This window comes from Propithecus coquereli, unplaced genomic scaffold (assembly GCF_000956105.1).
Source record: "Propithecus coquereli isolate 6110/MARCELLA unplaced genomic scaffold, Pcoq_1.0 Scaffold115, whole genome shotgun sequence".
NCBI classification, from domain to species: domain Eukaryota; kingdom Metazoa; phylum Chordata; class Mammalia; order Primates; family Indriidae; genus Propithecus; species Propithecus coquereli.
In genome coordinates this window covers 3,679,465-3,802,526 of record NW_012135525.1, presented here as the reverse complement: position 1 = coordinate 3,802,526, position 123,062 = coordinate 3,679,465, and the positions used below count along the sequence as shown (strand labels likewise).

Below are 123,062 nucleotides of genomic sequence, written 5' to 3'. Positions count from 1 at the left end.
CATGGGTCAATAAAATGCTTCAAGGGGCTTATTGGAGGTATTTTAAGTAAACGAAGATTCATTTTAATCAGTACAATTTTCACATAAGCAGTAAGAGATTCCATAAAGCCCTAACATTTTTTACCTGATAAGTAGATTAAACAAAGCCCTGAAAATTCCATTTATGCTGGTATTAGGTTATTAAGTATGAAATGTCCAATTTCCTTCAGTACTAAGTTTGACAGTTGATATCTCTGACATTTGACTTTGACACTTCTTGTTTTATTTTTATTGTGAAGATACATCCTCAATCTTTCAAACACATGCTTTAGCTTGTGATTATCTTTCAAAATTTTTTTAGAGCAATTTTTGTGAAACCATGGATAAGTCAAAAATTGGTGTTATTTTCAAATATGCCTCCAAACACAGCTCACCTGTAATAGTGGAGAGGTAACAGTTCAGGGTTATTTATTGTGCCCATGCTATTTATCAGGTACTGTCCAGGTGCTAGGGATGCAAAGATGATTAGGGCATGGTCCTTGCTCAGGGGGAGTGGTTGGTTACAAACTCTATTATGCTGCCTTATGCAGGTAGCATAAATTAGAAGAGTGAGCTGAATAGGATACAGTAGTGGGTAGTGAGGACTATGACAAGTTGGAGAGGGCTTCCCAGATTTAAAGGCCTTCGTCCAATCTTATCACTGGGTCCTCTCATTTTCAAGACAGGCTAACAGAATGGATTTTTACATAAAAATCTCCCGATTTCAAAACGCTGTCAACGAATTTAAAGTTTTTAAAAATGCTGTGACTTTGGATTAAACAAAAGAATTCCATTGGACCACATTAGAACTGTGGGGCACATATATGCAAATTCTGTCTTTAAGAATAGTCTTATTGAATGACAAAGCACAGAAAGATGTATCTGATAGCAAATTGATATAATAATAGCTCACAAGTTTATTGAAAATATTATAAGATATTGGCTATAAAGTACTTGGCAAAATGCCTGCTATTAATTGTTATAAATTGGTGATAAAATTCATGTACCAAGGATAGAAGTAATCAGAGGATGGAGTTAGAGACTGTTCAGGGAGAAACCAGAGAGAGTTCCCCAGAGATGGTGTTACATGAGCCCTGTTTTTTGTAACAACTTTACTGGGAGGTAATTCATATACTATACAATTTGCTTATTAAACTGTATGATTCAATGGCTTTTAGTATATTCATAGAGTTCTGCAACCATCACCACAATCAATTTTAGAACATTTTTGTTGCCCTAAAAAGTAACCCCGTGCCCATTAGCACCTCCCATTTTCCCCAACTCTCAGCCCTAGGCAACCACTAATCTACATTCTGTCTCTGAAGATTTGTCTATTCTGGCCATTGGATGTAAATGAAATCATACAATATGTGGTCCATTGTGACTGGCTTCCCTCATTTAGCATAATGTTTTCAAGTGTCATCATGTTGTAGTGTGTATTCATATTTCATTCCTTTTTATTGCTAAATAATATCCCATTACATGGATACGCCACATTTGATTTATCTGTTTATCAGTTGATGGCCAATTGGGTTGTTTCCACCTTTGGCTGTTATGAATAATGCTGCTACGAATATTTGTGTACAAGTTTTTGTGTGGTCATATTTTCATTTCTCTTGGATATGTACCTAGGAGTGGACTTGCTAGGCTAAGCATTGTTTTGAACAATAAATAGAAGTTTTGAAGCTGAAGAGGCTGGGAGAGTCAGAGGAGGGAGAAAGGATAGGTGAGAATTGGGTGGATATTTTGCATTTTGAGCAAAACCATGGAGATATAAAATAAAAAGGCATATGCAGGAAACTCGAAGTGGTTCTGAGTGGAGAAAGTGGTGCGAAATAAGACTAAAGAAGAAAGCAGGGTTCAGGCTACGAGGAGCTTGTTGGCTTGCATTTTCTTCTGAAAGTACTTGAGAACCAGTGAATGGCTTCAAACAAGGCAAGGGGCAGGATCTCTGGAGGACATGCAGAGGATGGGTTTGGTTCTACAGCTGGGATCCTAACTGGCAGGCAGCTCTGTCAACATAATGCTACTCTCCAGAGCTATCCACATGAAATATTTGGGCTGGCTTCTTGCAAACCAAAATAGTGCCATTTGGATTTATGATATTTGATACATTTATAACATGGTTAAGGGAGTTTTAAGATAAACCATTTTTTTAAAAAGACATTGCAAAACTAGGCAAATCTTATTTATGTTGGTATCAAAATGTATTTAAGCAAAAATGAATGTGCCAGTTTGCTTAGATTCTTTCTTTTTTTTTTTTTTGCAGTAAGAAATATTCATTTCACCCAATAAAAAGTAGACCTGAATTGTGATTGAAATGGAGAAGATGACTCATGATTTGAACTAGAGTTTTCTGAAATGAAAAGGCCTTCTGCACTGATAGCTCTTACAAAAGAGCATTCTGAGGGTGCCCCTTGTTTACTCCAGGTTGAAGGACGAGAACCTCAGTTGAGATGCTGTCATCAGAATGAATAGTTTTTGTGTCCCTATGCTATAAGAACTATTAGGTATTATTAAGAATGCCGTGTGTGTTTCTTCTCTCAAAGCTGCAGATATTAGGCTATGATTCTCTTCTGAGTTTATTGGATATGTTTTCCAGTCCTTTTCAGTTACGGGCCTTCAAAAATAATATTTCTCTGTGCCAATTCCAAATGGAATTTAAGTCTGACTATTAAAACAGCTTGTAGTTGCTTTTTAATTTTCTTATTCACTTGGTAAACAACAGAAGTGGAGCAGTACGAAAGGATTTGCAAAAATCGTATGAAACCTTCTGTTTTCTAGCATTTAATTTATTGGATTTGATTCCTTCATTTTGAAATGAAATATAAGCTGGTAAAGTTTAAAATGCTGTCAATATACATTCAGTTCACAAATATTTATTGATTTCTGTGTGTCAGATACTATGGGAGGCACAGGGATAAGCTAAGATAAAGTCCCACTGAAAGGGGTTTACAACCTACTAGAGAAGAGAAGAGTCACACACAAACGGCTGTCATGAGATAGAGTGGCACAAGGCCTGGCAGTGGCGCGAGGGCAGTGCTGAGGGGTGTAGCAGCGACAGCAGTCCTTTGGGACCACTGTCGTGGTTTGCTTAAAGGGATACTTTCTGAGAAATGCATCGTTGGGCGATTTGTCATTGTGAGATCACAGAGTGCGCTTATGTGAACCTAGACGGTATAGCCTACTGCACACCTAAGCTGCATGGTGTAGCCTATCACTCCTGGGCTACAGACCTGGGCAGTGTGTTACCGTACTGAATACTGTAGGCAATCGTAACACAATAGTAAGTATTTGCGTATCTAAACATATCTAAACATAGAAAACGTACAGTAAAAATACGGTATAAAAGGTAAGTGGTACACCTGCGTAGGGCACTTACCGTGACTAGAGCTTGCAGGATTGGAAGCTGCTCTGGGTGGGTCAGTGCGTGGTGAGTGACTGCGAAGGCCCAGGACATTACTGTCCACTGCTGCAGACTTTACAAACACTGGACACTTAGGCTACACTAAATTTATGAAAAATATTTTTCTTCAGTAATAAATTAACCTTAGCTTACTGGAATTTTTTTACTCTATAAACTTTTAACTTTTTTAAACTTTTTGACTCTTTTGTACTAACATTTAGCTTAAAACACAAAAACATTGTACAGCTATAGAAAATTATTTTCTTCCTTTATATCTTATTTGATAAGCTTTTTTCCTATTTTTAAAACATTTATTTATTTACTTTTTACTATTCAAACTTTTTTCTTGAAAACTAAGACACAGACACACACACTAGCTTAGGCCTACACATGATCAGTATCATTAAGAAGTCACTGGGCAAAAGGAATTTTTCAGCTATATTATAATCTTATAGAACCACCATCGTATTTGTGGTCTGTCATTGTTGTATATAGTGTTATGTGGCACACGACTGGGTTTTTATGGGTGATTTAAGGATTATGAAGAAAAGGGGTTTGTGACTGAATATGTTAGGAAGCCCTGAATGAAACAAAATTAAATGGCCAGTATGGTGCAAAGGCTGAGAGTGTCTGGGTTCTTATCCTGTATATTTCACTTATCCATGGTAGGATTTTGATCATATTAGTTAACACTAGATTTTCCTCATCTATAAAACCAGTCTATTCTGCAGGTAGTAGAGAGGATTACATGAGGTAAGACATGTAAAGCATTCAGAACAAGCTCTCAATAATGAGTATTCTTTGATTGTGGGAGTTCTCAGAGCCCAAAGTACTAACATGCATTTTGAATGGAAAAGTGAGAGAGAGAGGGGAGAGATGGAAAGAGGAGGAGGGGAGATGGGTGGGGGGGCAGGGGAGAGAGAGAGAGAGGGAGAGAAATCATGCAATTTCTTCCAAACCCTTTTGACAGCACAATACTTTTTTTTTTTTTTTTTTTTTTTTAGAGTATCTCAAAGGGCTGGTGTTCTGAGGAACAGATCTTGAAAACCCTGGGACAGGGAGATCAGAAGGAAAGAAGGCAGCAGTTGGTCTGGGCCTTGTAAGTTGGGAATGACTTGATCAAATAAGAATGGAGTACAAAGCAAAAAGGAGCAAAAGTAAAACCACAGTGTTATTATAATTGAGAGCAGCAAAAATATTTTGGAGAAGTTATATTTGTTTCCAGGAAAAAACCTGACTTACTTACGGAAAGGGAAACAGCCAAAATGATCATCATGGACAGCTACTGTTTTTGCCTGTCAGAATCCATTCCCCCTTCTTCAGGCGATAGCATCGGAATTTTCCTCGGGGACCCACCAGAGGTGGATATGCTGAGGAACTACTGCAGCTTAAGACTTCAAGCCTCTCCTCTGTACAGGCCCTTTCTCAGGTCTTGGGCGGGGCCTTAGCAATGCATCACAAAGTCTTGCGTGTTGCACATTGTGCAAAAGTGGCGTACTTTAACCTTAATTGGTTAAGACCACTGTCTCTTTCCATTCTGATGTTTCCTCATTTATACTTTCCATTGTGTTTGAGATATTTGGAAGGGCTACAGGCATATTTTTGAATCCAATTGAGGGGAAGTTGAGTTAGGAATACATATAGTTTGAATTTCAATGGATATATTTATGCAATTCACAGTTACTCCATGACAGTCCAATTTTTGCTGGCATCCTAACGTAATTTCTAACTTCCAGCGATGCCCCTCCTGCCCTGTGATGCCTGCTCTGAGGTTGCAACAGTAGGACACCAATAGCAAACTGGTTAATGAGTGTCATTGACTCAAAGAGTATTTAAGATTCGTCCCTGGACAGGAAAATTTAGAATGTCTGGAAATCTTCCAGCTCATATATGGGAGAAATTTGAGAGGTCTCAAATTTGGCCATGATTATAAAAATATACAGAAAAGTATAAATAACAAGTTGTGAAACTGAAATAACATTTTAAAGCTATTTAGTAACCAGAAAAGCCCCAAAATGACAACAAAAAACCAAATTCTCATCAACCATGGTAGAGGAAAGACTTTCTATTCTCCTTAAAAAATGATATTTTGAAGTCATTGTTGTATGAAGAAGTGATTGAAGAGTATTTACCCAAAAAATATAGAGGGGAGAAAACATTATGGAGATACGCCAGGGAGGATTTTGTGATGATTTCTTAGCTTTTTTGGATCTGTGATATATTTCTTTTCTTATTTGAAATATTTCCTTTCAATATCTAATTTTATACTTGTAACTTTATATTCCTTTTCTTAAAAAGGGCTTCTCAAACTGAAAAAGAGAACTCACAATACTTGATCTGCCTCTGGGAATGACTCTTGTCATCTCACTTCATGAGGTTCAGGTGGTGCTGATTCACCCCAGGCTCTGGAAGGGCAGGTCTTCCAGGATGGCTGAGAGATCATTGCAATCAGCTGGTCTGAGAGAAGGGTTCAGGGATGGGCGCGTGACCCAATCAGAGCCAGAGACTCTTCTCCAGCTTGTGCCAGAAGCCGGTTGGCTGGGAGGCAGGCCCTCCCCTAACATGCGCAGGGCTGCCCCAAGGGCACAGATGGAGGCTGCATACTCTGTGTCTAAAAATGATAAAGTATTACAGTAAATCAAGGTACCAACTTGGTAAATAAAATATAATCTGTCCTAATGTGACAAATATACCTTCATAATGACAAAATCAAAACATAGGTTTAAAGCTATGGTTTTCAGATAATTGAAAATTGTCAAATATTAAAGACAAATGAGCATGACTGAGCATTCTGTTAGCTGGTAATGAGTAGGTGAGTAACTAAATAGCCACATTTAATGTCATAAATTATGTAATTATTCCATAAAATGTATTTTTTATTTATGTCAGCAAAAATCACTACTTTATAATCAAAGTTTTCACATTATTTATGTTCTGTTGATAGTAATAATTCAATGGCTTAAAAAATAAAATTTGAGTATATTTTCATCAAAAAATATAGAATTAGGGAAATGTAAATTTTTAAAAAGTAACAATACTTTTCAAAGTTATTTTACTTATAAGCTTTTAAACAGTCTATTAAAATAAAATATATATGATAGTTAATTAGTATCAAAAATTTAAATCAAAGGTAGATAAATATAGCTTACATGTTAAATGAATTTTGAAATTTAAATTCAATCTTATTAAATTTAAAAAAAAACCTATTCACAATTCTAATGTTCCATGTTCTTCTAGTTGCCATGGCATTAAATCAGGATCACATTTTATGCATGTAACAACCTAGACCCATGTGTAAGAAATTTAAGAGTAATATGAATTCCTTAATAATATTAAATGTATCTCAGCTACAATGGGCAAATATTGGAAATACTTCTTTAATTGTTGGCTTGCTCTAAAGCTGTAAATTGGGACATGAAGAAATGCAGAAAAAAAAAAAAGAAAAAGAAAGAAAAGAAAAAGGCTCGGCACTACTGAGAATTAATATTTCATCTGCAGGATTCTATTGCATCCATATTAATTAGGAAAATGACTTGACAAATGAATTAATTTGTCTTTTCTCCTACCTAAACTCTTGCTCCTCACAAATCCACCCCACACTTCTAAGCAGTGTCCATCTCTGACATTGTCAGCAGGACAACTCACAGAATATCCCGGCATTCAATGCAGTTAATTTTAGGACATAGAACAAGAGGTGGGGAGAAGAATTTCCCCAGGGCCTAAAGGTTATTATTCACAAGAATGGATGTTTAGGATGCTCTTTAATGAATATATATACAGAATATAGTTTTTTGTGTGTTTGTGATAAATGGTGTCCTCTAAAGGCCCAGGGAAGACAGAACTCCCTAGAGGACCACCGTTCTGCATTCTGTCCCTCCCCAGAATTCCTGGGGCTCAGTCTCCCCGGTGACTGCTCCTCTCCTGTGGGGGGCGAGTGATCTTACCCCTCACTCTGTTTCCAAAGCTGTTTCTCCTCTCTCTCTCTCACTACTTGTCTACCCTCTTTAATGACTTCAATATTTTAAAAAGACTTTGACTTTACTAGCTTCAGATTTCTTCTGCCCCAGGCAATGGGTTAGGAATCCCCATTCAAGGAATGATGAGGACTGGCTATCTGCTTAAAATAGGAAGAGGGAAGACTTCAAGAAAACACGCAGACATTAATATCCCAGTAAATTACTCTGCCACGGTGGCAATGGCTACTTGCTTTCCAAGCGGTGGGAAGTTAAGTTTTAATCATTGCCTTCAGCCCCGAAATCAACAGTGGAGGCCATTCTGGAAGCCAGCTTAGAGAAATGGAAACAGATATTAGAGGTAAGGCCTGCAAGTCCTGCCTGAGAGTGATACAGCTTCATTAAGGGCTGGCTGACAAGGAGCTGGGGGTTTGGGGCCAAGACCTGGAGATTTTCAGTCCGAGAGCTTTTTGCAGAAACATGGAGAGACTATTGTCTCCAGGAAACAGGTGTTAAATAGGACAGCCTTAAGTAGCCAGGTTGTGTTTTAACGAGCCTAGCTTGAAAAGAGGGGATGTTTTGCATAAGACTGAGCAGGCATAATTACAATATGGGTTAGAAGAGTGGTTAAAAAAATTAGGCCCAGAGGAAAAAATACCAAAAGTAAATTGTAATTTTATGTTGTGAACTAATTGGAAGCTTAAAATGGCAATTGGAATTCTTTCTGGGCCTCAGGGAGATGAGGTGGTCTTCTTCAGGATGTTTGAACTTAATTACCAGGTGCAGCAAGAGCAGAATGGATTTTGTAAAAATTACTTAAAATAATCTTGTTGGGCACCAGAAATGGTTATATTTATCTAAGGGCCTTAGCACATCTTTCAAGTTGAAAGATAATTTGTATCATTGAAAATTTAGTAGAATTTTAATATATCTACAGATGAATGGGAGCAAGGTTTGAAAAATGTGCTCTGTACCCTGTCAGGAATTCATTTGAGTTTAAAAATGTATATGGATGCTTCTTTAGTGGTATACCGGTATACTGGCAGCAAACAGATTTTATGGTCTTAAAAATATTTTTAAAAGCTAAAATATAAAACATTACAAAGTTTCAGAAAAATAGAAAAAAGTCAGCTATAATCTTACCAACCTACTGCAAGACTCTTCTTTTCTTTTTATAATCCTTTGTGGGCATATAGTTTTCATATTGTTATGCAATTTTGTATCATGCTCTTTTTTCCTTATTATAAAATAAGGATTTTCTTATGTTGTTACATATCCCATATTTAAATTTAACATTTTAATGGCTGCATGGTATTCCTTTTACGAATTGTGCCAAAATTAACTTAATAGCAGTCTCTAGGATAAAACGTTTAGATTGTTTCCACTTTTTGCTATTAAACATAAAAATGCAGTGAATACTCATGTGGAAAGTGCCCTCCTTCATGTCTTGTCCTGGGTCCCGGTTTCAAATTATTTTTATGAAGTGGGATTAGTGGGTAAAAGGAGACAGAACATTTTCTTGGCTCTGGTTACATATTGTTAAACTATTTTGCAAAAGAATTTTTCCAATGTCATAAAATGCTATAAATGCATCAGACTGGCACATACATTCATTGTACTCATCAGCATTTTGTCTGTATTTTTCTTTGTTTCGTTCCTTCCTTCCTTTCTCTTTCTTTCTTCTTTCTTGCATGCACTCTAATTTAATATCAGCTTTCTTTTATGTTTCTTTAATTACGAGCAGAGCTAAATGTTTTTGTTTATGTTTATTTTTCCTTAGGACCTTTATGCATTATGTATTCAGGACTTAAAGAGTAACCTCTCTGATGTGGGCCTAATTTCAATTGACGACAAATTCATTAAAAGTCTTGAAAACTTGTTAGATGAAAGTAATTATATGCCCAACTCCAGTGAATGAAAGGAAACTTTTACTTATATTTAAATCAGAAATTTAATGTTTCTAATGAGACTTATTTAATACTTGCAGATAACTGTTTTCTCTGATTACCTTGATTCAAACTAATTTCCTTCAAAATGTTAATAAAAGAGTTATGGAAAAGAGTTCCATGATGAAATAAGTTGGGATATAACACTTAAGAGGATAGTGGGCAAAGAGAAGAGCCCTTCCTCTAATTGACACTAAAAGAGCCTAGACAAATTACATCACATGATCCAGCATTTCCAGTTTGTATGATCTGCTAACTCTGTTCCAGGGGAACCAGACTCCAGCCTCTTCCTGGGGCTTCCAAAGCACATTAGCTAAAGAAATCTGTTTAACAAATTGCTTGATCATACAGTTAACATTCTTCATGGATGTGATCACGAGAGATACCTGGGACCTTTTTCCCTTTGAACAGAGGCACTCTTCCTCCTTCCTACCCTAGAAAGCCAAATGAGTAGCAAAGGATGTGTGCAAACAGGGGATGCTTATCTGGGCCTTAGGGAGAAGACTTCATTGCCTTGGGTCCATGTATTTTTTGCCCTTTTTGTCATTAAATGGTAAGATCTATAGCAGTGGTTAAGGTTGAGGATGCTCAGGGATACATAAAAAATCCCCTGTATCTTTAAAAATGTAATAGAACGTCTAACACTGTTTATTTTTCATCTTATCTTTTGGATTTTGATTCCTGTGTGTGTTTTATATTGCAGAGTAGCATATATTTATAATAAACAGATATGTATGAAGGCTACATGCTAAAGTTTGGATACCAGTGATCTAAGATGACTAAGAATAGGTTGTGGACTTAAAAGAAAATAGTTCAAGAGGCTGGTCATTTATGCATTCATTAAAGAAATATTTATTGAGCAAATAATGAGGGTCAAATATACCAAGCACTAGCATAGAGGATACAGTAAGAAGCAAGGGTTCCTGTCTTCCCAGAGTTTGTAGGACTTGGGCCAGAGGGACAAAAGAAGTTCTGAAACCTCACGTGTGATTATCAGACAAGGACGCTGGGATTTGGAGCATACTTTTACCTGGAGTTTCTTCTCTGCATATGCCCATCTCCAATCTGCGGTGGCAGCCAGTGACTCATTAAGAATTTGGAACTACTATTTCCCGTCCATCTCTTTTTTTTCCATGTCTTTTCATATTAAAGATACACATGATAATGCTTGACTCTAAAATCTGTGATTCTCAAAGCCGGGTGCACTTTAGAATTGGCCTAGCTAAAAGGGTCATCATTATGTGACTTGTCCCGTTGATTGATATCAATTTGGGGTCATATAATGGTATATTTGCTGGGGCTGCTATAACAAAGTGCCACAGGTTGAGTGGCTTAAACAACAGAAGTGTACTGCCTGCAGTTCTAGAGGCTGGAGTCAGAGATGAAGGTGTCGTCAGCAGGGTTGCTTCCTTCTGTGGGCTGTGAGAGAGAATCTGTGCCATGTCTCTCGGCTGGCTTCTAGTGGTTTTCTGGCAATCTTTGACATTCCTTGCCTTGTAGACACATCACCCTGATCTCTGCCCTTCATCTTTACATGTTATTCTCCCTGTGTCTGTCTCTGTGTCCAAATTTCTCATTTTTATAAGGATACCAGCCCTATTGCACTAGGGCCTACGCTAATGACCTCATCTTAACTTGATCATCTGCAAACACCCTATTTCCAAAGCAGATCACCTTCACGGGTTCTGGGAGTTAGGGCTTCACCATTATTTGGGGGCACCGTTCAACCCATTACAGATGGCTAGAGCATGCCGGCAAATGGAAGAATGGCTTCACAAATGCCACCATGATGTACAATGATTCTATACTACAGTATTTTAGATTTTAGATTTAATCAATCTGCCTTCCTTACAGGGATCACTTTGCAAAATATGCAATTCCAATCTACTTAGGTAAAGAGTGGGTGTTGATGCGATTTCAGTTGAGACTATTTGATAGTTTGGGATTCTATCTGGTCATGCCCGTAGCAACACAAGTGGCTGAGTAGTGCCTGAGCTCGCTGCTCCTGCATACCATCCATGGAGAAGGGTCTGGTCGTTGTGGGAGGGCACATTTCCAATCTGATTCCATCAGTCCGGACTACTCCAACCCTCTCTAGGTCCAGGCAACCAGTTCTTATAGCTCTAAATCTTATCCTTTAAGATTTACCTACCCACTGGGGAGTTCACATTAACTGCTTCTGCTTCCTCTACCCTGGCCTCTAGGTTGGCCCCAAATTCTCTGAGAAGACTTTATGACATGCTTAAAAACAGAAGAGAAACACACACAGAACAGCAATCTGAAAATATGGTTCCTCAATGCTGCTTTATCAGTTGGGTGCTACAAAATCACTGGGGAGAATAAAAATACTGATTCCAGGCCCCACCTATGGAAATTGAATCAGAATGTCTGGGGTTGGGCACAGAAATGTGTGATTCAGGAACCAGGAATTTAGGAGAGGAAACAGACCCCAGTGCTATCAGTGATCATCTCCGCTTGGTGAACTTGCTTTTGTTTTCTTTGATAGGAGTGTCTATTTATTTTACAAGTTTTCTGCATGTATTTTTATGTTCTGAGAGAATTTGATAGACAGGATTTAAAAAATGAAATATAAACTAAGAAGCCCCAGTGAAGCATTGCAAAGGCCTTTCTCATGGGTGAGGGTTGGGGGGAGGTTAAAGGATGAATAGGATCATTTACTACTCCAAGGTTAAGTTAGAAATGTGTCCTCAGGAGCACAGGGCCTTAAAGGAACTCTGCTCTGGCTCCTTTCTGAAAGCAACTCCTTAGAATAATCCCACGTGCCCCAGGATGACCTGGGTCAGCCTGGCTCTTGGCTCATGAGGAATAGCAGCTGTTTGCAGGTTTGCTGCGTTCTCCCTGCTACAATCCAAGGAGCCACAAATACCAGAAATCTGTGCAGGGATGTCCACAAGTGGTGGCCTCCCTTCTTTGTCCACCAAGGCAGATTCCTTCTCCTGAGATGCGGACAATCTCAGGGCAGAGCAGAAAACACAACACAGTCATGTGTTTGTGCAGGACAGTCTGTCTGGTCACAGTTTAAAAGCCTTTCGTGCAAATGATTTTCATTTAGAAAGAAAACAATTATTGCAAAGATTCTTAAACAAGGGCTATTGACACATTCTGGGGCTAATTTAAGGACAGGATGGGGTTGCAGAACTGACCCTGATAGAGGGAGATGAGGAATGGACTGGAAGCATCTGCAAGCAGAGGTAACCGAGCAGAGAGGGAGAGGAGGCTAAATTTATACTCGGCATCTGGGTCACGCCGACCGGCTTGGGAAAGGGAAGTTGAGCTGGGGGTTGAGCAAGAATGGTGAGGCAAATGCATAAATAAAAGTGGCTTGGGCCAATGCTTCTCAGACTGCCACATGCACACAATCCTCAGGGATCTTGTTAAATGTAACTTCTGATTCAGCATGTCTGGGTGGGGCCTGAGAGTCTACATTTGTAGCAAGTGCCCGGATGCTGCTGCAGCTGCTGCTGCTGGTCCACAAACCCCCTTTTTGAGAAGTGAAGGCTTCGGAGCTGGAGGGGACACAAAAGGGGCTCTGAGGGGCTGAGAGGAGTGTGGTTTACCCTGTTGTCTCAGCTCACAAGCTGTCTAGGGAGGGACTTCCTAGTGATAGCAAAAATTATTTGATCAAGGCCGGGCACGGGGGCTGACGCCTATAATCCTAGCACTCTGGGAGGCCGAGATGGGAGGATCGCTCGAGGTCAGGAGTTCAAGACCAGCCTAAGCAAGAGCAAGACCCCGTCTCTAGTAAAAACAGAAAGAAATTACCCAGACAACTAAAAAATATATAGAAAAAATTAGCCGGGCATGGTGGTGCATGCCTGTATTCCCAGCTACTCAGGAGGCTGAGGCAGAATGATTGCTTGAGCCCAGGAGTTGGAGGTTGCTGTGAGCTAGACTGATGCCATGGCACTCTAGCCCGGAAAACAGAGCAAGACTCTGTCTCGAAAAAAAAAAAAATCATTTGATCAAGCAGGAGGGAGGCCATCTGTTTATAGCCAGTAGTATTTGCTGCAAAAGAGATCAGATTTTGAGTTGCACTGACATGGGTGTGAATCCCATGGACCTTGCTGTTTATCTTGTAGGGAATGGGAGGCTTTGAAGGGTTTAAGCTTCTCCTGGTCAACTCCTTCCTTTGCCTGCTGACTAAGGCCCTGTTTGTGCTTGAGATGTGGCTGGAAGTTTCAGTGGAAATGGCCCATTGCCATCCTCCTGGCCAGGCTGAGGGATGCCTCCTGCCCAGAACCACTTGCCCAGAAAGGGAGAAAGGTTTGCAAGGCCAGACCTCTAGCTGCAGTCAGGGTATACAATGGACACTCAGAGCCCCTTCCCATAACGAGGCTGGCTGTCAGTGTCTTGCACCTTGGATGCTTAGAGTCTGGTCTGTGGACCAGCAGTATCTGCATCGCCTCGTTAGAAACTCAGAATCTTTGACTCTATCTCAGACCATCCAAGACCATCTGCATTTTAACAAGACTCCAAAGTGATGCGCATGCACATAAAGGTTGAGAAGCACTGCCTTACATAACTCTTCCATCAGCACTTTTCAGGCCAGGGAAAGAAACTCAACTAATAAGTTAAACTAGTGCTTGCATAGCCTTACCATGGACCAGGCAATGTTCTGAGCACTTTTCAAATATTAACTCTTCTAATAAGCCATCGGCCACATCGTTGCACTCTTCTCTTGCCTAATGCCTGTCTCAGAGCTGCCCTGCAGTGTCTATGAGGGTAGTAGGTCTCTGTTGTGTAGAAGCCCTGTACCCACCTGGCCACCTGAGAGGTGACGACAGCGTTTTTCTGGGGCTCAGCAAAAAAGGAAGACCTATGGGGGACATTTGCTTGTGAGGGGACACTCTGTCCGGAATAGTCCTTTGTAAGCATCTTGGAAAGTGTTCTGGCTTCTGACAGTGACTGCATTCCAGAAATGGAGTTGGTACATTGGCTTCCACCCTCTCTCTCTCTAGCCACTCTTTGGACTCCAGAGGGGAAGAAAAGATAGCTGTTTGAAATCTCGCATCAAGCGTCTGTGGTGAGTCTCTGGAGGGGAAAACCTAATCAGGCCCTGCCAGCACCTCTCTCTCAGGGTATGGACTTTTTGCCACTTAGAGCAGCGGTTTGGATTTTGGACTCTGGAGAAAGACCTCCTGGTTTCAAATCTAAGTCTGCCTCTTGCTAGTTGCATGGACCTTGGATAAATTACCTAATGTCTCTGTATCTCAGTTTTCCCATCTGCAAAAGGGGGATGTAAGGTACCTACTTTATGGATGTGTGGTGTGGATTAAATGAATTGATATGTGTTAGGAGCACTCAATGTTCCCTGTTGCTGTGGTTCTGTTTCAAGTCAGACTTGACCTTCCTTTCATCCAGACAGGGCTGGATGGCTGCTGTTCAGAAGGGCCAGAACCAGCCTGGAGATTACAGGGATGTCTCAAAATTGAGGAGGGGATGGGGTTAGCAGATCTTCTAGGGTGGAGAGGAATTAAAGGCTGTATTAGCTTCTTATTGCTGCTGTAACGAATTATCACAATGCAGTGGTTTAAAACAACACAAATTTATGATGTTACAATTCTGGAGGTCAGAAGTCTGAAATGGGTCTCACTAGCCTGAAATCAAGGTGTTGGCAGGGCTGAGTTCCTTCTGGAGGCTCCAGAGGAGAATCCATTTCTTTGCCTTTTCCATCTTCTAGAGGCTGTCTGAATTCCTTGGCTCATGGCCCCTTCCTCAAAACCTCAAAGCCAGCAATCTAGCACCTGCAAATCTGTGTTGCATCGCCTGATCTCTGCTTTGGTATTAACCTCTCCTTCTCTGACTCTCCCTTCCATGTCTCCTTCTTTCCCCTCTAAGGACTCTGGTGATTGCAGTGGGTCCACCTGGAAAATCCACGCTCACTTCCCTATCTCATGAGCCTTATCTTAATCACACCTGCAAAATCCCTTTTGCCATGTAAGGTAACATTCGTAGGTTCTGGGGATTAGGATGTGGACATTCTGGGGAGAGGGGTATTATTCTGCTTACTATAAGGGCCAAAGAGATTCAAAACCAGTTTACTTTGTCCTTGTTAATGCTCAGAAGAGGTTGGTAAGAAGCAGCTCTTGGTAATCGGTGGGCACTACCATTATTGGACATTCATTTGTGTCAAGGCCTACTGGAGGTGCTCCTGTGGTTTTACCATTTAATTTGCACACTAGCCCACTTCGCAAAGGAGGGAACAGAGGCTGGGAGGGATGGGGTTACTGCTGCAGCAGCAGGGCTGGTGTTTGGACTCGAGTGCGTCTGGTTGCCAAGCCCATCCTTTTCCCACCACACCGTGCACTTCATTCAGAGTAAACAGAGCGCAATGGGGCATGGCCATTTAGAAGGCTTAATGTCCACAGTGGAATCCATTTTTACAAATATTGTTAGAGCATTTCTGCAGCTGGGAGCTGGCCAGAGTGGAATTAGCAGTAGCCTTTGGAGTCTCCTTTACCCATTGCAGGGGAAGGCTTGGGCGTGCCCTGGGCCAGGGTTGTGGGGAGGTGGGGGTTGGTGTGCCCTGAGCTTTTCTTGGGCCTCAGCTCAGGGCGTCATGGTTTCCAAGGAAATGTGGCCCAGAAACCCAGTGCCCTGCACTGCCTGGCCCAGTGTGATGCCCAGCCCAGGGTACAACCCTTTCAGATAAGTAAATGAGAGCATCTCAAAGTGTGCAAACTACTCCACAAAATCAATTCCATGTTTCTGGCAGCAAAGCTTTTGGCATTAAGAAAATGAGGAGAGTTCATGAATAATAGAGCTCACACTAAATGGCAAGGGAGGGAGAAACATGGTCTAGTGGAAGTGCTGTTTTGTCATCACAGCCCTCGGAAGTGGAACATTCAAGAAGACAAATGCACCCAGGCAAACGCCCTCCCTGATGGGAACACAGGCAGGGCAGAAGCCCCAGAGGTGACAGTGCTGGAGGTGCTCTTGTACTGGCAGGGAACAGTGTTTCAAATATGTCTATATCAGTCTTCTTATATTCTTTTGAATCATCCTGCTTGTTGATGTCACCTGCCTCCAATTCCTTGAGGAAGACACCCCACGCCCATTGCTGCTGCTGCTGGCTCCATGATACTGTGCCTGACTGTCAAAAGCTTTACGTGCCAAAAGTACTGTATTCCCAAAGAATGGGAAGAAGGCAGTAGGGTTCTGGTAAATGTTTACTCACTGGCTCTCCAGATAAAAAAGAAAGAAAACCTCTGATCTGTGGTGTTTTCTAGTTTCCAAAGTATAAATACTCCCACCATGGCTGATTTCAAGCTGCCAACTTGATATCTAGTGGCTTGCAAATTCCCGAAAATTTAACAATTTGTTCTCCTAAATTGGTGCAGGCCAGCACCAGCACTGGAAGTAAGTTTTTATTTTGTGTCCGTCATTCAGGGGCCCTACTGCTTGTGGCCAGAGTCCATTATGACAGCAGCCACTTGGTTTCTGTACACTTTCCCATAGGGAACCAGACCAAAGTTCCTGGGGGCAGGCTGGAGAGTTACACGGTCTCTTTCCTTCTTCCTCACCACTGCACAAGGTCCTGACTCCAGGCAAACATGAGCTCACCATTTCAGGAGGGACCGTCCCATGTGTGTATCAATTGTGCAAACAGATACTTTGTAAAGTCTCCAGATCTTCCTTCAATTTAAGTTTAGCTGGTTCCCGGCAGTGGCTGGTCATCAAAATTTAATGGAGAACTCTCAAAACATATAGGATCCTGGGCTGCCCTTTTCTCCAGAGATTCTGATTTGGAGTGAAGGAGGTTGGCTCTGCCCAAGAGAGGTGCTTTGTACCAGGTGGTATCAAACTAACTCTATTGTATTTTATCTGGGAAGGATAAATGTAGAGTGGACAACGAGAGGGTGGGTCTCCCAGCTTGGGGTTTGGTTCCAGGTGTTGCTGTGCCCTTCCTGGCAGCTGCGAACCACATGCATCCGGAACTGAGAGGAGTGAGACTTGAGACGACTGCACCAATTTTCTTCCTACATTTTATGCCTAAGGATCCGTGCAATGAAACTCTCGTGGCCGGGATCTGTGGGCTCTATACATTTCTGCCTTGTGACTCTAAGGAACTGGACTGAATGGATCTCTACCTGCAGTTTCAACTCATTATCCAAGTATTATGATGCTGAACACGATACTCCCAAATTCCCATATACCACAGTACCTGAGGACCAGGGTGAGAAGGGAGTCTTGCCCAAAGTGACAACTCAGGATGTAGGATCTGCTGTGCGCAGTGAGGGTTAGAGCAGCAATATATGTACCGGAAGAAGACTTAGGGCTGGGAGAGGGGATTAAATAGTGATTGAGGCCTGGGTAAAACTCTTTCTCCAGCCATCTGTCTTGGCAACGTGGAGCCTCAGTCTCTCTGCCTCTGTTCGGCCCTTCTGTGGACTCCCAGCATGTTCTGTGCTGTACGCGCTCACATTGATTACCTGGATCTCCTACTGCGTTCACCTTGCTGCCTCCTGAAGGACTAGTGGGTTCACATGACCTCAAAGGTGCCTTGCCTCCTCCTAATTTCTGTGTTTGCTGCCAAGACACTCGAGGGCAGGGAATAGGTTTTCTATGTCGTTGTTATCTCTCCCAAGGAGGTGTCTTCTAAACAGGGATTACCAAAGAAATATCTCCTGCAGCTGGCCTCCTGCCTCCCCAGAGAACAAAGACATAGCCACAGAGCCCACGTGTGACAGGCTCAGGGCTCATCCGCTAACTACTTGTGACTGCAGATAATAACCGGTCCACTTTGGATGACCCCAGAATCCCATCGCAGGTTAAACTCAAGCCAACTAGTGAAGTGAAAGTGAGATGCATGTATCATTAAAAGGACCCTGGAACCCGACGCCGAGGCTCTGTGCCCACAGCGATAAGCGGGCTGTGTAGGGGTGGGAGACAGGAGGGTTGTCAGTAGTGAACGGGAATTGGCGTGCGCAGTGTACAGAAATACCTGAGAGGAAGTGGCACCAGCCCGGGAACTGGCCATGGGCTCAGTAGCCCTCTCTGACTCTGTGGCCTGGGGCAAGTCACATACCTTCTGTGGCCCTCAGGATCCTCATAAGTAAGTTAGGGTGCAAAGGAAATAGTTAATGAGTACTCAAGTGAGTTCAAATCGCTGCTCTGGTACTGGTTGTGTAAACGTGGTAAGTTCCTCTGCCTCTCTGGGTCTGTTTGCTCGGTTGTAAAACAAATGAGAAGCTGGAGAGTAGATTTGGGATTCAGACTGACTGGGTTTCTACTCTCTCCTCGGCCACTTCTTAACTTTGTGACCTTGGGAAATAACTCATCCTCCCAGAGCCTCCCTCTCCCTACCTCTAAGCAGGGTTAGCATGAGGGCCTCGTGAGGACAGTGTCAGACTCAGTAAGTGAAGGAAAAAGATGGTTTGGCTTGGGGAGTCATCTAGTCACCTCTTCCTGCTTTCAGGCTCTCTCAGGTGGGGAAAAGATATAAGTAGCCTGAATGTGATTGATGTTTCAGATACATCAGTGGTCTCAACTGCCCACTAATGCTGAATTTCAGGATTCCCTGGTGAAAGTGGATTGGAGATCTTGACTGGGTCTTGGGCCAAATGAGGGCCTCCTGCTACCTTTCAAACCCCAGGCCTCACCTCCTGCCTGTGGGGTGTTGGGGGCACAGCTGTTTCCAGCTTACTTACCCAGGAGGGAGGGTGGAGCCAGCTCACACATCCACTGCTGGCAGAGAGAGGAAGACCCATGAGAGAAGGGAAGCCTGCTGGCTGCTTTTGGAAGCCCTTACCCCCTCCCTACACTTCCTCGAGACAGCGGAGAAACTGAGCTACCCGATCCAGGTAGCTGGATGCCACCAACCAACCCTGCTCTGCAGGGGCAGATTAGGGGGCAGAGAGGTCCCTGGAAGAGGGTCTCCAATACTCTAGCATTGTGGAGAGGGTGTTATGGACCGCATGTTTGTGCCTTCCTTCTCTGCCCCAATTCATTTCCAGTGTGATGGTATCTGGAGATGGAGCCTTTGGGAGGTAATTAGGTCATGAGGGTGGAGTCCTTGTGATAGGGTTAGTGCCCTTATGAGACAGGAGAGCTTGCTTCTTCTCTCTCTCCCATCTATGTGAGTATACAAGGAGAAGATGGCTGTCCTCAAGCCAGGAAGAGAGCTCTCACAAGAAACCAACCATGCTGGCTTCCTGACCTTGGACTGCCAGCCTCCAGAGCTGTGAGGAGTAAATGTTTGTTGTCTGAGCCACACAGGCTATGATAATTTGTTATAGCAGCCTGAGCAGACTAAGGCAGGTGTGAAAATCCTTCTCTGCTGAAGCATGGACAGGGGACTGAGGGTTCCCTTCTAAAATGGCTGTGCCAACACCACATGTGGTGGTGAAAATAACAATTATACTACGGTGAAGAAATTGCACTCAAAGTACTTCCAAGTGGGAAATTGGATGGCTATCGGAATCCTATTGGATGAGTATTCTAACGTCTGTCATAGGCATAATCTGCCATGTTCCTGTTCACTTTGAATGATCTGAATATCAGTTCCTGTTGAGGTCTGTAAAAGCCAAGGGCAGAATATCTGGTGCTTTATAATGCCAGATGCTTAAGAACACGTATGACTTAGTGAATTTGATGCAAAGAAATAGGATGCTTGTGTTTAGAAAGGTTACCCTGGGAAAAGGGGGACTTTTTCCTTCCTCAACATTCCCTTCCTTTGGCCCCTATCACTGCTTTAGGGCTTTCTAATTGGTATCCTTGGCAGCCATTTCTTTCCACTCCTTATCCTTGCAAACTCCTTGGAATCAGGGTGAAGGAGACACCAATGTGTGGCTGGGGGCACGGCCAGGAAGGAGGGCTGGAACAGTGAGTTTACCTGGAAACCATCAAGAGACTCTTTTCAGAGAAGTAGATGTGTGGGAGCCTGAGTGACTGCTTCTTTGCTCTGATGATGGACTAGACAAGCAAGGAGTGATATGTGCGATTGTAGAATTTTGAGTCCGAATGTTTTTGCAACTCTGAGCTGAGATGGCTGCTTCTAGTTCTTGCATGAGCCCTTTGTGCCTCCTTGGGGAAGATGATTATATAAGTGAATGGAAATTCAAAGAGGCCCATGTAGTGTGAGACATCCAAAGAGGAAAAAGCCACTACTTGGAGATTTATGGCCCTCGTGTAGGTCCTTGGACTAAACCATGAAGCCTCCACTGTCCTTGGTGGGGATGGGAGAGGGCAGGTGTAGAAGGGGGAGGTTATATCACATATTCATTTATATACTCATGCCTCACTTCAGCCTCCAATGCCATTTTACAGATGAAGAAACAGAGGTTCAAGAGATCATCATTGAACTGTCCTAGTCACACTGCTAGTAAGTAGCCTAAGCCAGGATTTGAATCCAAGCCTGACTCCAAAAGCTTTTGTACCAACCACATCACCTCTCATCATTATTCAGTGAGGAAGGGAAAATACTTTAAACCTTATTAATCATTGTTACCTGTTCCAGTTACTATTGCTGGATTTATTTCATTTTCTGATGCTATAAGGGAATACTCAAAGTTGGGTAATTTATAAAGAAAAGAGGTTTATTTGGTTCACAGTTCTGCAGGCTGTACAAAAAGCATAGCACAGGCAGCTGCATCTGGTGAGGACTTCAGGCTGCTTCCACTCATGGCAGAAGGAGAAGGGGAGGCTGCATGTGCAGATATCACATGGCAAGAGAGGAAGCAAGGTGGGGAGGCACCAGGCTCTTTTTAACAACCAGCTCTTGCAGGAACTAATAGGGCAAGAGCTCACTTACCCCTGAGGAAGGGCATAAATCTATTCATGAGGGATTGGCCCCAACGACCCAAACACCTCCCATTGCGCCCCACCTCCCACACTGGGGATCAAATTTCAACATGAATTTTGGGGAACAAATGCCCAAACTATAGCACTGGATAACAAACCACCCCAAAACTTAGTGGCATAAAACAACAATCTTATCATGTTCATGGATTCTGTGAGTCAGAAGTTTAGAGAGGACACAGCAGGGACAGCTTGTCTCTACTCCACCATGTTTGGGGCCTCATCTGGGAATACTTGAGGGCTTGGGGTGACTCAATGGCAGGGATCATCTGCAGGTGTCCACACTCACATATTTGGTGGTCGATGCTGACTCTTGGCTAAGACCTCAGCAAGGCTGTTGAGTAGAAGAGCACCTATGTTAGGTTTGTGTGGTCTCTCTGCCTGGGTTCATTGGGGCTTTCTTAGAGAATGGCAGCTGGGTTCCCAGGGTGAGCATCCCCAGAGAAGGTAGAAGTACATGGCATAGTTTGATCTACCTTGGGAGTCCTGTGGTATCACTTCTACCATGATCTATTGCTTGGGGCAGTCACAAAGGTCCATTTGGGCATGAGGGGAAGGGACACAGACACCACAACTCAATGTGAGGAGTGTCAAGGTCACCCAGTAAGAAGAACATGTGGAATAGGAGACATTGTTGCTGCTATCTGCCACAATACCTTAGAGTGAAAGAGTTTGATGGTTTTCCAGAGCTGGCTTTTGATTAGAGAAGGGGGGAAAGGGAGATGGAGAGGCAGTGAAGGAAACTCTATGTCCAAAGGGAGAAACGGGGTCGCTGGGGTGGAGTCAGGGCTCAGAGCAAGGAAGAAATACTCTACCACTGCTTTATTATCCGACATCTTCTTTCATGTGAAATGTGACCACCAGAACTGCCACCTGACCTTTCTTCCCGCATTCCTGCATTAACCCATGCTCACTTAGCCAGCAGAAGCTCCAACCGCCTCACCCGAGTTTCTGGTCATTAAGACGGTCACTTCTCCACATGCGGCAGCCTTACGTTTTAGCAGCTTCAACAGTCTGAAGATTATTGGCCCTGATGAGGCCAGTTGTTTGCCCAGTGGAGCTCTAAGGTGGGAAAAAAATTCTTTAAAGGCTGTGTCCTCTCCGTGTCCTCACACAAACTCTCCAGGGAGGGACTTAACTACTTGAGCTAATGGCATTTGGTTCAGTAAAAGTTCAAAAACTAAATATTTCTAAGTATTTCATCAACAACAGCAGCAGCAGTATTTATTTTCAGTGGAGAAACCAGAGACCCTAAAAACCAGTAAAACATCCTGAGCCAGTGATGCCACAACGTCGTGTTTTTAAAGCATACAGGGTGGTTCTAATGTGCATTGAGATCGAGAACTACTGTCCTACGTGATTTGTCCTGACTACCTTCCTGAACGTTTCTGCCCCTCTTCCCCTTACCCATTTGCCTCCAGTCCCACGGATCTTCTTGACCAGCCTCTAAAATACCAAGTCTGTTCTTGTCTTGTGGTCTTTGCACATGGCTCTGCCCTCAGCCTGTGATGTTGTTTTCCTGGTTGTTTGCTTGACTCATTCCCTCACTTGATTCAGGTGGAGAGACCTGTGGAGGTGTTTTAGTCAACAGCCCTGCCACAGTCTCAGCCAAGAGCCAGCATAAACCAGCAAATATGTGAGTGTAGACACTTCCAGATAATTCCAGCTCCAAGGTATTAAGTCATCCCTGGCCTTTAAGTCCTAGCTAAGGCTCCCAACATCGTGGAGTAAAGAGTGTGTCCTCTCCAAATTCTGACTCACTTAATTCAGGTCTCTACTCAACTAATACCTCCTTGGATATCCCTGACTACCTTTGTCTAAAATGGTATTCCTTTTTTTATTTTATAAAGATAGGATTTTGCTATGTTGCCCTGGCCTGGACTTAAACTCTTGGTCTTAGGCAATCTTCTCATCTCAGCCTCTCAAGTAACTGGAGTTACAGGCATGTGCCCCTGTGCCTGGCTAGCACAGTAGTCCTCATCATTTTCTATCCTCTTCTTTTTTTTCCTTCATAGCACTTATCTGATAATAATACATATTTGTTAGTTAGTTTTCATTGCATGTGTCCCACAATGGAATGTAAATTTCATAATGATAGGGACATTGGCACTTTGACAAGTGCCTAACACAGATTAGGTAGGTATCAGTGCCGTAAGTATTTGTGGAATGAATAAACCCTTGACAATTATTTTACTAGTCCCTTTTTCCAGAGTCACATCAAATGCTGTTAAGCAATCTTAGTGCTCTTTACACTTGAACCTGGACTGTGCCTCAGAATTCCTCACGACATAATCACACATTACTGATCTGAGTCAGCAGATGAGATGAAACCAATTTTCCATACCTGGTCTATATAGGATTAATTTTGGTATATTCATTTATTATCTTATTGTTATCATTTGGGTGTTTGCCACCAGATCTTAGATGTTCTTTGAGGCCAAAGACAGAGTCTTATACTATTTTTGGTACATAGAAGTTCAAAAAGTCCTAGATGAATTGAAATGATTTGTAATAATTTTCAGATCAAGCCTTTGGAAAGGCAGGAGGAGGGCCGAATAGACATATGATCACCAGGCTTCCCAAGATAAGAGGTAGGTAATTGGTACCATGCTGGTTAAAGAAATTTCCAGGACTGAAGGAAATGAAGTTCCCTCCTGGCAAAACAGAATGGGTGAGCAAGTCAGTTCTGATGCCAGAGATTGTGGGTTATAGGGCATTCGATACGAACCTCTGTGAAATTTGAAAACTGGACATTTTCTGCCTGTCCCACCACGAAACATCTAGACCTTCATTTCCATCATCTGTTTGCATATGGTGTGATGTTAGTTAAACGGAATTTCTACAGGGCCAGGCCTGGATGTAGGGGTCAGGCCTACATCCAGATCAGCGGTGAGGGAGGGGGTGGGATGGAAAAGTGACAGCTGTAATGCATTCTCCAGACTTAAGGAGCAAAGGGACCCTGTTATCAGGTGGTTTGTTTTAGGAGCAATGAGATCTGAAATTATCTTCCACCTGGAAAGTCTTGACTTCCTAGGTAGATTTTGGGTCAAGATACTCTTAATGGAAGCATCTTTTTGTGGCTATCACCTGAGGGCCTTGCTCATAGCAAGTGTTTTTAAGACAGGGGAGAGATATCCTAATTGGTTACGAATGCAACCATTTCTGCTAAAGCAGAGTGCGTAAAGGACATGCATAGTTGGGAAGAGCATCCCATTGAAACTGAGAGAGGAATGCTGTTTTTGGAAGGAGCTAGTTTCAACAAAGGTTGCCATCACACATAAAGACATCATTTATCCCTCTTTCCAACCAATGCATCCATCATTCGAAAACAACCTAAACTATGAAAAAATAATAAAAAAATACCCACTAGGTTGAGTTCAGATGTTTACTCTTCCTATCTTCGTTCAGAAAGTTGCAAGATCTGTGGATCAATAAAACCATTTGTTCCCTACATAATTGTATGAACAAAACCAGAAAAATGATCCAAGGAAAGATGTTGCCCTGTGTCACAGCTGGCAGGGTTGTTTAGGGTTTGGACAGTTAGGCATGCTCCATTGATTAAAACTAGGAGTCAGGTCTAGATTCTAGTACCTGGGCTTTGAGCAATGACCTTTTTTCATTTTTATTTTTTTACTTTTAGATCATATGGTAGGTGAAATAAAAATCAGGCAGTGAACCCCATGGAAATCAGACAGTTGGTATTTAAATAAAAAATTTAAAAGTCTAGCTCAAATCTTTAATTTTTGATAGTTTCCCCTGCACTTAATTGCATCTGTGTGTGCGCAGGGGGGTGATGTGGGTGATGAGGGAGAATCTGAGTTGCCATCCTGGGCCTTTTTCAGAAAGAAATTGGTGAAGATCTATAAAATGTGTGGCAGAAATTTGTTAAGGTTCCAGTAAATCATTACAAAGTTTGATTTCACAAATTCAATAATGTCCTTTCAAATAAGTCTTGTGTACATTTTTGGGGAGGAAAAAATGTTTGAGGTTGTATAACTTCGAAGAATTAATTAAAATAAATTTTTTTGATGTTCCATTTCTGCAAATGGATTTGAGTTTTTATTGACACAGCAGCAAAAAGAAGGATACATTTTTTTTTTTCAATCCATATTTTCCCATCAGCACACAAAATTTCCATCAGTACATCCCCATCAAATAGTCCAGCTTGTTTTTCCGAATTTCGAAAGAGATGTTAGTGGGCAGATCAGTCTGTGCTCCTTCCAGGTGTCCTTACATTCTTTTTAATTTCTGGGTGCCCCTTCCCAGCTTCCATGTTCTTTGTTTTGTCTTTAAGAGCGGGCATCTGTGACTGTCATTGGAGGATTTCCCCAACTCCCCAGCCTGAAATCCCAGTGGTTACCTTATTCCCTCCCCCTTCACTGCCTGAACGCCTACACTTTGACCCCTGGTGCAGGAATATAAAAGACAACTCTATGGTGTGGTCGCCTTTTATGTTCCTCCAAAGCACCCCTTGAGACCAGGTTGAGTTGGACTTTCTAAAACTTACCACCCTTCCCGGTACCCCCCTGCCACCCTTCTTCTCCATCTCATCTAAGGGTAAAGGCACTTCCTAAATAAATCACTAGCTTGTGAATCTTCCCCTCAAGAGTCTGCCCTGGGGAACCTTATCCTCCCCCCTTAAGATGATGTTGTGAGAACTAAGGGAGAGGGTTGCACGCCGAGTGCTTACAGTGCTTGGTCACAGAATATTTGCTCGAAACTGTAAACTCACGGTTAGCACATCCGTGTTTTAGACTCAGGGAAAGTGGTGCCAAGACTCTTTTGGAGCATTATGGATCCATTCAATCGGCCATGGCCATTATTTAAATGGAAACATTTAAATAAAACTGAAAGACCATGTGCGAAAGTGCATCTTACTATACCCGAGGCCTCACCCCCTGGCTAACTAAGCAAATGTTATGCAAAAGGAGAGCTGGAGCAGCCAGCAGCACCGTGCTTGCGGGGGAGATAATGCACAGCAATTGTTTTTCCTTTTTTTTTTTTTTTTAATATTAGTAAGCCCATTTCTCAAAGAGTTGAAAATTTCAAGTGTCTGGCCATTTATTACAATTACTTATTTTAAAAGAAATCTCTCAGGTACATAGGGTGAAGGGCTAGCTCAGTGACGGTGGCAGTGGAGTCCAAGCATGTTAGTGGGGGTGGGGCCCAGAGAGAAATCACCGTAGTCTGAACACCCCCCATCTAATTAGGTGGTGGTGAAACTAGGAGAGAGAGAAAGTTTTGTGCTCAAGAGAGGATTTGTCCAGGACTTCTGAGACACTTTGAACAATCCACAGCATTTATACGGGCAGGTTACTTTTTCTTTAGATTTCATATGCAAAAGAACAAAATTAGAAGGTAACTTTCCATGCATGTGCACAAGCTCACTAGGGAATTTTCCCCTCCAGCTTTATTAAGGTATAATTGACAAATAAAAATTATATATATTTATGGTGTGGAACATGGCGTTTTTATAGTTGAATACATTGTGAAATGATGAGATCAAGCCAGCAGATTTTTTTCTTTTGAGGCAGAAAACTAGGAATCTTAGTATTCAAGGGGCTCTTAAGAAATCACCTTGGCCTCTTGTCTTTCATCAGATGACACAAAATGCCAAGGCCAGAGGGGATGGAATAACTCATACTAAGAGCTGACACCTGTCATGACCAGGAAAGCCACTTTAAGTCTCTCAGGTGATAGGAAGCTAAACCTAATTTCTCTTCTTGCTGGTCAGAGGGCAGTTAGGCTCTGGGCTGGCTCAGAACCTTTCAGATCCTTAGACTCTGGAATTCTGTCAAATCCTACTGTCTTTGTGCTGGGGTAGTGAAGGATTTTCGTCATGGAGTTCAATGTCCCAACAGAAGTCCATCACCTCAGGAGGTTCAGTTTGGTACATCTGGAGTGGGACCTGGAATCTCTTTTTTGGATCTAGCCCCCAGGGCATGTACAGGCAGGGTCACTGCAGGGCCGAGGAGTGGGCATTGACTAGTGGTCCTATCACCTGCAAAATGGGAGAGGAAAATGTGGCAGATGCCATCTATGGGACACTAAGCCATGGACAGGGTGCGCGGTTGTAACGTGGTTAGATTTCCAAAACAGTGTGGAGTTAGAAAAGCAGATCGCAGAGTAGAGTTTGTCATGTGACACCATTTGTGTAAGGATTGTGCTCATGAGATGACACTGAATAAAGGGATGCCCACGTGTTTAAAGACATATATTGAACACGAGTTGGGAGCGGATATTGTGGAAGAAGATGAAAAAGGGAGGGCCTTCATTGAGGATGGCCATGTGCCAAGCACTGAGGAGCAAGGCTAACTAGACTTTTTGCATCTAATCTTCAAAAAAGCTAAGGAAAAAATGATTGGGAACAATAAAGAAGAAAGTGACCCAAATGGACCAGAGGTTCAGCCAAGCTTAACCCTGAGGTGGCCCCACCTTACCCAGCAACACAAGAGAGGCCCAGTGAGGGGAAATGTCTTCTTAGAAAGTGCCATCCTCCTCCGCTCATTATTTGTACTATTTTTACCTTCTCATGGCTCTTATTTTCTAATTCTTTAACCACCGTCACGAAGCACTCAGCAGCAAGGTTGGTGCTTGGTTGAAGAAACTGGCAGGAAAAGACCATATTGTTCTATTTGGGAACATGTACGGTTGTCTTCTCTCTCACATTTCTTGCCTTGGTTTTCAACGTGCTAAGTATCTAGGTTCACCTTCATTTCTGTTTAGCTTCCATTTACTGAGTACTTACTATGTGCAAGGTACTATGCTAAGTGCTTTACCTAAATTATCTCATTTAACTTGTACTGGGAACTCAGTGAAACCCATTCCCATTGTCTAGACGACTAAAGCTTAGAGAGTTTGTATATCTTTTCACACAATAGTCAAACTTAACCTTCCATGGGTGTATCAACCCTAATGGGACTACACAACCACGAATTATCAAATCAGGTGATACTCCTTTCATCAGATTGGGAGGGAATGAAAAAATGCCCAAATTTTTGTTGGCATCTAAGCAGAAAGAAATAAATCAAGTTCTTTTCTCGTTGATTGCTTATAATATCTAACCATTCTTGTCTTTTGGATCGAGAATGTATTCAGGCTCAAAACTTAAATACTCCTTCCATGGGGCCACATTTAGGTAGCACTCATTATGTCTGTGTTATACTGGAAATCCACGTCACTAAGGTGTTCTGTTTTGCAGAAATGTCAGCAATGGGTGAAGTGCTGGCAAGTTGCTTCATGTCTGCTGCTGTTTATAACACTTTCATGTCTATGGGTGTGCAACTGCGTGATTTATTGGTTTCTACCCAAGAGTTATCTGTTCATAAATTATTTCCTTATCTTGCAGACTACAGTCTGTAAATATCTGATGAGCACATTAACCCAGTAAAAAACCATGCATCTAAATAGCTTAAGTAAAAATATCCAATTTACAGCATGGGGTGGAGGGCAGGAATTTTCAAATACAGCCGAAGGGAATGGCATTGCTTCTACAGAAGCATTGCTTTTACAGGAGGTCACCAGTGATCGCACCATAGTATCTTCATTTCTAAGTCTAAACCTTTCATGTTGCATATATCACCTGCTTCCTAATTGTAAATTCAAGAGAACAAAGTCATCAGAAAACGAATTAAGTGGTGAGATATGTGGTAATCTCATAAATTAGCACTTTGAAAGAAAGAGTACATCCATGGCTCAGAGTGCTTAATTCAACTCTGTGGCTTTGCTCAATCGACCTTCTCCTTCTTTCCTTCCTTTTTTCCCTACCTGCACTCCCCCCCTCCCTCCTTCCTTCCTTCCTAATTGTCTTTAGTCTTTTTTTCTTTGTTATGCTGTTTCTTGATTACTTACACACATATACACATACAAAACAAATGCATTCTCCTGGTTAACTTTTACCTCTACAACTTTTATGCACTAATCTCATTTTTCTAGATAAGAGAAATGTTTGTTAAGTGTCCACTAGCAACTATTAAGAGCTATTAATATAGCTATATCTATATCTCAATTCATGAAATATCTAATTCAAGAAAAGGGCTGGCAGATCTTCAGCTTGCAGATGAGCATTCATTTCAGAAATGCTGCAGTCACAAAACGGTTTCCAAACTCAGGATTCACTTTGTTTTTCCCTGTGACTAGTAGAATTCATTCTACTTAGCCAATGATGAAAGACTGAATCAACTCAACAACTAAGAACTACCATACGAGGGAAGCAAGTGTGATAAAAAATCTTAGAAACATTGGACTTTTTCTTTTGAGTGTCCACAATGAAAACATTTGAGTTCCTTCTAGACCAGTAGGATTTGTGATTCTCAAAATGCCAATACAGGAGTGTTAAAATCCCTGATGATTTTCCAGGCATCACCCTAGGAGAAACTTAGACCAAGACTTTCAATGGAAGACTCCACTGGTATGCCTTATGTAAAGGGTGCCACAGATTGGACCGCCCACCTTTAAAAGGTGTGGGAATGTGTTGGCAATTGCATTGTCTTCCTTTTACAGCTATTTCATATAGTGGTCAATTCCTTCCCATTGGAGTTACAGCTATTAATACTTGCCACTCAGAAGTGCCCCTATGAAATCTGAAGACTCTTTTTCCCTCTGAGCTTGGATAACCATTAGACTATGTAGAAGTCCTGATATTGTTTACAATTTTTTCCTAAAGGCTTTCTCAGATCTTCTGAAGAGAAGACTTCTACATGAGCCCACCAACTCTGACCTTTCACTTAATTGTTGGCAGAATTGTCCAAACCCAGATTATAATAAGTCCATTAGGATAGAGACGTCTATCTCCCAAGGCTGCGCCGTGCCTAGTGATGTACTGTATGAGTCAAGAGCAAAGAGCCAGACACCTCATTTACATTATCGCATTGGAGTATCTGCTGACAATACTAAAAACAAAGATGACAGGTCATTCAAACTGCTCTGTGACTGGCACACACACAAGCCCCCATGACCCAGTATCAAAAAGCTATTAAATTTCAGGCATGATATGATGGAAGTCCTTAAAACAAAACTGGAGGCATTTTATAGTTAAACAATTTTATTGGCTTTTTGTGAAATAAAAAACACACAAGAAACCACCATGGTTAAAGGCCATAATCAGCAGCAACCAAATGAACCAGCCACTTGGTTACAGCAGCTGATAACAACACTAGTGGATATTATTGCTTATACCCCAAGTTCATTTACATGTCCGTGACATTTTGGCAAGATTACAATCAAATGGGAGCTTTGGTTGTAAAAAATTCAACTATGACTACTCATTCAAAATTCAACCTCTACTATTTTATGATGGGATACATGCCAGTTCTTCCCTAGTCTTGACATTTATCCTCTCATTTCGTCTCCTTTCTCCTTTCATTAATGATTTACAACCCTATTGAAAAAACATTAAGGTGGCTGCATTGACAACTATTTCTACTCCACTGCCACCTCTTTTGTCATGAGAGGGTAATGCATTTCTGAGCCTCTCCAAGCTCTTGTATCTGGTATGTTTCCTCTGCCAGTAATAAATGCCCATCTGTAATCTAAATAGATTTGCAAATGCATACGGAGGTCAACATTGGGGTTTGGACTCAACTATCTTTTTTCTGTCTTCTCTGAAAAGTTAAACAAACAAAAAAAAATAAGAACAAGAAACAGCCCTTAGCATCAGTAAGTTGACCTTCCAGCAGAATGAGTGGCAGCCCTCGCCACACAGCATCCCACGGCAGGTGTGGAGCTGTGGCTTTAAGATGCTGTGTGTGTTTGTGTGTGTGTGTGTGTGTGTGTGTGCTGTAACATTTTACTTTACACAGAAGTAATGATTGACTGCCTCACGAAAGCTCCCCTGCTCTACACTTTCTATTTTAACACTGAAAACTCAGAATGACAAAGGGTCAGAACTAACTCACAGTAGCACCATTTCTTAGACTCTTGGAATTAGATTCCTTTCCGTGTTGGAGAATGCAGGGACCCGGCCTCCAGCTTTGTGCTTTCACAGGCCCTGCTGAATTACAGCAGGAGTGGGTGGTCTGCCTTAGCCTACTTCTGCGGCGACATGGATTTTCCCTGGGAAGAGTTAAAAATATGGGTCTTATAAAGTGAAGTTGGCCACAGGTGAGAGACCTGAGGAAGCCTGTTTTCGGTCGTGAGATGTGACAAGCCTGTAGATGGCGGGATGGAGTCCGGGGACTCTTGCCCATCTCAATTCAAGTCAGTGGAGAATCTGCATGCAGAAGCATGGCGAGATCAAGGAACACTGAGAGACACAAACCCTAACACAGCAACCCAAACACCAATGTTCTAATGGTATCTTACGTATTCAGGTCCACCAGCGAGTTTGCCCTGGATAATGCTGGGATTTAATAAGCCCTTCTAATGATTACAAAGATTATCCTTTTGAATCTAGACATTTTAAACAGAATATTTCATATCACTATATTTTACATGGCACGTATAACCATATAATTAGTAGCACTTACATGGCAAATATTGTAAATACACACTCTTGGAGTCGACTTGGTAATGATACCGATGTTATTCAGCAGAACAAAGATTAAACACTCTCCAACTTGCACGTTGTGGGGATGTAAGTCCCACCTTTTACTTCACAACAAAAGGATAACCCTCTAATTATGTAATAATGCTCGGTGGTCACGTGGGCAAAGAGAAATCACAGGGCGACTTCGTAGTCAATTTGTGGCCTGTAACATAAAGCAATACATAGTATTTTCATTTCAACAAAATATAAGAGACCATATAAAAATATTTTCCAATTTGGAATCAGAAACATGAAAGCTGGATTTTTTTTCTTTGTATAAAAAGAAACAAAATAATGGACTAAAGTCTATTAAGCCTCCTAACAACAACAAAAAAATATACATATTAGTTTAAGGAATGCAGTGAGTCAGCTTCCCTTTTTGTCCAGGCTCATTGATGGTGAGCTTGTGCTTTGATCCTAACAAAGATAAATGCACAAAAGTGGAGGAAGGTCAGTGCCTGAAACCTGAACTACATCATATCGCTAATAAGAAGACTAATTTTACAGTAGTGCTTTGAAAAGTGGCATATCAGATTACTGATTTTTTTTTTCCTCTTCCTCTTCAGGCGACTGCTGGAGATGAATTCCAAAAGCACCACTTTCGTCTCGAGTGATGTTTCTTTAGTGCAATATCTTCCTTCTCTCGTTCCCTTTTAACGCGCTGGTAGTGGTCCTCTTCCTTCAGGTACCACACGGGGGGCCAGCGGTGCCGCTCAAAGTATTCCTGGTTGTCTGGTGAAGCAGAGACACAGATGATAATACCTGCTGCTCATTCATCATTTCTATGTGCTAGGCCTTGGGCTTAATGCTTCTCAAATACCCTCTCACCAACTTGATGTGGCAGGGACTATGATTAGGAACATTTGCAAAAGGTGACACTAAAGTTTTAAGAGAAAGAATCTCTTGCCTCTAGTCGTGCAGCTGGGCACAGAGAACCTGAACCCCGGGCCACGTGATTTCGGAGTCCGTGCTCCCATGCTTGCCTCCCCAGACAAGGGGGAGCACCGCTACTTCAGCATGCTCTGCGGCAGGGCACCGTGAGCCCCAGCGCACCCAAATCCCCAGGTGTGGAGTTCTCCAAAGAGAATTCCCAGCCTACAATTCCTCGTGTCATATCACATGAATATGTGACTGCCAGCCAGTCTCAAGGACGTGTCCATGAGCTGTCGGCTGACTCTGTTCCTTCCCAGGGACATGGAAGGTAAACGCTTCAGCCAGAGGGGAGGAGAACTGGATGAACGGGGTGGGGAGAGGTGTTGTTCTGTGCACAATCTCACCTGCAGATTTTGATTTGATTTCCTTGCGGAACTTGGAACAAACACTGTTGTAGTTGGTGCAGATGTGGTGCAAACACCAGGCGGCCAACTGGTGGGCATTGTGAAACTGCAGAAAAAGTGAACAAAAGGGGGTCAGACTGAATTTTCTAAAGTGCGGCTACAAAGAAATTGAAAAGAAATTAAGGGCTCGTATAATTAATTCAGTAGACCTTTTGTTTTGACCTCACTGTTGTGACTTTGGCCATGGCTCTGATGCTAGCCAATGTAGCGTTGGACACACCCTTCCCTTCCCCACTGTGACAGGTGCACCAAAAATAATCACAGTATCAGATCACCAGTTTAAAGCATACTTCACCTTCCCACCGCTCCCATCACCTGGCCCTCTAGTGATAAGCCACCGTGGCCTCTGGAAGGCACCAGCCAACAGCAGAGAGCAGCGATGTCATCTCTGTTTAAGGAAGCTCGGCAACGGAATACCCCGTGTCGCATGTCAGAGCTCGGCTTGCTGGGGCCAAAGATCCGAAAGAGGAGACTGCAGAATGTGTGACTGTCCTATACCTGTCCTTTGGTTACATAAGAGCAGGCGGTCTGGGCAGGGTGGGAGGGACACAAATGCTCCACCCTTTCTTTCTGAGCAATGCTCAGGAAGGTGGCAGCTGACGTAGCTGTGACTAAGAAAGGCCTGATGCTCAAAAATCAACAGTCAACTCCCCCTTCCCTCCCCAGATCTGGCAGGACTCTCCTGACCCCTCACCCTTTTGCGCCCATCTCAGGCCTGCCTTCTGTTATCTGTTGCTCTCGATGTTTCTTTGGTCAGGTGAAACCCTGGAACCTACAGCGTGGCTCCTCTGTGGCCCATATCTCTACTGTGAAGGCCCGTAGTTGCCCAGGCAGGAGTGCCGTGGCGTCATCATAGCTCACTGCAACCTCATACTCCTGGGCTCAAGTGATCCTCCTGCCTCAGCTTCCTGAGTAGCTGGGACTACAGGTGCATGCCACCACGGCCAGATAATTTTTTAAGAACATTTTTTGTAGAGATAGGGTCTTGCTCTGCTGCTCAGGCTGGTCTCAAATTCCTGGCCTCAAGTGAACTTCCTGCCTCAGCCTCCCAAAGTGCTGGGATTACAGGCGTGAACCACCGTGCCTGGCCTCAATCTCTCTTGATGTTAGATTTCTCTCTGAAAGCAGATCGGGGCAGTGGTATGCCATGTTGGCTTGTACTTGCTCGAGAGAGCCAACTGTGTGTATTTCTTCCCTGTTCTGAGTTTACTGACTTCATGTTGTTACATTGGCTGTGGTGGGAGTATTTATACCACAGAAATTGAAAAATGCAACAGATCAGGTTCCCACCTGTCCCCAAGCTGACTGTTAAACACTTGTCAGCACATCACTGCGCTAGGGTCTAATACATGAGCTCAGACGTGGGAGACTCTGTCCTAAACTCTTCTGCCAAGGGTCGCCAGGGATTAGCAGTAGCATAATTATATTATTTTCTTGCAGGGTGTGTGTGTGGCTGGGGTGGGGTTGGGGGACAAGACAGAAACACACAGCAAACAAACAGACACAACTGCAAATCATTACCTCAAGTGGACTGGCCCTCGGTGAAATTCTGTGTCATTTCATTTTTCTCCAGGAGGAGTACTTACTGGAGAAGCACAAGTCATAAACTGTCCTCCAGGCCTGTTTCAAAAGACTCCAAATTCCAAGTGCAGACAGCCAGTTTTGATGGGGACTTGATAGTTTTACTGCAATATGTGTCTGTTCTCAGAACTTCTAACTTTAATGATTTGGGTTCGTGTCTGTTTCTCTCACTTGCTCATGATTGCCCCAAGGGCAGTGAAACAAACCTTGTATGTACATGTCCTCTGCCTTGGGTACTTGGGGTGACAATAACAAATATTTGTTGAATGTTAAAATCTGAATGAATAGCTTGCTGTAAAGTTCTATTCTACCTTCCCTCCTTTTGAACCTGAGCCATCTCCTATGGCCACAGTTGGAACCTTCCCTCCTTTTAAACCTGAGTCATCTCCTATGGCCACAGTTGGAACCTTCCCTCCTTTTGAACCTGAGCCATCTCCTATGGCCACAGTTGGAAGGGCCTGAGCAACACCTGCTGTATGCCACCTCCTCTCCCTTGATTGAGAAATATTGATTTAAACTGCCTGACCCAAGACTTGGTAAGCCACTGCCCTAATCAAGAGAGGGAAAGAAGGAAGCCAAACCCAGCAGGCTGAAGAAAAGACTGAAGAATTTATTCTTAGTTCTCTCAGAGTGTAAACTCACTGTTAATCAGTCTACTCCGGGGACTAGATAACTCCACATGTGCGCCCTGCATCATTCGAGGGCTTCCACTCTTTAATGCTCTTTCTCGAACATTCTCTCCTTCTTAAATCTCAAAATAATCCGTAAGGTTGGTGGGGTGTGAATTGCCTTCCCCATTTTTTATGGATGAGGAAATTGAGTGTAGCTGTGTGCTTAGAGGAAGTTATTCAGTGATGAAGCTGAAACTGGATCTTGGACCTTCTCTGGAAGAAGAGTGCAAGTGTGCACTGGGATCATGGAATTACAATCTCAAGATTAACAACTACTGACTTTAGAAAATTCCAGCAGGGGGGCATTATAGGGCTTCATGGAATTCTAGAAACTGTCTGTTCTTGGCCAAATACATGTCCAAGAATTCAAAGAAGGAAGAGAGACAAAAACCTCCCCCTATCATGCCCCAAGTGGTCCTCCCATGTGTGAAGCTGGTGCCTCAGGGGACAATGGGACTGGTGTGGGGGAGGGGTCCTTGTTGTTTTTGCAAGTGAAGCCCAGCAGGCTGAATGGTGCATGAAACGTAAAACTCTCAGATCTTCTTAGTGTACACAGGGGGCCTCTGTGACTCAGTGGTGACATCTTTATTTAGACAGATGCAACAGTGGAATGTTTTATCAGCATTAAATGAACTGATTGAACACACTTAAAAGGTGAAAAGCAAACTGTTACAAACCTGGGCCAATTCCAAATAAGAGAGCACTTCCCCATCGATGCCTATGCCACTCATCGCAGCCTTGGTCAACTCCTGAACAGCGTGCTGCTCTGGGGAAGAGAGGGAGGGCAGGAGAATGTTAAACCACGCCCTGCAAACCAGGTATCTTGCCTGGAGAGGTTGCTCTGGAACCACTTAAGAAATGAGGGAATATGGGACACAACTCTGAGCATCCATGCAAATTGAATCCAGGGTCCGTTCTGACCACCTTTTTGTATGCAGAGTCCTGGTCGCCAGCCATTGTACCGACATCTCTGCGGACTCCTGTTGGTGCTTCTGAAATAGCCAGAATCCTTCCAACCTGCACTGTCCTGTCCAGGATGGTAACCACTGGCCACATGAGACTATTTAAACTTAAATTAATTACAATTAAATCAAATTAAAAGTTCAGTTCCTCAGTCATGCCGCCCACATTAAGTGTTCAATGGCCACATGTGACCACTGTATTGGACAACGCAGGTGTAGGATGTTTCCGTCAGTGCAAAAAGTTCTACTGGACGGTGTGGCTCTGGACAGTGTGCCACCTTCCCGGAATCCTCTAGATTCTAGACACGTTCCTGTTTGACAGTTTCCCCACTCACATCGCTCCAATTCTCAATAACCCCTGACAGCGGAGAGATTGAGTGACAGAGGAATAAGTCTATTTAGGGAATTAGAAATGGGACTGCATACTGTCTGTCTCAACAGCTACAGATGGATGACGTATTGTCCAACCTCTTGGATTCTGAAGACTGGGGAGACCTTCAGTCAGAAGTAACAAAAATCCAGCTGGGAGAGCCATTTCTGTTTGAGAGCTTGCGTTCCAGGCTTCCAAGCTGAATTTAAATTGTGGTCTGAGGCTGAGCTAACTGTCTCTTGCCTCCGTGTGGGCTGTCACCTGCCTCTGGGATAGACAATGTGTGGGAATAGTCTCAGCCAGCATTTTTAGCTCTTTGATGCTGATGTCATCTCTAGCATTGCATTTGTTCTTCTAATCCAATATATTGTCTAAAGCATGCTTCCTTTTTGGTCTGGCTCCACGTGCTTGTAAGGCAGTGTGCCTACATCTGGTCAGTATGGTATCTGGACTTGAGTGGTTTCTTTGGCACAACCCTCACCAGCTGGCTTGACAAACACAGAAACCAAATTTCCCAGAGAAGTCACCTGGGCTTTTTAATTTTAAATAACTGTAACATTTCTTGACACTCATTTAACACTGGCTCACAAAGCACTGTCACCCCAGAAACTGATTTTTAAACATCATATTCTAAATACTCTACACTAGACTGTATGAAACGAGTACTATAAATCATTAAAGGAATCATCTTGGGAAGCTGTTTTTATATTAAATAACCATAACAGTAATAACAGCATTTAGAGACAAAACTGTATGTACACAGAAGTCTGGAGTTCACACAAGAAGCTTTATCTGGGTCAATTAAAAAAATGAACTTTCATGGAGAAATCAATGCCATGTTTTCGTTGCCAGCCTTAATATTTAAGCAAAAATGGTACTACTCTGAAACTGATCACAGATATTTTTTGACAGATTTGGCTCCACATTACTTTTGACAATTAAAAAAAATAAAATTTATCCCGAAAGGGCAAATATTGTAAAACCTGTGGATAATTAAATGGATTGGAACTCATATTTCTGAAAAAAGTAATTTTCCACTGTAGCCTCCTAGAGTTAGTATTTAAAAAGTAGTGCACTCACTTGGATCTATGGCTTCAGGTATATTAGTTAAAAAGTTAAAAAAAAAAAAAAAACTAATAGGGATTTTGAGGAAGAAGTAGGGCAAAGAGAGGACTTTGATCTCCAGGTGTTTGTGCATAGTAGGAACGTGGAGGACACATAAATTATTCTTTTTTCTAAAGACATTGCCAGAAAGTCAAGTGCAGACAGGACTGGTTGGTTTGTTCATACACTCATTTGCATTCGTCAATTATTCAGCAACTATTTATTGAGAGCCTAATATGCTCAGGCACTTTTCTATGTGCAGGAGAAAGGCCAGTGAACAAAACAGGCACTATCTGTCTCTGCTTTTGTGGTTATAGTTAGGAATCAACTAAATATAGTGATAAACACCCGAAGTGTGAATTAACACCTTTGGTAAATGATATCGAAGGCTTCAATTCAAGAAAAAGGTGTTTAAATGAACATACTTTATCTAGACCTCTTTCGGCTTACCAACAGAACAAATCCAAAAATGATACAAAAGATTTTGTGAAGTTAAGCCAAGTCTCCCTTTTCTCTCTTTCTCCCAAAATGAACTTGACAATGTCAGAACATTTTCTAAAATAGCTTTAAGAAAACCACTTACATAATGCTTACTGTGCGCCAGACACTGTTCTGAGGACTTTATATATTCTAGCTCATTTAATCTTCATAACAACTCTATGGCACAATAATATTATCCCCATTTTAAAGGGCGAGGGAGCTGAGACAGAGCTAAGGTTGAGAAAAGGACAAAGTCACCTAATCAGTAAAAGGTGGAGCCAGGGTTTGGACCTGGGCAGTCCGGCTCTGTCGTCCATGATCTTAACCACTGCATCTGCAGCCGCTTTCTTAAAGACTGTGTCTGCGCACATATGAAGGGGGTAATGTTGACAGAATAGTTTTATTTCAAATTCCAAGAAGCACAAATGATTCAGCATGCACAGAGCGTGTGCCTCCAGGGCAGGGGTCATGCATTGCTCAACTTCACACGTGCATCACCTAACAGGGCCTACCATAAAGGAGGTGCTTAAGCGATATTTGTTGAATTGAACTGGGTGGTCTGATACAATTTGATCCACTCATATCACCCTGTATGAGACAATCCTGTTTCTGGTGATAAAAAATAAATCTTTATTCCCTGGAAATCTTATTTTTATTTAAATGTGATTCTGATAAACATGACAGACACTGTATTGCCCCAAGTCATCAGCCTTACCTGCAAGCGCAACCAAGTGTGGCAGGCAAAATCTGTTTGCCAAGGCAATTAATTCCAGTGGGTCCAGGTCCAAGTTAGGTGACAACTGCTTGGTATAGAGATAATCCAATACCGCTTGCATTGATGTCTTGTTTATGTTCGGGAGATATACCTGAAATGTTACATGAAAAGCTAAATTCTGCTGAAGAAAGCAGGGAGTGGGCACATTTTTAGGCTATGCTGCTTATAAATATCCCAACGGTGTGATTTGATATTGATGAGTCTCGGACACCTGCTTTGAGGCTGTGCATAGAAGTCATTCAGTATTTATGCTTTAAACATAACAGTTTGATTTGTAGATGACAAAAGAGTGGAGCTGCCTGACAAAGCCTGATTTGGAATTTTTAAATGGTTATTTGGACGTATAAATCAGACGAATGGGCTGGAAATGTACAATGACATTAGGGGCCCTCCTTGCCAAGCACCTTATAGTACTCTATTGTGGGGAAAGAAATCTCCTAGCAACGTGACAGGTGGTGGGGGGAGCTGCAAACCACACTGTTGCTGACACATGATAGAGCCCAGCTCTCTACGATATCAAACAGGATGAGCGAGCACCCTATCTGCCACAGCGACCTGCCACAGTGGCCGGCTCGATTTCGACATTCTATCAGGATATGCTAGCGTGATATATACACTGTATTGTTTTTTCCTCCAACCACAGAAATTCGGAACTACTGGCACATTATCAGATATCAGTAGATTCACAGAATCCAAAGGAATCCTTGTCCAGGACATCTGGGAGAGTAAGACCGAGTATGGTGAACTGTCCTCTGTAGGATTCCCCCAGCCTCCCTCCTGAGTACCTGCAGTTGTTGTCCATATAAACACACATTAGAGTTTGCTAGAGAGCCAGGGACCGCCTGGGATGTGCAGTTCTGGACGGGTGGGCATGAATCAATGGGGATATGTACTGCATAGCAGCTACTCGTTATTTTAGGTCTCTAACTCACTCCACGAGACGGGCCCTGGAGTAGTATAGAATGGTACTGCTTGTGTTTATTGTTAGAATGCTGATGATTATAAAATTATCATTCAATTAAGGAGGTCTTAATTGAAGGCCCCCTCTGCACCAGGCACTGGGCTAAATTTTCCACACACATCATCTAACTTGATCCTTATATCCACCATAGTAGGAGACTATTATTTTTGCCATTTTACAGACAAGGAAATTGAGATTCAGGGAGGTTCATTAGGTCTTGTGTGCAAGGTCACAGAGCTAGTAAGTAATGACTGGGATTTAAACCCAGGGAGGGCCAGGCATGGTGGCTCAGGCCTGTAATCCTAGCGTTCTGGGAGGTGGAGGCGGGAGGATTGCTTGAGCTCAGGAGTTTGAGATCAGCCTGAACAAGAGTGAGATGCCGTCTCAAAAAAAACAAACAAACCCACCCCCCTCAAACCCTGTGCAGTACTGGAAACCCTTAATGCCGAGGAAGGAAAGGTTTGGGTTACAGAACAATGAGCACCATATTTTACTAACAGTTTTTAAAAATTAGATCTCTAATTCAAAAGGATGAACAGATATAAACTTAATTCTGGTACTTAATAAACCTCTACACAGCATATAAAGATATACATCTATATATTATATATGATACATCTATGTATATATACATGATTATATCTAAATATCATATGATTACATCTATATATTATATATGATTGTACCTCTGTCTCTCCATAGTTACACACACACACACACACACACACACACACACACACACGTGTATACAGTCAGCCCTCCATACCCATGGTTTACACATCTGTGGATTCAACCAACCATGGATGAAAAATATTTGGAAAAAATTGGATGGTTGAGTCTGTACTGAACATGCACAGACTTATTTTTGGTCATTATTCCCTAAGCAATACAGTGTAACAACTACTTATGTAGTATTTACAAGGTATTAGGTATTAAAAGTAATCTATAGATGATTTAAAATATATGGGAGGACGTCCATAGGTTATATGCAAAAACTGTGCCATTTTGTACAACGGACTCGAACAACTGTGGATTTTGGTATCCACGAGGGGTCCTGGAACCAGTCCCTCGTAGATACCAAGGGACAACTATGCGTGTGTGTGAGTGTGTGTGTACATACATACATACATATACATAACATAAATGCATCCTCTACAGGGGGCTCACGGCTTAAGCATCCTAGTGGTGTGGTTCCAGAATTGCTTAAGTTATAACAACTTTCTTCATTATTCTCCTGTGCAGTCACAAGCCACCTCAGAGAGGGACTATCCTTTTAGATAGGTAGATCCATCCCTTAATGTATCATAGGGAAGGCTGAGAAAAATTCCTAAAAATGTTAAGAAACTTGATCTTCCCCCACCCTTTCAGACACAGTTGGTGAAAACAATTATGATTCCATAAATAAGCTGCATGGGTCATTACCATCACTGATTTGACAAGTTTTTACCACAACCTCCTATAATAGAATGTGATGAGTAGAAACTATTACTGATATTACTTTAAAATAAAGAAGCTGCTATACGTGTGGGATCATCTGCAATATTCAGATGTTAAAATGTTATTCCTCCCTTCGGCCAGCTGTATTTACATATGAATAATTAATTTCTATTCAAGCGATTCTAATACCGGTTATACTTGTGTGTATGCTTATGTAGGTATATGTTTATGTATACTTGCATTTATCTTACACAATGAATTTATTTACAGATACATAAACTCATTTCTGTGTGTATGAACGCACGGTAAAATTTCATCGCTTTAGAATGATGTTTGGATTGGTACAATTTTCTAGATAATTAAAGGTTAATTAAGTGGAGAAACTTTAAAATTTGAACCACTTTGATAGTGAAAGTACCCACAGTTTGCAAAGTGCTAAGTGCTATAAAATGTAAGTAACTGTTAATGTAAGAAATCCCAGAGCTTCCTGTGAACATCTACTCTCTCAGAGATGGGATGTCTGGTACTTCTGAAAACAATGCCATGGGGGACTGGGAATGCTGTGTGACCTTTGATAAATCACTCACCTTCTCTGACCCTCCTTTTCCTTATATGGGAGGAATTTGGAATAGGTACTATCTGAAGTTTTTTCTTCTTCACAGAGACTCTGGGTTTTGAAGATCTTCAGATTACCTTAGTATTTTTTGGTAAGAATGTGTTCTAAGTCATTGCTTAAAGAAAAAAATTCCCTCTAGAAATACAAATAGCAAAATGGACATCCTAAATAAAAAGTTATTTCTGGCAGCAGGAGATGACAGAGCCCAGTGAATAGCCCTGTCCCAATACTCCCAATGTCCTCTAAGTGTTCTGACGTTTGTAATCACCCATGATCTGCTGTTTCCTTTTTGCTTAACATTTTTTGAAGTGATGGCTCTTTTTGGCAAATAACATTATAAATAACTGTCAAATAAGAGCAAACTAAAAACACTTTCAGAATATAAATTTTTTTCGTCATGGCTGATTTTTAAAAAAAGCCTGTTTCTGTGATTTCAACAGTTATAATTAACTGTATAGCAACAGAGAGACCCTTTTATAGCACTTTAAAAAATAAGTAAAGCTACATAAGAAATGGAATAAAAAATTTTGCATGTTACCTGCTGGATATAGCTTTAAAAAAAGTAATGAAAGAGAATATAATGCTACCCTAAACAACGTCCTATATTCCAGTTTAGTTGGTTTAAAATTTTAATTGCAAAGATTAGCTCAGACTATTAGGATTATAATTAGAGAAAGTCTTACGGAGAATGAGAAAGTATTCTAGACTAAAGCATTGCTTACTATAACCAGGGCATACATTTTTAATGAACCACTTGCTGAGTACCTCTGGGGAGAGAATTATGCTTACTGCTACATTAAAAGTAATGAGAAAAAATATAAGTAAAACACAGTATCTTCTTGAATATTAAATGACAAAGAAGTTAAAGTAAAATCAATGAACATGAACATATTTTATTCTTTTCTGGATATACACACAAAAAAAGGCTGAATTTTGTGGGGGAGTCAAATTTTCAGATTTTTCCTGAGATAATTAAATGGTGGCCTTGAAAGGCCAAATCCCAAGTGTGAACATGGACCTAAGTCAATCAGGGAGCATTTATTGAGTGTTTAACTGAGCGCCTCGTCCCTACACCTATAACTACCTGTATCATAGTTTCCTAATTTAGAAAGGGAACTAGGAGCTTTTTCACTCAGGGCTTTCAGGGGAAAGAGACCTTTAACCCTGCATGGAAAGGATATAACAAGAATACTCTAGCATAAGAGTCACTAATATTTATTGACCATTTGTATGTTCCTGGCACCAAACTCGATGCTTTTACACATGTAATCACATGCCTTCCCTGCCCTTTGGAGAAGGTTCTCTTGTTATCCCCGTCGTATAGCTTTTACAGAGAGGGTGAGTCACTTGCCCAAGGTCAAGCTGAGACCTGAGTTCATGACTACTATATTGTAGTCTACACTGGAAGTAAAGAGAAGGAACAGGAAAGGGCAGAAATGTCAACAGCTCATGGCATTAATGCACCGGCTAAAGGAATTTTGGCAGAGCCCTTCGGTTGCTTGGTTCCATGGTCTTTGTCTTTTGAGCTGGTGTGAGTGTACACATACCTAACAGCCTCAGCTGCCGTTCTAAGCGCTGAGTGCTGAGTGACCGAGTCTCTCCAGGAGGGTGTGCTAACCAGGTGGCCGCCTCCAGGAGAGGCTATTAAACAATCATACACATGTGCGCTCACATTTGCTGCCAAGTTTTTGTTTTGGTCACCTCTACTGCACATTTTAATCTGGAGACGATTACAGTCCATTCTGGGAAGGGATAAAGAGGATTAGCGTCCGTGAGGTCAGCTCCGACAGTGTCCCTTTGTGCCTGGGTTCCTGACCTCGATCAACGTCCCCCTGCTCGCTTAATCGCAGGTCCTCTGCCGCACAGTCAGCACGCGCTGCCGCGAGCTGGGTGAATGAGGGGAACGAGCCTCCAGCTCTCTCTCTTTGGAGATTACTAAAGTCGGTACAACCCCAGTGGATGAGGTTTTGCAAATTAGTGGTTACCCCCAATTTTTCTTGGAAGTAAGAGGGGAAGAATACCATCACCACCAACAACAATCAAAACACCACCAGCAGCAGCTACCGTTTATTTAATGCTTATGGAGGTGCTTTGCAAGTATTGACTCTTACACCCCACGACAACACTATGGGGAATCAGCATGTTTTCCAGATGGGGAGACTGGAGCTCAGAAAGGTTAAGTCACTTTCCCAAAGCCACACAGCTTGTAAGTGGAGGAGTTGTGATTTGAGTCCCATAGCCACTTAACTGGGAGGCCTTCACTCCACTGCAGTCTTCTTAGTAACAACGCTCCAAAACACCTTTGATTGCATAGGAGAGACTGTGATGAGTTACAGGTGAGAACTTTCTGGTTTATAAAGGCTGGTAAACAACAGAAGAGGTCATTGAGATAATTCTAATGTCTTTTCCCCAAACAGTAGAAAGCCCTTTGCTGGGAGTTGGTTTAGGAGCAGCTGCAGTTTGTTCTGGAAGCAGGAGGGTGGCCTAGTGACCTTTTCAGCCTCAGCCATCCCAGGGTTGTGATTCTAGGATTCTGTTTCCCTACTTGGGGATGCAAATGTAGGCTCCTGGGTCACAATGGGAGTGCTCAGATTTCTCGTATGAGTTCCCGCTTTGAAAAGTTAGCTATTGTTTTCTATATTTCTTTTAAAAGTGTGGAGAGATGCTGAGATAAGCAAAACAAGCCTCTCAGGGCAATAAACTTGATGGGGTGTCCCCATGTTTTTTTTAAAAAAAGATGTTAAAAAATACTTGCAAAACTCAACAAAAGTGCTTGCTTACTCCTAAAGTTAGAAATGCCTGAATGGAATTTTTTTTTTCTTTTCCAACAGAGCTAGTAAAAAGATAAAGAGATAGGCTGCACCCCCACATTCATGGCAGCACTATCCACAATAGCCAAAATACGGAAACAACTTAAATGTCATCAACAGATGGATGGTTAAGAAAGTGTGGTACCTACACATAGTGGAATACTACGCAGCACTAAAAAAGAAGGAAATTCTGTCATTCAAGAAAACATGGATGAACCTAAAGAACATTATGTTGAGTGAAATAAGCCAGGTACAGAGAGACAAATGCCACATAATCTCACTTATATGTGGAATCTAAAATCACTGAACTCATAGAAGCAGAGAGTAGAATAGTGGTTTGTGGGGGTGGTGGGAAAAGGGAAACTGTTGGTCAATGGGTGCAAAGTTACAGTCAGACAAGAGGAGTAAATTCTGGAGATCTGTTGCACAGTATAGTGACGATAGTTAATGTATATTTCAAAATAGCTAAAAGAGAGGATTTTAGATGTTAAAGAAATTATAAATATTTGAGGTGATGGATAAACTCATTAGCCTGATTTGTTCATTCCACAATGTACAAGGGTATCAAAACATCACATTGTACCCCATAAATATACACAATTATTATTCATCAGTTAAAAATAAAACTGAAAAAAAGATAAAGACATAGTGTCTCCAAGATACTGTTTGCTTTGCTCCAAGAATATCCCTCTTTCGGAGACAGAGCCAGTGGCTGACAAATGACTCAGCTGCTTCCACTGGACCTAAGTACGTTGACAGGTGTGTTCAGAGGAGTGACCATATGCTCCATTACTGTTTCCCTAAACTTAACAAACCCTTATATCCCCTAGCCCAGGCAGAGGGGTCAGGGCAGAGCCTCAGAGAGTGTTGTAGCTCATGGTGACCTCAGGGACAATCTAGTGTATTCCTCATCTTACAGATGAGGAGACTGAGGCTTCTCAAGGTCCCCCATATGGTTAGGGGCAGAGCTGAGCCCGGGACTTAAGTGACTGAAGAACCCTTTTCACTTTCCCGAACTACTGGAAGAGAGGCTCTGCTCCTCTTGTACGTGATTTTGATACACGTTGCCTGGTGCTATTTGTTAGCAAGTATAAGCCGATCACGTCTTCATAGACAAGGAGAGTGGTGAGAATAAAAGGATATACTGCATGTGATGCACCCAGGCGCTCACAACAAGTGGCCAGTAAACAATAGCTTCTCATAACCGCAGACTTAAGGAAAAGGTGACCTAGCACTCAAGCACTACTGCTAAGGAACTATTTCATGAAAGCGGTAAAAGAATTGAAGTCACTCGGTTAATTAAACACTTTGTATAAATACACATGCACATGCACCCTCACAAAGATAGGAGTAGGCTCTCAGGAAGGCACGTACCTCACTGTTGGCGCTTTCCACAAATGACCCCCCGAACATGGCGGCCATCCATTCGCAGCTACAGATCAGCAGTGGCTTGTGGGCACTGATGGCTCCGTCATCCAATTTAAATGTCACGTCTGTCAAAGGATTGAGGGAACAGAACTGTGAGCCGGCTTCACCAAGAGCTTCCACCAAGCCTTCTGCTCCAACGTGTCCGTCAACCTGCGCCTCTTATTTTCTCTTCCATGTCTTCACTTGCTGATTTTATGTCAATCCTCACCTCTGGCACACCCAGCTCGAGCATTGAGGAGCAAGCATTTATAATTACTCATAAGGTAGGTCACTACACAAATTCTCTGAACCAGAAAGTAACAGAAAAGAGAGGAGTATTTTCTCCTCCTTATTATGAAAAATTTCAAGCATATGCAGCAGCAGAAAGAATAATACAACGATCGCTCATTTATCCATTGTTAACATTTTGCTATGTTTGCGTTAGCTGTATGTATATTTTTATATATTTTTAGATATGTGTATAGACTTTTTCTTTTAACAGATAGCATGAGACCTTACATCTTTTTCACTCCTACTTTATCATCAATTTTCTAAAAATAAGAACATTCACCTAAATAACCACAGCATGATTATTCCTAAGAAAATTAAAAATAATTCCCTACTATCATCTACTATCTAGTTCATATTCAAATTTCTCCAATTATCCCTAAATTGCATTTCATAGATTTTTCTTTTAGAACCCGATGGAGGCTCCCATCTTGTATTTGGTTATTATATCTCTGCAGTAAGGAGAGGGTGATTTAATTAACTTTATTTAAGGTCCCCTGTTTAATTTACCATAGGTTTGGAACATATTCTTTTCATTAACTTTCAAGACAGTTTCTATACCACAATGGCCAGTGTTTGGAGTAAATATTACTCATAAGCTTTAAAATTAATGAACAGATTCAGCAGCCATTTACTAAATGTGTAGTACCATGGCAGGGATTATAAAAGGTAAAGACAGAAAAAAAAATAGAAGTCAGGAAGTCAACTTACAATGAAATTACACATACCCACACAAAATAGGACAATTTCAGAGCAAAAATAGTAAAGTGTGTAAGACAGTACCAGCATGGGTCAGGAACCCATACTGGGTGCAGGCCACCAGCCTGCCTAAGCCATTATGGAGGGGCGCTGTGGGCAGCATATGGCTCAGTTACCAAAGGCAAAGGAGGGGCAAAGAAATATAGAAGAGCAGGGCTAAGGAGTACGTGGATAGAAGAGGAGAGGGGATGGAAACACAAGAGACACCCCTTGTAGGAATGCCACTGCCCTGAGGACTCCAGTGGCCTTAGGACCTGGGGTCAGTGATTTTTGTCATGGGTAAGTGCTGAAGGGCCGATAGATTAGAGAATTGGTCAGGGAATGCATCCTGTAGGGGAATCGTAAGCAACAAGCCTACTGGAGATAGGCCCAGGGGTACCTGATCTGTTCTTGAGAAGCAGCATGGTACCATGGTGATCTAGGGAGCCACAAAAGCTTGGGTTCAAATCCTGGCACTACCACTTATTATCTGTATGACCACCAGCAAGTTATCTAACTTCTCTGGTCCTTGGTTTCCCCATCCGGAAAATGGAGATAATAGTATTTAACCCTTAAGTCTGATGGGAATTAAATAAGTTGATATCTGTAGCTTAGAAAGGTACATAGAAAAAAATAAGCACTTATAATGTTAGCTACGGTTATCCTTTCCCCTGCTGTGTCTGGCTAATGTTTCATAAAACACAACCAAAGGTATTGATGGCTCTGCCACACGCCCCGCTCACCTGAGAACGTCCCCTTGCTGAGACACTCTTTTATCCGATTGGCTTTCCTGACGTGAAAGGCTTTCGTAATCTCCTGGTTCATGAAGGCTTCCTTGTTCATGATGTTTTCCACCATCATCCTCAAGTCAAACATCTCTAGGACCTCTGCGATCTGAGCCAGGCCCACCAAATCCTTTTCCTTTTCATCCAGTTGCCCCGTATAAAGAAACCGGAGCAGGGTTCGGAAAGGGCCTGGCTGGACTGAGGAGTCCATCCTGACCACAGTCACTGGGCCCACCCGCTTTGAAATGGGATTGACTTGCATTTCCTTGTGCATGCCAATGAAACCCTTACTCCAGCCGGACAAAGTCTGCGTCGTCTCGGGAACCAAGCCCTCGGCTTCCAGACCCAGAGTCTCCAACAGGCTCCCGCTTGAGGACTTCCACTGCTCAGCCTGCGGTGTCCTAGGGGGCCCTTCCTCCCTTTCCTCGTCTGGGTTAACGCTCAGTGTCCGCCCCTGCAAATCCCTACTCTGCTTCTCTTTCTCACAAGCTCCTTCACCCCAACTTGGGAATTCTTCACATTCCATTAGAAACAGGTCATAAAATTTGGAAGAAGAGGTAGCGAGGTAAATTCGATGTGCAAAGATGGGTTCCTGGTCCTGAAGGATGAACAGGACATCGGCACACAGAGGATTGTCCAGTAAACAGGCAGCTTCATTTGTCCCCGTGGAAGGACACGCTGGAATTTTGATGACCGGTGGAGGGGCTTTTGGAGGTAGGAAGGGTGCCTGAAGTAAAGGTTTCTGGACTTTCTTTAAGTGGGATTTCCAAAACTGCAGGTGGCGGCGGGAAATCAGCGCCGCTCGGATTGCGTTGTCAAACACATCCTTGATTCCGAACTGGTCAAACACGCTTGTTTCATAGTAAGGTATGCCGAGTTCCTTTGCAACCTCTCGGCCTTTTTCTGGGGGCAAAATATCCCCTCTCTTTATGGGCCTGAAAGAGAATATTTTAAGAATTATAATCAGCCTTAATTTAGGAAAAAAATAGTAACCAGGGCCTAAGCACCTAATCGAATTATACATTTAAAATCCTTTTCAGGCTTTCACTAATGAGCCTCTGGAAAAATCTACCACAACCCTCAAGTCTTTCAAATGTAAAGGAATTATGATTGCAGAAAAGAAATGCTTTCAAATATTTCGTAGTTTCAGTGCACAGATTTTATATGCAATTTGTGACACATCCATAAATATTCATATTTTTATGTTACTATAAATGGTATTGTTTTTTAAATTTTATTTTCCAATTGTTCATTTCCTAGTGCATAAAAATACAATTTATTATTGTGTATTGACCTTTTATCCTGTGGTTTTGCTAAATTAATAGTTTTGATTGCTTTTTTGTAGATTCCTTAGGACTTTTCATTGATATATGATCATGCCATCTGTAAATAGGGACAGTTTTACTTCTTCTTCTTCAAAAAAAAAGCTTTCAGTAGTAATCATAGTAACTGAAGTATCAGCTCTTTACTAGCTATTTGATCTTAGGTGAGTTACTTAACCTCATTAAGCCTTGCTTTTCCCATTTCTATAATAGGGATAATGAGTACCTATAACCTTAAAGTACTATCTAAAGGTTTAAATGAGATAATATGCTGAGCATAGTACTTCGGCCACAGTAAGTGCTTGATAAATGTCAGCTGTTATCATCATTATCACTACCATCATCATCATCTTCAACTTCATTATCAACATCATTACCCTATGCTTAAATTTTGCTTTATAACTTTAAAATGCATTCATATACATTTTTTCATTTGAGCCTCACAATAACCCTATGAGGTATTATTTTTGTTCTACATTTTGAGGAACCTAAGGCGGAAAATTTAAAGGGTTTGTCTGAGGTCACATCTGCAAGTTGTTGAGAGACCTCTACTAAGCAGTTAGAGTTGAGACTTTCCCACTCCTAGTTACACAATCCACATCCTACAGCTCATTAAGTACCCTCTGTTGGATTCGTGAATATCCTTTCGGTTTTCCCCTTCACGTTTCTTCCCCTGCCTTTATCAGGCCCTCATCATCTTTCGCCTGGTCAGGTACATTAGCCTCTTAACTGGTCTTTCGTCACACTCCCCACATTTTAGCCCACAGTCCTCACTGCTGCAAGAAAAGTCCTTACATAACACAAGTGTGACTTGGTGGCAGTTCTGTTTTAATTTCCTCTGATTCCACAACGCCCATAGAATAAAGACCCCACTCTTTAGGTTGGCACACAGTCTCGTTGAAGCCAGGGAGGCCAAATCTTTGGAAACAGCGTAAGCAGTATAGTGCTATGGCTATGGCATAACCAGGGTAAAGGAACAGGTGGATTCTAGAACATGGGCAGGATGTGATTGGTCACTACACTCTTCACAAGCACATACTTGACTCTGAAACATATTCTCAGGAATTTGATCTTAAGTAAATATTTTGCCTTTGACGCCAAAGGTAATGTTGTATGACAGGCCCTGGTCTTAGAAGGAAAAAGAAGATACTGGATAGAATTTGGATTTGAAGACTTGGATGCAAAAGAGGAAAAATGACAGGGTGTTGGCAAGGATGGAGGGGAAGTGCAGTGAAGAAGGTTTAACTTCTCGGGTTCTTCCTGTGGGCATTGTGCTCCTTTTTCCCAGGACTGACTTGAAACTGACCAACTGATGAAACTCTTCAAGGATTCGCTCAAACACCAACTCCTTCACAAAATCTTCTCAGAATTGCTTTATAGAAGGGACTGTACCTTCCTCTGTCCTCTACTACTCTGTAACCCTCCTCCAGTCCTTCCCACTCCCATGCTTGCGAGGCCTGATCATCTCAACCTATTCTTTTATACAGAAAGTTCCTGAGGCCAGGACAGTCTCTCGTTCTCTGTGAGTTTTCTTTCCCTCTGTGTGGCTCCTAACATTCAATTGCTAGTTCATGCATTTAAGAGTAGAAGGACTGTGAAAATTGAACATAAAATCCTTTTAGAAATTTTATGCAAAATGTACCTAGAACTTCAGAAATTGTCTAAAGAAAGTACCCTCTGCTTTTGTTGTGAGAGTGTCAAAAGTTGTATTCATATACAATTTTGTAATACGCCTATTAGGCAAACATCAAAGGAAGGTATTAATACCAAATTTTTTTTGAAAAGCTATGCTCTACAGCAAAAAAATGTCAACATAAAAAACACGCAAAATTGTTTTTTTATAAAGGGAATTTGAGGGAGCACACTTCTTTAAAAACTCTTCTTTTCCCCAAATTGGTATCCACATTTTATATATAGTGAAACAAATTCTTCTTCAAGTTGTATTTTAACTTTGTCACTCTTTAGAAATATAACCACTAGAGACATTTAAAAAGCAGTGCTTGTTTTGCAACTATAGGGCCAAGTGATTTTTAAAAAGTGGACACTGTCATCTTGGGAACGAAACACTCCTGCAGTTTGGACTGAGGAATATGAGGAAGATTAAAAACACTTGGATATGAATGTTCTCATGAATAAGATGTTCCCTGGGGCCAAGAGCCCTCTGAGTGTTAATTAACTTTATTATAATAATCATAATTTTAAGGGTAACATTATTAAGAGTGTGGGCAGTCAACATTTTGTCTAACACTTTACAAATCTGAAAGTGCTTTTATATACATCATTTCATAATTAGATGAATTTTCTTCAAGTGCTGGCTAATTGTTTTCACAAAAATGAGTTGACGTCGGAGATGATGGTGCATGTGAGAAGGGGTCAGGGCACGTCCCTGTGATCCACGGGCTGATTTAAGGCCCTTGGCTGACAGATGGGCTCCCAGAACCACTGAAGAGCAGAGCGCTAGGCTACAGAGACACCTGCTACCTCTAAATTTTAATTTGGCCAATGCAGGGAAACACCGAGACCCTTGGCTTACCTTGCTAACGGGCGCCTGGCTCGATTAACGGCTTCCAGATCAGCATAGCGGAGGTCAAGCTGGCAGCCAACGAGTACAACAGGTGTTCGAGGGCAAAAGTGCTTGATTTCTTGATACCACATGGTTTTCACATGATTTAGGGAATTGGGATTAGCGATTGAAAAACAGAGGACCACAACATCGGACCTAAAAGGAAATCACAAAAGAAGCTTGTATTCTCTTTTCACTTTTTTTCCTACCATTATGGTTCCTCCCCACTCCTACCCATCTAATACCATATCATGTCACCATTAAAAAAAAACCCCAGATATTAAAACACATCTTGGAGTCATGCAAACAGCCTGATAAGCCCCCACATTCCAGCACCAACAGTTCATTTCCATATCGCACTACAGAATGCTTATGCATTGAAAAGTTTCCAATGAAGTTATCTTGCAGTAGAGATGGTTTCCCAAACTCGACTCAGTCCTGGAACCACAACATGCCGAACTATTTCTGTTCATGACAAGAAATAGTTTCAAGATAAAAGAAAATAATAAAGACTACCTTTCACCGGTTTAAACAACATAAAGGTGATGATGACTCATCCCAATGAGATAAAGCAAACAGTTTAAACATTACTGAAAATGTAACAAGTATTTGCTGTACAGGGTCAGCAAATACACAGAAGGATTTCTGCCCTTCTTCCCACTTATGCACACATGTAGAGAGCACAACCACTTATCTGTTTCCGAAAAGAAAAATCCTGAATTTGCAGCAATTTTCACTCTTTACTAGGTAAGGCAAGAAGGTAGTATTTAACATATAACTACGCAAGAACTAGATTGATGGCTAATAAAATGAGACAATATTGGAAGCAGGTTTCTCAAATGTTATATGCGACACAGCAGGTATATGGGGAAAAGAAAAATTGCTTTATAGTCAATTTTGACATAAGGGTCTTCTATGTTTACATGATAACTTACCATTCTAGAAGTCAGAGAACTGTTTTACAAAACAGTTGTTCAATTATGGTGTTTGATGGATAGCTGCTAAAAGGTATCTTTAATAGAAATTATAAATCATTGTTCTAGGTTAAAATTAGCTGAATGATAACTTTTAAAACATTGAGGCAGAAGGATATAAAGAATAGGAAAATTTATGCCACAATATTCAAAACCATCTTGAGGCTAAATTCAGAAATAAACTCGTACAATTTTATTACATGTTAATTTATTGCCTTGATTGTTTATGTAATGAGAAGAATCAAGTCGATGAATCAAAGCACCTTCTTTTTAAATCATTAATGAGCGTTTCCCCCTACATATCAATGAAGACAAAACAAATATATGCAGGCAACCATAAAATTTCTAAAAATAATCATTTGCAATGCAGAAAACTGCAGGGTGCTTACATTAAATGTAATTCACAAGTTGAGTCTTTAAATTTATATCCAAGAAAATCTGCAGCAGACCACGACAAATAGAGGGGAAAATCCTAGATTAAAATATTTCCAAATTATAAAAGAGGACCTAGGACTCAAAGAAGATGAATGTATTAATCTGAATGTTTAGCATCTCCTTGAAATAAAGATATTACCAAAGATTCTTGGATGCCGGAATAATATGAGTGAAAATATGTATAAATATATAAATGAAAGGGAAGCATGTCTTGCCTTTGGGATTCTGATTTAGTTAGTGGAATATTCTGTGCTCAGTCTTACTTCCAATCAGCATAAATAACAGTATTCAGTAAAGCCAGGAATGCTTTGAATTTTACATTTTTTACGGGCTGAGTTTTCTATTATTCATAATCCTATTTATATCGGGTATCTGATGAAGCTCTGCTATAAGCTTCGTCCTGATCATAAAATAAAGCCACCATGAATTTTGGCACAGTGAGAATAGTATGACAATGTCTGGGGTTCAATATGATAGAGAAAGAATTGAGGAAATATATCCAGCACCAAAATGTGTTATAGTAAGTATATATATATAATTGTTCTAATTGGTGCCTTCCATTTCCATATTAAGGCACATGGCTCTAAAGAAAATCATTCTCAGAGCTTAATTTATATGACAGACATGTAGCTAAATGTCAATTCTGTTCTCTAATTTTATGATACAGCATGTGAGGTTTTGAAATCAAAGCTAGTCTGGTTGCCAAGGTTACCGTGATTACACTCATGCCATAGAACACATACTAGTTACTATCCAGATGACCTGTAAACAAGTACAGACAGGACCTTGGGGGCTGGAAAAAATGGAATCTTGTGATGGTGGTAGCACAATGCCATCACACAGCACAGGTCCGGAGGGCCCAACTTCTAACTATGTCACGTCAATATCTAAATGCATGAAATGCCATTGGAAAGCTAGAAAAATAATTCGATGTTCTGTAAATATTTTGCCTCGAAATAACGATTTAAAGAAAAGAGGTTGTACTGAGAGCAACACTACCTGTAAAGATAAAATAACTTACTGAATCAAAATTCTATCGGTATCCTGGAATAAAGTTCTTCTTTTTCCTTTTGTGTTCACCTTTATGTACTATGAGAATCTGTCCCCATTATTTGACATTGAAAGCAGTTAAAAAATAAGATCATGTTTTTTGATCAAGAGACATTTAAATAAGTACCAATCTGCCTAAATGTCTTTTGTTTAACCCTTGTTGATTTAGATACAAATGCAAGTTAAGAAAACATTACAGACAGATTATACAGAATTCTATTGTTAAGGTCTGCCATATGAATATATTAATGGTACCCTAAACCCAATTTTAACCAAAAGGCTGAGAATTAATGGACGCAATAATAGAGCTATAGGAAGATACTGCTTGGACACATTTCTCCTCACCAATATTCTTTTCTAATTCCTAATTCTCAATACATCAGTATTCTCTGTGATAAAAACATGTATACAATTAAGTGACTATTTTGGGAACACCATTTATTCACTCCAGATTTTGAGCATTTTTTTTTTTTTACCTAGTCAAAGAAGGCACAGGACCTGTAGCTAATAATATCTCCAGCTTTAGGCAGAATTCCAAGGAACTAGAGATATTAAATAATTTTTCATCAAAACATTCATTCTCATGCGGAGACTGTTCAATGTCTGACAGAAACTCGTGTTTAAAAATGCCATTCCTATGAAAGATAAGAAGAAGAAGGCAAGTTATAGCATTTCTACTTCTATGGCTCTGTTAGTTTTTTTTACTTTGTAGAGAGAGTTTCAAAATAATTGGGAGTGAGGAGTGTGATGAGGACATTCTCACATATTAGGCAGTAGGGTTAGTCTAGAAATGACCTCAGGCATCCTATTTCAGCTGTAAAAAGAATCCAATAGGATTTAAATGGAATCCTAAGGCTATCTGGATAGAAAGCATAAGAATTTGAGAATGCAAAGGCAAAGTACAGGATAGACAAGAGTCTAAATCCCAGAACTTGAATGTTGACAAGGGCTAGGAAGAAGTTTGGAATGTTTATTTTATTTATTTTTATTAAAATAATTTTTTGACTGGACTAAACAGCTTTATTAGAGAAAACCAGAATTACAAAGGACTTAAGGGTGTCTGGTCTTAGTTGCTTGCCTATGGAATATTTACTTTTTCAGGGAAAATATGATTTCTTCTTCCTAAGTGGAAAATATCAATACAAAAGTTTCACTTGGGTACTAACACATCAGATGATGTCCATGAAATAATGTTTTGATTAGTTAAGTAAAAAACAATCCAAAGTAAATTGATGTGTTGAAACAATTGGGAATCTCCAGTTTCACAGGGGAGTGGGAATGGATCACAGAGCCCAAGTCATCCCAAAATGCTTGAGCCGATAAAGCCAACCTCAGTTGTGTCAGTTTTACTTCAGATATTAAATAAACAAAAAAGCATATTTTCCAGTTATCTTTCAAGGGGAACACTGGCCAAAGACAGCATGGGAAAGATTGGCAAAGATATTTGGATAGCATAAGGAATGCATGCAATGCTGGGACCAGTCTTTGTCTGAGGATTAAAGAAAAAAAATCTGAAAAAAGTGCATCTTACCCACATTATTTTGGCCCAAGCTAAAATGTGAACAGCAAATACCACACATGTTCTCAAAACCTGTCTTTACAATGTCTGCAGTCAAATATAGCAAAGTTGACGGGAAAAGATCGGAGGAGCAACCACAAGTGAAACTGTCTCTCCAATCTGAAATACTAAATTCATCCTTTGAAGAAGCGGTTAAAAAGTTTAGATCATCAGCATCAAGCTTTTATTGTTAGGAATATGTTTGCTAAGTTCTTTCCTAGTACAAAAGTGCTCTCTGTCTTCTTAGTTTATCTTCCCTTTCCTAGTCCCATCTACTTGGTTACTATTATCCAGCTGAGGAGCTGTGGGCCTTGGGTTTTCTTATTTGGTTAAGCGAAAGTATAATTCTGAACTTATCGTCTATCTAGGAGCATCGGATCGGGTCAACCGGATGGGCAGTGTGAAGGACAACAGATGCCACCCGGTCCTCCAGAGAGCTGTGAGTGGGACAGCCCAGTACCCTTCTCCAGTGTGCCCAATTCTGGTTGGGTGTCTTGCTATACTAACACTTGATGACCAAGAATAAGCCAACAACTATATTTACCTGAGTTCTGCTTGGACATATCCCCTTTTTAACATGCATTTGTACTTTTAATTCTTTTGTTCTATGGTAGGATCCCACCTTTTATATGTCATCACTAGCTATTATTATTTATTTTTTAAGGAGCGACTACTATATCCTTTATATTAGTAGAGATCATGGTCACATTTTAATGGGCTTCTTTTCTTTTTCAATGTGCACAAGTCCCCCTCTTACAAAGATTCAAGTAGGAGTCCCTGACCTCCACCTTTGGGGCTTCAAGCTTCCTTTTCCTTGCTGATGACTGATGAGGTAGGCTCTTTACAGAGACATTTTCAAAACATTCATATCGACAACACACCTTTCATGCATATAGTCTGACAGTGCTATGCAAACACACAGATCAAAACAGCACAAAACAGCTGGGGAGCATGGCAGAGAAAAGGAATGTGTAACACGTGGCTTTGGAAAATTTTAGTAGGGGAGCAGCCCAGTGTGTATGAGATGCAGAGGGAGTTGTCAGTGATGGTGCACATAACCACCCGGAGATGAATGGCCGTGTAAGCTCATACTCATGGAGGATGGAGAGGCCTGTGGAAGAGCGCCTGGCAGGGGATCTGGGACAACAGGGCAGAACCATGCAGCGCCCTGGGTGTGAGCAGAGAAATCAAGTCAATACTTTACCAATAGCATGAGGCTTCTTAAGTACAGATGTTATGTGGGGAAAACTGTCAAAACATCCTGAAATATATCCAGATTTGGGAGTGATTAGCATGCGCAACTATTTTTTCCAAGCCCGTAACTGTATGTTTAGTAGGAAGCAACATCTTAAACCAGTCTTCCACCACCCTCTGAAAATGGAATCACAGCAATGCACGCTCTTACGTGTAGGAAAGTCGCATCAACATCCCACCAATGCCGCCAAACCCTAAGATACTTAACACTTGAATCTTAAGAACCGTTGGTTCGACCACCATAGTATAATGTCACAGGGGGCAATGGCCCTGCCATGGAAGGCTGTGGGTTATCATCCAACGGAATCAGGCTGTTTTTCACGTGACATTCCATTTTCTATACTTGGTGAACTATGCTCCCTTTCGTATAGTCTTCCATCTCACACAATCATCAGAAGTTGAATGCATGTGAAATTGAGTGGAGCACAATTAATTTGTTAAAAGAAATAGTTTAAATGATCTCATTGAACTCCTGGTCAATGAACACAAGAAGCACTGGCAGAAAGAAGGCATGCTTAACAGGAGGAGGTGAAATTGTGGTGATAAACTCCCTCCCAGCTCCACCTGGAGTTCTCACTCCTCTTTGGCATTCCTTGAAGCTAAATCACGGAGGAACTTCCTTCCTATACATTTCATCTTTTTCTCCTGAGGGCAAGGCTAGCTGTCAATATAAGAAAATCTCAGTGTCAGGTAGAATGCCAGATGGGGGAGTCTCTAGGATTCAACTCCCTGACTCTTCTGAGACCAAACTGTGTAAACCAGCAAGATCATTCGACCCCAATGAGAAGGGGACTTTACCCAGAACTCTTGGCAATCCTCTTGGAATCAGTAAAGGTACCACTTATCTAATACCAATAAGCAATCATCTAATCATTTATTCCAGAAATAGTAACGGATAACCTACATGTACCAGGCATTCTTCTAGACATTGGGGATAGAGCATTTAATTAGTGAATGACACAAACCACTGTCTTCATCATGTTTACATTCTAGTGGAGGACAGAGACAATAAAGAAGCAAATATGTAGAATAATAGTACGCTAGGGTAGTGACAAGTGCTAATCATAAAATAAAGCAGGGAAAGGGGATAGAACATTGGGGAGAAGTTGCTGTGGAAAATGAGGTGGCCAGGGAAGGCCTCACTGGGAAAATGACATTTCAGTAAAGCCTGAAGGAAGGGAGGGAGCCAATGTGTATCTCGAGGAGGAACACTACAAAGGAGCAAATGGCTAGTGCAAAGGCCCTGAGGCAGGTGCATGCCTAGAACATCTTCCTGAAGGAAGAGGCCATGTTGCTGGAACAGAATAGTGAGGGAAAAAACAGAAGAAATGGAAGATTTTGAGCAGAATGTAATGATATAATTTATATTTTAATAGGATCACTCCACTGCTATAATGAGAACTGACTAAACTGGGGTGGGGGAATGGCAGCAGGAGCAGGGTGGTGGGGAGTCAGTAGATAGGGAGGGAAAGGCAGACAGAAGCAAGGGACCATGAAGAGGCAATAATCACAAGAGAGATGATGGAGACTCTGCTTGGCCTGGGAGGGGTACAGTGCAGGTGGCAAGTGGCCACACTCTGTGTACACACGATGAGGGTAGAGATAGCAGGGTTTGCTGACAATGTGGAATGTGGATGTGGGCATGGTCCAGATAGGTCAAGAATGATGATAGATATTTTGGCCTGAGTGATTCTTTCTTCCCTGTTTCCGAAACTGACGCACCTTTAGTTCAGCATTGTTAACACTGAGCTGTAATTATTTATGTTGCTGTCTTTCCCACTGCACTATGGGGTCATTTTCAGGGATTTTTGTCTTGTTTCTATTAGTTTCTCTCCCACTGTAAACAACACAGTGTTTGTAACAAAAGGGGCCCTCAACTGATGTTTATTAAATAAAAAGGCCTTATAGATATTGGAAAGCGAAAGCTGCAGATACAAATAAGTCTGCAGACTTGAAGTCTAAAAGAAATGAATTTAGGCTTAAAATCAGTTAGTTAGGGAAGCAGTTGGAGTTTTAATAAAGAATGAAAATAGAATATGAGCCATTATGTTTTTTTCCAGACTATTATTGCTGAAAGACAGCCATATAATATCTCTGGTATATAGCAGAGGTTAACCAGTTAATATATATAAATTATTTGAATTGGTCTATTAATAAAAAATTCATTTACCCCACTTAAAACACCTGAATAATAATGGGTTAATGATTTCTTCTGGGAATTAGATTATTAATATCTCCAGAAGCAAAGGAAATGTAAAGAAATGGACAGATGACTTTCATGACTAATTCTAGGTAAGTTACAACAGAATTAAGGCTTAAGGAAACCCTCTATGTCACAGACCATCTTGCTTTTTCAAAAACACACAAAGCAAACGAGCAAAAATCACTAAAAAGATAACCAAGGTGATCAATTTAAAAGAGAATTTGTTAATGTGCTTTATCTTTCTGCAATTCAGAACTTTGTCCTGTTATACTTCCTAGGCTGCAGGCAGAGGCATTTTGGGGGAGAATATAGTGGTGAGATAATTTTGGAAATCTAATCATGGCCAATATTAAAAATTATTGGTAGGATCGTTGCTAAGATTCACTGAGAAAAGTATCTGTGAAAGCGTTCTATAAATTGTAAAGTATGGTTAATTATATCTGTCAGACAAATATAATTAGCGGTTTCAAAATCACCAAGGATGTATCGTGTAAGTTGCAGCTAATAAGAATGGCAGAACATTTCATCAAGAGACCTTTTCCTTTTGGCTTACCAGCTGCATCCTTTATTGATAATGGAATTGCTGAAAAGTAAGTAATAGAATTATGAACCGAAGACACTGTGGAATTACTTAAGTCTCTTTCTTTGTACCACCTAATTTAAAAGGGAAAACTGTATGGGTTGAAATACATTTCTTCATCCAAAAGCTGCAGTACAGAGACATCGCAAAGTGATGTTTTCTCGTCTTCCATGATGAAAAGTCAACATGCTTGGCTATATTTGACTCAACTTGTCAAGCTTGCTGTTATTAAGTAGTAATAGGGGAAAAAAACGTAAAAGGCAGGCAGAACACACTACGTTAATGCACTGGACAATGTGCATGTTCCTCATTCTCTTTGCCCATCGTGGTGGCCTCATTATTCATACCGCTGTGGCCCTCTCTCGGACCCATCGATGCTTTTCTGGGCTGAGCCACAAAGGCCCCAGCCATGTGACCTGTGTTTGGGAAGCAGCCAGAATCCTTCCAGGTCCTGGCACATGGGTAAGCCTCAGGCATCAATCAAGCCCTGTTGCTATCTCACTTGGCTCTCCCGCTTTCCAAGGACGATTTCGTCCTGGGGACAGGGCTGGGTCAGGCATAGGAATCTCAGCTCTTCTGAAGTTCTTTTCTTCTGGCTACAATATAAGATGTACTGATTCATAGCAGGGAGGGCAGCGTGGCACAGGAGACTGAGGGTGGCCCAGAGCATGGTACAGAGATCTCTTCTGTGTGCCAGATTATTCAGCTCCACTGCAATCCTATGCTGGAGCACTTTAGTACAGAATCCATACATTTCCACCCCAGATTTAATTTTTTGAATTATTTGTATGCATTTAGTCTAATGTATTTTTGTTGGTTTTGGATGATCGCATGATAGTAATAATCGACTTTTAATTGTTCTACTTAATGCTCTGATCTTTAGGCAAATGGATTAAAAAGATATATATATATATAATTATTCTTAAAAATTATTCTTATAAAGATCTTAGAAATGATACCCAGAGGAGAAACAACCTATAATTGGAAAAGCATTATTAATACAAATAATTCTCTGTTTAAGAATACTCATTCAGACAAGGCACTACCAAGAAAATTTACAAATCCAAAAACTGGGGGAAAACAAGAGAGCTTTTGAGGGTGTGGCTGAGTGCACCCCTCTCCCTTTTCTCCTGGCCTCACAGCTCAGCTTTCTGTTTGCAAATTCATTAAGGAGAGGTTAAGAACAGTGTTTTCCATCTTCATCACATTCAGCTTGGTACAGCATTTGTTATTCTTACTATAAAAGTACACATATAAAATTCAACCTAGTAAAATATAATAATTTGGAGTTTGTTATATTTCCTTGCCAGTGCCTTAGAAGATCCTGGTATATATGAGAGATCTATCAATAGACTCATTCACTCGTTCAACTAACATTTATCAAGCTCCTTTTATGTACCAGGCCCAGGGATTCAGGATATAGACTAGAGAGCCAAAATCTCTATCGTAAAGAGGCTGGGAATAATAGGATAAGGGGACCAGGTGAACATTAAGGAGCCAATTTTCACACAATACAGTCATTGCTACAGTAGAGATCTGCAAAGGTGTTGCACGGGAACTTAAACGACAGACACTGCACCTGGATTCCGGCGGTGACAGGGAGGGTGGGAAGAATGTATGGAGGACTTCCGGGAGTATGTGGCACTTGTTCTAACTTGTAGAATATAAGTAGTGATTAGCTAGTTTAAGAATAGGTATGGTGAGGGCCTAATTTCTATGGGGACATAATGTGTGTTTGTGGGCCTAGAGGGTACAGGGGACATAGAACTATAAATATTTTGTTGTATCTGGAGCAAGAGATGAGGCTGGAAGCGCAGGCTGGGACTCAACTCGCAGAAACCAACAACAGTGGAGTCTCATGCCTACGGTGTAGCTGCCAACCAAGTGAGAGGACACACCCAATCACTTAACTCTGCACCCAACTTCCAGCCAGGTGACTGAGTACAAAATGGGGGTCCTTTGCATACTCCCAGAGGTCACCACCACACTTTCCAGTTCCAGAACGAACAAATTACAAAAGAGAAAATTGTTACTATTTGACACAGAAATGGAAAACTTGCACAGAACTTGGTGTTCTCTATTTGGCCATCACAAGGTATGTGGTGAAATGTTTCTCTTAGAAAAAGATCTAAACTTAACCGCAGCCAAAGAAACAGGCCACATGGTCAGACTACGACCCACTGAGCTGAGGGTTGTCTCTCTGACAATAGGGAAACAGGGTGATTTTGTGTCACAGCATGACAGTGTCCCATCATTAGCTTTGAGATTCTATAAATATCTCATTTCTCATATTAAGCTATTAAGGATCTGGTTCCATTTTCTAAGTTCACATAAATGATTTATGGAACTTAAAGTTCCATAAATAATTAAAACATAGCTAGTCTAACATGCAAGCTTTCCTCACATATCATAGATTACTTTGAACATAAAGATATCTCTCTTCTTGAAACAATTTTATTAAGATATAATTGAAATACACCAAAATTGCATATGTATTGTATTTAACTTGATTAGCTTTGCCACACGTAGTCCTCCCGAAACCATCATCGCGATCAAGATAACAAACATTTCTATCACCCACAAAGTTTCCCTGTGTCCCTTTGTGTCCCTCCATCCTCTCCTCTAGGCAACCAATGATCTATTTTCTGTCACTATGGATTAGATTGTGTTTTATAGGATTTTATAGAAATGGAATCACACAGTATGGGCTCTTTTTTATGCACGGCATCCCTTAGTCAAAAGCTCTCTTTCTAATTGTCAAGGATTCTTTCCTTTTGGCTGAGGTTTGGTAAAGAGCATCGTGATGATCCCAGGACAGTGTTTACCCAAGTGTGGCCTGAGCCCCGCCCGCTCCATGATCACCCAGGGCCTGGCTAAAATTGGCCGATCCTCCTAACCCCAGCGCTCTTACCTCAGAATATCCGCTATGCTGAGGCTTTCTCAAGCATGAAAGCTAACGGTTTCCATCTAACCCCTTAGGGAACAACTATTCCTGTCCCTTGGTTTCAAATCACTGCTTTTCTTATGTCCTTCCACTTTTTTTTATAACCTGAGCAATTTTTAGTTCTTTTTGTTACAGCAGCACGCAGGACTGAGTGTCTTTAGGACATACGCTGCAATCATCTTCCTAGACCTTTTGGTGCCACACATTTAAAAGTGTGGGTTTGCATTACTTTTCCATAAAGCACATGCATGACTCACTTTCTTCCCTTTGCTGCTTTGCTATCCATTTATAAAGTGTAACATCAGGGCTAGGACTTGGGTGAAGAAAACAAAGCACTTGCCTCAAGTGCAAAATATAAGGAGGCATCAAAAAAAAAAAGTTCAGTAATCCAGATGAATAATATTAAAAAAAAAATCAAAATTAAGGCAAAAAAATCCATGAAAGACAAAATATCAACATTTTAAATAAAGTCAGGATCAGTAACAGTGTCATACTGAGTCTGAGGTAGAAGGGAAAAAACCAGTAATAGTGATCCTATCTTTTAAAAATTATTATTGTTTCTTTACATTTTATGCTCAAGGTGAGTGACTTACCAAGTTCCCTGGTCCTTCCCCACTGGACATTTTTCACTGTACTACAGGCTGTTTTCCATCTTGAAATCATCATTTGAATGTTACTTCTGGCCAAACATTTAGACTTTGCTAAGAATAATGAGAGCTAACTCAAAATACTCTATCTAGATACATTCATTGTTCCTTCCTTTTTCCCTTGCCATAAATCACAAGCACAGGCAATCCTAGGCAAAGACACAAACACCAGTCACCATGGTCCTGAATTTTTTAAAGGGTCTCAACCAAGCATTCAGGATGGGGTGTGTCCATGTTGTGTCTGATTGCGTGTGCCTTCAACATGAAACTAGACTCATCTTATCAACAGATACCCAGAAACCACGGCTCTGATTAACGTTATCATCTACAACACGTACTGCATTTCTCATAGGAACTAACAATATTTGAGAAAAATAAATGTGTGTTAATAGACTATATAATAAATGCTTTCCAACTGGACTGAAAATATGTTGGGGAACTTTTGGGGATAAGGGCAAGTGCAGCGGTTCTGAATGTTTTAGTTAAAAGTATTGGGGGAAACATGCCAAACAAATTACTCAAGATTCCTATTCACTCTCAAAAAGTTTGCTTGGATGTGTCACTTTTACTGAAAGTGAAAGGACTACTCATGTTTAGCTACTTATGGATGCATATAAAGAATTGAGTTATTTGCTACAGATTGAAGAATTTAAGGGGGGCACTGGAATATTGGAGCTGGAGACAGATGGTGAGTGCTGGTCTTCAGGGTCCATGTGGGACCGTGTAAGATTTAGACTGTACCATGGGGAAATTTAAAGTACGTTTGTCATCCATCATCATCACCAGCCATAACAGCATGGTGGAGTTGGAAGATATGGGCTTTGGAGTCACACAGACACAAGAGGAAAGTTCAGCTCCACTCTGCCCTAGCTGTCTGACCTTGGCCCCTTTTTTGTGCCTGTTCCCCCAATTGTGAAATGAGCCTACTTCGCAGACTTCCCACAAGTGCGAAGCAGGACAGGATACGTGGTGCACCTAGCACAGGCCTGGCTCATGGGGCACTTTGATTAAATTGCAGCTGTTGTATCACCACTTTTGCCAACCTAGGCTTTTTTTTGTTGTTGTTGTTAGTTTTTAAAAAACTTAATACAAAGTTTAATTGTTAATATCACTTTGATCCATCTTCAACAGCCTAGAAACAGAATAGTCCGAAGTTTCACTGTGCTACTTTAAGAAATCCATTCTGTATAGAAATACTGTTATGTTAAATCCCCTAGAGTTTAAAACTTTACAATGAAATCACTTTAGCTTAAAGAAAACTTTTTAAGGCTTGCATAATATCCTGCAAAGGACTATTTTATGATATATATCAATAAAACTCAGCCCCACTTTCTCCAATAATAAAAAATGTTTTTTGAACTGTTACTTTTTAAATGATGGAGAAGTCTTTATTAAGTGTCTGAAGGTTATCTGACCCTCAGACAGATCAATGGAGGAGGTTTTCAGGAAAATGGAACAATAAAATCTGTAATTATTTACATATGTGTGACTAGAGGAGAGGGACTGAGCAACCCGGATGCCCGCTTAAAGGCAGAGCCCATCCTATTTGTCTACATTTTCAGTGCCAAGTATCTAAGTGTAAATATTTCCTTCTTATAAGGGTTCCAGGGGACAACTCTTGGGTGATATCCCTTTAAGAAGAGGCTCTTCCTTGCCAAAAAAGAGCAGCTGATCACAGTCACTGTTGCTATGTATGGTTTTGTTCCTGACATTTTAAAAGATCCAGAAAAGAGCTTCAAAAGTTCATCCAAAAGTGGATAGAAAGTAGGTGGTGGGAAGAAAGACCATGAGAGAGTTGGCATCATTCACTTCAGAGAAGAGAGGGTCTGACAGGTTTCAAATGCATGAAGGGTTACGATGTTGATGCTACTCTGTTCCCTTCATCTCCATGGAATACAAGGGCTCCTACTGACACTTTTTCTTAGATGGGTGGATGATTTCCCTTCCTAAAGAAAAGGGGTCAACCAGATGACCTTTTGAGATCTTCTGGTTCTAAGCCTTTGCACAAATATGGAAGAGCAAATAGAAACCCAGCTCACCAATGGGGGGTGATTTTCGGTTATATCCTATTTAAAATGAGGTTGAGGTAGCTTGGCACAGTGGAAAGAGAAGGAGCCAGGAGGAAGGCAGAGCCGGGTTTGAATCTGCCCCTGAATCTCACCACTGGGCAAGTTATGGTGGTAAAAGAATTCAACTCTACTCAATTGTAGGATGAAGATAGCCTCTTCCTCCTAGGGTTCCTGAAAGGGTTAACTCATGCTGGCAAATCACTTAATACATTGACTGGCACATAGTAGGTCTTTGATAAATTGGAGCAATTATTCTAGTTAGCTGAAAACATGGCCTTTAAATCATGAGGAGAGCAACGACTTTCTGGTTATAGTTATACCACACCAGGAAACTTGCAAATTCAGGTTGGCAGACTGCCTTCCACTGACATTCCCTTGACCCACAGAATCCACTCTGCAAGCTAGAGTTTGTCTCTGGCAAAAAGTGAGGGAGCAACTTATTAACCATCTTTTTGCTAAGAAACAAAGGAAACCGAAGGCGAGGTCTAAGACATCTTAGTATAAATCTGGTTTCTCTCACTGTCACCGTAAGATTCAAGTTAATTATTTGAAAAAGGTTTCAAATATACTTCCAAGGATAGGGAATATATTCCACATGCCTAAAAGTTATGTCTGTGCACATCCCACTGACTTGTAATTCATACCAAGTATAGTAAAAACATCAGTCAAAAAAAAAAAACAGGTTTGCAAATCAAACCAATTGTCAGAAACTGTAATTAGGATTTTTCTCCTTCATGAATGATAGAAAACTAAAAATGGAAGTCAATAAGAAATTAAGCAGCTCTCGGAGCAAGGAAATACACTGGTCAGAGCCCTATACTGAATAAAAGAACTACTGCCATCAGATTTTTCCAAAAAATGTAACTTTTTGGTACAGCACCAATGTGGTATTATACATTTAGCATTTATAGAAAGATGCTGGAGTCCGAGAGAGAGTACTCTGGTTTTTGTTCTTCGCTAGAGGTGGGGGCTGCGGCAGGACACCCAGAGGCTGTGGAGAGCTGGGAGAGACAGAGGAAATACAAACATGCACACAAAGTGAGGGTACAAGGAGAATGTGGCCAGAAACACAGGAGCGTTTCCTGAAGCCCCTCTGTGTTGCCAGAGGATCAAAATAGGCTTGGGGAGCACTTCCTGTTTCCATCAAAGGGAGAGTGGGTTACAGTTGACAGAACCAAACGTTACAGACAAGAGAGCAAGAACAATGCACTTTGAGCCAATGGTGCCACAGGAAAGAGCAGCTTATTTTTGTTGGGAGGGAAAAAACACAGGCATGACGAGTTGTAAAATGACTCCAACTACGTCAGGGAGCTGGCCGAGGCCCAGTGTACATTTATGAAGGCCATCGCACCATTACATAAATGCTAAGCAGGAATCTCACATGATAATGAAGCAGCCCTTCTGTTACTACAATACAAGTTTTACGTTGTTAAAATTCGTTGTTAAAAGTCATTGTTTCAAATGCATACATTTCAAGTGGCAACAAACCACTGAGCTGTTGAAATATTTGTCAGGCCCTTCCAATGACACCTTTTTTAGAAGTGGGGATACAAAATGTCCTTTGGAATCTATTGCCTCTAGTGTTACGTGGCTTAAAGTCATCATTTTAAAATCATGCTTCCTTAAAACCACAGATATTACAAACCTGACTGCACGGTATTGACAAGCAGTTTCATTTATGATTATTTTTATATGTAGAATACTTGGGCAAAAGATAACACCAAAATGGCAACTAAGATAATAATCAAGAACATCATGAAAAGAAAGAAAACCCCAGGAAATTTAAGGAGAGAAAAGAATCTATGATGCTAGATATTAAGTTCAAAAGTCCTTGTTACTGAGGGGACATTAAAATCTTGTTTTACTTCCATATGCATTTTTCTGAGTCCCCCTGAAAAAACTGGTCTAAATCACAGATTCTTTCAGTGTGAGAACTACTTCCCAGGAACAGGGCAAAACCCTTTCAGCAGTTTACTCAGTATTTTAGACCACTTGGATAAATGCCAATAAAAGTCTGTTTAGAGAGCTAGTTGCTTGAAGAAATAGAGGCACTTTGAGAAATGCTTACCTCCATACCAAGGAGTAACTCATATGCCTGGAGTATCTAACCAATCCACGCCTGTCAGGTAACACGATGTTTGGACAACTAAGCCATGGCATCTAAATTCTAAACTTAAATGAAATGTGTTCACTTACAATTAAGCAGTTAAAAAAAAATCTCTGCTTATCCGGATTTTAATAGCTGTAACTCCGTCACTGAGAGAGACTTTAAGTTATGGTGAAAAGGAGAAGTTGCTAAATATTTTAAGGCACCGTTGACCATGCTCCTACCCATATTATAGTCCTTCTAGATTAATCTTCCTATGACTGGATTTTTACTTTTTTTTTTTTTAATAAAAATAGACATTAGTGCTTCAGTTCATTTTGAAAACATCCCTTGTGAAGGACTTCAGAGATATTTTTCTTTCTTTTAAGAAATGACCTTCAAATAAAAATAATAGACTTTTCAGATAACACAAAGCACAAAGCAAATAACAGTAGACGCTGCTAATATGGTTATGAAGAGACCAAAGAGACCTTCTGAAGTAGGGTGGCCAAGTGCTAAAATAACTTAAAACATTCTAACAGAAGGCAAATGAAGTATCATTCAGGAAACCAGCAATCAAAGCAGCCCGAGGCTAGAGGGCATTACAAAATCCTCATCTAGCAAACTTTCCAGCTTAACTAGCACTGTTTGTTTTAAACAAGGATCTTTTTCAGTGGCAAGACAGGCTCTGATTTTTTTTGACATCAGGAAACCATACCGTTTCTTTTTTTCTTTTCTTAGACACAGTGCAGAACCCAACACATTTCAAGGCCATATGATGCGGTTTTTGTTGATTTGTGGACCGGTTGCTGGTTTTGAAAAGGAAATTGTACTCAAGCTAAACCGTGTGCACTGGTCTTGGTTTACCTGCCATATGCAAAACGTCTGTCTTTGTGATGATCGCCAAAAGTGTCCCAAAGCCTTAGAGAAACGCTCACTTCATCAACGACATCCCGGGAACGTTCCAAGACCTGCAGGTGAGAGTGAGCATCCGTGTTAAATCAGAGGCTCCCCAGGAGAGAACATCTAGTTAACACCCTTCAATGCCCTCGACTCACTTGCATTTAATTTCCTTTTTCCATGTAACGGGACTTAAGCTAAGTCCTAATTCTCTTCCTGGAATCACATGACTCAAACCCTCATGCAGGAAGCCAGAGCCACACTCCCAGGTTTGCATTTTGCTTTTGTTTTGTCTTTGGGTACTAAAAAGCTTAGTTTTGTTTTGAATGTGAAATTTACCCACCTCCTCCTTTTTCAAACATTGGTTGGGCCAACAGCAATGATATGCCTTAAGAATTCTGAAGACACTCTGTACATCTTACCTCCTGGCAGACACGGTACTGGTCAATCGCCCACACGGTTGGGACGTGGGTGGCCAGGAGCTGATACCGCGTGAGTGTGGTATTACACGCCCTGGCACAGATCAAGCGCGTCTTCCCCACGGCGTTGTCGCCCACGACCACACACTTGATGGTTTCAACGTTGGGTCTTTCGTAGTCCATGTCAGTTTCCATTTATAAAACTCTGTAGGGAGAGAGTAGATACCACATTAAAGACACCACACTAGAGACACTGAGACTTTCTAGAGCAATCGAAGATGTGAGGGGGTCAGGCAGTTTTGCCTTTGTCCAGCCGTTTCTTTGGAGGTGCCCAAGCACAGGCAAGAAGTCTGGAAGTTCATACTAAACCCAATGGAAACTCAAGCTTTCTTTTTATATCTCACACAAGTACAAAAACACCAGACTGTTATTTTGACCCCAAACGGTTTATTCCAGTTAACGTGTTATTTTCTCCTTGGTTTTCTCTAAACACAACCTGCCTGTTGGAGCCCCATCCGGGCGCTGTCAAGACAGCTGGCACACATTTATAGCTCACTGGCTACTCATGTTGACCTGCTAGCAAGACCTATCACCTGTAGGGGTTACCTTTGACACTGCGGCATAAGCTGTCTTGGCAATACCAGCGTCCACACCATTGCAATCTCTCAATTACCTAATATCTGTTGTTCAAAAGTTAATTTTCTACAGGTTCAAAACTATTATGGTGATTTAGAGAAGAATCAAAGTGCAGGCTGAAAGACTACCTATCTTCAAAGAAGAGTAAACTGTAAGCCTGAATTTAATCAAATTAACTCATATTTATTCATTTCTTTAAATTAACCAAATTCATAAAAAAGGTATTCTCAAGAGGGCCCAATATAAAGCAAGATTTTTTTTTTTTTTTTTTGAGACAGAGTCTTGCTCTGTTGCCCTGGCTAGAGTGAGTGCCGTGGCATCAGCCTAGCTCACAGCAACCTCAAACTCCTGGGCTCAAGCAATCCTACTGCCTCAGCCTCCCGAGTAGCTGGGACTACAGGCATGTGCCACCATGCCTGGCTAATTTTTTTCTATATATATTATATATATTTTTTTTTTAGTTGTCCAGATCATTTTTTTCTATTTTTTAGTAGAAACGTGGTCTCGCTCTTGCTCAGGCTGGTCTCGAACTCCTGACCTTGAGCCATCTGCCCCCCATCGGCCTCCCAGATAAAGCAAGATTTTGAAAAAAAAAAATTCTCTTCTCATCTGTGTTTTCATCAAGAAATCTGGAGCATATGGTAAAGAATGATTTCACCAGGAAAGGGAGCTACTTTGGAAGCTTCCTAAAACCATCCAAGAAGGTTTAAAGAAGGTTTCTGATAAGGGGTCAAGAAGAAGAGAAAAAGCTGTTGCCAGCTTGGCATCCCCAGGGATAGGGCCCCCCATAAACTGGGGCACAGACTGCTTACTGGCAGCAGCTGGACAGGAGACCAACCATGCATGATTTTACGATTTTAATTAATTGTAATTGCCCCTCTGAGGAAGTCTATTGTTACACTAATAAGAACAGATAGTACATTTCATCTTAGCCAGAAGGCCAAGAAGTGATGGAAGTCTTATTGTTAAACTAAGAAAACTGGTTAGGCGGTCATTTTTAAAGAGTTGATAATGATTTTAATGGCCACTGTAAAGAAACTGTTCGAAGTCGAGCCTAATACATAATTGGGACTCCATAGGTGTTTGTTTAATTCAACTGATTTGAGAAAGATGATAACTTGTATAATATGAGATCAAGGGCAGAACCAGAGAGATATAAGGAAGAATATTAAAGAGAATACTTTTTCACAGTTAGGACTATTTGGACATGGACTTGTTTCAGAAAGTGAAGGGTGTGGAATTGTCGACTGTAACGCCGTCACCGGAGGTGTTAAACCCGAGGCTGGAGAACGATTTGGCAGGAACGGAGTGTAGTGATTCAAGGAACAGATGTGTGGTTAGGGTAGGATTTGATCTGTAGTTCCTGCACCGTGATCTGTAGTTCCTGCACCGTGGAGAGGCTTAAAATAGACAGAACCTGTCCTCCACCTGGCAAATGCTGATTCTGAACATCTTGGGCAGGGAAAGAGACTCTTAAAAATCTCCAGTTCTGATGATCAGCCACGTATGGTGATACTAAAATTAATCTCTTTAAAATTTAGTTTTAAGATTCTACGGTTTTATTAGTTCCCTGCTTAATAGTATAATGTGGCCGGGCCTGGTGGCTCATGCCTGTAATCCCAGCACTTTGGAAGGCTGATGTGGGAGGGTCTCTTGAGGCCAGGAGTTCCAGACCAGCCTGAGCAACACCCCCATTTCTACAAAAAATGAAAAAAATTAGCTGGGCGTGGTGCCACATGCCTGTAGTTCTGGCTACTTGGGAGGCTGACGCGAGAGGACTGCTTGAGCCCAGGAGTTCAAGGTTGCAGTGAGCTGGATTGCACCAATGCACTTCAGGCTGGGTGACAGACCCTATCTCTTTAAAAAAAAAAAAAAAAGTATAATGTGGCAAAGCATGAATTCGGTGTTAGATTGGTGGTTCTTAAACATATCCTAGGGAACATCTGGCAATATCTGGAGACATTTTTGGTTGTCACATGGAGGGGGAGGGGGCTTCTATGGCTTCTAGTGGGTAGAAGGCCAGAGATGCTGCTGTCAAACATACTGCAATGCACAGGACAGCCCCCCACTACAAAGAAATATCTGGCCCCATATGTTGTAGTGCTGAGGTTGAGAAACCCTCCTTTAGATGGACGGGAGTTTGAATACTAGCTCCCCTACTTTCCACTCCTCCACTTTCCACTCATTTGACTTTAGGCAAATTTTGTTTGCACTTTTGGAGGCTTAGCCTCCTCATCTGTTAAATGGGAATTATAATAATACTCATTTCCTAAGGCTGTTGTGAGGATTAAGTGAACTAATGTTTTAAGTCCCTGGTGCAGTACCTGAAATATACTGATGGTTTCAAAAATTATAATCATGATGCTGAAGACGAATGACAACAAAATTGAGTCAGGTGGGGGCTCAGAATTAGATGCAAACTCATAAATTTAATAATAACAAAGATCTGTAAAAAGGATAAAATTTGGAAGACCTAACTAAAGGACAACTCACTGAAAACTGAAAAACATAAATATAAGATGGAGCATATCTGATCTTAAGCAAAAAAGGCAGAAAAAGTTTTGGGTGAAGAGGGAGGGGCAGGGAAGGGGGTCATAGTTAACTAAAAGATAATAGAGTTGGGAAGGTGGGTTAAAAATATTTTTATGGGGCATTTCTAGATTCCAGAATAAAAGTGGTTACACTTCTTAACACTCTTTGACAAGTGTCTGGTGATATTACCATGGCGTAGCCTAAATCAGAAAAACAGGCTCAATGTGGAGCCTTACACCTTTGGAACTCAAAGTCTGACTATCCTAAGTGGTATAAAACCTTATTCTTTTGAGACTAAATTTTATTTTTCATATAGATAAACATCATAGAGAGCCAATCCCTAAAATTTGGGGAAATGTCTGGACTTAGTCAAAATTGAGATAAGATACCGAAAATATAGAACTGTTTTTTTTGTGGGATGGCAAACTAGCTCTGATAACACCTCCCTAGTGAGGAATCCCCCAAATAATTTGAATCACGACAGCACTGATGGAATAGCTGTGTAGCTTTTACAGAAGACTGCTTTGAGAGGAACAGAAGCCCTCCTAGTTTTACATTAAGGCTATGATTACAAAAACTATCATTATTCCACCTCTTTTTAGACACATTTCATGCATAGTCCTAAAAAGAATTTCTGTGTCAAAGGTGAGAATAACATCTCTGGGTCCTTTAATCCCTAGCAATGTGTAGAAGACCAAAGTGCCTGCCAGAGGTGCTGAACCTTGTGCAAAGGGGATAATACATAAGAGAAAATAAAAGACAGGGCAGAATTAAATATTCATAGCCCAGATCACTTGCGGCTGATATGGAATTTCCAGGAAGCATTTGCTGAATTTCCAAATACTAAAAATCCTTTATTTGGGGTAGAAAATTCTTTTGTGGTACTCTAAAAGGCATTTTTAGGATGTGAAATCAGAGCCAAGGATGTAAACTCATGCTTACATTTGTATTGTCGTAAATCAGTTGTTCATCTGTTACACATAAACAAATAAACATTAAATTATGGCAGTAATTATAAAAATATGCAATTTTATCCTTCTCCACTTGTTACAGGCTCTAATTTATTCATATCTAGCACTCTTATGGTTGAGTGAGCTCTTAGGACCATCTGGATAATGACTGTCTGGTTTCTGATTTTTATTTACCTCAAATGAGAGTAATAAATATTATTCATTTAATGCTGTTAATAAATTCCACTGCCATAAATCCTGCTGATCTATGTGGATACCCTTTTTCCTTTAGATACATACCTGAGGAGACAAAGAAGGTAGAAAAGAAAAAGAAAGGTTTGAGAGAACGGGATCTGGGAACGAGCTACTATGGCCGCTCTGTCATCTCTTGACTCAAAACCGACTTGAACTTCAATCGACACTTTCATGGAATCCTCAGGACATGGGTGGTAACAGTTCAAATGTTACCTCAGAAGCTTCCTCTACACCATCTAGACGTCAGAAGTGATCAGTTTATTTGAAAACTGGCAAGTGGATAAGATGATGCAGAGGCTGGGAAGTGAAGGGTATGGTGAGGTGGTCTGGGTGCCCACCACTCACAGGGCTGATGTAGAAAAGGGTGGTCATGACTTTCAGGGTCTCCAGAATCACCTCATCTGGTTTGATTGTCCCTTACTTGCCCCGCTAACATCACTGTCATCTTGGGGACTTCGGGCCACTCTGCCACATTCCCCACACTCCCTACCCACTCAGTGTTCTTGCTGTACCCATGGGATAATGCATCCCACATCCCAGCCTCACAGTTTCTTCTCTTTTTCAAAGCTGGTGATCTTCACTACACTCTGCTTGAGACATTCATCCTTTTGGACACATGCTGGATATTGTCATCCAGAGACATTTAATCTCTGAAATCTCAAATTTCATAGTTCTACTCTCAGCACAAAACTCTTATCTTTATAGCATGTGTTAGAAGAAATGAGGCCATTGCAGCAACTCCCATTAGGAGGCGGGATCTATTTCCCTTTCTCTTGAATTTATGCTAAGCTTGTGACTTCTTGGCCGAAGGGAATATGGTGCAGGTGATGCTATGTGAGTTCCAGAGTCTAGACCTCTAGAGGCCCTGCAGTTCCACTGTCATGCTGTTGGAATGCTGCCCAGAGGATGCCACGTAAGGAAGCTGACCTAGCCTAGCAGAGGATGAGGATTCACATTGAAAACAACCAAAGCAACCCCACCGATGGCTGGATAATGTGAAGCCATCTTGCATCTTTTATACCTACCAACCTTTCACCTGAATGTAGCTTTATGAATGAGCCAGGAGAAACTAGCAAGGAACCACCCAGCCAAACCACAGAATCATGAGAAATAATAATAAATACATCATAAATAAAATCATTATTGTTTTAAGGCACTAAATTTTGAGGTGGTTTGTTATGGAGCAATAGTTAATGGAAACACACTCATTATACCTTAGGAAAATCTCCAGAACTTTGACTTTTCCATTAAAAAAAAAATCAGATGATAGGCTCCTCTTGGGTTGGTGATCTTCTTCACTCAGAGCTGAGGGGTCATACTAACTTTTCTCTGCACCATCACCCTCAACTTCTTGCATTGCATGTGTGGCAGGTAGGATAATGGCCCTCTAAAGACATCCACTTCCTAATCCTTGGCACCTGTGAATATGTTCTGTTACATGGCATGGGGGAATTAGGATTATAGATGGAATTAAGGTTGCTAATCGGATGACCTTAATATAAAGAAATTATCCTGGCTTATCTATGTGGGCCCAATGTAATCATGAGAGTCCTTTAAATGTGGAAGAGGCAGGCAGGAGGTCAGAGTCAGACAGAAATAGGAAGATGCTATACTGCTGGCTTTGAAGATGGAGGAGAGGGCCACAGGCCAAGGAATGCGGGTGACCTCTAGAAGCTAGAAAAAGGAAGGAAACAGAGTCTCCCCTGAGTCTCCAGAAGGAACACAGCCTGCCAACACTTTAAGCCCAATGAGACCCACTTCAATCTCTAGAACTATAAGATAATAAATATGTGTTGTTTTGTGCCACCAAATTTTTGCTAATTTGTTACAGCAGCAATTGGAAACTAATATAGCATGCTGTCGCCACAGAGAATGGCTTCCTAGAATTCTAAATGTTGTTTGTTACCTCAGTGCCTTCACACATACTGTTCCCTCTTGCCAACCTTCCTCCATCTCTTGTCTGCCTGGCAAATTCTATTCATTTCTTAAAAGCTTATGCAGCTATCACTTCCTCTAAAAAGCTTTCCGAACTACCCCTCCTCCTCACAGATTACTTTCTGCTCTGTATCAATAAATGGTTCTGGGAGAAGCAATTGTGAACAAAAATAAACACACTCATACAATTTTCCAGTATTAGTAAATCATGGAATGGTGGCTCTTGGATGTGTGTGTGTGTGTGGTTATATCTTCAAAGTGCCCATCTCATGCACTTAATGAATCATCTAGTGTTTCTCGGGTATGGTGATGTGCTAAAGTGCTTGGAATATATGTGTATACAACACCCCTTTTCTCTACAACCTTCCTTGACTACCCCCTCTGGTGCAAAGGTCCCTTAATTTAACCGTGACTCTCTCCTAGGGCCAACCATGAAAAAAACAGTGACACAACCAAATGTGACTTTAGCTGCCCTGGTCCCCTCTTTAAACACCTCCCCTCCTATGGTGGCACCCCACCCCCACCTCCAGTCTTTGAGCTGATGGCCTTCATGGTATTCTAGCCTCTTCCTATGAAACAGTCTCCCAGGAAGTGCTGGGCACATCCACTGCCTTACTCACATTATGACCAGATGACCTTTAGAGTCCTGCCCCATAATTCAGGGCACTGTGGCTGGTGAAACCCAAGAGGTACCTGTTTGCTCTGGACGGGAGCATTTAGAAATCAGGCTGGGTGGGCAGGGAAAATGTCCTCATTTGTCTAAGACACCTCACTAGGGGTCTCCTAATTGTTCTGAATCACCCCCCTATTGGAATATGCTGCATCTTACATCATGTTTGCTGGGTTTTTTTTTTTTTTTTGGTTATGTTTGCTATTTCAATCAAGGCATGGTGAGCAGTCTGCTCAAAGTCAAAAATCTAAGGCCCATGGAGGGGTCTTTGTACTCCTAGCTCCACTCAGCTGTTCACAGACAGCCTGAATGATGATACTGCACAGCCACTAAATTTTCTTGTTTTTTCAAAAAGCCTATAATCTGAACTTTACGAAATAATTTAGCGTGGTCATTAAAAAAATATGAGTGCCACAAATTTTAGTGTATTTGAAGAGTTAGCTCTGAAAGAAAAACTGAGAATTTTATATTATTGACAGAAACAAAAGGGAAATGGTAAGAGTTGCATAATAACTATAGCCAACAGCCAAGTTTCAACTGCAGATTTCATTATCCTGAGCTTTTAATCACCAGTCATAGGCAGGCAGGAGCTGTTTTATACATAAAATAAACATCTCAGCTGGAATAAAGAATGGGTCCAGAGCCGGGAAAGAGACAATAAGGGCTAGGCTGGACTTCGTGAAATCAAAACTTCCCAGAATTACATCTCCAGGACAACATGGCCTTCGATCATTAAAACCAACAGAATTCATCATTTAAATCAACATTATTTTTTTGGTGGAATGTTTTGATTAAAAAAAGAGGTAAGTAATAGAAAGAACACTGCATAGAAGTCCAGGGATGCAAATAATGAAAGCCACCTTCTGATAACACAGATGGATTTTTTTTAATATTCATTGTTTATCCCGCCCAGAACTCTGTGATAATGGAGACTCACACGAGATCATGCTATTTTTTGAAACTCAAGGTCAGTGTGGGAGGTGAGCCAAGAATAGAAATAAACTTTCTCTTCTACCTGTCTACTGTCCTTAATAAACACTGACCTAATTAAAAAAATCAAGAACAGATCCGAAACTTAAAAGATGCATAAAGATTCCAGGGTAGACTTCAAGACCACCCTAAGTGAACTGTGTGTTAGGTTCTAGACACACTGGTCTTCTTTATTCTGCAAATACGCCAGGGAACCTCTCCTTTGATGACTTTGCCTGCCTGTGCCATCACTTCTGCTCCAATGCCCTGTCTCGTGCCCTTAATCCACCTGCTGAAATTGTGCTCTGCACTTGTAGGACTCAGGCAGTCTTAACTGAGGAATTACATGCTAAGCACTCACTGAGCAGGCCCGTAAATGTCCAGAGGTAAATAAGCCAGGGGCGGTTCTTGCTCCCAGGGACTCCACAGTCAGGTGGGGAGGAATAACTAAACAGGTAGACAAATACATAACTCACAAATTTGATAAGTTCTTTGAAGAAATGCAAAAGGGTGTTGGGAGACAATATAAGGGTAGGAGGCCTGCAGGACAGAGCAGAGGGCCCCTCTGGGGAGGCCCGACTTTCCTGCCATCTGGAGAAGGAGAAGGGCCTGGGGACCTGGGGAGAGGGAAGGGTAGAAAGGAGGTAGGAGCCAGCTCATAAACGGCCTTTGAGGCCATGGTCTCATTTGCATTTTATTCTGAATGCAGTGAGAAGCCACTGAAGTGTTTAGGCAGAGGTGTGAGAGGTTCTGATTTGCTTTATAAAAGTATCACCGACATCACTGAGACTGTGGTGTGTACGGAGAGCGTGTTGTAGGGGAAGGTGAGCTATGGCAGAAGGACTGGTTGGGAAGCTCCTAAGTTCTCCAAGAGAGAAAAGGATGGTGGCTCTGACCAGGGCAGAATCAGCAGAGATGGAGCAAAGCAGACAGATTCAAGTTACATTTTGGAAGAAGATGCACTTAAAACATCCCTCCTTTATACCATCTCTCAGGGTGCTTATCAAATTCTGATTTGTAATAGAGATTATTGTGTTTATATGTATTCCACTTCCACCCCACTGAGATTATAAATTCTTGGCAACAGAAAATGTTATTCATTTTTAAATCCTCAAATCTTTTCACAGTGGCTGGCCCATATGAGGCTTTCAATAAATGTGGAATTGAATACAAAAATACAGCCACTCCACCTTTGTTAGGAAACCCTGCACTTGGGGCTGTCTCTGGTGGCTGATCATTGAACCCCATGGCCTCGAAAGCAGCAGCATGTGGCTAAGCCTGCAGTCGGTGAGAGGAACACCTTGAGGGACATCTGTGTGGCCAGCCACAAGAGCAGTGTTTGACAGATGGCATCGCACCCACCATTGCGCCCCAGCGGGAAGAGCATCAGTAACCATGGGAACCACCAGGGCCCTAGGACCATGCCCCTCCACCCAGTGGGAAGGCAGGCTGGCGGGAGGATAGCCCCAGTATATGCAGGCAGGAGGGGCTCAGGGCTGTATTTGATTTAGAAAACTAAAAGAATGTGATCTTTTATTGTGCTCTAGTTTCTAGAGCCAATTTATAACTCTTAATAATATTTACATACAAGGGTCTCATAAAGTTCTCATCCATGTGTAGACTTTAACATTTTAATTCAAGAGATTCTCAACCACTTTTGGCGAGTCACCACTTGGCTGGAAGAGAAAGGGAAAAGAGAAGCACCTGCACCCACTACATATGGAAAAGGATTTATAACTAGTCTGAAAGTGAGTCTTGAATAAAGGAATTCAGTCTATGCCTAAAAGAGCCACGTCACAAAATGCAATTAGCTGGACTTCCAAGCAAGACAGCAATGGGAGCGCCGATGCCCTGGACCCCCTACCAATGTCGCACTGAAATTAGCCTTATTCTACACAGACAGCAGACTCGACAACAGGACAGAAACTACAATAAGAAGTAACCACATGACAGAAACTGGAAGGATTTCTACCAAATTCATATCCACGGAGCCAAGTGAGAAAGTTCACTGAAGACCAGCAGGCTGCCCATTTCCACAGGGAAAAGAACTGGCACTGGAAGTAGGCAGGATGTTCTTTGCCACAGATGCTGTGATCTAGAGTAACAAGAGCCAGGCTGACTTGGGACAGGGTGCAAAGAGAAGGTTGTGGAGCCACCGGGAGGCCACTGTGGAACCAGCACACTGTCATCGCCATGGAGCAATCTTGATGACTGTCCCTGCTGAGGATCAACCAGGGAGAGGGAACAGAGTATGGAAAAGACTTTTTTTTTTTCTTCTGTTTTTGCTTCCTCCAGCCCATTCAACCAGCTCCTCTCAGTTTTGACATTGTGACAGAAGTGACTGATCCTGTGGGGTCAATGCGAGAGAGAGTACAGTGAGGGATGCTCTCCCTGAGAACATTAGTATAACTTCCATGGTCACCTTCTTCATTGTTGCCCTTATCTCACCCTGAAAGGTTCTCTTATCTCACATCATTTTGAGTAGCTCTGCTTGTCTGATCCAGAGCTGAGTGGTTTCCTGGAATTCTATCACAGAGCCCTACCGTGGTCTCGGACAGAGCCTAAGGCTACCGAGGCATTTGGAATATGCTTCATCCTTTTTGGCCATCCTGAATCCTTTCCATATGAATGGAGTAAACAGAGACCACTCAACATATGATCTCATAAAAGCCCTGAAGCACAGAAATGTACAGGCAATTATCTAAAGACATAGAGGAAAGGTCTTCCACGTAAATGGATAGGCTATAACAAACAGTGGAAGAAAAATTTTTTAAAAATCGCATCCATGTACTTAGTCATGTAAAGAAGATAATGCACATATGTAAACTAATAGCAGATGAGATTGTAAGTAGGTAATGGGACAAGATAAAGAAAGACCATGTATACATGAAATACAAGGTGCCAAATTACAAAGCACTGGCCACGATAAATAGCAGACTTGAAAATGCAGTCAAATTAGTGAGGTACATGTCAAGCATGAGGAGTTCTCTCTAAATACAGACGGAGGGCCGTCTGAAAATGATGTGACAAAGAATAAGAAAGAGACTGACTGTCAGAATGCAATCTCCCGGACACTATGTGTTCCTGAGGAAGGAAGGAGCAAAGTGCGATTTAATAGAACAAAGAGTTCCCACTGCAGGGCAAGGAGGGAGGAGGGGCAGAGGGAAGGAGGAGAAAAACAAAAGAGGATTCCAAACCTATGCATTTTTCGTTTAAATATCAATGGCAAAAATAAATTGTACAAGAATACCTTAAATATCTTATCAAAAAAGTTTTCTAAAACTCATGGCCAAAAGCACTCTCTATAAAGAAACAATATGGATGACCATAAACATCACCAATACACTATTGGAAGATGATTTTAAAAACACATACAGAGCCTTGAAAAAGGACATAATAATAAATTTCTGAAATGGGTAAAATTCATATTTATGTGAAAGCATAAAGCTATTTTTAGATATCAAAGACTCAGGGGGCCAAAACTCAGATTCCCTTAAGGAAATTGCTCAAAGATACTAGCCAAAACTCCCAGAGACAATTGAAAATTAAAAATTAAAAACACAGAAACAAACAAAAGGCACTGAAGCTTTAAAGAACTATGGAAACCCAAACCAATGGAAAATATGAGATCAGCCTACATAGTTATTTCAAATTTGGTTAAAAATTATACAGAAAAAATATCTGTAAAAGATAACATAGAAGATAAAAAGAAGGGCAATTCAAAGTAAAAGTAATAATGAACCTTCATAGAACAAAAGGCATATAATAAAAACAAAGAAAACTTCAGAAATATAAGGAGAAATTCACAAAAATAACTGAAACATATGGGATGAAAAATCAGAATAAATCAATGTCAGATTAAGAAAATGAAAATGAACAACAACACGTGGACGGTTTGAATAACAATAACAGGGTTAAATTAATAGATATCCCACACTTCTTTTAAACCTATAAAAAGAGAATGCACTTTCTTTCAAGTATTCTTGGCACATTTACAAAAGCCAGCCACATACTGGGCCATAAGGACAAAAATCCCCCAAAGCATAAATTGTATCAACCAAATTCTCTGACCACAAAGAAATATGTGAAACAATTCAAAAGTTTTACAACAGCAACAAAAAATTACCCTTGGAAATTTAAAAAAATAGTATATCCATCTAAGGAAATAACTTTATAAAAGGAAAATGTTTTCAAAGCAAATATATTTACCACATCTTTATTAAGAAAAAGAAAAAAATGAAAACAACTTAAATCTATGACAAGTGAGGGAATAATTAATTAAGGACTTGCTATGTGATTTTAGGCAAATTACTTAATCCATCTGAGCCTATATTTCCTTATCTGTACACTGGGGATAATGACTTCCTTCCATGGGTTGTTGTGAAGATTAAATTAGATGATGCTTGTAAAATATTTTAATCTCTATGCCTGGCATCAGGAGAATACCAGTAAGTCTAATCTATTAAGATTGTCATTAGAGTTATGTTTATGATCAGTTTGCAATAATACAGAGAAATGCTAATGTTAACACTGTCAAGGGGAAAGTACAGAATAGTAATTTAAAACACAGCAGACAGAAACTACATCAAATAAATACGTGTAACCCAAATAAAACTGGGCCTCATTCGCTCACATGAAGCACCATCTTAGCACAGTGGCACAGCTAAGAGAAACACAAACACGACCCTTAGAAAACCGTGAACAGTGTGAGTACTTAAGAATAGAGAGGTATGGTTTACAAAATGTTATCATGCATCTTGCAGCAAAACTCCTAACAAGTCTCTTCGGAATCTTTCCTCTAGAGTTCCACCACTCATGGCAATGGCTCGAATCTGTCTTTCTGCCTCTTGGGATCCGGGATCTTTTCCCTTCTCGGGGTTTTCTTCATGCCCTCCTACAGGGCTAGCCCTAAGTCTCTGTTTGTCTTATTTGCATTCTCATCCATTGTTCCCCTCTGCCAACTAAATGGATCTTCCTTTGGAGCCACCCTTTTTTGGAGGGAGGATGAGTGGGTATTAATATGTGACTACTTAAAATTTAATAACTGTGTCTCTGTCTTATAATGGGAAACAACAGCAACCTCTTGCCCTTGCAACAACAATATGTGGAAAATAAACCCGAAGGAAAGACACTAAACAGGTAACAGGTAACGTAATTGTTGCTGAATAATGCTATAACTTGTTCCTGCCAGTTATCTACTTTTCTTTAGTTTCCAAATTTCCTACAATGCACATGTATTATTTTAAAAAAAAATTGAGATAAAATCCACATGCCATAAAACTCACTACAGTTCAGTGGTTATTTATTATATTCACAGTGTTGTGCGATCATCCACTATCTAATTCCAGAACATTTCTATCACCCCCCAAAGAAACCTTGTACCCATTAGCAGTCATTCTCCATCCCCTCCCCAACTCTGGCAACCACTAATCTATTAAATACTTTCTGCTTCTATGGATTTGCCTATTCTGGACTCTTCATAAAAATAGAATCTTACAATATGTGTTTTTTTGTGTCTGTCTTCTTCCACTTAGCATAATATTTTCAAGTTCATCCATGTTGTAGCTTTATCAGTACTTCATTATTTTTTACGGCTGAATAATATTCTTAGATGCATTACTTCTATAATGGCAAAAATGTTTTAGCTTTCTAAAAAAGTCATGGATATCTAAGTATAACCTTGATTGTTAATTGTACTAAGAGTACACTGATACAATACAATAATAATAAATTATTTTTGATAATGCATAAATTGTTTTTCAAAACCATATGTTTATAAAGCATGGTGAGCCTGCTAAAACTGTTTTTGCTTGACTCAGGCTTTCCAAAAAAAAAAAAAAAAAAGCCAAAAAAACCCTTAGGAATCCGAATGATATTTTGCTGAACATCAGACACAGAAATTGACTACATAAAAAGACAGCTGTGGATGCCCAGGACACACACATGCAATTCCATTTCAAACAGAAGATGAACAATTCTTGGCTTTTAAATCTTGAGCATTCAAATGGAATACTTATGATAACTGAAATGAGTAATTTTAAAAAACTGTTTGGAAGCAGAACACATGAAATATTCCATGACAGTCCATTGTAGGTAAGATATTTTAAGCTTGGATCAATTGATATAGTATAATTCAGCTTGACATTCATTAAAGAAGAAAGTAGTTCCAAATTTGTTGGTATGCATGCAGTGTATGTATCTGTGTACCTGGAAATCACAAACACATAAATATCGATGCACACTCAGTGTCCAAATTTAATGTTGTAACCTTTACCTGGAAAGGCAGACTTCCACACACTTTCAGTTACAAGGGAGACATCTTGATCAAAGCTGACAGTAGCTAGTTCATATAAAGTAATGGTTCAGTGAAAACTCAAATTCTGTAAATGAAAGGCTTACCCTGGACATAAAATTTGGAATGTTTCAACTGTACTGAGGCTGCAGTGGAGTGGTGACCAGACATGGGTACCGGTGGTGGTCTAGTTCTTCATCTAGGTGCTGGTTACTACATATGTAGGTTCAGTTTGCAAAAATTCATCAAGCTGTACATTTGTGATTTGTACACATTTCTCTATGTGTTATATTTCAATACTTACTTAAGGTAAAAAAAAAAAAGAAGAAACAAAAAACCCTATGCATTTATTTTGGAGGCCCTGTAGTCCTCATGTGGGTGATTCTTAGTGAAGTGCTGGATCAGGAAGCTCTGTCAAGAATAATTAAAATGTTGGTTAAGTTTTTAGAGATGTCAAAGTTCTAAGTGCTTGTTTCAGAAAACTAATAACAAATCCGTAGGCTATAGGTGTTTAAAAATCCCTCCTCATGAAGAAAAATCTCTACAGTGCTCTGTAGTAAGTTACTCATTGAAAGCATTGTCTAAAGATGTCACTAGGTTAGCCTCTGTAGCACCACAGACTGCTTGCTGTGAGGTCTTCAGATATGACAACCAAGCAATTGCATTTAAACATTTACAAGACTGTAATATGCCAGTTAGGATTAGGTTATGCTCTGATTCAGGCAAACGAAGAAACTTTTTTTCCAGGATTTCATAGTGAAATTAGACCACAAATGCAAAAGTGTTGGTGTACAATTAACCAGGCTTCTTAAAATCTTGTATTTTATTTGAAGTTATTGGCTAATAGCAACAAATAGCTTCTAACTAGTGTTTTCAGGACACGTTCCCATATCTTCCAACTTTAAGTAGAAATTATTACATGAAAGATTGTACAATTTTAAAAAGCAGGATGAAGAACTGTTTGTGGAATTGGAAAATGATACCAATCTGAAGTGAAACTGGAAATTTTAAGTCAAAAGACTTTAAAATGCCCATAATTTTCATCCAATTATAAGACGTCTATTTATGGAAAAATAATAAAGTGTATAAACAAGATTTCATTAAAACAATGCTCATCACATCTCTATTTGTGGAAACAAAATGCAGGAAATAACTTTAGAAAGCCAGCCACAGGTGATTGGTTAAAGAAAACCTAATATATGTCCACATAATGGAAGAGTTTATAGCCATCAAAATCATATTATAGGTGTATGCTTATTGTTGCCTGAAAATGCTCATGATAAGTCTTTAAGTTTAAAAAGATTACAAAATTTACACAATGATATCACTCCTTAAAAATTATGTACCTAAATGCATACCAAAAACATGAGGTAGAGATAGGGTAAAATATTAATGGCAACATCTTTTATGGAGTAGGATTTTAATCAGTTTTAATGTTTTTCTTTTTTCTTATCTATATATTTCATCTTTTCCTTAATGAACATGTGTTATCTGTGTAACAAAGAAATTTTACAAAAAAGGGTAGGAAAACCAGGGAATAGAATATTCCTGTGTGAGAGAGCACATTCTTCTTTCATTATGTGAAATTAATGTCTCCTCTTGACTTTCTCTCTCTGTACCTTGAGAGTTTTATGTGAAGTGCCTTTCATATGGCAGGAAACAGGCCTGCTGTTCCCGGAAACTTTCTTTCAATCCTGAAGACATTCCACTCTTCAACAATATCATCTTGGAGTCCCTGATTACTCAGCTCCTTTTACTTATATAAATGGAACTAACAGCTCAACAGGCCCAAACACGAAAGAAAAAAAACTACACAGCCCCTCAGCCTGGAACAATGCAACAAGGATACATCTGCTAAACACTAGGTGTAGGAACAAGCTGATGGGAAAACATTCTTTAATCTTTCCAGATCAAGTCATGACACTTTGACAGATTTCGGTTGTCATACCAGGGGAGAGTCCTTGATCTACTTCAAATAAATAGAATTTTAAAAATATTAAAATCTAAAAATTTCTAAGGGTTCATTGTTGATTTTTGTTTGATACACACAAAAGGAAATAATTTCCCTTAGTTGAAGCCTCTTTCCAGGAGCTTTAATGATCAGCTACCAAATTTAGCTGCTGGCTGCACGTCTACCATGTCTATTATTCTCAGGCTTATTGATGTGAGGCCAAATCTCTTCCCTATTTAGAGTGCACAAATGCAGATGTCTCGATGAAAGGGGGAGTTGGTGGACCTTTATTCAAAAGAGCCAGGAGAACATACTGTAATGAATGGAAGCACATGGCTTCATGGCTTATGGTACTAAAAGTATATTCACACGAAAGACTCAATGGCTTTGGTTATGTTATATGAGAAATGAAGACAGGAGGGGAAGTTGTAAAGAAAGCATTCAAGAGATCGGCTTCTCATTAGAACCCCTGAGGGATTTGTCTTGTTTTGAACACTGATGCCTGCACAAGAATGTTCTTGGCAGTACTATTCATAATAGTCAACAACTGGAAATGACCCATCAACAGGCGAATGGATAAAAAAATAATAAACTGAGGTCTATTCATACGATGGAATACCATACACCCCTACAAATGAATGAATTATGGCTACATACATTATGGATGAATCTCACAAATACAATACTGAAGCCAGACACAAAAGAGTACATAGTTTATAACCTCATTTATATAAAGTCCAAAGGCAGTCAAAACCAATCTACGGTATTCGAAATCATGATAGAGTTCACCTTGGTTCGATAGTGATTGCACAGGGGCATGAGAAGGGCTTCTGGGTACTGATGATGTTCTGTTTCTATATTTAGGTGCTGGTTATGTGAGTGTGTTCAATCTGTGGAAATTATTTGTTATAGACTATGACTTGTGTATTTTTCTTTATATACTTCAATAAAAATGTTTCAGGTTCAGATTCCTAGGCCCTAAAGTGGATCTACTAAAATTTTAGGCTGTAAATTCTTTGGGGCATTCCAACGTAAAGCATGGCTGAGAATACTGAATGGATATTTCCTCAATATATCCTAGTATCTTGTGATTTTAATTTTTATTTCCCTGATGACCAAATACGGTGAGCACCTTTCCATATGCTTCTTGGCCATCTGGCTGGCCAATCACTGCGCCAGATGATCTATATCCAGTGGGGTGCAGGGGCCAGTCCCTACTAGCCCATGAGAATCAGCTATTAATTTTTTAGGAATTCTATGAGCCCATTAAAATAGCACCAGTATTAAAAACTAAATTTTGTAGGCCGGGCGCGGTGGCTCACGCCTGTAATCCTAGCTCTCTGGGAGGCCGAGGCGGGCGGATTGTTTGAGCTCAGGAGCTCGACACCAGCCTGAGCAAGAGCGAGACCCCGTCTCTACTAAAAATAGAAAGAAATTTTTTGTGGATCTCTAAATATATAGAAAAAACTAGCCGGGCATGGTGGCACATGCCTGTAGTCTCAGCTACTCGGGAGGCTGAGGCAGGAGGATCGCTTGAGCCCAGGAGTTTGAGGTTGCTGTGAGCTAAGATGACGCCACGGCACTCTAGCCCGGGCAACACAGTGAGACTCTGTCTCAAAAAAAAAAAAAAAAAAAAAAAAATTAAATTTTGTAAACTTATAGTTAAATAAATTATACTAAATCAAAGACAATACTCAAAACTCAATCACTATCTAACTTTTTACCATATTTTATTATTTATCTCTATACTTTTGAGGATATTTATGCCAATTTTATTTATATGGTGGAACTACTATATAAAGGTATGATACTGAGCCATTTCTTCCCAACTCCTCCCACATTGGCCATGGTGGGAGTATTTATACCACAGAAATCAGCAACCACTACAAATCAGGGCTTGCTTTATTGTTCTGTTGATTGTCTAGACTTAAGAAAATGATTTCAAAATGTTAATCATGCAGATGAAAGTTAAAAGTGTGCTATATGGGTAGCTGTTACACTGTGAATAGTACAAGGAAGAAATATCCTTTCAGTATTCAAGAACTATTATCTGGTTCAGCAAAGAAATCATTCGCATCATTGATGAGTGAGTACAGTTCTGACATATGCCTTGGCTATTTCATTTTTGTCTTACTCATTAATATGAAGGAAAATATCAGCCAACATTTATATGGGAACTATACCCCTTCCTCAGTTGTACCATAGGTTGGCCCATGGATAGTAGAGTTCCACGAAGACCAACAAAAGCATTCTGTGAGACTCAATTGGCTATATGGAATTTATAATAATGAATGTTGTATAGTTTATTATTATTTGTAAATTGTGTATTACACATTCTTTATGTCAGTAAAATTTATAACCATCTTGTATATGCCCGTATATGCATTCTTTTTTTTCTCCAAGAGAGCTGGCTGATTTACCAGCCCACTGTCTACACTCTCCCATATTTAAGATTCCATGACTCTTTATTATGATTTAAGAAGCAATCAAACAAAATAAGGTGGTCTACTTATAGTCTACAAAGCATGAATTTCAGGATAAGATGTGGTAACAACTATACTTTAGAACCTCACTACTCCAAGTGTGGTCCTCAGATCAGCAGCGTGGGCATCCAGGAAGAGACTGCTAGAAATGCATTATCTAAGGCCTCACCCCAAAACTCCTGACTCAGAATTTGCACTTTAACAAGAAGCGTGCTCTTAACTGCATGCATATTAAAGTTTGAGCACGGCTTTAAAAATAATTAACCCTTGGTAAGAACTGAAACTTATATTTAACCTATTTGAGATCAGTCATAAGGTTAGGGACAATCTAGAAACTGGTCATTTTTAAGCTTCTAGCCCCAGTTTAGACACTTTATGGCACTGGGAAAAACTCATAATTGCTACCCCTAAACTTAAAGAAAAGGACATACATTTTGCAATATACATTTTCCTAATACTAAAAGGGAAACTGCATCACCAGGAAAATAAAGTCTATTCTAGGCCACTTGGATTATTACTAAAAAAAGAAAAACAGGTACAAGTATAAAAAAAAATCACAGCAGTAGCTTTCCTCCATGTATATGATGAATAGGACGTGTTGCCAAAGACTTGGTTCTAAACGTCCAAAGCAGGGCAGCCAAATGCCACATGACAAAAGTGTGGCAGCTGGGGAGAAGAGTGTGACAAAACACTTCCCAGAGATGTAATTTAGGCCAGGGTAGTTATCAAATGCTGAGGGTGAAAGGGGGAAATTGCAGTGTTTATGCTTTTCCTTCCAATAGATCAGTCAGCAACACATGACAAAGAGAAAAGACAAGACCCAGCACACCCAAAATACTCTATACTGTACTTAATCGAAATTAAGGTAGGAAAGTCTTATGTGTTTCAAAATTGAGAGCAACAACTTTCTACTGGCAATAATATTCTCTAGAAATATTTCTTAGTTATTTGGCTGGAAATATGATAGTCGCTTTGAGATGCAGAGGTCCATGTAGAAAACACCTTAGATGCTTAGGAACAGAGTCTGGAAGAAAATAAGAGCCAAAAATCTCCAAGAGGAGCTTGGTATTATTTTGTAGCAGAAGCTGAAGCAATAAAATAATTCAATTCAAGTAAACGTTGGCAATCCTAGAGTTTGAAGAAAACGAATGCAATGGTGACTGGGCCACTGGTACTCAGGGAGACCGCTGGGCCTGTTTTTACCCAAGAAATATGATTACTATAACCATCCCTTGCAATATCAGAATTCAAATAACTCCAGAAAATTTAGAGCCAAAATGATATGACTGCCCTAATGTGTTACGACAGTTTCCTTTGAGATACTCTAGGAAGGCTAAGAAGAGAACTAACCCTTATTGAGCACCTACTATGTGCTTTATGCATGCGATTTTATAATATCTTCATAATCCTCTCAAGGAGATGATACTTTCCCCATTATACTAGATGAGGAAAGTGGAGTCATATTTCACCTAAGTCACATAGTTAATAAAAAGCAAGGGTTTGGTCAAAATTAAAAAGCTCCAAACAGATCACTCAACAAAGACAGCTTGGAAGGGATCGGAGTATGGGTGTTACATTCTGAATAAGAGAAAAGGACTATTCTATTTCGGTGCCATTGAAGATAAGTGAGGTTACTCTGAGCACCTGTCATATTTTCACACTGCTGGAAATTCTCTTATCACCCATTTCTGGCTGTGCCTTGGGTTTGGATGTATTTTGTACTTGGTAGTTGTATTTCTAGCTAAGTTGGAGGGTTTAGAAGACTTGGCACTTTTCAAGCAGTGTTATGTAATGGAACTGACCCCTGGCTGGGAGTTGGAGACCTGGGTTCAGCTCAGGCTGTGTCACTTATTAACCATGAGAGTGGTCGAGTTACATCTCGTCTCTGGGTGCCAGTGTTTTTCATCTACACGAGGGTGGACTACATATCCTTAATAAGAACTTTCCTGGCTCCATGATTCAACCCTCCTTGACTGAACTGTTTCAGATCATGACTTCCATCAAAATATATTAGAAATGACCCAAAGAGTCAGCAAATTTGTCTAGGCAAAACTTCTACGTAGTTCAAGTTAAAATAAATATTAAAAAAACCTCAAACCCACAAGAATAATTATTTAACTTCTATGCTCCACCATCTGCAAGAATAACTTGGAATGAAATAAAGTGTTTTTTTTTTCTGGGAGTTTATTTAGAACACATATATTAATATATTCAAATTCTTAGACAGACTTGGGTGCAAGTAGCTTCCCAGTAGCTCTTTAGCTTAACATCTCTTCCATTTTTTGCTTTTGTGAAATTGGAATTGATGATGAATATTAGCTGTAACCTGGTTAAAGTGTCTGGCATCTAGTAGGAGCATAAATGCTAGTTATTGTTACCACAGCGGTCATCAAGGGTTGGGTAACAACTCAAAGGAAATTTCTCCACAGAGGGATGGAGCCTAAGATGATAATCTCATTGATGCCGGGAACTTGCCATTCACCCGTGTCTATGCAATAAATAAACTCAGGTGCAGAATGGAGAAATGTAATTGCTTCCTTCCAGACCTATTGCTGTCATGTCTCTTCCTTTCTTTGTAAAACTTGCTATTTTGTCCTTTTGTGGACAAAGCCTGGTCAGAGACATGCTGATGTATTTGATGGCACAGATGGAGACAGCAGTCGAAGACAGGAGTGTCTGGGACATCTGGGAAGAGCAGCAGTCATACCCACACTTCATTTTCAGTGTCTTTATTTGCCCATTTTTTAATTTCTGCCCTATGTGCACAAGGAACAAAAGGTGCCAGAAAGAGAAGGCGGTGGCTTTAATTTGTTCATAAACTAAAAAAAAAAAAATTCTGATGCTGACAAATATTAATAAATAACCAATCTGTAAATATTCTGTCCATTTGAGTGACTGCCTCTGTTTCCCCAAATGTTTTCTCTTTCCCCCCCTTTTCACCACACACACTCCCCCACCTCCCTGTCCACATACGCCTTTTGTGACTCATTTTCCAGCCCTCTCCAAGTTTTGTTTTGGTGTTGTGAGGCTGGTGGGAAGCTTGAGTGGAGAAGAGAATGTGAACACAAGAACCAGATTTGAATCATCTGTGCTCTTTAAACACTATTACATGAAGCCAGAGGGGAGGAAGACGGATAGAAGGATTTAAAAATTCCTCTTTTCCACAGGTAAATTTCCTGAGCAGAAAAACATCAAAATTTCAAATGTTTCTAGCCATTTTTAAAAAGAAAGTCATGCATATTAATCAAAGCCTCCTGAAGTTCAAAAGAGAAAACAAATGATTGCTAATTAAGTGATTATTATTAGAGATACCATGCTAATTGCAAGATCCCTTTTGGCCATACCATTATATGATTCAGAGTGTAATTTTACTGCTTTAAATAAATTATAGGTTTATAGTTGCTATATTGATATTTTTATGACATACCATTATCACAACTAACCATCAATCGATTGATGATAAGGTCTTGGCCTATAATTGGGATCTTACCACTAATAATAGTGTTCTTATGGAATATGACCTATTTTGTAATGATCCACTATATAACAACTTTTACAGGACAAAGCTGTTACAGAACACCTTATAACACAATCCCTTAAATGTTTTAAAAAAAAATCTCTTCACTAATTAAGATTTTAGGGCTACTAGCTTGATTGGGAGTATCAGTACTTTAAAAAAAGATGATATCTTAAGGTTTTCTTTAATAATTTGCTCCCCATTCCAGTTTTTATTACCCCTTTATATAAAACTACAAGGATTAACAACTGTTACAAAGTATTCTGTTTTATAAAAGGGGAGGGAAGGAGGTGAGAGAAGGCTGTCAATTCAGGCAAAAACTGAAAATGTCCTGCTTAACCTTCAGATATTGGCTGTTTTCAGGATTTTGGTTGGGATTTATCTATTTATGTACCCAAATCTCCATCACACCTTTCAGACAAACTGAAGTTCCAGAAAAAAATCCAGCACTTTTAAGCACCAAGCCAAAGATGCTGTCTCAAAGATGCTGGGCAGATTAAAACAGCTCGCTATTTTGTTACAATGCTTTTGAAGCAATAATGTCTCTGAGTTTGAGATCACTGTAATTTAGTGGTTCTGGATGACTGCATAATCTCTCCCTGTTGGGTTGAAATTCTACTTTCTGTCCTTTCCCAAACTCTTACCCATTTATCATCTATCCAGACAAAAATTTTTTTTCCACACGTATATAGAACGGCAAAGTAATCCCACAGAGTGGAAAATGCTGAACTTCTGTTAAATGTACCACTGAGTCCCAATTCAGCCTTCTGGCATGTATGATCTTGATTTATTCACTCACTTTTCATGCATGTTATATTTAATATCTTACGTTTTAAATCTGTTTGTAAAATCCTTAAGGTCAGAGACCCCATGATAAGAACTTTCTTATATGTTTGACAGTGCCATACCAGAAAGTACACATGAATACTCATAATTTCACTGTTTTACTTAAAAGAATGAAATTTATTCTTTTGCAACAGCTGGGCCATTGAGTGTTATTATATGAGCTGTAATTACCAAGTTCTCTTAGGCAAATCATTCAACCTTTCTTGGAGTCAGTTTCCCTACTGGAGAAGAATTTTTCAACCAGAGTTTAGGTCTTAGAGAAAGACAGAACTTTAAAAAAATTCCTATTTGAGCCATTTAGTAGAAGTAGGAATTGAAACGTATTATGTAATCTCTCTGAATTTCCAACTCCTCACCTACAGTTTGAGACTCAAGAAAGTGATGTCACCTCACAAAGATTTTTTTAAAGGCAGAATGAGAATATAAATGTAAAGAATGCAATACATTACCTGAACCTTGATTCATGCTCAATAAATGTCAACTATTATTATATCAAGTTTCTTTCAGCTCCAGAGTGCTAAGATTAAGACAGAAGTAAAACCTCAATTATCGAGCACCCAGATCTCCCGTATCCTCAAATTCTATAGCACCATTTTGATGCCCAAAGTGAAAAAAGAAGTCTTCTAGAACACAAACTGATTCAAGGCCTATTTTTGTACCACTGTACTCATAGAATAAACAATAATTTTAATAATCATTGAACTTGTGATGTTCACAATTGAATCTCTAAAAAATGACAAAGACAGATTCTTTTAAGACAAACGACTAGAAAACCTGTTCTGAAATGCATGCTCAGAATTAGACATAGGATCTCATCAATCTACGGTCATGGGTTTGCACAAAGACACTGACCTGGCTTGCTGGAAGTGAAGAACAGAACACCCTGCTCACAGCTGGACTTACCTACATAAAAGAGAGAAATACTTTATAAATCCTGCTGCCTGTCAGGAACACATGGGGAGCCACTAAAATTTTTAACATATGTTGTTTTCTTATTTTCCCCCTGAAAAAGGGCAGAATCTGCTTTACTTTTGCTAAGTTCCAGTGTTAAAGTGGTATTTCTTTGGGTCAAATACATCTTGAAATAGCTAGGTTAACATTTTGTAGCATTTATAAAAATATATTTCTGAGCACTTGAGAATGATACAAAAAAAAAAATCATTTGGCCATAAACCCATGGATGGGAATAATGAAAATCTTACTGCATTTTACAATACAGAAGTCATAGAAGTGGGCATGTTATTCCTCCAAAATAGCATTTTTAGACAATATAATCATAATTAAAAGGCCGAAAAATTTTGGTTTTTCCTGTTATTAATATATTGTATAGTTACAAAGTTGTATTATTGAGCAATAACATCAAACTGAACATGTGTTTCTATTTCCACCTCTGTGATCACACACAGCTCTATGTACTTTAAGTTTACACTACCTTCAAAATCTGAGAACACAACAATAATGGGCAAGTTTAGAAGAATACTGATGACAACATCATTGCTTTCTAATGATTTTCCAAAGCCTTCCACACTAGGAGCAACTGGTGAAGCCTCTTTCCCACTAATGTGTCCAGATACGATCCAGAGGAAAACCTTATTTAATATATTTACGGCTCATCCACCTGTGGAGCTGTATGAAGACATTATTTATACTGAAAAGAGCTTGTGTTTATTTTCTGGCAACTAGTGACTCTCTTAGGAATCTACAAGGTTACTGGAAATGAAATATAATTCCAAATTTCTACGTAGTGTTTGTAAACAAACTTATCAGTGTATGTTTAGAAAAGTCTAAGGCTTGCCAAGATCAAACAAACATAGACCACTATTTACTGACTGCTAACAGTGAGAGGACTTATACAAAGATGAAAACCACTTATAACTTAGTATTGTTTTTGCAGTTTAGTGTAGAATGTGCAGCACAGCCTGGGTTGGGGGTGGGGGAGCCCCAAACCGGTGAAACCTCAAGCTCAGCATCTGGCTGAAGTTCAACAGGGCTCCGTGAACAGCACAGGTTGGGGAAGTTCAAAGTTAGGGCGACTCTTCCGGTCTAACTTCCTCAGATTTTCCTAGATCTGGGTGTCTCTGTGTATATATCAACCCTCATGCATTTTTCCCCCAGCAAATGTGTACAGTCAGCTCCAAAGGCACAGCTTGTGTGCTGACGTGCAAAGCCAAGTCAAAACCCTGTGCTTGGCGCTCCCTTCTAACTTTCTGGCTTGTCCAAGTCTAAATATTGACATTGCTCCTCAGTTGACATGTTAGATACTGCTGGGGATGGAAACGGCTCAGCTAACAGTAGGATCTAATGATATATTTTTACATAGTTGTGCCTTCCTTCCACTTCTTTTTTTGGGGGGGTGGATTCTCTTACCTGCACATTCCCCCCCCCCTCCCCGGTTATTTTCCCTGAAAGCTGAGCACACAGAGACAAAGTAAGGTGTTTTGCAAGCCCCTCATGGCAGCTCCTACTGTTGTCACAGCAACTCACAGCACACTCCACAGACTTGGGGTTGGGGGGAGGGGCGGGGAGCGCCAAACTGCGGGCTGACCAGTCAACTCTCAAAGGGGTGCAAACACCAGAGGGGCTAGCGTAGTCCCCTTTTCAGGTCCTCCGGCTCCCCACCACTGTCCTTCGAAGGAAAAGAGCCTTCCTGTCGACGCGGCACCACCCCCTCCCTGGCGCAGCCCGCCTGCTAAGGGTGCCTGTTGTACATTTCCTCAGCTCCAAGTTAGGGGTGCGGCTGTGCGGGCTCTCCTAGAAATCTCTTCTTCTTGCCTCTGACGTGAGGGTTCCCGGCCTCGCAGAGAGGCGAGGGCGACCCCCATAGTAGCTCGGTCCCCACAGCTCTCTCTCGGGGAGCTGCTGGCCGCTTGGCACGCCCCCGTGGGCCCCCACTTGCCACCCGCTGGGGCCGGGGCGGTGGGGGCTCCGCGGCGGCTGCTCGGAGAAGTTTCAACCATAGAGCACTCACGACACAGAACCTACCCTGAAGCCGAGCGAGACGCGAGCTCTCTCCGCCTTCAAGGGCCGGGGGAGCGGGGGGGCCCCCGCCACTCAGCAGCAGCCACGACTGCGCGCGGTCGCGGGTGTGCGGGGCCCCTGCGCGCGGCGCGCCGCCCGCCGCCCAACTTTGCACAAAGGCAGCATGGCACTGCCTCGCCTTGCCGGCTCGCCCCGCGCCGCGGCCGCTCTCGCCTGTCCGGGACGAGAGGGGCTCGCCCCTTTCCACTCGCGAGCCCTCCCCTCCTCCTGCCCCCACCCCGCTCCCAGGCGGGGCAGCCGGGCGGAACGCAGCACCCGGCACCTAGCTCCGCCGCCGTGGCGGCCACTGCTCGCACTGTGACGTTAGCAGCCTTCACGGCTATTTATATCCACACGATTGGATTTCATTCATGAAACCAGGGCCTGGTGTGTCTGTGCTCTGGGACGCGGGTTGCAAAGGTGCCTCAGCTTTACGCAGACCCGACGGGCCCGGGCTCGCAGGCCGATCGCCGAAGACAAACATGCGCAGAGCATGGGAGACCCCCACCCCTTTCCCATGCTGCCGGGAGGGGAGGGTCTAGGAGATCTGTGCCCCGGTCCCCCATCCGCAACATCCCACCCACTCCCGTACATCTGCTGGCCCTTTGTCCCAGGCTCTGGAAAAGTAAGTTGGGCCACTAACCGGCTGGGCAGCATGGCTTTCTTCCCCCTAGGAGCTGACCGGCCGCGGACTCCGAGGGAGGACATTGGCTTTTGTTTCAAAACCGAGCCCAGCTGCTGACTAAGGGCTGTGTTAGCCCAGCCTCCTCCTCCCCTGGGCGGCTGCACGTGCTGGCTGGCTCCCCCCTCTGGGTTACCTTCCTCAGCGACTTGGCTCGAGGGGTGCCCGCAGGGGTCTTAGGGACGCACCGCTGACCCCGGCGGAGTAGGGAGGTGATTTACAACCTCTTGCAAATGGCTGAGTGAGAAGGTGAAATTGACTTCTGTCCTTTCACGGGTTGTCAGCATTCTTGGAAGCCCAAGACAGCCCTTCCCTCCTCACAGAAACTTCTCACTCTTCCAGGCTGTGAGTTCTGATGGCAGAAACGGAGGGAGGGCAGTTTTCACGCATTCACATAACAAATGTTTAGGGAGTGCCCTACAGGATGTCAGGTACCCTACCAAGCTCTAAGGTGACAATGAACAGAACCAACCTGGTGCCTGCCCTCAGCGAGCTTTCAGTCTGCCTGCTAAAATTAGTATGCCTTAACAATCCCTCACTCCCAGCCTGAAAAGAGGCAACTGGGGGAGAAAGATACTATTGTGTTCAGTTACCTTAAGGACTTTATTTATTTAATACACTTTTCCTGAGGAGCTAATGTGCTAAGGGCTGGGGATGCAAAGTGACAACAAGGTATCCTTGGTGTCACTGAGCTTCTCAAGTAATGTGTTCCTGAGATACTGAAGGGCTGGGCAAAAGAAGCCCATTTTTTTTGTGTTATCCTCCAAGAAATAGGATATGTGGAAAAATTCTAAAAACAAACAAACCTCTCTGTTCCTTAGTTTCTTCTAGGAAACCATCTTCAGTTTCCCCAATGAATTACTCTCTACCCAGGGTTCCCAGATGAATTTCAGTCCATAAGATATTTCTGCTTTTCCCCACTAGTTTTCTTGGAGGCAAAGGCTTGTCTGGTGCTCTCTGAATCCCCTAGAGACTCCAGGACACAGTAGAATTCAATGTTTTTACCAGGAAAGATATCACGGGCAACTTGCTTTGTTTAAGCCATTCTCACTGCACTGTTTTTGGAAATGGAGTGAATAAGGCCCTAATCTTTGATACCAGAAAGAGGGTAGTTGAAAAGCCAAGTACAGATGTCCACTCTAAGAACTTCAAGACAGATACATGAGGGGTGGTCATTTGCTGGCATAAAACTCACTTCCCTTAGTCTATTTAAAAATGACTCCATTTTGAAAGGCTTAATCAATATACATTCTTTTCAGGAACACATTTCTTGGGAAATGTTAATTAACCCTGTTCACTCCTATCAATCAGTCCTCTTCATTGCAAGACATTTCTCTTCAAACTGCTCTGGCAGCTAAGAAATATGGTAGAAACTCAAAAGAAATGGGAATTAACATGTATTGGACTCCTCATATGTTGCAGATACAGGGCTAGGTTTTAGGCTTAAAACACATTTTCTCATTTGATCCCCACAGCAATGGATGAAGGAGGTGCTATTATTGTCATGATTATTTGATAGGTGAGGTAACAGGCATGGAAAAGTTAATTTTGTGAGGTTATAACAGTTGCATTTGCACCTGGGTTGGCCTGTGGCAAAGTCTTATTTTATCACTGACCTGCTTTTCAACATCACACCTTTCCTCAGTTTCTTCTATTTTCTCAGTTATAAACTAAAAAGAGTTAAGTGGCATGCCTCTCTTAAATAACAGGCAAGTGCTGAGACCAGAAAGACACCCACACAAAGACCCCAGGTGGCAGGCTATAGATCTTCAGCTATAGAACTCTCTACTCCCAGGGGGCATCCAGGCTTGGCAGGCCTTCCAAAAGATGCTCCTTCCAAAGTGGGTAAAGAACAGCTAGTTATCTTGGAATTGCCGAGTTGAATGCCTAAATCTGAAGGAAATTGATTGGAAGAACTTTCAGGAGAATAAATGCTTATCAACAGTAATTTAGATATGGTAGAGGAAAAGTCATTGTTCTGGAAAGTCCTTCCAAATGAGGGGAGTGATCTGAGGAAGATGTTGCCACATGGTGCTGGATAGCCCCAAACTTTATGTATAAAACCTCAGATTCTGGAAAAGTTGGAGAAAAACAAGCAAGCTGTACAGACTGTATTTAGGAGAGAAAAGGAACAATAGCAAATAACTCCAGAATCACTGCCCTGAACGTAGCCCTGTTCTTGTAATTACCACAGAATAATTAATTTTTGTATGCTAAAATTGTCGCTAGCTTACTAATAAAATCAGTACTATTTGCTTTAAATAAACATAAATATTAGTACCTAAGTGGCATTAAACCAACATCGTGTCTTTAAACACTTTCATGTTTGTACTGCACAAAAGCGATTTAAAAACTTTGGACTAGCATTTATGGTAAATATTTTACCGAAGTCATAGCATTAAGAAAAAATCCCCCAATCTAGATACAGAATTGTTCTGTATGTTGTGTTCCATTGTGATATTGTGACAACTGTTGCATTATCACAAAAGAATCCTCTCCTACTACCTCTTTGTGTTTGCATCCCCGAACCAACCATTAATCCATTAATCAGTTCTCCATCTCTAGAGTTTTATCATTTCGAGACTGTTATATTAATGGGAGCATACAGTATGTAATGTTTTGAGATTGATTTTTTTTTTTTTTACTAAGTATAATGCCCTTGAGGTTCGTGCAGGCTGCTGCATTTATCAATAGTTTTTTCCTTATTATTGCTGAGTAAATTTCTACTGCCTGGATGTATCAGAGTTTGTTTATCCATTCATCATCCACTGAAGGACATCTAAGGCGTTTCCAGTGTTTTGCTATTACAAAAAACACTTCTGTAAACATTTGTGTATAGTTTTTTTGTGAGAACATACATTTTTATTCTTTGGGATGTATGCCCAAGAATGCAATTACTGGGTCATATGCTAAATAAGAAACTGCTAAACTATTTTCCATGTATGGCGGTACCATGCATTTCCACGAGCAATGTATGACAGATCCACACATCCTCACCAGCATTTGATATTATCACTATTTTTTTTACAAAATTTCATTTGCTGCAATAGCTGTGTAGAGACAACTTATTGTGATTTTAATTTGCATTCTCCTCATGGCTAATGATGTTGAACACCTTTTAATGGGTTTATTTGCCATCCTTATCTCCTCTTTGCTGAAATATCTGTTGGTGTCTTTTGCCTATTTTATAATTGGATTGTTTGTTTTTAGTGTTGAGTTTTTAAAATATATTCTGGGGTCGCAGAATCTTCGAATTGCAAATTAAGTACTACTACCTCAAGATAACTTCATTTTCAAATCAAATACTATTGTTCAGCATTTCTACTGTCATCAGTTTTATCGAGAATATTCACAGGTATGGTAAGTACTTACATAAAACTCCTATAGAAAGGGTCTTTTCCAGTTCGTTGTATAAGCCTGCATTTCAGCGCTCGGTAACGGACACGCAGACCCCGCCACATGGAGCCGAGGCTGAGCCTTGGGCGCAGGCGCAGACGCCTCCTCCTGTGGCCAAAGCAGCTGGAGGCGGCCACGGCTTCCACCGACCAGGCATAACCTCAGAGGACAGCTTCATGCTGTCTGTCTTTCTGCTTTGGGTGCAGAATTTGATGCTGCCATTGGTTATTTAGAGGCTATTATCCTGGATGATGAGTTCCAGATGTTATAGAGAAATTTCATGGACAAATACTAACAGGTTGGCAGGCATGGAAGAGAATAAACTCATGTACAGGCCTATTTTAAAGAACAGGTGTTTGGTAGAAACAGAAAAACTGCTGTCAGAGTGGAGTCCTAGAGTTAACACGGTGGTTTTCACAACAGCCAACAACTTTGTGGTACCCTGACGATGAAGAGGCTGGGGACACATTCAACGTGCTGCTCACATTTATGGATTTTCTGGCTTTTAAAGTAACACTTCTGGACCACAGAGCAGAACAAGAAGGCTGGGCACTGGACGTAAGCAGCGATTTAGTGGCAATGTCACTGTACAAATCATTTTGCACACTAGCTTCCAGCAGTGGGGCAGGTCTCGACTGTACAGGCCTAATAGGCTGGGCCTGGTTCCGGTTAATGATGACAGGAAAGACTGACTCTGCTCTGAGGCTCTTCATTAATGCTAAGTATTGATGGTTCTAAAAGAAAATGACTTGACCTCCTGGGACCTCTGTTTCTCCTGAAACAGCTTTTTGTACTCGGTTACTCTAGTTTTTCAAGGTGCTTTTGAGTCAGACTAGTCTAGGGCAAGATAACGTCCGGCATTCTATCTGGAGGGAGGAATCCCTTCTCCAGCTTTTATGTCATTGATATTTCAACAATATGGAATAACCTACCATCAGTAACCCTTTCTGTCCCAAATACCGCAGAGAGGTTTTACATGAATCTGTGTGTTTACAGCTCTTCCACTTGGGTAAAAGTGAAATCCTTTTAGCCCAAGTGGCCCAGTTGTGTGGGGTTTTGACTACTTGGGAATTTATCTCAGGTATTAGTCAAACCAGCTCTTAAGATCTCTTAAGCTGCTACTTTCTGCCCACTGTTCTGGGAAAAATTGTAGCTACTTTTGGCTGTAGGAATCAACTGGAAGTGATGCCTTTTTCCTAAAAGCTACAAATAGGAACTCCTAGTCTTGGGGTTTGTAGTCTAGTTATCACGGTTGGTCTTGATGCAGTTTTCATGAGAAGGTATTTTTTTTTTTAAGTATCATTTTAGAAAAAAAAATTTTTATAGATAAATGCTCAGGATAACCTAGTGAATCTAATCTTGGAATTTCTACAACTACCCATTTAAAGACAGAAGGATTAGATACCGTGTGTTTTTTATTGCTAGTTCTATGAAAGCAAAATATTTTTTTCATGGCAGTTCCTGTTTTCCTGGGCACCAATGAATATAGCTTATGTGCTGAAAATAGACAAAAAGGTACCTTTTTCTTATAGTATGTTAAATTATTTGTGTAGGTGTACGTAAAGTCCTTTTTGTATGGATCCATTCATCAGGTTTTTTTGTTGGGGTAGGATGAGGTTGGTAAAAATGTGATTTTGCAATCTCCGCAACTCTAACTACGTTCTTCTTTAAGTCACCTTAAGTCTCCTACCAAGGTGGTGTTCCATTGGTCTAGCTCAGCATGTGTTAAGAGGGGGTAGCAAGCAGCTTTTACAGTCATCTGGCTTTGTTTAGGTGTGGCCTTAAAGATTGGAAAACAAGTATATCACAACTCTAGAAAGAACAAAAACACAACAGTTTAATGTATAGTGTGTTTCTCTGACTTTTTTAAAAGTAAAAATATGATTCTGTACTGGAAAAAATCTGCATTTAAAAGGGACATTTGTTTCAGGAACAACTATGTTATTAATGTTACAAAAGGTGTTAATGCTAGACTTCAACTCTACCTAATTAAAAATAAATTATATTTATGTGTCATAGCATGTTTAAGGCTATCTTGCCTGACCAAATGTTTCATATAATAACTGTTGCTCTTTATTAAACAATTTTTAAAAAAAAGCACAACAACACACGTTAAAGGGAGCAGAAGGTAGTGGAAAGAGAATGAACACAGAGTTGTGTTTTCGCTGTCTCACTAACTAGCCATGTAATTCTGTGCTAGTTCCTTAACCCACTGTACCACAATGTCCCATATATCAAATGGGGACAAGAATAATAACAATCTAAAAAGTTGTTAAGAGGACTAAATGAAATAATGTTTGTAGAAAATGTCTCATAAAATGTAAAGCTCTGTATATACTGGTAAGTATAAAAATGGGCTCATTGTGAGGCCATTTTTTATTTTTTTATTTTTTTTTGAGACAGAGTCTCACTGTGTTGCCCTGGGTAGAGTGCCGTGGCTTCATCATAGCTCACAGCAACATCAAACTCGTGGGCTCAAGCAATCCTTCTGCCTCAGCCTCCCGAGTAGCTGGGACTACAGGCATGCACCACCACGCCCAGCTAATTTTTTCTATATATTTTTAGTTGTCTGATTAATTTCTTTCTATTTTTAGTAGAGATGGGGTCTCGCTCTTGCTCAGGCTGGTTTCGAACTCCTGAGCTCAAACAATCCGCCCACCTCGGCCTCCCAGAGTGCTAGGATTACAGGTGTGAGCCACTGCGCCCGGCCTGTGAGGCCATTTAAAAAATGGCACAAGGTATCATTTGATAATTCACCCTCCAATGCTGACTGTAAGCATTATGCATAATGACTTCCATGAAATTGTCTCTATGAGGTAGAAAGTTTAGTATTTGAAGTTTGAGATTTTGCACTGCCATTGATTTGTAACTGCTGCGTTTTCTCCCCTCTGTAGAAGTGAGCCGAACTACATACAGGAACTAGAAAAATAGGCAGACGACAAATACACAGTACATACTCCTCCATTACAGAAAAATAATTCCACCTGTGTTCATATCACATTTTCCTGCTTACTGAGCATCTGTAAACATACACGTTATTTAATCTTTATGACAACCTTGAGAATTATTATACCCAATATGGGAGATAGAAAAATGATGTTTCCTAGAAGGTGACTTGTTCTTTGTCAGCAGAGGGGGAACCAGACTTCTGACTAACCCAGAATTCTAACCCTGATCGTCTAACAATGCGGAAGTAAATATTTTGAAGTAATTTAGTGTATACTACACTAACTTGTACATAGATACCCTTTAAAAGGAATCACAGTTTTTTTTTTTTTAGAAACACCAGTGCCCTGGAAGGAGACCTACCAGTTAGTCCCTAGAAAAAAAGCTAACTTGTGAGGCTTTGCCTTACTTGGCATTACTCCTCCTTTCCTATGGTTCCCAAACCAAAAGGGCAGATGACCTGACTTTTTGCACTGGACTCAAGAACATCCATCTCTATGCACACAATTTCAGAGTCTCTCCTTAGCTCTGTACATATTTATGTTGACTTTAATATTGCACATGACCTAAATTTACCACTTGGTAAACTCCCCTTTATGGGCAAGTAGTTAACTGTATCACATGTGAGTTACATAAGTGGTTAAACACTTCGGGATGCACTTTGAAGGCTCACAATCCCTTAGCTTGTAAACATGAGCCGCTGGCTCCTGGGATCAGACATGAAAGCTCACTTCCCACCACAGCATCAATCACAGAGGAGCCTGGAGTTTTGGTGAGATGCATGGAAGCTTCCTTGCTTCTCCCACCCCACAATGCTTTGAACAGCATTATGGGCAAGAAAGCCCATAGTAAATGGTTTTTAATAATAGATAAAACTTTTATGGGACAGCTCAGTTATAATTGTTTTCTAATCGGTCATATATATTGGCCATCTGCATGACTTAGGACAAAGCTGCAGTTTTAAAGGAAAACTGTCCTTTATGGTTTTATTTGTTCTACTGTAATCACTGCCAACATTGATCACCCATGAAAAGGCACTTTGGGATCATAGAAATGTTTCTCAAAGATTAAAGTGTCATAAACAGGTATGGTACTAGTGTGCATGAATAATAACACCAAGATCACTGCCTGACTTTTTAATCTATAATAGTACTAGTTAACGTTTAGTAAGCATCCACTATGTGTTGGGCATGGTGCTGCGTGATTTTGTAAGTCTGGCTTTATGAGCAAGGTACCACTATCAGCCTCATTTTATAGACGAGGAGGCCAAGGATCAGAAAGGTCAGGTCATTTGCCAGGGATCAAATACTTGATAAAGTATTATTCATCTTAAAGTAGGAAATCTTGACAGAGAAGTATTCTACTTTTATATAATTAGCATTTTATATTTGCCATCCCTTAATTCAGTGAAAGTATTGCTGGTTACAGTGCATGACAGAACACTGTGTACTTGGAAGACTAATGGGCTACAGCTCTTCTTAATTTCTGATGTCAAACTTCGGGTAAACTTACCTTAATATTTTATATCTAAAAACTTCAGGTAGGTTAGAGGTTGAGTAGAATTGAAGAGAACTGATCTTTATGAGGTGACAACTTCAGGACTCTTGGGGTCCTTGACAAGTGGCTAAACTGTGTGGATCAGGTGTTGATGAGTGATATGCTCTCACCATCAACAAGTCAAGGAAAACACATAATATGTGGGAAATATATCATGTGATCTTTAGTTTATTTCTTGCTGTTTCCTTAAGAAATGAAATTATTGCTCCACTTCCTAATGAAACAAGCAGGATACTACAGTGATTTCAACTTGTGCCAGCAATGTCAGGTTGATGAGATAAGACAGGAAAGCCATGCAGAAAACACACAGTCCATTTCAACAGATGGAGTTGTTATAAAATTTGATTTAAATATATGGGCAACTTGGGTAAGGTACAGAATTAGGCTGTTAGCTTGTGTATCATTCGTCCTCAATTATTCCAGTAAAGAATAAATGTTTTTTGGTGTGTAGAGATCCATATCTACCTTGTGGAGGTGTAAGCTATACACACAAGAACCCGTTAGTTAAGAAGTGGTGATGCTTTTTTCTTAATTCTTGGCCAATCCAATAACCTTGTTGAAGACTCTAGTTCTTTCACACCTTCTCTAAGTTACATGGCACCTGAAGAAACAATGGCATTTGTGTGGGATGAATACCAAATGAGACACTGACAGGAAACAAAAAGAAGTACTTAAGTGACTCTTTTTCTTAACAGTTTTCCATACCTCAATCCAGATCATACTCTTTTTAACAATAAAGGTGATCTGCCATTTACTGTGAATATAGCAAGTTCTGCTTTCTATAGAAAGGAACCTATTACAACTGTTGCTCCTGTAAGCATTAGTGTTTGTACTGTGTGATTATTTCTGGGCTTGATTTTTTTTTTCAATAAAACATTTGAGGTCGCTAATAAAAAAAGCATATATATGCTGAATAATGGCTTATAAATAGAAACATAAAGACATGTGAAAAACACTCTGGAATTCACTTTAAATTTATGCTCTTGCATACTATACATTAATGAGGGACTGAGATACTGGGAGACAGTGAATGCCTTGTTAAAAGAGACATTAAGTATAATCCATCCAGTATAATTTAACAACCACTATAATTTAAGCTTTATATTTATTTTAATTGTATTCCATTTTATTGTAATTTAATCAATTAAAATGGTAAATTTGGCTAAATATATTTATTACCTTTTTTTCTTTTATTTTTTTTTTTGGCTCTAAAATTACAGTGAACATTAAAGATAGCCTGGTGGAGAGTCTAGGCCATGGCTTGAGTGTAGACAAGGAGATTCAAGCCTGGCCGTCATTTGCTCCTTGTGGGAGAATTTCCTTGAGCAAGGCAAGTCACTTCTCTCAGGATGCAGTTTCCTCAACTGTAAAATAAAAGTGCTCAGACTGGAGTAAAAGAGTTTATGGAAGACTAGAGTCCTGGGGTGATGACACTATTTATGTTGAAATTTTTATAACAAGACAGAAAATATGTGGTCTTAAAATGTGCTTTACACTTTTATTATGAAAAATTTAAAAAACATATTCAGCAAGCATAAAATAAATTCTTTTCATGTACTTATTACTAAATTAAGCTCACAGTTTCATTAGTTACTTACTGATGATTCTCATTTGGCTTGGGTTTAGGGTTGCCAGATACTATAGAGGACATCCAATCACATTTGAATGTCCCATGAAATATTTTAGACATACTTATAATAAAGGATTCTTCGCTATTTGTTTAAAACTCAAATGTCAGTAGTGTCCTGTATTTTTATTTGTTAAATCTGGCAACTTACTTGTGTTGGAAAAGTTGAGGAGAGAAGGGAGAAAAGTTATATGGAAGGAAAGTAGGAAAAATCATTTTTGGAATTATCCAAATAGTGAATTTAATAATAAATAGAAGGGAGATAAGTTAGTTAAGCAGCATTTCCTAAAGTATGTTCTATTGGATCAGCCCTGAGTGAAACTGTAAATAAATGGTCAAGTTTGGGAAATAGTTTGCATTTTATGTTCTTCTTAAAAAACGTCATATTTCTTATTGCAAGACTTCTTAGGGCATTTATATGTTAAAGTAAATTATGCATTTATAAGAGGGAAATAGTCTATGTTGAGCAGCCCATATTTATCTGCCAAGGGGATCCTTCTTCATGGTCTCAAAATGCCCATTATCAATTCATGACGTTCCATGGAACGCACTTTGTGAACATCAGAGTAAATAATACAAAAATGGTGTACGGCGTGGCTCAGTCATGGATCAAACAACGTGACAAGGACGCTTCCTTCTGTTTGGGCAGCCATATGGGCGACTGTGGCTATTTATTCAAGGAGTGTCTATCTTGGGTTACCCCAAACCACAGATAATTGCCAGTATTACATAGCACAAATACTTCCATTTAAATTGTCAGTCCAGTGTGCACAAGTAAGGCTGATTATAAAACACAGTAATTAGGGTAGCATAGAAGCAGCTGACTCAGCATTAGAGAGCATTCCCTTAGCCTAAATTTGTGGTCTATAACATGTCAGTGACAGATACTCAGAAGGGTCCAGAGTTCCACTGCAAAGGAAACAGGAACCCACATATGCACCATGCTTGTTTACAGCTTGAAAAATAACATGTCACTGTCTTGAAAATTAAGGATGTGCTATCATGATTGAGGAAGTATTTTTCATTTAAACATTTTGTTAAATTTATAACAATTTTTAGTCATTAATTTTCTCAATTAATACATGGAACTACTATCACGTGGTATTCTGCAAAAGTTTTACAGTGGGCTTCTTCTGTTAACAGGCTGGTAATACTGTTGTGCATTGCTTAACGACAGGGATACATTCTGAGAAATGCATCCTCAGGCGATTTTGTTGTTGTCTGAACACCGCAGAGTGCACTTAACATGAACCTAAATTGGTACAGCCTACTACATACCTAGGCTCTATGGTATGTTGCTCCTAGACTACAAACTCCTAGTGTGTTGCTCCTAGACTACAAACCTGTACAGCATGTTACTGTCCCGAATACTGAAGGCAGTTATAACACAATGGGAAGTATTTACATATCTAAACATAGAAAAGGTACAATAAAAATATGTTATACAAGATAATAAAGGTATACCTGTATAAGGCAGTTTGCAGGACTGGATATTGCTCTGGCTAAGTCAGTGAGTGAGTGGTGAGTGAATGTGTGGGCCTAGGACATTACTGTACACTACTGTAGACTTCACAAACACTGTACACTAAGGATGCATTAAATTTATAAAACAATATTTTTCTTTCTTCAATAATAAATTAATCTTAGCTTGCTATAATGTTTTTACTTTATAAACTTTAAATTTTTAAACTTTTGACTCTTTTGTAATAACACTTGGCTCACAACACACATTGTATAGCTGTACACAAATATTTTCTTTCTATTCTTATTCTATAAGCTTTTTCTATTTTAAAAAATTTTATTCTTTTTTTTACTTTTTAAACTTTTTTGTTAAAATCTAATATGCAAACACACACATTAGCCTACTCTTACAAAGGGTCAGGACCATCAATATCACTGTTTTCTACCTCCACGTCTTGTTCCACTGGAAGGTCTCCAGGGACAATAACATGCATGGAGCTGTTATCTCCTATGATAACAGTGCCTTCTTCTGGACTACCTCCTGAAGGACCAGCCCGAGGCTGTTTTACAGTTAACTTTATATATATATATAAGTGGAAGGAGTACACTCTAAAATAATAATAAAAATATAGTCTAGTAAATACATAAACCAGTAACATAGTCATTTATTATCATTATCAAGTATTATGTACTATACAGAATTGTATGTGCTACACTTTTATACAACTGGCACACAGTAGATTTGTTTATGGCAACATCACTACAAATACATGAGTAAAGCATTGTGCTAGGATGATGTCACTAGGTGATAGGAATTTTTCAGCTCTATTATAATCTTGTGGGACCACCATTGTACATGTGGTCCATGGTTGACCGAAGCATTAGTATGCAGCCCGTGACTGTCCTCTTTTTCGTGACTTCGACTGTTCCCGAACAATTTGATGGAGTGGCGTAACTACCACTAAGCCTTAGGAGGTAACACAAATTCCCTTCTTCTCCCAACCTCACAACCAACCAACCTGAATCAAATACTAAAATGATATTGAAAGTGCTAAAAGGCAGATCCAAGCGAGTAAGTAGAGGGGAAAAAAATAAAAAGGTTTTTGCATAATCTGCAAATTTGGTATCCACTTCCGAATACCTGAATGAATGTTCATACTAATTTGTCCAATGGTAGTATTTATTGAATGCCTATTCCATTGCTTTGCATCCTTTATCTTATTTAATCCTCACAGTAATCCTGTGAGGCACTACTATCATTCCCATTGTACAGATAGGAAAGCAGAAGTATGGCAAGGTTAAGTCACACGTGCAAGATCACATCCCTAGAAAGGAGAATTCAAGTATTAAAATTCTAAGTCTAAATTAAACCCAAATTCACAACCACTCTGTAATACTGCCGAAAAGTGGAAGGACTTACTGTGAGCAGGCACCACTTGTGAATGTGTATTCTGTGCTTTGCCAGAACAGATACAGACCCCACTGTTAAATCTGATTAAAAAGTCAGTAATTGGGTCCTAAGGACATGTGGTTATAAGATCCAGTACAGGGAATAAAAAGGCTAATGCCAAACTAAAGGAGGTAGAAAATCAAGCACCTCTAAAGGAAAGAAATCACAAGGGACTTGGCTTGATCCCATTTTTATATGCATAAAGTTAAAGCCTGAAAAAATTTAGTTTTGAGTACAGCATGTTATAAAGAATGCTAATGGGATCCTAAGTTTCCTGAAAAATTTGTCCAGTATAAAAATGTCAAACTCTCATTTCCTATAGAAACCCAAAGCTTCTGAGTCAGCCCTTTTGCAAAAGAAACTCAACAGAATTTGGTTTATAAAAGGTTTGGAACCTTGATATTGCACAGATCAGAGGAACTAAAATTTTTCTTTTTTATTTGATGAGCAAGCATAAACAGATCTATAAGGCAAAACTTGAAGGTAAAACATTGTGTAGACATGGATTTCCAAAACATTTTTGTTTCACGGAAATCTCACAAAATATTAACCATCAACCACATCTTTAACACAGATGACAGAGTAGGAGTTTTAAATAAAAATGACTTCATTTTTGTAATGAATATGGTAGCATCCTCACTGTGGTAGATGATTACTTTAGTGGCCTCCAGTGAACCCTTCCTTCTAGCATGTGCAAAGGGTAGTACATCAAGACGACGTAGAATGCAAAGTTGGCTTAATATTCAAAAATCAATAATGTAAATCACCACATTAGTAGAATGGAAAACTGTATAATCATCGCAATAGATACAGATAAGCAATTGATAAAATTCAACACCCATTTATGATTAAAAAACTCTTATTGGAGTGTTTAATGGGAAAAGTGTGGCCAGATCTGTGCTGTTCAAAGCGGAAGGTTCTTTATGAAACAGTCACACTTCCTGCTCTCAGAACAGGGACCTACAGTATGTCATTCTCCGGAAAAAGTTTCCAGAGATATGGGAGAAAGCTAAATCTACAGATATCTATTAAATAACTCCACATTTGAGGAACAATGCCAAATGCTGATTGCCAAGTGGGCAATAGATTTACTCCAGATCACTTTAAAAGCTACGCAGACAAGTAAGGACTCAGACACGGAGTCCATTAAAAATGTAATTGCACTGCACATCACAGGCAGCAGTGCTAATGGATGTGGCTTACATGTCTCTCAGCCTGGCTGCTATATGCTGAAATAAAAATGAAACTAAAAAAAAATGCTGAACAGCTCAGGCCTATATAGTGATGGCTCATGGCAATAAAAACATCAGGTAGAAGTCAGGAAACCTGAGTGTTAGTTATGTCTCTGCCATTTTCCAGTTATGTGCACTTTGGAAAGACAGTTTGTTTACTTCTCTGGGCCTGTTTTTACATCTGTAAAATAGCTAGATGGGACTTGTCAGAACTGGGATTCAATCCTGGGTCTATCCTTTACCATCTACATGACCTATGCCTCAGCGTCCACATCTGTATAATGGAAAGAAAGGTCAAAGTGTTTCTCTGAAGATTATGTAAGTGGAGCACTTAACATACTCACTGCACATATTGCACACTCAATAAAGGTAGATGTATTAATGTTAAGAATTAGCTATTAGGCTTTAGAATGCCATAACAATAAACAATAGACTGGAAATACTAATTTGTTCTGACATGGAGATTAGTAGGTGGTGTGGAAAGCTTTGAAATTCTGCATAGCCTGCCTGTCATCACAGGTGGTACTGTAAGGAGCTTGGTAATTTTAGCAGGGAGGAAAACAGAAGGGTAGACATTCTCGTATGATTTAATCTTGGTAATGTACCAATGATTTCATTACCATGTGCAAAAGCTATGATGACATTTCTTATACTCTGATAAGTACTAAGTGAAAAACCTAATTAAATGATGCTTCCATAGAATTTCCATAGAATGTAATTAATGTGACAACCAGAACCCCCTATTGATTATGCTGGTGAATGTAATCAAATACAGTATGTTTACGTAAGTAATGCAATAGAGTCTGACGTCCATAGTCAGACGTGGTTTTTGCCAGTTGTAAATAAGGTACTCACACAAACAAAATATGCCCTTAAAGAACTGGAAATTTAATAATCTGCATTTGTAATGTAACATATTGTGTCAAATAAATGACTGTTTTATCTGAAAGTCATATTCATAGTAGCCATCTGAGAGTCTGAACTATTTGGTTGGACTGAATTATTGATACTGGAAATATTCATGAAAGGGGCTTAAATTATATTCCTTTTGGGTCATGTCCCCACCATACATCTGATGCTTTCTTATTTATGGACGATCATAGTCCAAGTCAGAAAGAACCTGGAATGATTACAATTGGATTGCATTTTCCGTGGCCTTCTGGGCCATACTGGCAGCTTGGCCACCCCCACTGGCCTATATCCTTTGATGGCAGGGTGCTGCCTCATGGCTGCCACTCTATGGCTTACCACCTCTACTATCCATGAGCTTGTTATTACCACTTCAGGAAGATGCTCTGTCACCATAATGCCGGCAGGGCTGAGAAGAGGATTGGTCTTTGTCACACTCTTCCCTTCTACAGCTCTTATCTTTTTTGTTTTTTTGACTTGGGATTGAGTGGGTGGGTGGGGTTATCAATTACTCTGTCCTGTACTCAGAGAGTCAACTGTGTTTTACCCAGGCCCTCTTTTTCTTCCAACCCTTTAACCAACTGAAGAAAGTGGGCATGGGGCTTTCATTTCCCAAGGGCCCTGGGGCTTCCCAGGTGACTTTGGTTGGTCCTCTGTTGATGTTCAAGACGCACTGTGGCATGCTATGCAAATTACACTCAAAACAGAGAGCCTCCATCAATGTCATTGGGAGCATGTAGAAAACCCTGTATTCAATAAAAACATACAACAGGACAAAAGTCAACATGGAACTGCCCAATAGTTTTTTTTTTTTTTTTTTTAAGACAGGGTTTCACTCTGTTGCCCCTGCTGGTGTCATTGTGGCTCACTGCAGCGTCAAATTCCTGGGCTCAAGTGATTGATTCGATTCTCCTGCCTCCGCCTCCTGAATAGCTGGGACTACAGGTGCATGCCAACATGCCTGGCTAATTTTTCTATTTTTTGTAGAAATGGGAGTCTCGCTCTTGCTCAGGCTGGTCTTGAGCTCCTGGCCTCAAGCAATCCTCCCTCCTTGGCCTCCCAAAGTGCTAGGATTACAGATGAGAGCCACCATGTCCAGCCGCTGGTAGGGTTTTAAAACAGAACAATTAGAGGAGTGATAGCTGAGTCTAGAATAATGGTGGCATTGGAAAGAGAGTGTCTTTCTGGGCAGGCAGCATGGCTTTGGAGCTGGACACACTTGGATTAGAACCGTGGCTCTACTGCTTACTAGCTGTATGATTTGATTCTGGATGCATTATCTAGCCTTGCTAAGGCTCTGCTTCCTCCTCTCTGAAGAGGGAGTGAATAATACCTGTGCATTGAGTACACTGCCTGGCTCACAATAATAGCATCATTGTGAATATTTTACATCAACATATAAGTAGGCTGCCTTGTATAATAAAATGAATACAACAGTATAATAAATATAGCCTCACCAGAATGTCATGTAGATCTAGATTCAGAATGAAAGCTTGTCTGAGAACCAGCTTAGCAATTTTTAAACTATGTGACCTTGGGAAACTCCCCCAAGCTCTTGAATTCTTAGAGATGTCTGGAATGGACTTAACTGCACCCACCAATGATTACTGTGAAGTTCAAATGCATTGCTGTGCATGTGAAAGTGCTTTTATTATACAAGCTATAAATTCTAAGCAAGATAGGTTATCATTTTATTAATATGTTATTGCAATGCTCTTAAATGTAGTGATCATTTATAACGTTTTTAAAGGAGGTGGCCATTTTTTGCAGCTGAGATTCAATAGTAGGACTGTTGTAAATGAATGCAAATTTTCAAAATGAACCACAAGTTAGAAGATGTCTGCTGATTTTAAAGCTTATATGCAGTTAGCAGTCTGTGGTTCTTTGTTAAAACTCAAATTAAAATCATCTGGTTATCTGTGGCCTGTGATATAACCCTTCCCAACTGACAAAAAAACACTTTCCTACAATAGATAATATACCAAAATATGCACAATGACTATATTTTCCCTTTAAATACAAGTGCACAGAAATGACAGTGGAGAGAGAAATGATTGTTTAACAGTAGCCATTTATAGATTCATCTTAAATTGCAAATGCAAAATAAAGTTGGGAATATATATAAAGTCCAAATTGGCACTTATAAATAAAGCATACTCTTTATACAAAATGATTTTTCATTTTTTTTTTTTGCCTTCTAGAGGAAATTTCCACACCTCATGAAGAAGCAAATTGTATAGTAATTTTTTCTCCCACATAAGATAAATGTCTAGGTCTTTTTTAAACAGTCATAATTTCTGTTTTCCTCTAAATAAAATGTTTTCTACTTAAGAAGTATTTAAATGCCTCTGACTTTTAGTAAAGTCTTAAGATGATTTACTATAGTCCTGGAAATAATAGCTGGCCTAGTCAATTGTGGGCAACTAGAAATAGTTTTGAAAATGCTATGGTTCCTGGTCCAATGGTAACAATTTTGTCCCTTTCCAGGGTCAGTCTTGATTTCATAAGCATAACCTATACATTGACAATACTATGATTTGCCTATGTTAACTCTTCAAAATGATGCCATTTAAAATATCCACCATTAAGAATGTCATTTTTAATCTAGAGTTAGACCATCAGAAATAATTACCAGTCATGTTGTTAAGACTGAGAGTCTATTTTCTAACATCTAAATAAAGCCTTGACTGTAATGCAGACCATGGCTACAGACGTGATGGCAGAATTTTCCCAAGAAGTGTTGCAAATATGTATCATTTCCAGCTAAGCAATCTGTATAAACGAGAGATCACGTAAACACACCACACCATTTGGTTTGACCAAAAGTTATAGCAGGAACGTTCTCGAAGCCACTCATTGCTGTATGGGTAGACAGTTTTCATTGCCCTCTGTGCCATACAGAAACCCAAATGGCTCAGCAAATATTGATTGAATTATAATTTTGGCATCATTAATCTTTTTTCTTCACATACTTGAGGTTTGTATCTTGCTTCCAATTTCATAGGATTAGAGTGAATAAAGAAGTTTAATCAGCAAATAATCTGAATACAATAAAAGAGATCCCAGAAGATAAATTCACAGGTATAATAAAAGCCTTTTAGGGCAACCTTGCAAAAAGGCTCTTTTGAAAGTTGCACCCTTTGCATAAAAGTGTCTCTGAGCAGAATAAAATATTTAAACAGCAACGTTAACTAAAACAGAAAACCTCATCGTTAGGAAAGTGCATACCTAGGCTCTTCCTTTGTCTATCTAGGAAGCTTCCTGTGGTTCCTCATCACCTTTTAAATATAAAGTCATGTGCTCATGGGAACAGGAAAAAGATTTCAGATCTGTGGTCTTCCAAAAGAAATCCAAAACATTTGTAAAAGGATCAAAGATTTTTGTTAACCCTGCTACCAAAATCCACAAGTTGGGTACTTTCCTGTGTCATCCTTCCTTACACTTGCATAATTTAGTATCACTGTCTAAATTATAAGCTCCTTGAAGTAGTGTCTTTGTTCCACATATTACCAATGACAGCATCTAATACAATGGTTCTTACACATTAGGTAACTCCTGAGTGAATAAATGAATCATTAGTAGGCTTTCAGTAATGCTTACGGATTGTTTCATAGCAATTCCCAAATGAAGGAAAAAACCTCGATTTCTTTGCCTTGACATGTCACCTTTTCCCAACTGTCTCACACCATTCTCTACCCCTAGAATGCATGAAAAAAATGCATAATAAACAGGGCCTACTAGACTACGTGCATGTGTTAAGTCAAACAGTATACACAAACATAAAATATATAATCTTCATACAGTGTTTTTTTCTTTTCAATTTTTGCAAAAATAAACTTCATGCAATGAAGTTTTCTACTATTTAGTGCTTTTGCTAATTAGGTACTTAGAAATAAACATGTCACTGCCAACTTGCTTATAGAAAACAGATTTGTGAGGTGAAATAGTCACGGGGCTGAAGAGAAAGTTGGCGCCAGAGACGATACAAGACCGTAAACCCTCTTTTGTGTTTTGGGCCACTGCTGCCCTCTAGGGGACACATGGAAAGTAAGCAAAGTCTCCCAAGCTGCTAGAAATTTGCGAAGACCTCGGAAAATCATCTCGTCCATTCAACTTTTATTAAAGAAGACAATTTAAAAAGTAATTAAAACTGCTTCAAGGATAGCTGTATAACCTTAAAAAAAATCTTTACATTGCGTGCTTTTCTTAGGGTCACCTAATTTTGAGTCATTCTTGGCAGATAAAATGTTCCTTGTCTACCCTAATTTTCCTGCAGCATTTTAAACATGTTATTTCTTGTCCTATTAGAAAACAGCTGCTTACTATGACTAATGTGTTAGTCACTGTTTATACTTCCAGATTTTAGCTTCCAATGCCCCAGAAACCAGAAACTCCAGCTCCTTCAGTCTTTCTTTATGAAGTTAGTTTGTACGGAGGAAAATATGCAAACATTTCCAAAGCTGCCAAATTGTTACTTATTTCTGGGCAAAGAAGCTTCACCACTTTCAAATGAACAACAAAAATAAAATTGTGATTTTTATATGGTGGATCCAATTTCAACCTTCTTTATAAAAAACTTGAAAAATTAGGACTAATATCTATTGTAATCCTACTTCATAGGCAGAACTCTTAAAATCTTAAAGGAGAATTTAAATGACTAACACTAATACAAAGTCTCTGGAAGTAAATATTCTGCCTTTGGGAGAGAATTCCATGACTTTAGGGTGACACTGTGGAAGAGTGAGTTACTCGTAAGACTTCTATTTGTTCATCCATTTAACATTTGTTGAGCATACCATTAACTCATCAGATACTGTTAGGGATTGTATGGGTAGAGAGAAACTTGCCATTCAGTAGAGAAGATAAGTATTTATAGTATCTCGTTTTGCCACGTACTATATTTAAGGTTATTCAACAAGTATTATTGAAATGTTTAGCTTTTACGCATATTATCTATTAGACTTCAAGTGTTTTGAGAATAGAGAATTTATTTTGCTCATCTTTGTATCACTAGTACCTTGATTTTTTTCAAGCCTAATAACAGTCCCTTTAAGTGGGTGTTATTATCCTCAGTTTATAGATGAAGAAAATGATTCTTCAGCAATTTATAAGCTAGCATGTAGTAGATTTATTTTTTTCCAAATTACTTCTCGCTTGAGAACATGTAGTAGATTTAATCCCAAGTGTATCTGTATTGTTGACTTATAATTCCTCCCTGCTTATGTGCCTAGCACAGTGCCTGGCAGGTAGTAAGTGTCCAATAAGTATTCGTAAAAGAATGGATTAGTGTGCCTTTCCTGAGCAGTGTACTCTTTGCTTCCAGTTTGGTATTTCGAGTGCCTCAAACAGTGTTTGGCACAAAACACTTCAATAATCACTGAATGAATGAATAAATGCAGATTTCCTGGGAAGTTCTGGGTATTTTTCCATTACTTTAATTCTCATGGTAAATCCGTAGTGGTGGAATACAGTCATAAGACAAAATGAGACAAGTGTTTTTATGATGGTGGCCTCAAACCTGGAATTTATTTTCAGCTAATCTCAGGACATCTGATAGGCCATTGACTTGCCTTGTTGGAAAATTTCATTGTCCAAAAATTTGAGGAAATGAGGGGAGGAAGTAATATTTTTAAAAAATCAAATTTTAACTCATAAGGAGGAGTGGTTGGCCATGCAGAAGTAACAAGAATCTTACAGACAATAAACATATACTTTCTAAAACTGTGATGGGGATAGGTCTGAAAAAAATCAAACAAATATGGCAAATTTATGAGAACAGATTTTTAAAAGTTCAGAGAACAGATTAGAAGAATTCTATAGCAAAAGAATCCGAAACGGAAAATGCCTCGAAAAGATTCAGGTTTGCAAAAATTCTAAACATGCAAAAAACTCTTAATATTAGTTTTTTATGGTGTTGGGATTATGAATAATTTCTGTTAAATTCCATCTTTCTACATTTTTAAGCTGTCTATAAAGTGATTTTTCAATTAAAGTAATTTTTATTATATTATAATCTGAAAAAGTAAAACAAAGCTTACTGTAAAATAAGCAACTTCTACCATGTAGTTGCACATAATTTTCAAGGGAAAGAAAGTTGGAGACTGTAATGAAGAAACTGCTAAGGTGGTTATTATGTGACCATCATTCCAGTTTCTGTGCATCTCTGCTTTAAATAATCTTTAAATAATTCATTTTTGCTTCATTCATGGAGCACATATTTATGGAGAAACTTCCATATAGCAGCACTGTTCCAGGCTCTGGGGACAAAAGTGTAAAAAAGACAAAAGTCCTTGTTCTAGAGGGCTTATATTCCAGTGAGGAGAAATACAATAAATAAATAAAGCATATGTTTAATTCCAAGTAACAGTGGTGTTTTTGGAGGAGGCACCAACTCTTAATCAGAGGCCTGAATGTTATGCAGTGGCCTTGTGAAAATCCAGTGAAGAGGCCGGGCAAGGGAATAGCAAATAAAAAGAAAAACACTCAAATGATCTGAGACCAACTAGAAAAAAAATCTCAGGATACATGTATGCCTTTGTTTGTTTGTTTGCTTTCTTGCATTTTAAGTTTAAGAAGCATATTGTTTCCCAAAAATATGACCCTGCAGCTTAGAAAAGATGGTAACTTTGATGGGCGAGAAAGAAAACAGAAGTGTTATTTTTTTCTTTGTCTATGTCAAGGAGAGAATGATGTTTGGAATGGAAATGATAGACTCCTATGCAGAGAGGGAAGAGAAGATGAATACAGAGTGTGAGAGGATGCCACATACTCTAAATGCCTTCAAGGAGTCTGGTTGGTGGGAGCTGTGTCCTTGGGTATCCATTTGTTCATTCTTTGGAAATGCAATCCTGGGGTAAAGAGACAATGTTGGTATGTCTATAGTTATTTTGATGAACCTCAATTAACTACCAAGATTTTATTGCCATGGTTTGGTCAACATCACTTTCTACTTCTTGTCTTAAGAAGTTGTTCCACCTGAAATTCCCCCATCCTTCTGCCTTAAGTTTCCTCAAGGAGGCTGATGAAGGGAGAGGTGCAAGTCATATTATGCTGGCAGAAAATGGGTCAGGTCCTAGGAGAATTTGGCTCTGGAGAAAAACAGAGGAGCAAAGAGACTCCAGTGCTGGGAGTACAGAGGGACTGAATTGGAAACCTCCCTCCCACTGCACGCCTCCAAACCCCTGCTTTGCTTTTCTCTTATTTTCTTTAATGCCCCGTGCTTTCCTCTCCTTCCTCTCCACCAACCACTTCAAATATAGCTCTGCCTGAGCCTCCACAGGAAAACTGGTGCTCAGTGTGTCTCGGGAGAAATGCAAATAATCTTTCTGGAAACCTAGAGAATGTCATTTAAAACAGGAAGATAACTTGGAAGGGTGATCAGTGGGCGTGGCATGTAGTCAGAAGTAGGAGTAGTCCTTCGTTCAATTCAAAATCTGAATGTAGTGTGTAAATGAATTGTCTCCAGATACCTATAACTCCCATTTCAATGTTTTAAAATGGGAATATAACTAACAAAACGTCAAATTTTGACTGTATTGATACTTAAAAATAGCAGGATACTGCCTATGATCAAGACATGCTGCTGGGTGCTACGGACATGAATAAGCTGAGGTGCCTGCTGTCAGTGAAACCTACTGAAACACTGCTGGCCATCCTTGAAGACCTGCAGAAAGCAGGACAGGTGTACACGAGCAAAGGATTGGCCAACATGGATCTGATTTTCAAAAGGAGGATGGAAGCAGATTCCCAAAACCTCATGTAAGTGAGCCTCAAAGCAATCATGGTAAGACTGACAACAGGACACCACATGATTCACTAAGGAATATCATTTCCTTCTGTGAAAGGGTTACTAGGTTAACCAGTGGGGGTGATTAGAGTATCTAGATTTCTACAGAATATTTGCGAATGCATTGCATGACATGCTTGGGGCTAAGATAAAGAAATACAAGCTAGACATCGAGAGTGTTGGCAGCTTATTGAATGGCTACAGCCAGAGGATAACAACAAATGGCAGTCTAGAAGGACATATCTAATGCTGATGCCCCTGGTCTTGTTATTGATGACATTTAAAAAAATCAGGTATTCAAATAAATTAGAAAGTCTGCTTAGTCAAATTTGCAGATGACACAAAGTTGGGATTTCACTTAGTGGGTAAGTGAGATGACAGAATCAGAATACAATCTACACTCCTAATTTAGTGAGGTAACATTAATGGAAATAAATGTGGAGTCTTCTATGGAGGTCCAAAACAAAAAGACAAAAATACAACTATGCAGGTACAGGATGGGGCACATGTGACTTGGCTTATATATTTGAGGAGCTCTTAGAAACTCTGATGTAGTTGCCACAAAAGCAACTACATCAAGATAGTGCTTGAAATGAGCTATTGCTAATTGTTGTATCCTGTGCTGGTCAGACTATACCCCAGGTTTGCAAAACATTAAAAAATCAGAGTATGTTTGGATTAGGGTGTTGAAGGAAAGAAACCAAAGGAAATGAAGTATTGGAAAGGAACTTGTCATGGCATCAAAGAGGAAGTCAACAATTCATTAGCTCCTTAGGTTATGTCTAGTACCAGAAAGTGAAATTTATAAAGAGACACATTATGGCTCAATTTGAGGACTTCCTATCAATCAGAACAGCCTGAATTTGGGAGGTCAACAGATTCCCACCATCCCTGGTGTTTCAGCATCACTTCAGTTATCAGAAGAGTTTACAATCATCATTTATGACCTTTGAGGTCCCTTTAAATCTTGAGTCTTTAGTTCTAGAGTTGTTTACTAGGCATTTATTGCACCATAATATTGACTTAGCTTTTTGGATCACTTTTAGGCTATACTTTTAGATTTGGGGAAATGGAATAATAATACCTTGAATAATATGTAATATATTATAAGACCATATGATCCCTTCCCCATTCCAAGGTGAACACCCTAGAGAGAAGGCTACAGGACTTTAAACACATTGACCCATCTCAGTTCTGATGTCAGCAAGGAAAGAATTGGCAAACTGGGGCAACTGCTTGGTTGACACATAGAAGGACAACTGGATAAAACCATCACCTGGAAACCGGGTTTCTAGTGTATTCTCCAACCTTACTTGGTTGAGGGATCATCCAGTGCTATGGATGAAGCTTGCTGTCACTTATCAAAATGTCATAGTGACCAGTGATAGTTTACCTATAATAGTCAGCAGCAACTTTTCTCTCAGTGGTATAAAAAAAACACAAAAAAACAACTGACATGTTTTTGACTGGTGGTGGTGACAAATCTATTGCAATTATGCTTATTATATAAAAATTGCTTCCCAGTTTTGAAGACAGGTGATGTGAGTGGTAGTCACAGTTTATATTGAGCATAACCAATATGCTCCTCCTCTCTTCCGTTTTATAAACTCACTATTCCACCTATAAGTCATATACTTAATCAAAAGACAGGAATATTAATGATAACATACATGCATTTTTTTCTTTTTAGCACCTTATATCAAATATCTACTGATCCATACAATTCCATCTGTATTGAATATTAATTCTATATTTCATGGCTCTTGGTAACTGTATTAAGTTCAGTGCTGCTCATTTACCTAAGGACCTAATAAATTTTTGATAAAAATATTTCACTATGAAACTTCACAATCATTTTTGACCCTAGCATAATTCTTTTTGCATTTATAGTACATGCAGTAGAAAAGTTACCAAACAACATAAGAGTTAAATATTTTCTAACAATACCAAGCTCAGAAAAGAGCTTACATAGCATTTTTTCTGCTTACTTTACATTTATATTTGTGTCACAGTACAAATAGGGCTTTTACAGTCCAAGATTAATGCTATGGTTTTCTATGTTCATTCTATATCATCCAACCTGCAGTTGGACCAAACAACAACAGAAAATAATCAACCGAATGCTGAACAACTCATTGTAAAAATATTCATGGGCAGTCAAAGCCAAAATGAGAGAAAATGTCTCAGAATATATGTGTAACTCACTATTTTTATTTTGGTAAAACTTCAGAGACCTCTTGTGATGATTCAATGAAAATAATACATGTAAGGCTTTGCCAGAGATTAGCTCAGGGTAGCTAGTTTTTATGGAACACTCTTATCATCATCATCCTCATCTTTAGTAATAATGTAATTAATAAGAAATCTGAATCTAAGAGTCAAGCAGATCATTCATCTGGTATATGAGAGGTTTATTTTTCACTTTATATTTGTAGAAATTATTTCTAAAGTTTTCCACTAGTTCAAAATGGCTGGTTAAAAGTAATGAAAACTAATAAGCTAATTGTTGTGCTTCTAAGTATCATCATTGACTTAGCACACAAAACCAGCAGTGGTGGATTAAATGGCAAGCTCAAGGGCTGCTTAATCTAACCACTGCTAATCTTCACAAAACAGCCTTGTCAGATTTAATTTGCTTTATAGCAACCCTGCTTGGAAAGTAGCCTCACTTGGAAGTAAAATATCCACTGATGTTAACAAAGCTCTCCTGTTTAAATAGAAACAATTGCAGTGTAGAAAGCAAGCATGATTTTAGGTGTAGAAAAACAGAGTTCATGAATCCTTTATCCATGCCTATAGGAGTAAATACTTCTAATGAGGTGCAACAAAGGCAAAAGTCAAGAAATGATTGCTTCATTCTATAGCATGTCTGTTAATTTTTCTTTTATGATTTTCTTTGGATTTAATGATTCAATATAGGCTGCCTTGAATATAAATGTAAGCATTTGTTAAGAAAATTACTTGTGCGATAACAAGCAGAATCTTTCTTCCATTAAAAGGTTTTCATCTGTTAAACACTCTCATATTTTAGGGCAGATTAGATTTTAGTGTTTGGAGAAAATGAGATGCCAGAAGCTAAGATTATCACAAAGTCACAGAGCTGGGGATCATTAAGAGGTCATTTAGTTCATCTTCCTGTCTCCATTCAAAACAGCATCCAAGAGAGAAAACTATTCACCCTCTTCTTTAAAATTTTTAGCATAAACTGTATTTGAGCCTTTTCTGAGCAAGCCCTCAATAATGTTGTTGTTGTTAGCGTGTACTTCATTTCTGAAGGAATTTTGAACAAGTTATTTGGATATCATGTCATAGAAACATCAGAGCTAAAACGAGGAGGGCAACACCCATTGGGTTTTATATCCAAAAGAAACGACACTGACAATTGAGATGACACCATCAGTAACACGGAGGACACATGGAGAAATACGAGATTAGAAGACACCTGCAGGCCTGGGTGCAGGTGATCCAAACCAAACATTAAAAGGCTGAAAGCTCAAGAACAAGCCAAATGATTTAGTATTACATTACTTGCAGAAAAGAAGATATGGGACATTTTGGGGGTAGACTTGAGTTACATGTTAGGAAGAATTTCTTAAAAGTGTACTAAACACTGAAATGAGTTCCTGACGTAGGTTATACAATTTCAATCTTTGATGATGATCTTTTCTTAAAGAAAAGGTTCTAATGTTTGAACTAGTTTAGGCAAAATAGTTTATTTAAAGATGGAAGGGTGACCTTGTTAAATTAAATCAAAATGACTTATGCCAGGCTGTTGGTGCCTATTATTCTTTAAGATGAAAAAATAATCTTTGGAATTTTCTATCTGCATAACATGAAATATAATACTCCTAATACCTAATGTGCATGGTCAAAATCCAAACTATTTCACTTGTGCATAACTAAGCTTATAATCAGTAAAAGTGTCCTCACTCCTTTCCTGACAAGCTTCAAATAAATTGATTTAAAACTGTTTTCAAATTAGTTATAGAAAAATAATATAAGTGTATACGTGGAAACAAAACCATATTTCGAGTGGCAAAATATAATAATAGGAACAGGGCTCAGAACTAATTTTTTTCCTTTTTTATGGTCTTTTGTCACAGCACTCATAACTAATTACATACCCAGACCAAATAAAGAGATACGAATAGACGTGAAAGACAACTATGAAACTGCTTGATAAAATAACTACCATTTCTCTTTGTTTTTCCAATTCCATGATAAGGTACATACAATGAATTCTCAAGTTCACTATGAACAAAACGTCTTTGTGTTGCCATTCATTTTAAAATCAGACTCCAAAAAATATATGTAGCTAAATTATCAGACGAGGTTTTTCTACACATCCTCAGAGAACAGAATGTCAGCTTACAAAACACCCATTTCTTGAGCGTGAGATTTGGGTTAAACGTGTTTAGAAGAGGTAGCCAATAGGATCAGTATTTATTCTCTAGCAGCCACGTAACTTTTATCTGTTTCTCCCGGTAAGGGCATGTTGCTAGTAGTAGATTCTAAGTGAAGACACAAGTTTAGTTGAAAGGACATCTGTCAGACCTGAATTTTAATGTCACCTCTAATTACTTACTGGATGGGTGAACCTGCCCAAGCAACTTTATTTCACTGAGGACAGTGTTAGACTGACTATAATTTCTTACAAACATTAGTTCTCTTTCCTGAGGGGTAGGGAAAGCATTGTGATAACATGTATGGGAGTGACCATATTTTCTAAGTAAACATGGGTGAGAAATGATTCTCTTGTCTCATGTTCCAGAAATGGAACTTCTACTTCTGTGTGTGTGGCTGAGAGTTGTATGATCTTAAAATTATCTCATTGGTGACATCCACATTAATTAAAATGCTTCCTTATAGCAGAATGCCAATATATTAATTTATAATAAAAATATCCATCAAGCTAATGAGCTATATTGATGGATTACTGTATTTTTCCCTACAGGTATGGATATAGAT

At 40.1% G+C, this 123,062-nt stretch overlaps 1 protein-coding gene across 1 annotated transcript; it reads right to left on the bottom strand.

The window, feature by feature from the left end:
• Positions 1-30,168: 30,168 nt before the first annotated feature.
• Positions 30,169-95,317, bottom strand: RHOBTB1 (Rho-related BTB domain containing 1). The gene is made up of 11 exons (XM_012657715.1): positions 95,013-95,317; positions 92,883-92,933; positions 68,998-69,199; positions 68,543-68,646; positions 51,846-52,031; positions 47,949-48,925; positions 46,147-46,265; positions 38,889-39,039; positions 35,935-36,023; positions 32,946-33,051; positions 30,169-32,400 (listed from the first exon to the last, which is right to left on the bottom strand). The coding sequence occupies exons 3-11, from the start codon at positions 69,187-69,189 to the stop codon at positions 32,231-32,233; spliced, it is 2,094 nt and encodes a 697-aa protein (XP_012513169.1). The 5' UTR covers positions 69,190-69,199; positions 92,883-92,933; positions 95,013-95,317; the 3' UTR covers positions 30,169-32,230.
• Positions 95,318-123,062: the final 27,745 nt, after the last annotated feature.

What these genes read in the sequence shown, in the direction of transcription:
- RHOBTB1 (XM_012657715.1), bottom strand. Translation starts at nt 69,189, where the DNA reads ATGGAAACTGACATGGACTACGAAAGACCCAACGTTGAAACCATCAAG. An exon ending in GCCAGGCGCCCGTTAGCAAG is followed by an intron (nt 48,926 to 51,845) that starts GTAAGCCAAGGG and finishes ATTCTCTTTCAG; the next exon opens with GCCCATAAAGAGAGGGGATA. An exon ending in ACACTTGGTTGCGCTTGCAG is followed by an intron (nt 36,024 to 38,888) that starts GTAAGGCTGATG and finishes TCTCTTCCCCAG; the next exon opens with AGCAGCACGCTGTTCAGGAG.